General features: G+C 42.6%; 6 protein-coding genes across 7 annotated transcripts; 4 read left to right on the forward strand and 2 right to left on the reverse strand.

The window, feature by feature from the left end:
• The first annotated feature begins 5098 nt into the window (after positions 1–5098).
• Positions 5099–21105, forward strand: fam135a (family with sequence similarity 135 member A). Of its 2 annotated transcripts, none has more exons than XM_061087283.1 (21): positions 5099–5340; positions 7021–7153; positions 7687–7766; positions 9772–9911; positions 10437–10507; positions 10633–10806; positions 11093–11219; positions 12398–12551; positions 13057–13134; positions 13548–13597; positions 13995–14153; positions 14271–14344; positions 14504–14658; positions 14770–16699; positions 16803–16963; positions 17049–17140; positions 17574–17671; positions 17987–18138; positions 18239–18349; positions 18465–18578; positions 19678–21105. In XM_061087283.1, exons 2-21 carry the CDS (start codon positions 7077–7079, stop codon positions 19881–19883), a joined length of 4203 nt encoding a protein of 1400 aa, XP_060943266.1. In that variant the 5' UTR covers positions 5099–5340; positions 7021–7076; the 3' UTR covers positions 19884–21105. The 2 variants fall into 2 exon arrangements, with proteins under 2 accessions (XP_060943266.1, XP_060943267.1); XM_061087284.1 differs by having other exon boundaries at positions 13998–14153.
• Positions 21106–22824: 1719 nt separating this feature from the next.
• zgc:172136 (uncharacterized protein LOC566376 homolog) lies at positions 22825–33189 on the forward strand. The gene is made up of 14 exons (XM_061087504.1): positions 22825–22943; positions 25756–25949; positions 26099–26189; positions 27532–27611; positions 27796–27872; positions 28046–28241; positions 28407–28562; positions 29058–29123; positions 30938–31006; positions 31116–31290; positions 31489–31773; positions 32190–32321; positions 32459–32526; positions 32618–33189. Exons 2-14 carry the CDS (start codon positions 25872–25874, stop codon positions 32906–32908), a joined length of 1764 nt encoding a protein of 587 aa, XP_060943487.1. The 5' UTR covers positions 22825–22943; positions 25756–25871; the 3' UTR covers positions 32909–33189.
• Positions 33190–34229: 1040 nt separating this feature from the next.
• On the forward strand, positions 34230–46860 carry tarbp1 (TAR (HIV-1) RNA binding protein 1). The gene is made up of 29 exons (XM_061087464.1): positions 34230–35151; positions 35236–35333; positions 35419–35488; positions 36002–36150; positions 36255–36307; positions 36399–36496; positions 36590–36725; positions 36817–36913; positions 37054–37143; positions 37238–37388; positions 38030–38296; positions 38460–38557; positions 38642–38800; positions 38886–39115; positions 39261–39495; positions 40316–40504; positions 40592–40788; positions 40864–40923; positions 41058–41178; positions 41327–41437; positions 41537–41686; positions 41781–41867; positions 41952–42145; positions 42229–42310; positions 42411–42582; positions 42667–42852; positions 43575–43699; positions 44407–44543; positions 46157–46860. The coding sequence occupies exons 1-29, from the start codon at positions 34230–34232 to the stop codon at positions 46335–46337; spliced, it is 4845 nt and encodes a 1614-aa protein (XP_060943447.1). The 3' UTR covers positions 46338–46860.
• Positions 46861–47898: 1038 nt separating this feature from the next.
• Positions 47899–50942, forward strand: LOC133021021 (5-hydroxytryptamine receptor). Its single transcript, XM_061087790.1, has 3 exons — positions 47899–48037; positions 49356–49516; positions 49656–50942. Exons 1-3 carry the CDS (start codon positions 47899–47901, stop codon positions 50940–50942), a joined length of 1587 nt encoding a protein of 528 aa, XP_060943773.1.
• Positions 50943–53866: 2924 nt separating this feature from the next.
• On the reverse strand, positions 53867–104504 carry slc35f3b (solute carrier family 35 member F3b). Its single transcript, XM_061087726.1, has 8 exons — positions 104407–104504; positions 103357–103571; positions 64229–64571; positions 58588–58807; positions 56164–56289; positions 54982–55174; positions 54782–54871; positions 53867–54102 (listed from the first exon to the last, which is right to left on the reverse strand). Exons 1-8 carry the CDS (start codon positions 104502–104504, stop codon positions 53867–53869), a joined length of 1521 nt encoding a protein of 506 aa, XP_060943709.1.
• A 7964-nt stretch (positions 104505–112468) lies between these two features.
• On the reverse strand, positions 112469–121341 carry kcnk1b (potassium channel, subfamily K, member 1b). Its single transcript, XM_061087244.1, has 3 exons — positions 120851–121341; positions 117378–117773; positions 112469–115172 (listed from the first exon to the last, which is right to left on the reverse strand). Exons 1-3 carry the CDS (start codon positions 121203–121205, stop codon positions 114916–114918), a joined length of 1008 nt encoding a protein of 335 aa, XP_060943227.1. The 5' UTR covers positions 121206–121341; the 3' UTR covers positions 112469–114915.
• Positions 121342–121896: the final 555 nt, after the last annotated feature.

Below are 121896 nucleotides of genomic sequence, written 5' to 3' on the forward strand. Positions count from 1 at the left end.
TTGCCATCACAGGGTTGTCCTTGAGTTTTCCTATCAACGTGAACCCATCCAGACTGACTTTTTGTAAGGTTGGGATGCTCTGAGACCCGATCATGACACAGTCCACGTAGAGGGTGACAGATCCTCTGCTGACATCCAGCAGTACTCTGTGCCACTGCTCATTAAAGAGGGAAGCCAGGGGACCAAAGACAATAGTCTGCCTCCTAGTGTCCAGTGCTGTGAAGGTAAACTCCACAGTCTTAGACTCCCCATTGAGTCTAACAGACAGCTGCTCAATGCCATTCACATCCTGCATCTGCCAGATATTCCAGTTTTTACTTATGGTGCTGGCACTCATTCGCAGCACAGCCACAAATGCAAACTCATCCGGCAGTCCGAGAGGATAAGCTGACCTGAAACGTATGAAACATCCAATTTACATCCTCAATACATAAAATGTTATTCGAATAAGAATTTATGAAGAGTATTTAAGATTAATTTTAGCCCATCATATAGACCTACAATAGCTCATTGAGAGATAGATATACTTATTCTGTTTATGAGAGTGAAATCATACATATCAACATTTAACATGTCATGTTTGTGTTGTTTAGTTCATTAGTTGATTTACAGAAAAAAAATGTGTCGTCACTTGTAAAAAGCCATCTTTGATGATCAGGACCATGGACAGGGTAAATTGGGGTTATACTAGTTCAGCCACTAGGGGTCAGACTACACTCACAATAGTAAATGCTGCTTACCTCGTGTTGATTCTGAAGTTGAACGCTGGGCCTATTTGATAAGCAACATGCTGAGGAGATGATCCAGGGACCTTTTTAACAGTGCCTCTTCTCGCCAGCTCAGCAATGTGGAACTGGGACATAATGTAAAATCCTGAGGTTACAGGGAACAGAAGATCAGATCAGGGGCGGTGCAACATTGTCATCATCTCTCTATTACACCAGACAATATATTGTACAGTTCGCCTGGCAATGAGATTACTTCAGAGCAATTAGATTCACTATTAGCCTCTTGTGAACGTTTGTCTTTTGACATGTCTCATTAGCCTTTTAGTGAATGTTAATTTACCAGCACTTAATGAGACCATAGCACTAGCTGAGTTGTTTCTAAACGGCTCTGGGAAATTTAAGAAACTGCTACAAGATGATCAGTTTCACAGTTTTTTCCAATTATTGATGTTAAAATTAATATTTTGTTTTATTCCCAAATTCCAAATTTAATGGATTGAAATGACTGTCATACATGTAGAGATGCAGATTTAACGTAAATCGGATAAATTAGTTTTTTTCCATTTATAATATATATAACAATAATGATAGGAAAGATAAAAAAAATTCTATATTTCTATATAGCAATATGCAGTTGTTAGCAGGGTCAATATCAAGATACTCAAAAGACAAACTAGGCTCAGTTTATGTGAATCCACCTGGGAAGCGATCCTCCCCGACGCTTATCTGAGGGCACATGGCCTGCTGCTCCAAATGTCTACTGACTTGAGATGAAAACCGCACAGCTGCAAGATGGGAACACAGAACAGCCCGTTAGTAGTCCAAGTGTGTGTGTGTGTGTGTGTGTGTGTGTGTGTGTGTGTGTGTGTGTGTGTGTGTGTGTGTGTTGTGGGGAGGGGATAAAAGCTCAGTGTTTGGAGAGCTGCATCACTGCCTTGAATAAATATTAGGCCATCCCTCACTGTTTGTGGTTGTCTCTTTAACACTTGAGCTCTAGATTAGCCCGTTCTTGCACATCTGGGCAGGAAGTTAGAGGTCTTTATCCAGCTTGAATAAATGGTTCACGGACAAGAGACTCTTTCATGTCTCCAATTTACATTTACACCTGTATTTTATATATAAATAATGTTACCCAGGGCATAAACTGTCATATCACACTGTGATGATTTGACGACATTGTATTTTTTCCATGCATTTTACCTTTCAGCTCAAAATTGAATCAATACACAGCTGGACCCCCCCAAACACAACAACATGCTTCTACACTAGCTCACACAGGAATGTCATGATATATATATAATGGCAGCAGTGTGTACAAACCTCTATTAACGCCTAGTGGAAAAAAATAATCTATGATATAACAAGCTCTTTCTAAAAATGAATACCAAGTAGCGACCAAAAGGTTATGCAACGAGACTCAGCTATTGAAGCTACACAGAGCTCATAATGTATTTATGGATAAGAAAAAGAAAAAAAGCCCTATTATTCAATATTTCATGAAGAACATATGTCACAACACAGCAAAGAGGAGCAGGAGTAACAATGAACCATTAGGGCCGTCATTAACATAAAGCCCATAGCATTGACAGTGATCATTGGCATGCAAGTGAACTCACCTTTGCAGCAATGCACTGCACTGATCATATTTCACATCAACAATGAAGTTTTTTTGAAAAGTAGATATTCACATTGTTTTGTTATCCTTGTCTCACTGCGGCACACAACTTACTCTGAGAATGAAGTCCTGTGCAGAGATACTGGGGGATCACATAGCAGCAGCACAACGAGTACAGGAGGATGTTTCTGCAATGCAATCAGAAATAGTTAATATCGATTCGCAATGCAACTGAGTGAGTATAATTAATTGCATGGTACTACCTTTTGACTCCACCCATTTCATAGCTTGATCTGGAAATAAACAGACCAAAAAAAACAAACACCTGCGGCCGGATGTTTCCTTCAAATTGTGTTCCAGGAGAGATGGTGTACAGCTGCTCCAGTAGCTGGAGTGAAACGCTCCAGGTCACACTGCGGGGGGTTCTTATAGGCCTCACTGTTGTGGTTTATTTGGGGGAGTGACTCAGGAGAACCCACAGTGTCAACTCTGCATTCCACTGGAGCTCTCCTGCACCCACCTTGGATTCAACGTTCAAGCACACAATAAGAGCCATATCTCATTTCTACCTCTCTTTGAGAGTGACAATGTTACCCTGTGGTGGCTTTATTTGCTCCCGACCCTGGGATGGTCATTTTCTGTGATCTCTATGGTTGCATGGTATTTAGACAGCATTGTTTGCAAAGGCAGTCAAACTGAGATCCAAGAGACGCTAAGTGTGGTGGGGTTGTGCTTGTGCTTGAGCTGGGAGGCCAGAGGCTGAAAAAAACATCTTATTTTTTATTTATGAAGTAATATCGAAATATGTGTATTTTATGTATTTAATGTTTTACTCAGAAAGCTGATTTTAAGACCTACCCCCCTTTCCTCCCCGTCCCCTGCTATTTATCACTTCAAATTATAAATTGATTGGTGCAACTTGAAATGCACCAATATGTTAGAGTGGACTTATTACAGCCTGAACTCACTGCTCAGACTGCAGAGAACAGCACTACAGCCCTCAGGGTTGGCAGGTTGTGTTAAGCCTGTTCACAACAGGCCTGGGGACTCAGGCATAGACACAGACAAGGGGAACAAAACAAAAAACATTATACAGTAAAGCATATCAGAGACACAAATCTACAAGGACTTACCCAATAAAACCTAGAGAACAGTGATCATCCTTCATCACTGCTCACTTCAACCGGCTCAAAACAGGTGACATCAGGGGCGGCTCCTGGTACAGACGACATAGGCGGTTGCCTAGGGTGAAAAATGCCGAGAGGGCGGCACAAGAGACTGAATTATCATGATGTGTCACATGCAATGTAAAACAATATATTAACGTCACACCATCATCCTCTAACCCCGGGACGCACCGGAGATAGAAGTGCCGCGAAAAGCGGTCCGCCTCATTTCCTCGCCCATGTTCGCACCGGCAGCGTAATGCGGGGAAGAACCGGGAAGCGCCGCGGCCACACAAACTCATGGGTAAGTTTGGCAGGCTGTCATGTTGGCAGGACTTAAACCACCTATTCATTGCACAATATCTAATGATATGTAGAAAATGAACCTTAATCATTTCAAATTAAATATAAAAAAAACCAAATTAAATTAAATTAAATAAAAAAAATTAAATTAAATTAAATTTAAAAAAAAAAAAAAAAAAAACTGCGCGCGCACATCCTGCGCAGAAGACCATTGCACACATCCTGCGCAGAAGCCCAATGCGCAGGAATTGGGCGCGCAGGTTTTTTGTTATTTTTTTATTTATTTAATTTTATTTGTATTTGTATTTTTTTCATATTTAATTAATTTAAATTTACATAGTGTAATATATTTTGCAATTAATAGGTGATTGAAATCCTGCCAATTTTTAGAGTTCAGTATATTGCCGGCACGAAGATAAGAAAGATTGGGGATCGAACACGCGACCTTCGAGTTGACGAAGTACCACTCTAACCAACTGGCCAAACCGCCTGTTGATTCCCCTGAGGGACTAAGCACCCTAAGAAGATGGTCTGAGGTGACAGACTCCGGTTAGAGTCAATGATGAATCAAAAAAAGATTAAATTATCAGGTGCACAATTCAGAAAGCACCGCAAAGTAGAGGAGGAGAAGAAAGAACAATATAGAGGTAAGAATCACCCCGATTGTGGACATCATTATTGTTTATTTTTGTCGACATGACATGTTATGCTATCAGTACAGCTGATTTCAGACTATTTATATTTTTGTCATATATTTTTATTGTTTTTCATAGCTTACAATTTTGTCTGCCTGTGTGTGCATCTGTATACAGTCCAAAAGTTATTGTGCTGGATGCATGACAGTTTGCGTGTGTATGTTGGGGGGCGCCAATTTGAAATCTGGCCTAGGGTGCCAACATTGCCAGGGCCGGCCCTGGGTGACATACAATGTGCGACACGACTTGAATACATAAATAATTATAATATAGAATATGATAAAGAATCCAGACGTTTTGTATAATCCAAGTCCAGAAATGTAAAATAATGATGACAATGATGATGATGAATTATATTCATTATTGACGGAATAATAATGATAATAAAAATAGGATTATTATTATTATTGTTCTTGTTAACATTATTGTTATTATCATTATTAATATTGTCATCATAACTGTGTATCCTTGTCTTCAGTGTCTCGTTTGCACGCAGTTCCTTGTGCTTGTGGCGTCAGCTGCGTCTGTGCAGGAACGCGCAGTTGAATGCTCGGGAGCGCGCAGCTGGAGCAGCTCCTGCTGTCAGCTCCTCAGACTGAGCGCAGCTAGCCCGCAGCTCAGTGACAGCACCCAACCCCAACCCTGACCCGGGGAGGAGACATGGCCGGGCCGCTCTGAGGGCGTCTCTCTCACACCCGCACCCAGGCGAGGCAGCGAGGCAGCCGGCGGACAACTGCGTCTGTGTCCTCACTTCACCGCAAAGGGGACGACGACGGGACCCACATCGGAGCTAACGTCGGTTAGCTGGCTACTGTTAGCTTGCCAGCGCAATGGTGAGTAGCGCTAGCTCGGCTAACGATGCTAACGGCACAGACCCTCCGAGGACTGGACGCTGGGAGGCTAGCGCGATGCTAACTGTAACCGTTAGCTAACTGCTCATCAGGGGACACTGTTCTGTTGGTCGGTTCGTCCCCGGTGGGTCGGTGCTCGTCTGTAGCGGGCCCCTCGCTGGAGTGTTGTTTTGGTCGCTTCCCACCTGTAACCCTGACGAGAGCTTTGCTGCGATGTGGCCACCAGCTCCGAACCATTAGCATCTCAACTCACTGGGAGCAGCATCAAATCTGTGTGGAAAGCTTACTGGAACACCTGGGTCTGTACTGGTCTGCCTCAGGTTCGAATTCCAAATGTTTGACATGCATGTTCCCAGCTGGTGGCTGTTCAGGCCTCATCGTATTTAGATTTATAATTTTTAATAAGAGCAGATGTATTGATTTTACTTCCCCTGACGGTGGTTATGAATTGTCTGCAGTGTGCCGCTACATTTCCTTATCAGCAGCTGTGAGTGTGGTTAGGCAAATGTGCCATTTTATTTGTGGCTTTTTATAAATGATAGTATTGTGTTGGTTGTAGAGTGACACACAGACACACATGTCAGTGGATAACAGTCCTCTGCCAGCTCCCGGCGACGGGTTAGTGGTTTTGTTGACAGTACGCAGAGTCTGCATATCAACCAGTCCACGCCTTGCTTCACCTTGTCTACTCTCCCTGTGAGTAACCTCTGCAAACAGTGACACAGCTTTTGGCTGAGGAGTGAGGCTGATTTAGCTGCGACACCTGAGACTTTTTAATCTAACAGTTAATTGCAACAGCTTCTTATTACAGTTGTTTGCAGGAACACATGCTGGATCTCTGCGTGAGAACTGTGACGTTGTCTGATTATTAGACAAATCATACTAAAGTAAATAGATTCCCTCTCATTGCTATCATTGTTGACCTTATAATTTAGTAAATAGAAGACTCATTTGTTAATGATATCATAATCTAGGTTGGTACGAATTTCTCCGTCACTTGAGGGTCATATCTGTCAGTCTGACAATAACTGACCGCTGTTAAAGATCACTTGTACTAAGGGAGGCACATTAGTTAATTAACATTACACTATTTGCACTGGCACTATTTGCTGTGTATCAGGCATCGGTGGCAACCAGGTCACACTCATGTTAGCCTTTTGTTGGTCTCATTTTCCCTGGCATGAATGCAGTGAAATGTTGTCTCCCAGTGGATGATTTATTCATTTCATACATGACTAATTTAGGGAGCGTCTGTATGATTTATTTATTTATTTTTGGTCCCATTCTACAGCCAAAACGACAATATGGCCTTTTCTTAATTTGGGTCTAAATAAATGGTGATGTCTGTGTTTATTTCTAACATAGCAGGTTGGTGATATTATATCTCAGGCCTATTTTTTGTAGTGTTATTCATGTCATACTAATGCTATACTTATCTGGGCTGTTAACAAATTGGGCCCAGAGGACACAGGATGCCTCCTATGCCAAATGTAAGCCCCTTCTCCTAGTGATAATTCCCCTGAAAAACCTACCATCACTCAAGTCTTGCTTTTTCTTAAACTTTATCTTCCTGCTGTATGACTACTGCTGGTGTTTGCTCTTACATCTTGACCTTTTTAAAATGCTGTGTTGCTGAACTAGTTACATTACCTTTGCTTGCAGGCCTACAGCAGCTGTATCCCAGATGATGTAAGGCACCATTGCCTGTAGAGACCAAGATGACTGAAGTCCAGGCTACAGTGGAGTTCTCTGTGGAGCTCCACAAGTTCTACAATGTGGACCTGTTCCAAAGAGGGTGAGTATCTTCTCATTGTCTCTTTTTGGCATATGTGTTCAGCAGGTGAACTTTATTTTCCAAGCATACATTACAAATAAGGTTAATTAAGATGATAGTATGTTTTGAGGGAATTTGAACAAGCTTTGGTTTTTAGAGAACCACGATCTGGTTTAGACCTTCAGGGGGCTCAAAATGCTCTTTGTACACACGGCAGGGAATGCTAAACAGTGCTTAAGTATACAACATATATTTATGTGAGCTCTTCATTTAAACGTCGAGATGATGATACTCTCCTGTGCCTGGATAAAACTCTATCTCTATTCTCCCTGCTCATCAGTGCCGTAAGAGCTCAGGTTTACTACATGAGTGACTGCAAAAGAAAGTGCTCATTATTCATTCATGAAAAGTGTCATTTTACAAGAAGAGGCACTTGTAGCTGACCAGTGTGGTTTGTCCCTCTACAGAGTTTTTTTTAATGATGCTTTTGACCAAACTAATAGTTCGGTTTTCATGTGACTATTGGTTTTAAAACAAGTTGTGTGTTTTTTCAGGTTTTACCAGATTCGTTCCAACCTAAAGGTGCCACCCCGGGTCCCACACAAAGTTGAGACCAGTCTGCTTCACCCGGGAGGTAAATACATTTTTCTTACGCAATCGGATAAAATGGGTACAGTATGGTTTGTTTTTTTTCTCCACCACACCTGCAGCACTATTTTATGCTTACAAGCACAACCGAGCCAAGTGCAAAACCGCAGGCCTTCGGTGCATAGATTGGTGAACAGACTTTTGGCAACTGAAGCACACCTGCTATTTTGGTTTCATAGATGTGCAGCAGTTAAAAATGTTGAAGGGCTTGCTGAAGTAGATATCAAGCCAGAGGATGTGGTGATGCATAAAATCACTCTAAGCCACTCCTATCATTGGAGTCATGACTTGGAAGCAGCTCTATCCATCACAATGACACTACAACAGCTGATCAAATGGACAGATCCTTTTTCAAGCAGTCACGTTATTGTCTGCATCGTAGAGAAGCACAATCTGTTAGAAACCAGCGTGTGTTTTATTTAACTTGTACAATTATGACATGAATAAATATGTTGACATGGCTGTTAATAAGGCAACACTATTTCAGTTTAGTTCCTGCTCTACTTAATGTTGGGAATCCTCACATTGAACTGCAATGCATTTGATGAATACATCTTGAATGCTACTTTACATAACAGAGCAGTGTGACATGTGCAGTATTATATGGGGCTAGTTTATAGCAGCCCTGTGCCAAATTTCTCATAGTGAAGGCTGCAGATCTGTCAGCATATGAGTTTACCTTTCACATATGAAGAACACAAAAGAGGATTGTCTTGGTCAGACGCATTCACAGCTGGAGAATGTTAGAATTTATGCTTACAAGGGCTCACTCATTTTCTGTACATTTTACCTGATTAGTTTTATTTGCATATTTAAGTTTTAAAGAATATTACATCTTTCCTGCACATTTGGTTCTAGTATTTTTTTTTAGGTTTTGTTGAAATCCCCAAAGTGACAGCAGACTGATGTTTTGAGACATCTATTCTCAGTGCAAAAACATATTTTCAAACAAAATATCAACAAAACGCTTGGAGTTGCCTTATTTAAATACACTCTCACCTGCTTGTACCTCTCCTCCCACCTGTGCACTATGCACTTTTTGCTTGCCACCAAAAAAAGCGTCAGTGCATATAAAGTTGTGTCTGATTTGTCAATCCTAAGCCCGGCCTCTTTCCCCTCAAATCTCACATTCAAACCCTGAAAATAATATTTCAGTAACCTAAATGTAATGCACTGCTGCTTTTTTTTTTATCAGATAACTTGTTGCCTCTCTGTAAATGCAGGTGACATTAATTCAAGTCATTCTAATACCTCAGGTAGTCATGCATGTTTTACTATATTGCATTCCAGCTCTAAGATGTTTGCGCGAAAATAATCATTGTTATTGCAGATTTAGTTATTTTTTTGGCAGGGAGCTTGCAGAACACAAGCTTATCTCACACGCCACTCCTTGATCTTGGTATTTCTCTAAAGCTTTGTGTATATGCCACATCCGCTTACTTGGAGACAAGTTGCACCTGCTCTGTTCTTTTCACACAAAGCACTCAATTCAAAGAGGATCATCTTGAGAGCTTTTAATTTCAGTGATTAACTGTTTTATTTTCTTGTTTCCTGACTTTGTTCTCTCAACGTCATTCCAGATCTAATAAGATTTACCTTGTGTGACATGTCCTGCTCTCTTGACCAAGATCATCAACGGACTTTGCTGATGTTTAACTTTTAAGGATATTTCCAAACCGCAATCTGTTTCTTTTGAACAAACCATCTTATCATGTACGGTCTTTATGGCATACCATGGATAAACCCCAGGTTTTATGCAAATAGACAATTGGAGATATTGTAATTAAAACCTCAACCCTAAAACGTAAGAATCAAAACGCTCCCAATCTTCTTTGACCTCTATCACTGTCACTTTATTTACTATTTATTTATCAGCCATGTGTAACAACATCTCTCATTGTAAAGATTATACAAGAAAGTTCTTATGCAGATAGTTTGGCAACCATAGCTCAGTTCACAAACACTTAATCATATTATTATTTTTTGTTTAGGGTCTGATCTGGCATTTCCTGCTTTAGTCCAAGATGATGTTATCACCAGCAAAACGTTCCAGATCCTGTACAAGAATGAAGAGATTGTGATCAACGACGTCCTCCTCTTCAAAGTGATGATGCTGCTAGATGAGAAGAAGGTAAGTTTAACACAGTGAGATGGTGAATTTGTGAGGTATTGTTTGTTTTTGTTTTTTTGCTAGTCCAAAGACTTATGTTCAAGGTTAAATTTTTCTACATATTGCTACATGTCATTGCACACTTGACATGAAATAGATGTTCATAAAAAGTCAATCCGATCGAGACAAGTTTGTTTGACAGCAACACTTTAGAGACATATTTTTTTCTATTAACCCAAAACACCGCAAGTGTAGGGACAAATAAGTATTTGTCACAACTACTTTTATTTGACTTCTTTGTACTGCTCAGCAATAATGAAGATGAAAGTTGAGTTCCACTGTTTTAACAGAGCACATTCAAGTGTTGTTGACGGCTGGTTTGTCCTTAGGGGCATAAGCCAATGGTGTTGAACTGTTTTAGAATTATTGGAGCTGATCCCATCAGATAAAAATACCTTGATGGCTTTTATTACAGAGCTTGTAAATCAACTTGGGGCATCCTTTGCTTTAAAATAGATTCTCTGCACTGTTTTTCAATATCTTCAGGTAGAAGAGTCTCTCAATGACATGGATTTCCAGCTCTTCTTGGATTTATACTTCACAGATGGCGATTACTCGTAGGTGTTGCAAAAAATGTTACTGCATGTGCTTGTATTAGTGTTGGTGAATTTATTTTTATCGCCTATGCAAATGCAGCATTAATTGAGTCTTGTGTTTTCTTTTTCCTATTTTATTTGCACAGGCCGGACGATCCGAGCGCTTTACAGAATATCAGTGGCCGCACAATCCGTTTGCACTTTAGCCTTCAGCGAGGCATCCACCAACACATCAATGTCATGTTTGACTACTTCCACCTGTCTGTCATGTCCATAGCCATCCATGCCTCCCTCGTGGCACTACATCAACCCCTTATCAGGTCAGAGCACCACCCAACACAAGTTGACATATGGACACTCATAGAAAATGCAATATAGTTAATTGTACATAAATCTCCATCCTGTTTTTAACTATTGTACTTTGCTGTAAATTGTAACACAAACCTTTTCTTTCACACCACACAAAAACTGTTTATAAACTAAACATGCAGTTTTCACATTACAGTTGAAGGAAACAACATAGCTGTTGCATTTTAACTTGACATTCCTGTACAACATTCTTGTGTTGATAAGCTGAGTTAAATTTCACTCTATGATTTTACCCAGTTTTCCTCGACCAGTGAAAAGCACGTGGCTGAACCGCAACGCTCCAGCACAGAGCAAAGACTCAGTCATCCCATCTCTGGAGAATGTGGTGTTCGGCAACAGCTACGTCAAGCAAGTTTCGCCAGATGTAAGTGAAGCCACCGGAACAGCATGTCAGTGCAACTGGGTATCGGCATTGACTGTCATACACCTAATATTATCAATAATGTGACGGTTCTCCTTTTTATGAGGGAGAAATACTGATGATGAGATAAAAAGTTCCTGGCATTCATTCTTTGATCAAGAATGATGGGCACTGACACAGGCTTTGGTTATTACATGAGCATGACTGTGGACTCAGATTTGACATTTCCACACCACAGGTAGAATGGTTTGTTACATTCGTTGCATTGAAGCATTGGGGGAGACGTGTCAAGAGGTTGACAAAGGGTGCAGAAGAAGTGGAAACTGTCAGACCACTGTCACATTTGACCGGGAGTAATTGGCCCCTCCTGACAGAGAAAGGTGGCTGATCTGCCCCCGAGATGCTGTGGTGTGAATGTACCAGTGTTATTGAGATGGAACAGAGGTCCCACATCGGCCCACGATGCATCACTCATGGGCAGCTCGGGTGTAACAACCCATCGACCACTTATTCGATTCACTGCAGGGAACTGTGCAGAAGCCACTATAAAATATCACCATGTAGATATTGCGTAGAAAATATATAGAAATCACTGGCAGGTTCATCTATTGTGATTTATAGGGCTGTCGTGGTTACTGTAATAACTGAGTAATGAGGCACGCAGTGTGTAGTGGCAGACATTTAAACCAGTTTCTTCTTTGTAGAAGAATTCAATGGGTATGCTGCTATACGAACAAAAAAGAAAAAAGAAACAAGTAAGTATATTTTATTTATAAAGTGCCTTTAGAAAGGCGCTCTGCAAAAGTTACGAGGTATTGTAACTTTTGCAAACATAAAAAAAACAAACAATCCGTGCGAAATTATTCAGCAAAACTTATATCTATTAGCACCAATTTATAAAAGTGGTTTATTTTCTGTAATTTAATACACTACCAAAATATTCCCCCCTTAGTTCAATTGGTAACCACTGACTGAATTAATGCAGAAAATATAACTTTAAAAAACAGAATTTAAATTGGCAAAACTGCACAGAACATATTACTGTGTCCGGGTTTGTTTTTCCAATGACGGTGGCTTTAAAGCCTCATGTTTACAGTTGCTAGTTTCCAGAAGAGCGGAAATGTTGTTTACAGATTTAAATAATCTATCGCCCCTTCTCTCTGTTCCCTTTGATCCCACAGGGCAGGACATTCCTGGTAACTGACCACTGTCTGCAACATGCCTTCAGTCTGCACCAGAACCTCTGCTCCAGTCTCCTTCTCGCCTACCAGGGCCTCTTCGGCTACTTCACTTCTATCACCAAGGACCTGCCCTCCTCCCACCGTATGGAACTAGGTATACTGCGCTGTGACTTCACACAATATGTTTTTGCACACTCTTTACTTTTTTGTTTTACTTAAAAGCACATTTTCAAGGTTAGACGATATAATACTTTCTGATTCATTTGTCACTTTGGATTGATTTTCATTGTTTTGTCTTTTTCAGTGTTTACGTAAATCACATTTTGCAAGTTTGGTGTGTTTTCTCATGTCATTTCACCTGATCCCTGCTCAGTTACATAATCCTCCCTTCAAACAAACTACACAATGAACAACCTGCTAAGTGAACTTGTGAATCTATTTGTGGTTGACTAATCAGAGCTCATAAACTTACAAAATCATAGTTGCATTCAGTCAAATTAAGTCTGTTTGCCAGTTGACTAAAACCAAATTGTGAACATAACTCATTTTTGTTACTATGGTTCACTAAATCTAACTCACACAAGTGGACAGACATTAACCAATCACAGACGATCAAATCATAAAAAGGTTAAATGTACCTATATGTGCAATCTTACTAGCCAAGCCCAGCATGCAAGTCCTATATGAGAGAGTACTCAGAAGACCCTATCCCCGAAGTCAAAGGCACGTCTACATAGGTACGTCCCGACCCTTACAGAACCAGCCTGCCTTTCTTTTCCTCTTCACTCCAGGTACCTTCCTGTAGAAAACACCTTGTCTTCTTTATGTCCCACTTGCCTGAGACAATATACTTGACTGCTGTCATGTCACCTTTTCATTCTTCTCTATACTGTATACTTAAACTGTCTTTCCTCATTAATAACTGACCTCGGTCAAAGACTCTTTCTGATGCAGTGGTGTTGTAGAATTTGTTGGCTGTCTCTGCTCATGTGATGAAAAACAAAAAAGCTACTTTCTGACACCAGTGTTGCTGTGCACTACTTTCTCATTCAGCCTGCATAACTGGTTCTTCTTTAACCCTTTAAAATGTATTACTGTTCAGTAAATGATCAAAGTGAATCTTATTAATGTTGTGCCTTTGCCTTCTCAGAGCAACTCGACTTAGAGGCCCGTCTCGCTGACTTGTGCGAACAAGTTAAGGTAAGATTTGTTGCCGGCCTCCTTCACAAAGCAGTGAGAGAAAAATATTTATGGGACGGCATGTCTGGCACATTTTCAGATTGGTGTTATGTTCATATTGGGCAGGAGGGGTTATTAGGAATGTACCTCGGGCCATAGAAGTTGTGAAGTAAAATTCTTTATATTGACTGAACATGTCTTACGGCTGGAGGGCATGAGTGACACATCCTGATTTTCTAGACGTGTGTAATAATCTTTTATTCAATACTTTTTAGAAGAAGCATTTGGATAGACTAGTTTGTTATAGGTATTGTCTTTTCATAGTTATTTACTGTAAAGCTAAGCCCTCCTGCAAAGAGCTGCTATACTTGGAGCCTTCCTCACTTGTGCCCTCTGGTGGCTGTCTCTGTATTTTCAGCAGAAGGCTGAGTCCCCAGATGAGCTGGCAGAGTTGGTAAATATGAACCTGGCTCAGCTCTGCTCTCTGCTCATGGCTCTTTGGGGACAGTTCCTCGAGGTGGTGTCGCTGCAGGAGCATGTCGCTGCCCTTCTGGCTGTGGAGCATCATACACTAAGAGTGAGATCCTCAATCGCAGACAATTTTAATATCTGATGGGTTGATCTTTGACTGACAATGATCCGTTTTTCAATCCGAGTAATACTGCTGACTGACTCTTGACTGTATCTCTTACAGGTAAGGCGGTTTGCTGAGGCTTTCTTTTGTCTCGAACATCCAAGACAGTCTGCTTTGGCTTATCAAGAACTACAGTAAGTTGCAGTGGCATGTTTGTCTTGGGTGTGAAATATAGTGTTGCGGTTGTCAAGCCTGTGCTAGTAGCTACATGCCTGAAATACTATAGACCAAGTATGGAAAACCCATGTTTCTTTCTCTCACTCTCTTTGTCACCTTTTTCCTCTCATCATCAGTGCTCACAGTCACCAGCAGATGACTAATGCTGTCAAAAGCTCCAACTACTTCCTAACGTTGCCGCCGCTTCCAGTGGAATGTGCGGACCTGGATGGTGATGTCAGCTCACTGCCGATCATCTTTGAGGATCGATACCTGGACTCCATCACTGAAGGTCAGTAGCAAAGTATCGTCATATAACTATATTTTCAGTAATTATCCTCAATAATGATGGGTGTTTTTAAACTAAATCTTTTTAATGTTTCAACTGTTTTTTGTTATGAAGATCGTGATGGACCCTGGCTGGGCATGCACAACACAAGGACTGGCTCAGTCTCCAGTAAAACGGACAAGCCCAGCTCCAAGGACTGCGGTGCAGGTGCCAGCCCCATACCGGAGTCTCGATCAGCCTCCCTGGACAACAGCTGGCCAGACAACTATGATCCGCCACCTAAGTCCAAAGGAAAGTCAGTCAAACTAAAGAAAAATGCAAAGACTGATAACTCCAAGAAGTTGATCAGACAAGGTTCCAAGGACTCAGTAGTTCTGGTGGGCTATAAGAATCTCAAAGCTCCTTTTAGTGACCCCAACACAAAATGCAAGGAAGGGGAGGCTCCTCTTAACCCAGAGGAGGAACGGGATACTTTGCTGGGGGACTCTAGTAGTTGTTCAAGGACTAATGCCAATTCTACTTTTGACTCTGGTGCCACAGCGGCACATTCTGAAAACAGTGTTCTTGATTCTGTTGTAGATGACAATATAATTGCTGCTGCTGCTTTTCAAGAAGGTTCCTTCAAAAATCCTACAAGTTTGGACACACAGAATAATCCTCAGGCAGGTACTGGGGCTGGCACTATATGCAACCAACCACTTGACAAAGATGAGCAAGCTCACCCGCCTGGCCAAAAGCTGTCACAGTGGCCTAGTGGGCTCAAGCAAATTGAGGTGAAACCAAGTAACAAGGACCCCTACCAAGGAGATAAGGTCACTGTTCTTCTACCCTGTCGGACTGATGGGATTCCAAGAAATATTACTCCTGAGATAACCCAGACAGACCCCTGTGACTCCCAACAGTCTGTGGTGGACTCTGTGTTTGGAAGGCCAGGTAAAGAGGCTGCACAGTGTTCCCAGCCCTGCCTGGTCTCAGTACAGGTAAAGAGTGATTGTATCCGGCTGCCAGATGTTGCAGCCCCCAGTGCCTCGTCTCGCCTCTCAGACTCGGGCATCGAGAGTGAGCCCAGCTCCTTTGCCACTCAGCTTGCTCCAGGACCGCAGACCTCTGCAGGGCTAGGCTTTGCTGAATCGGTTGTTACTGCCCCACAGCCCGAGAAGCCCCTTTTGAATACAGCACCACGGCCTGTTCAGCAGAGCACTGTTCAAAAGCCCAGTGGGGAAATTCTTCACCCAGAAAATACCAGTGTTGTCAGTGGAGTCCAGTCCTCCCTCACGTCCATTAATTCTTTGCCCTCAGATGATGAGGGTGACGCCTCCAGTGGAGCTGAAGTGCAAGGCAGTAAGTCCAGTGTGTTGGTGCAGGAGCAGAGTGTAATCTTCTCTGGGGATATCACCAACAGACCTGCCATTGCTGCTGCCTCCACCTCTGACACTGGTGCAGTTGATTCCAAACTTATTAAATCTCCCTTTGACTTGGAAACCGATTCCAAGTTAATAGTGTCTGAACTCAAGCACGAAGGAGCAGCTGGTTGTGGGACCTCGAAAGAGTTTCGTAGTGAACCCCACTCTGCCGGCCCTTCCAGTAAGTCTGCCACCAGTAGCTCTGACCTGGTAAAACGCGGGATGGTAGAGAACTACTTTGGCTCACGCTCAAGCACAGATGTGTCTGAGATCAGCCCCGTAGAAACATCTGCTATCACGTTGGGAATACAGACAGGGTTCCCGGCTGAAGAGGATGAGCCAGATCATGATATTGAGAACGGTTACTATGAGGAAGGTGATGGTAATGCTTTTGTGAATGGTTTCACTGATGAAGAGCAAACTGGGGTTGGGGATCCAGCCACTCAAGAGACTAGTCTTCTGTTTGAGCAGCTTGGCATCGGCTACCTGCATGAAACAAAGGATTCATCCAAAGCTCCCATCTGCTCTAACCTAGCCTCCAGCAGCGCTATGCATAGCTCGGGAAGACCTCGCTTTCCCTCCACCTCCCTTTCCTCCAACCTGCGGTGGTATGAATGTGCACCCGCACCACAGATGAAAGCGTGAGTCATGATCCCACTAAATATTACACTTAATGCAGATAATTGTCCTGTTTTGCACATTTTAAACAGATATTTGTCTCCGTATTTAATTATAATTGTGCAGGTTCATCAAGTCCAAAGAAGAAATGAAGCAGCTGAAGCTACCCGGTGTCTTGTACAGTGATGTGCCTGAGCTGGCATCCACTGTTCCATATTTCAGCTTGGAGGAAGATGAGAGCTGTGAAGAAGGCATCCATCTCATAGTCTGTGTCCATGGATTGGACGGTAGGAAAAGTTACTGTCTATGAAGTCATTATTTTAGTTTTTAGAAATGAAATTGATGTTTTTTATTTTTTATTTATTGCTCCAGGTAACAGTGCGGACCTTAGACTGGTGAAGACGTACCTTGAGCTTGGCCTGCCTGGTGCTAGAATAGACTTCCTAATGTCTGAGAGGAACCAGGTGAGTGGATAAAAGCACAGACGCTGCTGTCGTCTGACATCACTGTTAAACACCTATAACATGGAAGCGACGGAAGAAAAATTTGATTGTTGTTGGATATAAATGGGTAAACTTGTTCATACACTATAAATAAAGATAGATGACCTGACAGCTCCCAAAAAGTGAAGGTAAAGCATCTGCATTGCACCCGGGTGGCTGGCTGCAGCATAGTTTGTAAACCCCACCTCCTCCCTCTGTGGGACCTCAATACCAGACTCCATCCCCCAGTCGCTACTTCACAGACTCTGGATTGTGGGAGGAATTGGAGCTTCGTCGTCCCTCTTTATTTAAAAACTATGTTTATTAGTTGATACAGTCTCTCGAGCCTGTCTCAGTTGAGGTAACACAACTGTCCTGACATTGTCTTGTTCTTTTTAAAACTCCTTATTTACAGAATGACACCTTCGCTGACTTTGAGTCAATGACAGACCGACTGCTGGATGAAATAGTCCAATATATTCAAATATACAATCTCACTGTGTCAAGGATAAGGTAAGATGTTCTGTTTTACCAAAGTCTAACATCTGGATGTTTAATAAGAAAAACAATAATTAGGTTTTACTCCACTCAAGGATAGGTTAGGGATTGAGTGTGTTGCTGCATGGTGTAGTATGATTACTATCTGTGTGATGAAGTACAATGTTTATATTGTGGAGATACTTGAGATTTATAACGGTCTCATTCAGCACATGTAGAATTTTTATTTTTTTATAGTGAGTTACTCCTACAGTTGTGTTTTGAAGACCCTTTCATCATCCAAATTGAAAAAGAGTATCCCACTTTAGCCATTTTATTCTTCATTTGCAGCTTCGTGGGTCATTCCTTGGGGAACCTCATTGTTCGCTCAGTGCTGAGCAGGCCCAGGTTTAAATGTTACCTGAGCAGGCTGCACACTTTCCTCTCCCTGTCTGGACCTCACCTGGGCACACTGTACAACAGCTCTGCTCTGGTCAACACAGGTAGGTGTCATAGTGATTCTGTCCATGGTTTTATTCTCTCACTCTGTCTTCTGTCCAACAGGTGGATCATGTTACATTAACAGCTACTCTTTGTTTTAAGGCCTCTGGTTCATGCAGAAGTGGAAAAAGTCGGGGTCACTCCTTCAGCTGACGTGCCGTGATCACTCGGATCCTCGCCAAACGTTCCTTTACAAGCTCAGCAAAAAATCTGGTTAGCTTTGCATTTTCCTTTTTCTTTTCTTTTTTCAACCAATGACTGTTTAAGAACCTGTGTATGTGGAGTATGAGTTTGTAGAGATAATGTTTCTGTTGATCTTCTGTTTCAGGTCTGCAATTTTTCAAGAATGTGGTGCTGGTGGGTTCACTTCAGGATCGTTATGTCCCTTACCATTCTGCTCGAATTGAAATGTGCAAAACTGCATTAAAGGACAAACAAACAGGTGAGTTGAAGAAGGATCCTATATGAGCACACTGATGTACTGTAAGCATTTGTCAGGAAGAAATGTGTTTAATAAATACAAGTGATTCTCACATTTTTAATTGGAGACAATCAAACGTACCAAAGCCATCTTCAAACCAAACCTGAGTTTGCCTTTCACATATGAAGAATGCAGCAGGAGATTATCCGAGTCAGTCATATTCACAACACACCTGAGAATATGACACCTACTTGCTTTTTTCTAGACATTTTCCTGCTGTATTCACTTATGGTCTCGCTCTGACATTTTACCAGGCAGGAAAAGTTCTGGAAAATATCCGGACAAACTGATTCAGACAATTTATTTCTGATAAACAGCTCCTCTGGAAAAACTAAGTATAATTGCCAGACTACAGTGTTTGTATGAAAGTAGCTCAAAACTGTTGCTTACTTACAGTGTCTGATGCAGTTTAATAATTCAGACGGTTACTCTAAAGCTGCTTTCGGACATGCACTGAACTCCGCAGATCCTCTAAACTTTCTCCGGAGGAGGTGCATGTGTGAACGCAAATGTCCAAGTGAGAGGCTCAACAGTTTTTGCTGACTTTCTCCGCCTGGCCTCCTAGTATAAAGTCTGTAGAAATTAGATTTGAGAACACAACAGGGGATCAAAAATGAAAAAGACAAAAAGAAAAATAATGTCTTTCGGTTAATACGCAATGTCATACACGTTGAAGACACCGAAGAAGTTGTTAAGAGAGTGTTTGTAAACATGATCACGTGATCTCCACAGTGGAGTTTAGACGTCACTTCCTGTCTCTGTCTACTGCACCCAGCTGCTTCACCTCTCGCCTGAATAATGCAGATGATTTGTTGCTGTTGTGAACATGTCTTTGCAGAGAAATGTGTTGTGCATGTGTTAAAGGCAATTTGCAGGTAAACTCCATAACCAATTCTCTGGATTTTACCAGCAGGTTATGTCTGGAAACAGCCTAATTCTGTCTTTATACTAAATCTCATATCATAATACAGCTCAACCCTTTGGAGCTTGAATCGATCAGAGACAATCCAATTAATTAACAGTTGCCCTGTTCTACCTCTTTCTCTCTTGTCTGCACCAGGTCCTGTGTACGCTGAGATGATAGAGAACCTGCTGCTTCCACTGCTTCAGAGCAGAGACTGTAATCTAGTGCGGTTTGACGTTATTCACGCCCTGCCCAACACGGCCAACTCCCTTATTGGTCGGGCCGCCCATATTGCCGTACTTGATTCGGAGATCTTCCTGGAGAAGTTCTTTCTCGTTGCTGGCCTCAAGTTCTTTCAGTAGAACCGCGGCAGATTCAAACACACGACTGGAGGACAGGAATGTGCAGCTAATACCTCACTGCATCCAAACATCATTCTGTTCATAGCATCTGGATTATCTCTTGGTTTTTAAAAACATACAAATACTTTTCAAAGACATGAGAGCAAAATCACAATTTGACTAATTTCCTGTTTATAGTGGAATCACAGTGGATTTCTATTTTTCTACTGCCATTTTTTGTATTTGTTTTTTGTGTTTGGGAAATGCCGTCCCTCATGCGCTATACTTTCTGTGTTATTTATGTTATATTTTTAATAATTTTTCTCCAAGTTATTAAATTAATTTTAGATGCTGAACGTATGGATGGAAATTTAGCTGCTACAAAAATGGAATGGCTGTTTTGGTGAGCTGGCCCATATCAAGTCTGCAAATACTGTCCTCACCATTGCACCATGTCTTTTCCACCAATTTTAAGAGACACTGCATTGATTTGCACCACAACTACATTTTAAAAGCTTTTGTACTGAAAAGGGTCATTTGTACAAGTTACTTTTTTTATCAACGAATTTCACAATTTATCATTTTTAAGGCAAAGAATGCATTTGAAACAGAATTGTTGCTCCGACTCTACAGCTTTGGGTTTGGTCTTAATATTTGATGCTGTTCCTTGTCATTGCAGCATTCTGCACATGAAACCCAACCTGGTGTTGGGAGAATAAAGCTTTGCTACAACATAACATTTTACTACAGAGGTTTTAAGCAAAATTCAGCAAAAGCACAGGTTAGTAATATGAACTTGTTTTATCGAAAGTATTTGGTTGGTATTGTGATTATATATGTGTTAAACTGGAAAGTATTGTTTGGAAATTTAAAAAGTGTTTCCTGGACAGTTGTTTATATATCATCATACTCTACCATTAAATATGCATATTCTTCAGTTGGTTATATGATCTTTCTTTCCAGAGTTACATTTCTCCTGACGTAAGAGGGTTGACTTAGATTTTCTTTTTCTTGAGCAATGTAAATTCTTTTAAAGATTAAAGTCAAATACGTATAAAGATTATTTTATTCTACTTTTGTTGACTAGTTTTAGTTTTTGCCCTGCAGAGGGCAGTGTTAGAACCCTTGAAACAGAAAACATCCCTGGATTTTCTCCTTTGCACAGATCTCTGTCAAAATGTATTGGGTTCGCTCTGTGCACATGTCCCATCCTTCCAAATTTTGAGTAAATCTGTTCAATGGCTCTAATTTGTCTTTAAATAAACCTGCTGTCAAACAAACAAATGGACGAACAGGGGTGAAAACGTAACCTCCTTGGTGGAGGTAACCAAGTGTCAAACGACCTCTTGTGTCTTTCAAAGACCAACCACAGGGGAGTCGATGGAACCTGAAGACTCCCTGCTGTGGGACATCCCCCTCACCCTGCATCTACTTGAACTTTAAATACTTTTCTCTGCTCCTCATTTTAATACACCAAACATTAGACCTTCCAGTGAAGTGTGCTTAGCAGGAATTGTATTTTTTTTTTTAGCCTCTCTGGTGCAACTAGGATTTCCTTTTCAGTGTCTCCACACAGCAAATCAAACCATGATGAAGACTTTGGGAAGGAAAACACAGAGGACAAAAATGCTAACATCCTTTTCATGTTTCTGAGATGTATTCATTGAATCCATGACAAACCTTTGATCGGTTCATTCACATTTTTCATCAAGGTGACTCAACTCACTTGGAATTAAATACATTTGAAAAATTCAATGAAATCTGATCTGAATTTTTCCCTTTTCCGAGGGCAACAAACACTAACAATGAAATGTGTGAATGAGATATGTTACGATTTCCCAACCAACTCTTAAAGTAGTAGTTCCTAAGTCAAGGATGCTAACCAAGGGGGACCAGGCTTTTGCATTCAGGGGCCCGAGGCTCTGAAACTCCTCGCTTGAAGAGGTTAGACTTGCCAGCAATTCATGTATTTTTAAATCATCACTTCAAATACATTTATATAGGAATACCAAATGCCTGATTTAATTGTAATGAACGGATTGATACACATTTCAGAGAAAACCATTGTATTTTCTACTTTACTACATAGCCTTTCTTAAAAGTTACTTATATATTTTTGAACTTTAGATACGGGATGATTTAACATGCTTTAAAAACCTATTGTTAGAAAATAACCCAGTAGTTTCCAACCTTGGCTTCTGACGCCTTACAAGAATCACAGTGTGGGACACATTTAATTTAATATAATTCTGAAAATTCATGCAAAACCTTGTTTATATTCTATAAACTTGATGTACAACCAGCAATCAGTGCACGACAAAAATAAGCCAATGTATACAATGTAAATAAAACACTATATAAAAACCCTATAGAAAAGTAGCAGGGGGAAATGAGCTTTTATTTAATGTTGTAATCATCTACTACTGATTTTATTGACTTTATAACAATGCATCATATTTGCATTGTATGTGTTTTCAAATTCTGAACTGGCAAAGTTAGCAGTGGCTTAACTGAAGCTATGAGCTATGCAAACTTTTTTAGATAAATGTTACAGACATATTTATTATTTATTATTATTTACTGGGACGTAGACCCGCCCACATCCTGCCTCTGATTGGCTCGTACACTCTGCTCTCAGCCCATCCTCATATTTTGAAGACAAGATCGTTCCACCAACGCAAAATATCGGGGGTAAATCTATGAGTTATTGGATTATGTGGAAATATCATTTCTATACCCGTTGATCGATTGAGAACATTTTTGTATTACTTATTCATCAACTATACAACAAGTCAAATATCCAATGTCGAATACGTGAAAGTACTACGATGAGCTTTAGCAGGAATTCAAAAAAGGGCACCCCTACAACTGTGTCACATGGTACGACTCACTCGTTAGAGCTTCACTGGGGCTGCAGAAGTTTTAATAAGCGATGGGGAGGAAGAGGAGGAGGGAGAAGCTGCTGGTAACGTCTCCGCTGTCATGGTGCATCCCGGTGGATACAACCACACTGTTTGAGGTAGGAGCTTTGAGAACAACCTGCGACCGAAGTGTGAACCCCCCACCTCCTGAGATATGATGGTGAGTAACTTCCGGCTTCTACAGAACTAAAGAGCAGCGAAGTTAGTGATGCGCATGTTGCGTCAGGTTGACATCACGTCCAAACACACACACACACACACACACACAGACACACACATTCCCCTTAAAGTTGTTAACGTCACCAGGACTGGCAGCGTGAAGTGTATTCAACTTTATTCAACTTTTCTATTATTTCTCTCTTAAATGTACGCAATGCACTTGGTGCACAGAAAGTGACAGAAGAAGCGGCAACTAGCGTTCAATAGCTTTAAAGTGTAAATCGTGGAAGAAGATAAAATAAGGAGCATTAAAAATGGAGGTTTAAACCCGTTCCTCCTCCTGTGCTCCGGTGCTGCACCAGTGAGGAGTGTTTTCATTTTCGCCTCACAGGAATCACTGAACCCTGATGTAAATGCCCACCACTGCTCTGGGACCTGTAGACAATCCCTGCACCCCCCCAGATCTGAGAGGCAGTCTACTGTTTCCCAGTGGGATGAGTGCATCTGCTGTGTTCTTCAGTTAATTCAGATAAAAACACAGCCTGTTCTCTCGCTCCTTCCCTGGTTAAAGTTGGGTTAAAGTTGGGCAGTGAGGATCCCTGGTGCACAGGGGGATGTTGTTTTCTTCTTGTTTTCCCAGCAGTGTGCTCAGAACCAGGGATTATAAGAGTCTTGCAGGGGAATTATGGGATACAGATGGCTGCTCTCATGTGATGCCAGGTTTCCCCCTGGTCAGCATCAAGGGGGATGTCTGCAGACGTCAGCCCAGCTCTGTGATAGTGGACTTGGGTTGCAGGTGGGACTCAGTTAAAAACCTCCCGTGGTTTAGAAAGATGTGTTTTACTTTGCATTCGTGGCTGAGTAAGGTTGGTTTGGATTCAATGTGTTTATTTGTAGCTCAGTACTTTAATGTTTGATTGTCAGGTGCATTTTGTTTGAGTACAACATCAACGTTATCTTCTACTGCTTATTATTTTAAGTAAAACATCTTTTGACATCTTCTAGCTTGAGTTTGAACGTCATAACTCACTTTCAATTGTCGACAGTATTTTTGTCAGTATAAAAAGTTCAGATGTGTGTGTAAAAACCAACCAAACACACCTTTAAGACTAAGACAGCTTTTATATTGTTATGGCTGTTTTTATTGCCTTAACAATCGTTTCTATTATTCTCGGTAGATGAATTGCTCATGAATTGCTCCCAAATGTCTACAATTAATTATCCCCCTGTTGTGTATTACTATTTGCACACATTCTATGGGGATGTTTCAGTGAGTGTATAGTCTGTAAAGGCAGCAGTATTGTATTATCTTAGCAGTATAACTCAAGTTTTAGACTTCGCTTACAGTACCAGAGCATATAGCGACAACACTCTTAATTATATTGCAGAAGAACTCTTAAGTCTTTAAAAAGTTGATAATGATTTAAAAGAGTTTATAGGAATTCTTTATATGTTGTGAGAAGTGTTAAGAGCACTTGAACTTTTGCACCGTCTACGACAGCGTCAGAGTGAACGCACAACTGAGTCTCAAACAAATCAGGTGTTCAAGTCACTGGAATTTCAGGTTTATTTTGTCAGTTTGCGCTTACACCTCAATGTAAGTGAGGCTGTGTTTGAACATGCCCTTAAATCATATCTGGTATGTCAAATGTTTTGGCCTCAGAGCCAAGAACATTCACTTTTGTAGTTCCCACAAGGCTTTGTACACTAGAAAACATGTTTTTGTGTTTTTAGATTCTCATTATCAGTGAGACCTGTTTGCATCTGGTGCTTTTAAACATGTGTAAATGTGTTTCCCCCCAATGAGATAACCCCCCTCCCCAAGGGTTAAAAATACAAACCAGCAGAAACTTTGTTGTCCAAGGAACATTTAACATGCTTTTGTTAACTTTATTAAAAACAGTGTTTTACTTTTTGGGGAGACTGACACAAGAACAACCTGTTTCTTTATTTTGTCACTCCTTATTCTTTTCTTTCTTTCTTCCTTCCCTCTGGTTATCATCCTGGCGGGATTTAAGAGATTAAGAGTCGGCGCACAGCAGTAATTAACCTGATTAGTTGATTCTGAGACGTTAATCAGATGAGCCTCGCACCAGTTGGGGCCTCAGGTCAGCACAGTGGGGCAAGTTTTAGGTGATCCTTGGTCCTTTCCCCCCCCCTCCCTCTCCATTTGCCATTTGTCGGAGTATGTGTAGCAGTATGATTGTGTTTGAACTCAGTTCCCCTTTTATTATTGTGTTGTGATTGATCCTGTTAGAATAGGTGAATAACCATCCACAAGGATCATCTTGATTTACGTTGTTGGCTGTTGTTAGTATTACAGTATGATAAGCTCATTTAACTATTTTGTCGTTTTTAATTTAGACACTGTTTTAGTTTTTGATAATGATCTGCGACAAGGTGTGTTATTTGGATAATTTTGGTTATTCATTGTTTCTTATTTTGGATTATCCCTCTGGAGGATAATCGTGATGGCAAACACTTGGCCTCTAACCCCTCCGCAGGGACGGCCGGTGTTGAGTTAATCTTGGTTGGTGACTTATGGGACGTATCTCTGTACTTATGTCTGGGTAGGGGATTGTTTTTTCTTAGCCAGTATGTCAATGCAATATTAATACAAGCTGTATTCTGCAGAGTGGATTCTTTGAGAAGTTCTAATTTGTTGAGTTCTCTTCAGTTGGATTCAGATCCTTCACATGAGCTGATCATCTGTTCTGAATTTCACTCTGCTGTCATCATCATTCTCTTTAAGTGAATCATGGCTTGTATTACTTTACTTATCTCACTCTGATGTCATCTTTTCTTTTTTTCAGATGCAATATGGACAAGCTGCCTTGGAACAGATAAAAAGAGAAGGATAGAGAGGAGCAAGAGAAGATCCAAGCAGTGAAACAGCGAGAGTCTTTATCACAGACACACAGAAGACATCATGTCTGCCTCGATAAAGCAGGAGAGAACCATTTGTGTTCTCCTCCCCAACAAAGAACAGCTGGACATCACTGTCAGGGTGAGTGTTTTAATATGTCTCTAGCTGTTCTCCTGACCCCAAGAGTCAAAGTTCTGTTTATCACTTCAATGTTTTGGCTGCACCACATTGTTTTTTGATGAATACATGGTGGCTTTATACTTGTTTTTTTGTCTTTTCTCCTGCTCCAGCCAAAGTCCACAGGGCAGGATGTTTTCAATCGTGTGACAGAGCTTCTCGGAGTCAAAGAGCTGTTCTTCTTTGGCCTCACAGTGGTGAAGGGTAGGTTCACTCCTCATTTATTCCCTCAACCTGAAACAACTGTTTACACTCCAATACATAGCAGTGTTTTCAGAAGGCTTAAAATTGTGACCATACACACAGTGAGTCTAAAAATGTCTTGAATTCAGTTTTACCAGTCAAAGCCCCGGGAGGGTAGTGAATTCGGATTGGTCTGTTTAGTTTGGTTAAGTTAGCTAGCTAGTTTATGAACATGGGGAAATGCAATTTTGAAGATATGTGGCTTGAGAAGTGCTCGTGGTGGTTAACGCCAGTGCCTGGAAGTGCTTGTTTATAGCTGTAGACTCCCTTCATACAATTGTCAGTTTAGTTGATCAGTTCATGCAGTGACCATTTTTTTGCCAAAACTCAGTCAAGTCGCAAACAAGAGCATCATGTTTGGATTATGACAACAGTTTTCAGCAGGGCTCGGCTCGGTGCCACTTGTGAAAAGGTTTTTTCTGTCAACGGACTTTCACCACACCAAGAAAAAAAACATATTCTGCCTCCCCAGTCTGCATAATTAAACGGTGTAATCCCCTTACTCTCTGTTTCATTGTGTCCCTGTTCTCTTTCCCCTTACAAATACACCAGAATGCCTCGGTAATCTTACGTGGCTCACCGCTTGAACAAGCAGCCTTTTGTTTTTGTGGTGTTGTTTCAGCGATCACTTAGGCCTGGATTCCTGCAATATTAACTTCATTAAGCCTGGAATGCACCCTTGCATTCCTCCTCTTCACTGAGGGGAGGGATGGATTGATGATGGGAAGAGAGAGGAGGGTGGGGTGAAGAGATATTCGTCATGACAGGGACCGCCTCTTACTCAGACTCTTTCTCAATGGCCTGAATGAAGGATGAGAGGTGGAGGAGCTGGAGTGACTCAGAGTGGGAATGAGACGAGCTGAAAGGACGGATGGATGATTTGAGGGAGCGGGTTGTGAAACAGCTCGGCCAGCACTAGGTTGAACAAAACAGATAAGGTGAAACAAACAAAATGCCCCTGTTATGACTCATTGGCTGAGAGTGACACAACATCCTCATTCTGAATCTGAACACAAGTTGCAAACTGCTCTTTAGTTTTGTTTTTATCAAAAAGTTAGCAGTAGTTAAGTACTGGGAATTTCATGATAAGTATGGTAAAATATCAAGATTTGAGTTATGATAGGTTTCATTAACATTAGCTCTGTTGTCATCAGTTGCCTCGTTCACAAACAAAAGAACAAGGGCTTTTTTCTTTTGCCCTAATGACTCCCGTTGTAGGGCACATTTTCCGCTTGGCTACATTATTGTTTTCTTTGCTCGCTCACTATCTGTTTCTTGCCTGTCTCCTTCTCCTTCATTGCAGACAATGAGCACATCTTTTTAGATATGGAGGAGAAACTGACCAAGTACTTTCCCAAGGAATGGAGGCACGATTCAGGAAAGGTAAGAGGGCCTTTTGTGCAGGGTTGCAAATTGCGATTGTGTGAATCAGAAGCCTTTTGTTGTGAGCTGCTCGTTAAGCGGGAGGCGCAGTGCAGTGGCCTACATGCCGCGACTCTTCATTTAGCATGACAAAAAGATGTTCACACACACAGGCCGACTCTGACACGTCTCTTTCTACACACAGGCACTTCAGAAGAGACCTTTGCCTCTCGTACTCTTCCTCAAAGTGCAGTACTACGTGGAGAATGGTAGACTGATCTGGTATGTCCCTCTATAATTGTTCTATATAACATCTCCCACACTCCTGCACAAGCTTTCTTTTTTATTGTCTTGCTCGTGAACTTGGTGTTTATACTTTACTTCATCCATCTTCGTCCTCCTTTCTGACATCCCCTACCTTCTTCTACCTTTTTTTTTTTATTGTGCGGTACCAGTGAACGAAAGGCACGGCATCTATACTACTCCGACCTGCGCGAGCGTATGCTTCGCTCTGAATGTCGTCAGCAGGAGGAGGTTTACTTCCAGCTGGCAGGTTACGCCCTGCAGGCTGACCTCGGCGACCACCCGCTGCCCAGGGAGTATGGAGAGATCAACCCGTACTTTGAACTCAAGGATTACTTTCCCCCGTGGGTAGGTGTTATTATGGAGCAGCAGAAATTTGCATACACTTTGAATCTAATGTGATGTTCAGTTTAAAATGTTCATACATTTGCCCGTCAAAGATTTAAATATTTCATATTTTGAGGTTGTGTTGATCTCTGTGGATTACATGTCTCTCTCTACTTCTGTCTGTAGATTGTGGCTAAGCGTGGGGTGAGCTACCTCCTCTGCCATGGGCCCAAAGTGCACCAGGAGCTGTGGGGCATGTCTGCCCGAGACGCCATCCTCCTCTTCATCCGGGAGTCGTGTCGACTGGAGGACGTGCCTGTCACATTTTACAGACTGCAAAAGGTTGTGAGACAGTTTAGTATTTCAGTGTCATGAGAAGGAAATGAGAATGGTGTGGTTTATTTGTACAGTTGATTTTTATAATTAAAATAACAAATAATGGTTATTGAGCCTAGTGGCCGATGGAATGTGTTTTTAATTTAAAGCTATTTCCAGGAATATTTCTTCTCTGACTCCAATACTCCCTTTTCCAACACAAACACAGTTGGTCTGGCTTCATTTGAGCTACGCTGCACAAATAACAATGGGGCAGTTACGTAACCCTCCATCTATTTCAGTTTATTATCCTCCCCATTTCAAACTCGCTCATCTACCAAGTGATATTTTGAGGGTTGGCCCAACCATTGCGTAATGTGTTGACGCTCAAAAATGTGTGAGCAGCGGCCTTGTGTGTTTCCTAGTGAACTGGGAGGGAGGGAGTGAGGCTTAACTGTGAAATAGCAGTCTTATCTGAGCCCCTCAGATGCCTCTCTGACATCTCATCCTTCATTTGTCCAGGATAAAAAGGAGGAGAGAGGAACGGCGTTGCTCGGCCTGACCCTACGAGGAATGCAGGTTTATCAGGTGCGTGCATGTGTGAGTGCGTTATTAATGCATAGTAGGTATGTCAACACTCGCGTTCACAAGAGGGAATCTGCGTTCGCTCCAACATTCGGCCTTTGTATTTATAGTCCTGTAAAACCTCTGACTAGACGTGTGAGGAATGTGTGGGATTGCCACCAACGGCAGTGCATGAGGAGATAGGAGTCATCTGCCATGCGCTCCGTTGTTTGATCTGTCCATCAGGGGCCATCTGGGGTGGATTAGGACTCGAGGCCTGGCTGATTAAAGAGCCAACAGACCGTGAGATACCTTGAGAAGCCCTTAGTCTCTTTGCCAAGACCAGATGGATCCTTTGAACAGAAGAGACGGTTGATTGTTGATCAATAATTTTAAATTACACTCGCATGAAAATGTTTTGGCACACTTGTTCAAAATATCAGTTACTGTGAGTGGTTATGTGAGTATAACTTGACCTGATCTCCCAAAGGCACAAAGTAAATGATGAAACATTATGTTCAATACGAATTCTATGTTTAAATATTTAATATTTTAAGCAACTTTAGATAGAAAATAACAGCATGCAAAAGTGTAGGCTCTTCAACAGCTTTAAAGTCTCGTACCTCAATTCTTTCTTTAGGTGTATGGCTACTTCACCATTATCATTAGGAAAGGCCAAGTGATGTTAATTTCAAAGTATGATAAACTATGACTCAAACCTTGTCCCAACAGCCATGAGCTCCTTGTGTGGAAGCTTTGCACCGTTAACATTGTATCAATCTATTCCCACAAAGCAGGATAAGGCTGTAAGAAGACAGCAAAGTGTTTTCATGTAGCCCTTTACTTAGCTCATGTATGTAGTATGTGTCATGTATTTACAAAGTGGCAGTTCACAGGAACAAGGGAGGTCCAGTTGTAGACTGGAAGACAAAGCAAACTTTCTGCAACTTATGGTAGGATTGCTTGAGATGGAAATCAGAACCCTCATTTGACTGCTAAATATCTTCAGGGAGATTTAGCAATGGTGGTGCCACACCTTCACAAATACTAACTTCATGGTAGATTCATCAGAAAACATTTCCTGCATCTTCAACACAAAATTCAGTGTCAGAAGTCTGCATAACAAGTCATGTGTCCACAGGACTGAAGTTAAATGTTTGAGCCACAATGAGAACAAAGAAAGACGTGGATAATGTCACGAAAAGAATTGAGAGCATTGAGGTAGACTGATAATAGGACCATGCTTTGGGTTTGTGTTGCAGCCAGTCGCACAAGGAGCATTTTCACTGCTGGAGAGAATGGGATCAATTAAATAACAACAAATTCCCAAAGCAGACATTTCCAAAAAAGCCGAAGATGAAAAGAAGATGGTTCCTACAACAGGATAATGTTCGTTAGACACAGCTGAATAGTTTGCCATGGTCCTCGGAGTCCCCTGATGTGAATAATCAAAAATATGTGGTCTGACCTCAAAAGAGACGACCTAAAAATCCAGACAGAAGTCATTTGAAAGGAAATCCCGGAGAGAAAAAACTCTTAACTGCTACAAAAAACGTTAACAAGTTAATAACAGTTGCCAGTGTTTTGTTGCGAAGTACTGAATGTGCATTGTAGCCAAACTTTTGTTTCAGGTCCGTTTCTAAAAATAACAATAGAAGTAATCTTGCCTAAAGTATTAAAGAAATCTGTCGACTTTAACTCAATGCCTTTTTGCCTCAAGTTTTTCATGCCACTGTGTATCCAGAAATCTGCTCTTCCTTTTTCCCAAACACAGGCTCATAAGCACAAGAGCTATTTCTTATAATGTGTGTGTGTGTGTCTGTGTTGTATATCCACAGGAGGTAAACAACACGCGACAGCAGCTGTACAACTTCCCCTGGTCAAACGTGGGACGTCTCACCTTTCTGGTATGCACACTGCTCATCTCCATTCACTGTTAGGATTCGATGGATGCATTATAACTATTTAATGGGCATTAGCTCGGCGCACTATGTATAATATGTTTGTTCCATTCAGGGTAAGAAATTCGAGATCCAGCCAGATGGCCTCCCCTCAGCTCGGAAGCTGGTCTATTACACTGGGTCATCGTTCCGCTCTCGCCACCTCCTCCTGCACCTGAGCAGCTGCCATCGCCTCTACCTCAGCCTCCAGCCGTCCCTCAAACACCTGCGCCATCTCCAGGAGAGCGAAGGTAAAGAAGAGAGGAGTAAATACAAAGGCACAATTAGTATCTGTGATCATACAGTTCGGCGGGGAGCTCTCTTGTCCTCGGAAAATATATATCAACTTAAATATCAACTGAGATAAATGATTGGCCTCTCACCCAAAAAAATCTAAAGTGTTCCTGATCAGTGTAACAGTTTGTATCTTTTATTGTTTCATCTTTCAGAGAAAAAGCGTTACAGAGAATCATACATCAGCGATGACCTGGACCTGGACCCCGCCGGCAGCGAAAGCAGCCCTGGTCTGTCTCGCCACTCGACCAGCAGCTCTGGGATCGAAGCGGACGCCCGCCAACACAGCATCTCCACGGAGCTGGCCTCTATGGAGGATGAGAGTCAGCAGCAAGGAGAGCCATGCTTCAGCCCAGCAGAGAGCCGCAGCAGCTCCTGTACCTCCGGGTTTGACCTAGGCAGTAAGAGTCGGATAGAAGATGATGGGTGGCAAGAAGAGGGTGAGAGGAGTTTACTCAGAAACTTGGAAAATTCAATCTGTCTTTCTAGATATTGTGTGGAGTTAACTGATAACTGATTTGTTGAATGAAATATTTAGCGATTTGATATTTTACTGGTTATGTTCTGAAAATATGAGAAGTTAACGTGTGCTTAGCAGGAGTATTACTTAAAGACGCATGGTGGTAAATTAACTGATTGTAAAGAACTGATCAACAAAATATAAATATTACTATTTTTATATTATTAGTAGGCCTCCAAATGGAACTTTGGCTTAGTGTCATTTGTGAGTCATGGTAATATGTGCAGGTGTTTGCATCTCTAATGTATAAATTTATTTTCTGTCCACTAGGCTCTAAGATTTAATATATTTATATATATTGTTTAATAATCAGATTTCTAACACTTTTCTCTTCAGGAATCAAGAGCAATGTTGAAAGTCTGAAGGAAGCTCTTGTAGACGATCCTGATGAGATGTTCCAGTTGGCGGATCTTCTTGAAGGAGTGTCAGTGGATTGTGCGGAAGTCCCCTCAGTCACACACGTATCCGGTATGAATCATCTGATTTTGATAAACATGATAATATATAAAGAATATTTTACTCCTCAACCATGAAAACAAAAGTTTGTACTCGCATATTATGTTTGTTCTTTGTCAGAACTGACCTATAAACTCTTGTATCTACAGAAAACAAAGTTACTCCCCCAGACTCTGATGAAATTGGTAAATTGCACAATGATGATCAGTTAGAACAGGTTTGTCGTATATATATCCTTTCCTCTTCACGTCCTTTTGATAACCTCGTCTTTGCTCACATTTTAACTTTACGTCTTATCTCTATTCAAGATGCTGAAATCTAAAGCACCCGTGTGCGTGGATCGGCACAGCCACAGTCTAGATGACATCAGCCTCTTTCCACCTCCGACTCCCCTGGGGACGATGCATCTGCCCGATTCCTCCCACAGTTACACCTTCGGGTTCCCGGAAATCTCTCCAAACCCAAAGACCCCTGTTGAACTCACTTTCTTTCCTCTCTTGCACTGCCAAGACAAACCCTCGTTCTTTGGCCGCAGGTCTACCAACAGCCTTTCTCTGGACATGATAGGCGATGAACAGTTCCTTGAATTCATACTTTGAATACCTGATGCCCATTAAAGCGACTTTTCTCTTCCTTCATTCCTGGTGCAACTGAACTCGCAGGTTGCCAACATATGAATATGTATTTTCTGTGTGGTGATGAAAATGAGGGTTTGCCTGAATTTCCAGAGACATTACTGAAGATGACGGGAACGCTCACTCCTCCTGGAAAAGTTCTGGATTAGACAACAGATCTAATCAAGCAATTTCAATATCCGTAAACCGAACATATTTATTAATGTTGTATATTGTGTTCACACACTACTTGCACTATTTTATTATATTCCATCTTCTTAAAGCAAATTCATTTTAATAATTTTTACTGTAACTTGTAAAGTTTACGCTGTCAAAAACCTATGTAAGTTTGAGATTAGTGTTGAGGCTGTTAAGTTTTGAAATTGAGGCGATACATTTGAAATTCATGATTTGTTTATTTTAATGTTAACACCTAAACTTCATTGTGCTCCTATATTCCTTTATCCTTTACTTTTTTAAATCATGTTTGACAATGTACTCTATTTTTGTATAGTGTGCTCTGTCATGCGTTTCCTATTAGTCTCCCACAGCAATGTACCTGCTGGTGTGGAAAATTGATTGAAGCTCTTTACGGCTGGTAATACATTCATCGAAAGCTTCCCCCGTTTCCTATTCTCCTCCCGCTTTTCATAATTACTACAGAAAAGTATTATTTGTAAAGCGCTATTTCTGTAAGCTGTCGCTGTGTAATGAATCTGCAGTATCTGCTGTGTTATGTAAGCCACAGAACAAAGGGTCTTCAGTCAACTTTGTTTTGACATTATTTCGTGGACGATAATTGCAAAATAACTGTTGTCTTTAGCCAATATGAGCTCACTGGAAAAGAATGTCGGCCCTTAAATACAGAGCTATTTTTCCAATAGTGAAAGAATAGCTGACCAGAGTTAAATCACAATACTGAACAATTACTTTTTTATCTAAAGCACTGTTTTGTTTTTTTATAATCGTGAAAATAAATTCTTAATGCCACAAAATAAAAAGAAAATTGTTGTGATATTTATGCCTCTGTGATGGTGACAGCCAGTGGCCGCAGGCAAGTTGTCTTCAGGTTGTTGGTCCGTATCTATCTTTCTGTCTGTCTATCTGTCTATCTGTCTCTGTCTGTATCTCTCTCTCCATCCGTTTGTCTACACATCTATTCCATCGAGATGTATCTATCTATCGAATTCCCAACTATCGCGAGACTTTGAGTTGACGTAGGCGGAAGTTTACATTCCATCCTGAGGAAAACGTGTTGCCCATGGCCGCCGGTTGTGAAGCCGGTTCTCTGTAGCAGCTCCCGGTCATGTCTTCAGTGTTAATAGACGCGGTTCTCTCCAGCTCTCCGGACTATGACCGGCTCTTCGAGTCCTTGTCCTGGCCGGGCGAGTCGTGCCCAGGGCCGGAGCGGCTGGAGGCGCTGACCGCTGTCATCTCCGGTCTCGGTCCCCTCCTGGAGGACTCGGACTCGTCTCCGTTCACAGCCGAGAAGAGACGACACATCCAGGGTAAGATCGAGTCTGTGATCTGGACGCGGTGCCTGCCTCTCCTCGGCACAATATCCGCACAAGAAGCCGGGGAAGCGGCGCCGGGCAGCAGGGAGAGCACGGCCGCTGCCTGCCGGCTCCTGAGCACCTGCCTCCCGCTGTGTGACGAGGCCGTGCCGGGCCGGGTGGCTCGCTTCGTGCTGCCCGGTCTGCAGCGGTCAGAGGAGGAGCCGGGGCCACTCAGTGTGGAGGTGTCCGGGGAAGTCATGGCTGCCCTCGCTCCAGCCCTGTCAGCGGACGAGCAGCTCACCCTCAGCACCGTGTCCGCGGCCGTGTCCTGCCTGAAGTCCCTCCCCGACCCCCGGCTCTGCAGGGTCACGGTCCGGCTGCTCCTCACCCTGCTGGGCTGCTGCGGCGGTGCCAGGAAGCAACGCGTCCTCCGGTCGATCCTGGACGACCTGGGCTGCTGGCACCGGGCTGACCGCACCCCAGGGGTCACAGAGCGGACCCTGCTGTGCGTGACCGCCGTGTCAGACCACCTGCTGGACCCCCAGAGCCCGGACTCCCCCTCCTCCGGTGAGGCCGACCCTCGTCTGAGCCTCCAGTTCTGGAGGATGGTTCAGGATGGGCTGACCCACCGGGACGGCGTGTCCCGGAAGAGGGCCTTGTACCTGCTGAAGAGGTGCGTGGCCCTGTCGGAGCAGCAGCAGCTGGACTGCCCCCTCTCTCCATCAGCTGAAGGTAAAATACTTTGATTCCACCTCCATTTATCCATCCTTTATTCTTATCTGGCTTGTTTTCTCACTGGTCTTCATATTGCTGCAGGTGAGATCTTGTTCAAATGGTCCACAAGCAGGAGTGAGCTGCTCAAGGAGTTCTGGGAGGACTACGCTCTGGTGATGGAGACCCTGGAGGAGAACCAGGTCGAGGATTGGTTTGATCACCACAACTGATAGAGGGCATGGTGGTGGCACTCTCTCATCCTGCTGCTCTTCTTTTCCTGTGCAGGTCCATGTCGTCCGGCCGGTTCTGAACAGAATAGACACGTTGATCCAAACAACACTGAATGACAGTCAAGGTAACATCAGAGTCCATCAGACTGTTGTGCCGCTCCGTCACTGATCTAAATGAAATGGCTGCTGATGACAGGAGGGAAAAACAAAGTCGAGCAAAGACACAACTCCTTCATTAAAGGTTCTTAGGGAGCAGATATATAGAATGGACAGTAATTAAAGTCTAGTTTAGCAATAAATTGAATTATGTGTGGCTTTAAAATTATGATTCCACACATTATTAAGTGGTTTTGTTGGAGTCCATCAACAAAGTAGTGCATTGTTATTTTTTATTTTCTATGTACCCTAACATGCACTGATCACAAACTGCTGTAAGGAGTAAAGTTCCACTTCAGATAAGTAATGATTTTTCAGCAATGACTCAAAAACCAAAGATGAAACTCTGCAGAGTTTCCACGTCCTTCCCATTGTCTTTTCTATATTAAAGTCTCTATATATCTGATTTAGAAGAACTCATTTCTGGTTTGTTTTGCTGTTGTTAAAACTCTATGAAAACTCAGATGATGTTGTGGCTTCAGGTCAAGGCCTCTTCCACCCGTCCTGGCTGCTGTGTGTTTACCAGCGGATGTTCCACAGTGAGAATAAATCCTTGATGAGAGAGGGAGTGTGTCACCTGCTGGAGCTGCAGGTCCTCGGACAGCCGGCCTTCGCTTTGGCCTTTTCTCAGGTACACGCCCAGACGCTGTTTATCCAGTGGCATTCAGGCTTATTCGTGCACTTTCAATGAGATACATTTGTTCATTAAGGTTTTGTCTTCTTTTGTTTTCTCAGTTCATCGTTGGGCCTTTGATGGATGTTCTGTCGGAAACGTCCCTCTTCCACAGGTGAGGTTTTAAATCACTGCTGGTAGTGGTTTGTTTTTAAGTAGTTTTTTCCCAGCAGTCTTCATCAAATCCACCTTCTGCCTGCATGTAGGTCAGCTGGGCAGAGTGTAGGAGACTGTCCTGAGCTGGGGGCTAAGCTCCAAGTCTTCGTGGCCACCTTCTTCAGTAGCCTACCACCAGAGAACAGAGGTACAGGAAAACAAAAGCCGCAGAGAAACCTCCGAATCAATTCTCGTTGCCTAAATCCCTCTCCACCTCTGACTGTTGTGTTTTCTTTGTCAGGTTGTGTGTTGCTGCAGCTGATTCAGCAGCTGGGCTCGAAGCACTGGTGCGCCGTGCCCCTCCTCTTCCTCTCCCAAGCTCTATCCAAGCTCCCTCCCAGTCCCGTGCTGGGGATCGACGGACTCACAGCTCTGAGGTTCCTCATCATCGCAGTTCCCCTCACTCAGGCCAGCTCCCAGCGGATCATTCTGGATGCAGGTGTTCATCTTGTCTGTGGTTTGTTACAGGGAGGTGCTGCGCTGCACCATGATCACACATCAGCCGCTGTTAAGAGGAGCATCCCAGTGCTTCCTGCTGAACAGCGCCCTCTCTTTCACAGACGTGGTAAGACACAAACAGTGTATTTTTAAACAATTACATCTTTTAATATTATTTGATCAGAGCTCTTTACTGCTGGTTTCACATTTCAAACATCTGAAGCTCTGAATGTACAAAGTTCTGATATTGAACTGTCTTTTTTTCAGAGTGCAGTGAGCTTAGATGACTTCTTTAGTTTCCTGATGCATTTCCGTGCAGACGAGTCACTGTGTAGAGGGACGCAGATCTGGAGTCAGGTACAGTGCATCAGACACTCAACACCAACATTTCAAATTAGTAATTTTACGGTTGACTCATTTGCAACCTTCCGTGTTTGTGACACCACTGCAGGTGTGCGTCTGGCTGTCGAACAACGAAGGCAGTTTCAAGCCCAGGATTGTGGTCGATGGTGATTCCACTGGTGCTGCCTCAAAGAAAGAAACTGTCCGAAGCTATGTTGAAGGCGAGATGCAGGCGTATCTCCGAGTTCCAGCCAGCACAGGTGAGGCTGAAGTGAAGCAGTCAGTTTGGTACATACCTCAGCCAGGGTCCTTAAAGTCAATCAAGTCAGACCAAAATCCAAAAAGAGCAGGTACATGTTGTTTTTTAAATTGGCAAAAGAGGCTAAAAAAGTTGATCAACTCCTTTCCCATTGCCTGTAGAGGAGTTTGCCTGGCACGATATTTGATATCTCGAGCACCCCAACAACTGAGGCGCTCTCTCACCTCACTGTCTTGCCAACAGTCAACTCTATTCGATCAAGTCAGACCAAATTGCGCACTCATAGAAATCACTCACCTAAATTTGCCATATTGTTTCTCATCAAGCTAATTTTTCACTGGGAAAAATGTAAAAACAAAAAATATCTCGCAATGCTAGAGAGTAATGAAAGATTCCTCGATTTTCAAGTTTGATTGAATCTGTGCCAAAATTGAATGGTTCTTTCTGTCTTGTTCCTTCCAAGTTTTGAGGAAATCTGATCTGTAGTTTATGCAAAATCCTGCTGACAAACAAACAAACAAACAAACTAACAAATGGAGAAGGGGTGGCCCTTCCTGGGCGAGGTGAATAAGTCAATAAGTCTATCTTTGATTATAATTGCACTTTTCACTGTCAAGTAAAGTCAGTTCTCTTGCTCCGCAGGTCAGAGTGAGATGTTACCTGACTCCAAAGAGGCGGACAAGTTGGCCAGGGCCATTCTGCTGTGTGTGGACATGGAGAAGAGTCAGCCATCCACAGAGCTCAGTAAAACGCTGGAGTCATTACTCTCTCCTCTGCTGGAAACCCTGAGCAGAGTCAGCACCAACATTTACCTTCCTCTGCGCAAGAGTGACAAGAGCCTGCAGCTTGTGCTGCGACTGCTGCAGCTTGAACGATCACCAAGAAGTCAGGCTGTCGGAGGAGAGCAAGGTTTGTCAGGATTACACTGATTTATTTCCGTGGCTGTCCATAAATATGCACTAGGTCAAGCTGAGGGATAAGATAGAGTGTTAGAGCCACAGAATAAAGTCATAATTTATGGAGCCACTCTGGAGTGAGTAACGTTCACCTCTTTTCACTCTGCTTTTCACAGGCGATAGCGTGAGCGTTGCCATGGAGAAGCTCATTTTTCAACTTGCGGATCCAATCCAGGAGTTTATCTTGAGGCGGCTGTGTGGGGAGCTGCAGGAGGTAAACAGCAAGTCGAGCAAGTCACCATCGCTGTAATTAGCACCGAGGCCTTCAGCTCTAACATGTGCTTTTTTTTAATAACAGCTATTTGATGTGGAGCGGGCAGAGCTGTATCTGAGGGTCCTGAGGCAGCTAGTGGTCATGTCTCATTCTGCGCCCCAGCACCACCATAAAGTCCAGCAGAGTGATTTCCCTAAACTCATTAAGCACAGCCTCAGGGTCCTGCAAGAAACGAGCTCGCAGGTTTCAAACCCCCGTCAGCAGCCAGGGTCTTCATACATCACTTTGATTATTCGTGATTACTTAATTATATTTCTCAAATCGCTAGATCCCATCGGTGGAACACCAGGTAGCTAAGGCAGTTGCTATGGCATCCCTGGCCACGGTTTGTGATCTCCTGGAGCAGGAAGTGATCGACAGGAGATCAGAGGCCATTTCTGCTCTGAAAGATCTGAGCGACTTCTTCTACAGTTCACCTTCTTCTACCTCCCAGAGTCCGTCGTCTCTGGGAAACTTCAATGTACGCCTGCTGAAACCACACACAGGAGACTGCTCGAGGTTTGTGGAAACATTTTTCGAACAGTATTACTGTCATTAGAAGTGTCTAACTCTGGCTCAAGAACAATACCCGGAATAAATATACAATGACTCTAAGAACCAATGCTGGGATTATTAGGAATAAACGTGTTTCTTCTCTGGGTAGTGATCTAGGTGTGCAGGGGCCTCTGCTGCAGGACTGGGGACGTGTCGCTGCCAACTTCATGCGGGACCAGTGGATTTGTCTGAACTTCCTGATTAAGGCTGTTGAGATTCCCGACAATTCCAGAGCACCAGACGCTCTCAAAGCCGCACTGAGCTGCAGCATGGAGGCCCTGGCACTGCTGCCCAGCGACCTGGTGCTGCCTGTGCTCGCCTTCATGGAGACGGCGCTGCCACAAGTGAGTCTCAGTTAATTTTAGGGTAATTTATAGTGGTGGGGGAAAAAATCGATTCTGTTCAGTATCGCAATATATATTTTTTTAATACTTTTTTTACAATTATATATGTAACAGCCCAGAGGAGCACTTTAACATCTGCGCATGTTGACCAACTCCTTTTTCTGAACAAAAATGCCAATATTCCCAAATGAATTTAACATTTTGGGTCATGACCTTGCAGCCAACTGGACTGGATTATTTTTCTCAATTTGATTGAAGCTCTAGGTTACTCTTATTTATATGATTATTGTTTATGTTACTCTATTATGTCTGCTTGATGTTACTGTATTGTATTTAAATAATTGTTAGTTATGTGCTGGGAGCTCAGCGTTCATGTGAGAGGTCTCCTATTCAGAAAATAATTATAAAGGTCCTGTGTCCTGAATGTTCAAGGACAAAGTTTTTGCACTACCCTTTCTTAGTTTTTACACTTCAGTTCATGTGTAGAAGACAATGTTGTCCACAGAATTAAAGGTGACATTAGAGTGAGTTGAGCAGTCTTATTTTCCTCATTTTTTGTAATGCCTTTGAATAATATGGGGGACATGAATCGCAATATATCGCAGAATCGAATCGCAATACTTGCAGTATCGCAATATATCGCAGAATCGCAATACTATTGAATTGTGGCCTAAATATCGCAATACTATTGAGTCGTCACATTTTTGCCAATTCCCCTAGTAATTTATAGACCTGAAATGAGGTGTTGATGTGTGTAATAGGAGGAATTTCTTGAAAAAACTAAGGAAAAATCTGATGAACTGTGTGGTTTTGATCCCAGTTACTGATGGATGAGGAGGCGCTGTGTGTGGAGGCTGTGACTCTGAGCTGGGAGCTGGTGCAGGGACTCAGCACGAATGCCCATGACTTCTGGCCGGCCCTGAGAGGCTTCGTCTCATTGGCTTTCCACCAGAATGTGCTCCTACTGTCACACACTCGGGCTCTGACTCTTGTGGCCACGTTGAAACAGGTAAATCAGGACCTGGATGCTCCTGTGATTTTCTCTTACATACGTCCTCCATATGTATACTCATGTGTGGATGTGTGATTGATTTAGATTTCCACTGAGCTGATCGAGCTGTCTCAGTCAAAATGTGGAGTGTTGGGAGTCCTGCTGCAACACTGCTGTCAGACGTGGCTGCCGACAGGCGGCGGTGGCGACCAGGATGACACAGCGTTTTGTAGCGTTTTCAGCCACATGGACGTGCTCACTGAGGCCTGTGTGTATGGACCAGTGTTCAGGAGAGACCAACGGTAACTTTTGACAGCATTTCTCAGATGTGTTGTTTTATCTGTGTTGTTTTTATAACTGTTTTATTTATTTCAAAGACTCGTGCAGGATGTCCAAACGTATGCGGAGCAGCTTGGTGAAGATGTCGTAGTTACAAGGTGAGCTGACGTCTTCTTAGCTGTAACGTGTCAGAGCTTGCTCCTTTGTGGCTGTAATTTATAGGACTGCCACTAGAGGTCCCTGCTGCTCTAGGCATGTTTTCACAATTCTGACTCCTGTTCTAATTTTCCAGTGATAACAGGGATGATCAGTTCCCTCGCACATGTGTATTGGCGTTCCTCAGCCGCCTGGATCCATCAAACCCGCAGCATGAAAGAGTGATGGAGGATCTAGTGATGGCTTTGTTGAAAAAGGTAGGTGATGACTCTGAGAATGAGTGCCACAATACTAGTAACAATATTTTTCCAATGTCGAAAAATATATCAGTAAATGTATTCACAACTACATATAATTTAACAGCAATTTAAAACCAGTTTCCATCTCCACTTCACCCCCCTACAGGATAACGCCATATCAAAGTCAAAAGTGCGTTACTATACCAACTCCCTGCAGCATCGTGTCAAAAACAGAGTGTGGCAAACGCTGCTGCTCTTACTGCCTAAACTCCGAGAGGTGAGAGGACTACACTCAAACTAAGAATCTTACAGGAAATAACGAATCAGTAAGTGACTGACTGACTGAGTGTATGTGTGTGTGTCTGTGTGTGTGTAGGACTTTGTCTCCACTTTGCTGAACCATGTGTTTGAAGCTGGATTCTGCAGTAACCAAGCTTCAGTCAAGTACCTGATCGAATGGATGATGATTCTAATCCTCACTCAACATCCACAACACATGGACAGATTTTGGGGCTGTTTCAACACGGTGAGCATCCACTCTGGACACTGGTACACCAGAAAATACCGTAATATGAGGGAGACTGTAAAATGATTCAACAATGACTATGTTTTCTTTACAGGATCAAGAAAAGACCAAGACAAGCATCTGCACCTTCCTGTCAGTCCTGGTCCACTTCAACATCATCATTCCTAATGTTAAGGACAAGGTAAACCCAATGAGTTTCACCATTCAAGCACCATTATTCTTCTTCATCACCTCTTCATCAGATCTCTCCATCTTTGTGTCTAAGGCAGTGCAGTTGCGTACAGCGTTGAACATTATCCTGCAGTGGTGTTTCAACCATAACTTCAGTGTGCGCCTGTATGCCTTACTGGCCCTGAAGAGGGTGTGGACCTTGGCGGAGGAAGGGGCAGATGGTTTGGGGGGCCTGTCCGATGTGATCAAGACCTGTTTGAACCAGGCTGAGGCCATGCAAACCACTGGGTGAGCACATGCCATGTTCAATATAAAAAAAGAAAAGCTGACTGTAGTATGCTAATGTATTGAATTTCTGTCTCGCCCTCTAGAAACGCCAACAAAAACTGGAAAAGGATCCATGAGCACTTCTTCTTCGGTGCCTTTCACCCTATCAGAGATTACAGCGCTGAGGTTTGTTTTTGCTAAAAATGAAAAGTCTTGGAACCAATTAGATTTTCACATTCTGAGGTAACACGATGCAAAGTAACATTTTCGTACTTTGCTCTCCTAGACCATATTCTGCACCTTTCCCAGTCTGTCGGAGTTGGCTGACGACGAGTGGATTCCAGCGTGGAAGTTTGAGAAACTGAAGTGTTTCCCTGACAATCCATCTCTCCCTGTGAGAAATCCTGCTCAGGACCTGAGCCAGTTCCAGCCTGGAGACTGGATCCAGCAGGACAAAAGTACAGTAGCACCAGCAGAACAGCTTGTTTGTATCACACAATAAATGGGAGAAGTTGAGGGTATCATGGTGTTGTGTCGTCCAGCTGAGCAGGATAAGGAGGAGCGCTGGGCCGAGGTGCAGAAGAAGATCACTCCCTGGAGGTTGGGGATCCAGGAGCAGGAGCCCGAACTTCAGTTGGCTCCCCCGCAGAGGGCTGCTCGACTGGGCAAACTGCACGGCGCCCTGCTGGTGGTGGCCTCGCTCATAGACAAACCCACCAATTTAGGAGGTCAGGAGCAGCACAACACGTTACCTAATACATCTATAACACCAAAATTTACTTTTAATTTAAACTCCACAAAAAAACTATTAACTTTTTTCCCCATTGCCAGTAGAGGAGTTTGCCTTTTTGTTTTTTCCCCCTGGTGCGTCATAATCAACGTCACAAAATTAATACATTCACCTGAGGGACTCATTCCCATCACTGCCAATCGTAAACGATTGAAACTCTTGTCGACTGCAGATTCCTTTAACTCGGGAGTGAATGCTGATTGTATTCATTCCCAATGTAGACAAAAGACAGATGTTAGTGGTTGTCTAATCAGAAAATACAGTTCATTTTAAGTTTTCACAAGGAAGACTTGGGCAAAGACTCAGCTTCTATTAAAAAACAAATCAAGACTTTATACAGGAAATGCCCAACTCACATCAGCTCTGCAAATGTATGTTTTTTTTGTGTCTGACGATAAGAAGCTGAATCAATTAAAGTGTGTTTACAGAGGAAAAACCCATTTTCAAAACCAATATTGATACTGTGTGATGTAAGCAAGAACATTGTGTGTGGATGTTCTGATAATGTTTTACTTTCATTCATTAAAGGTGCAGCTTTTTTATATCTGTCTGCCCACGATGACCCGTATCTATTTAATGTTGAGTCATCGTTGCCACAGATGACTCGGGCCTCAAATGGTCTCATTGACACACGTTTCTCTTCATGTGTCGCTGTTCTAGGTCTGTGCAGGACCTGTGAGATATTCGGTGCCAGTGCTCTGGTTCTGGACAGCCTCCGCCACGTCGGGGACAAACACTTCCAGGCCCTGAGCGTCTCGTCCGAGCTCTGGCTTCCTCTGTTAGAGGTAAATTGCATAAAGTGTTCTGCTGCCACCGAGAAAACTGCTACACGTACAATGAACATCTTTCTTGCAATTACAAGAAAGCCTTTTTTGTACATTTTACAGTTTCACAGGCTTCACTTTTGTTACAGCCTGCAAAGCCTTAATAAAAGATTTAGATTTTAATGGTCGGTAAATGCTTCTTCCTCTTGAACTTTACCAAAACTACCTATCTTTTTTGAAAACTTTAATATCTCTGGCTCCAGTGCAAGAACCACCGAAATGGAAAGGGGCAGTAACCCAAAGTCCAAGTTCCCAAAATTATTCTAAATGTTCAATTTGAATTCCAAGGAACCAAATGGTCCATCTGAAAGCAGCTGATCCATTTTTTCATCCTCAACATGGAGCAGAAAAAGTGATTTTGATGATTTCAATGTGCAAATCTGTATCCAGTTTTCATGTATATTCCGTTTATAAAGATGGACTTTATCATAGTTCTTGAAATGTGAAGCTGAAGCATCTGATTGCCACCTGGTGGTTGGCTGCATTATAAATCATAAACCCTGCCTCCTCTATGTAAGTGGCTGGGACATAAAAAGTCATAGTACAGTCATTTTATGTGTTTCTTATCATTTCTATATGATCAATTGTTACATTTTCCGATTGGTTTTAATTCATTATTTGATGCTATTAAACCTATTATTAAATCACAACCTGTATCTGTTCACCAGGTGAAGCCCTTGGAGCTGACTGACTTCCTGCAGGTGAAGAAGAGCGAAGGGTACTGCATTGTTGGAGTGGAGCAGACCGCCAACAGTCAGAGTCTGCAGGACTATCAGTTCCCTGAGAAGACTCTCTTACTTCTTGGGTATGACCTCTTTATAGACAGGCTTACTCTCAGCAAAAGCCATAAAAATGCTTTCTCCACCGACCATTCGTGCATAAATGCATGCAAGCCTCTGCTTTCCCATGCCCTTGTGACTCCCACATAGATAAAGGTTTGAGCTGACGAGACATATTTAATGTTATCTCACAGATTTAGAGCGTTTCCCCCTGTGGTATCTGCACCTCTCCTCCCAACGCTGAACCTGTCGGGGCACGCCGGGCTGTAATTGGCTCTCCCCGAGGACAAGGGCTCATGGAAATGAATTACACAAACCAATACAAGCAGTGTGATGACTGCCACTGAAAAAAAAACCTCAACCTTTTATCTAGTTCAGTTCATGACGTGGCCCTGTGGTCAACGTGACACAGACAAGTCATGTAGTCATTTTTAGAAATGAACATACCGGTAATTACAAGCAAACAGTGGCTGCATGACTCACTCCTCACCGAGTGTGTACGGGGGTTGTGCAGCTGGCCTGGCGCAGAGAGAGGGATCATATTTACTGCATCTGTGTAGGTGTCTTGTTTTGTTTTAACTTGTGAGGTCACAAAGGCTGTTAACTCAAACGCCCCATGTGTGAACGGAATCTGGAGGGCTTTCACAGCTGTGTGCACGCAGCACCGCCATGCCTCTAATCTCTCATCAGGTGGCCATTATCTCACCCAGTTGCACTCGAGATAAATGTAGCTCATCAAATCACGCGTCCTCGCTGCGCGGCGCCCTCTGTGGACCCGCTGAATGCCCCGACTCGTTACCTCTTTATGTTTGCTTTGCAGGGCCCATACCGCCTGAGCTCAGTATATGCTCAGTTGATTACAGTTTGAATTACTCCTGAGTCATCACGAGAAAAATGAAGGACTAACTTTGCCATTAGCAGCAGGGGCTCTTAAATTAAATCAAATGGGTAGCACCGTTAAGTCGAGTGAAAGCTAGAATTAAAAATAATGTTGATTTTACTGCAAAATAGGCAACCAGGGTTAGATTGATACGGCAGGGGTCTGCAGATGGTTTCTCTCATACCCGAGGACATATTGGGCAGTCAGTGTGAGTATGATTATAACAATAATAGTAAATTATTGGTATTGCAGTAATTATGTGTATTTTAATTGGATTTGGGATTGAGAGCAATAACATTTAAGATCAATACTAACTAACCACACTAGGAGTGTCAGCAGGGAGGCTGAGGGGGGGTGGGTGTGGTCAGAGTGGCTTTCCCTCCTGACATGTATTGCATTCAAATTTATCTAGAAAATACAATTTCACTGAAGCTGCTCTGTATCCTCTGTTGATCTGAATTCTCTTTGGAAAAACTCTTCCTCCTGACAGAACACAACATTTTCTAATAAACTATGAATCATCTCCATGGGTACAACGAATATTTCAACATTTCGGAAAATATCATTTTCTTTCTTGCTGAGAGTTGGATGAAAACATTGACACCACTCTCTCATGTTTGTATCCATCATACAGATGCGACAGTGGTATCAAACTTTGCTTCTGACTTTCAGGAAGAAAAAAAAATAAGTATATTTCCCAAAATGTTAAACTACCCGTACCGTCTGCTTGATAGCTATTTTCCCTATCTCTTCTTTTAGCAATGAACGGGAAGGTATTCCTGCCAACTTGCTCCAGATGTTGGACGTGTGTGTGGAGATCCCCCAACAGGGGGTCATCCGCTCCCTGAACGTGCACGTAAGCGCCGCCCTGCTCATCTGGGAATACACACGGCAACATCTGGCCTCTGGTTCAGCTGAAGTCGACGCCAAACGCAGCTGAAGGAGAAACCAGCAGTGCAGACCTGTGACGTGACATCTGACCTCCAGATGTTGACCGTGCTTGATCGTCTGTGGTAGCGAGAGTAAAAAGAGTCTGACGGGACTTTAAATAAAAATGTCATCATCAGCTCGGGGATATGAAGATGCTACATGATTAGTGTCAGGCCCGTAAGGATTTTCAGATTCTATCTGGACATGGATCTCTCAGGTTTTAATGTGGTCAGCAGTCATCAGTGCTGTGCTTGTGCCTTAATGAGAGTCATCACTTCTGGATATTACAGTGGACTATTCCACTGGGCCTGCTGTCATATTAATGCAGTCAGTCTTTGTGTCTATGAGCAGCATAAATGGAAATCTCCTGCTTTGATGAGGAAGTGTCTTGTTCATGTGAGCTCTTATTATTCGCCTCAGAGCACCAGGACTGGTTCATGATGTCCTTATCCAGCACAGTATCACACATTATATATTAATACTGCATTTGTTTGTAGGCTTTAATACATGTCATCGCATTGTTAATGTTTTTATTGGAGTTTGTGGTTTTAAATTGCAAACACTTGTGTTTTATACAGTTGAATAAATATAAGCTCATTTATTGTTTTATTATTGTTGATGTTTTTTTTATTTCGACTGAAAGATGAACTGATTTGATTATGGTGGTCTCTGATCGATGCAGCGCACTGTTACCATGGCAATGTTAAACAATACCACTATGCGAATGTCATGTCATGTTGAGCGGATCCTTCAGCGTTACTACACTTTGTTACTATTCTATACACTATATGAAATGCTAAAGTCATACATACAAGACACAAACTACTATACATGACAACACTTTATTAACAACAAGATTAAACTCAAGGAGAAAACAACAGGAAGTGTTGGAAAGGGATCATTTGCAAAGATTTATGGGATGTGTAGTTCCTTCACTCTTAAATGTTCTATTGGTGAAGTTGCATGTTGCAAAAGGTGTTTAATTTGTCCAGTTTGGACGTCTATAAAAAACATGCAGCCTCCGTAGTGAGGACCTGCTCCCCATCTAAATCTAAAGTATTTCAATATAAAATGCCCATTCTAGAGTAAAGAAAACTACAATTTTATTTTATATTCAATTTCTGACAAAGTTTCACCTAAATCTTACACACTGGACCTTTTAGGTACTTATGTACACATTGTTGATTGTCGCTCCGGATCAAATGTTTCATGGTCATGACTCATCAAGTAGCTGGGTGGCCTGTTTCCATACTTAAAACTGTTTATAAGGATTTTCTGAAACGTCAATGGAGAAAAGGAATCAGACATTTACTTCTGCGAAACCAGAAGCTTGATAAAAGTGGGCGGTCACCAACAGGAGAGTTGAAAACTATTCTTCAGGTTGAACTCAATCCTCACATCGATGAGCTGTACCTCGTGTCCCTCCCTCAGGGAACACTAGTCATACCCATAACCTCCAGACTCACCTGGAGAGCAGATGGAGCAGCTCTCTCCCGTCACTCGTTTCTTTTTCCCGTCGAGTCGCGCTTGCTCGTGGCTCATCATGAGAGGCCGGTCGATGTGAGTGGGACATGGAGGAGCTGGGTGGCTCCTGGTCCGAGCCCCGGAGGAACGGGAGCTGGAGCGGGGCGGAGGGACCCGAGGTGTCCGGGCGGACTCAGCTGCTGCTGGAGATCCTCATGGTGCTGATGTGCTTGGGCGCAGTGACAGGTACACGATCACCTCGGCACATTGAGCTTCTAAAGCGGCAGCAGCACATACACAAAGCTTTTACCCTTCATAGGCCTGCTGGAGATTTAGCATTGCATTTCAAAATCAGAAATATTTGAAAATGATCTGACTTTCAAAACTGAAATTAATATCAATGTTCTTGTAATGGAATATTTATTTGTCTTTGGTTATCTTTTCCACTAACGTTATATGTGGCCTGATCATTATCATAATTTAAATGTAATTTTTTTGTATGACCAGTCAGGCACAATAATTTAAATGCAAATATTATGTTAACATGTTGTAATTCTAGCTGAATATTATTAAGCATGTTGACGCTTTACAACACATGTTTGTGTATGCAGATCATAAATAAAGTGGAGGTGAAATTCAGAATTTCAGAAAGATTTTTAAAAACTGCAGCATTTAAGTCGAATTTAAAACCACATTATGATACCTGGTTGTTGCCCTGGTGTGAAAATCAGCTGATCATGAATACAGAGTTAGTACAGATGAATTTGTATGTACAGTAGTGTGTGTATGTGTATTTGAAGGTGCAGACAAACAGTGGATCACTCTAGGGAATCATTGAAATGATGAAAGGCGATATTAGACATCTTTAGTCCATAAAAACATTTTATTTGGTTTCCATCTGTTTGCTAAATCGTTACCTGACAGAGATACTTTTCATCTCTATCTTTGCTGAAGTCTTTACCGGTTATTAACCGTTATCTGGCATTTCTCTAACTGTTGTTGATTGGATAAAACCACACCCCTTTCACCGTCACAAGGTCTTAGCCAATCTCGAGGCCACGTTCTCACAGGGAATAAATACTTGTGCTTGCAGGTCTGTATGGAAACTATAACTCACACATATCAATACTCAAGTGTCAATGCAATTTGGTATTTATATCCGGCAGGTCCCAGATGACACACACCCGGGACCTGCATCTGGGCTTCAGGTCTTGGCTCAATATCTTATAAAGATCCTGGTTCATTTATAATCCTCTTCGGAAGATCTCATCCATCTCTTTTGTATTTTGTTGGTGGCAGAAATAGCAGATTTCAATACCTGAACAATGTTATCCATAATTAGCTCCATTGTACCCTGGACTCTTTACATCTTGTCTGATTTAGCAATACTTAGTAGTATCATAATCAAGTTTTTAGTACTTGTTTCCTCTGATCATCCACAATTGTGAAGTCACAGGTTTACTACTCAGTAGATATTGTCGCTATTGCTTTTAACAAATGGAAAATGTGGTGCAGAGTCCAACCTGTCTGACCTCTGTGTGTGTGTGTGTGTGTTTATGTGTAGGTAACATTCTTGTCATTGCGATTGTGGCTGCAACCAAGACTTTCCACTCCGTGGCGTCGGTGCTGATCATGAACCTGGCCATCAGCGACCTCCTGGTGGGCGTGGGAGTCATGCCGTTTGTCGCTCTGTCCATCATGAACCGTGGATGGGTTGATTTCTCTGTACGTCACCTCTGTTAAATGTCACATGTCACCCTCAGTGTCTGACATGACCTGAAGCTGACCTCTCATGTTATAACACCTGTTTGCTTTTGTTCCATGAGCGTTCACATGTTGACGTTGTGTCTCTCCTGTCTTACAGCACCTCTGTTTGTACGTGGGTTACACCTCCTCTGTGTACTGCACCGCCTCCGTCCTGACACTGGCTGCCATCGCTCTCGACCGCTACCACTCCATCATGGACTGCCTGCGCTACAGCTCCCGCTGCACCCTGATGAGGACCGGTGCTGTGGTGCTGTGGATCTGGCTGCAGGCTCTGGTCACCAGTTGCCCCCCCCTGCTGGGCTGGAGCTCTGTCAGTTACGTGGTCCCCATGTACAGCTGTGCCGTCAACCGGGCCAGCAGTCCCAGCTACACGGCCTTTATGGCCGCCCTCTCCTACCTTGTACCTGCGGTGGTCATCCTCTTCTGCTACGTGAACATTGTCAAGGTGGCACGCAGCCACGCCAGGAGGATTCATACCTTAGAGGACGCTGTCCAGCGAGGCAGGAATCAGACCTCTGCCTTCACTGCTGGTGTTTCACCTCAGCTGCATCAGTTTGGGGCAATCCACAACCCCTCTTCACTGATCTACCATGTGAGTGGTCAATTTGTGCCTGATGTCACTAGAGAAGACGGAAGTAGTATCAGCCCTGCTCTCCCTAATTCTGCTGCAGAGCAGAGTACCCCTCTATCCAGACGTCTCGGCTCCATCTTGGCTCCCGGCCCCTCCCAGCACCATAACCAACACGGAGTGGTGCGTCTCTTCCTGGTCATCTCAGCCTTCTTCTTCTGCTGGACACCTTTCGTGGGTGTGGCCCTCGTTCAGGCCACGGAAACTGCAATGTTTGGCCAATCCAGCCTTGTCCCGCCCTCTGCCGTGACCTTTTCATACTGGCTGGTATTGCTGAACTCTGACATCAATCCTCTTCTGTATGCTCTGCTTAGCAAACGTTTCCAGGGGGCCCTTAAGGGACTTCGGCAAAAAATAAGAGCACGCCTGGGAAGTGTGGTGGGCAGGGCAGGGGAGGTCAGAGCCGAGGGAGGCGACTTCAGGAGTAGCGACCCCTGCAGTCTGAACAACATCCCCATCAGCCCACCGTCCAGCGCGGATAGTTCAACCTGTGACGTCTCCAAGTATTCTACCTCCATCCTTCCTGTCTGTACAGACCTCAAACATTTTACTGACAAGCTTCTATGCAAAGTGTGTCGGACCGAAAACACCTCCTCATCTCCAGAGTGTGGTGGCTATAGGAGGGTGGACATGCTACAGGTTCCCGGTTGGCCACAGGAGGGCAAAAGACTACCATTCTCTGCTCTGACCAGGGAGCGACAGGCCACGTTCCTCTATGGCCAAATAACAGTGAGAGTGGAGCATGATGTGTGTTAATGATGAGTTAGTGATGCAGGAACAGTGTCGACCACATCAGAGTGTGACTGCATCTTCATTATGGAGCAATTTATTTATTATTTTTAATTAACTGATTAAACTTTTTGGTCCATAAATAAAAAAATTTTTTTTAAAAGTTGCCATAATCATGATATTCCCAATAGTCAGTTATATTTTTTGTTTTTTGTTTAAGAAATCTGCTGAAATAAGCAGCTAATTTAAATTGGAAAAAAAACACTGGAAAAAGAAAACTTGTCAGTAGATGAGTTTTTGTCCTTATTTTTTATAAAATGTTTAACTATAATGTTATGAAAAGAACGCCTCAACCATGATTTTCTCTTAAGACGGGCTAATTGTTTTGAAAAGACACTATGCGCTGTGTGTGGGGGGGTTGGAGAGTTAGTACTGTACTGTAAATGCAGGTCTTTGACCTTCATCGTCCTGGTTTAAGAGCTCACCAGCACATAGATCATCCCATAGAGATAGTAGAAGAATGACAGGAGATCGAAAGCCAGTTTGCACCAGCCTTCTCTTTGACAGTACTCCAGGATGTCAGCGTTCATGATGGTTGTTGGGTCGTAGAGTCCTGGTGCACTCATAATTGAAAGAGGTCCTGTTTTGTCCCACCAGATAAACCAATTCAATTTGTCTTTTTTATAAAGATACAGAAAATGCTCATCCCTGTTTCCCAGTGCTGGGTATTGAATATTCAAATGTTTCATTTTGTCTGATCAACACTTCAAAACCCTCCCAATTATTCCATTGACTTGCACATAAGACAAGTAAAAGCAGCAAATGTTGGCATTTGGCTTGAAATATGTCTCAAATTATTACAAGACAACAGCAATATCCGCAGATAGATAATATATCAATCAATTGATCGACCAATCATTTAAATTTTCAGGTTTCTCAGGGTCATTTACATTGATCAGTAATTGGAAAGAACAAGGACTGCAACACTGAGGAGGAAAACAAACCCGGAGAAGCGAATGTATTGAAAAGAATATTTTATGTAGTACATGTGATTACACTTGAAGACAGCCAACAGTAGATCTAACAAACCCGTCATTTATTCACGCTCATAATGATCTCTTCCTCCAATGTGATAATCATATGTTGCATCTCAGTGTAAAAATCGTCATTCCTTACAAAGGTTTACAGTAATGTCTAGCAATAATTCCAGAGGAATACAATATTATTATTTATTGTCATAGAGAATGACAATGGGAAACGGTGCTGATGTTCTCTATAGCAAAACAAAGAAAAGGCAGTGAAGTGGACTCGTCAGCTGTATCCGCTCATACAGTGTGTGCATGCTCGTCCTGAAGCTGTTTCTCAAAGTTAGCCAGCGAACAAAAGCAAAAAATATTTGGAAAAAGTGTCAATGACGCATCGAAGTGTCAAGAGTTTGTTTAAAAAAAATGCAGAAGAAGGATAGTGAGTCTCTCTGCAGCGGTCCGTCATGGCACTGTAAAAAATAAACTAAAAAAACTGATAGCTAGCGTGTGTGGTTGGAGTGATGGTCGTACATTCACAACAAGGCAGCGTTTCCCCCAGAGCTTCCCCGGCATGTTCATCTCGGTCTCCTCATGAAACGCCACAGAAGAAAACAGATGCTGTGAGACTTCGATGAAGAGAAGGGGGTTTTCCTTTCTGCGTCAACACACCTCTCCTCGAGCTGCAGCGAGACCGCTCTGTTACTTTAACCTAGAAATGAAATCATTTCACTTAGATCCGTTGTAAATTAGATTGTGAGCGTGGAAAGTTAAATGTGACGGGAATTCAAAGAGAGGCTCGGTGACGGCTGTGTCTGATGTTCAGAGTTATTAAAGGGGTAATTCCAAGTGTTCACGTCTTATGAGAAGCTGTTAAGTGCTTTAAGTCCATCCTTAGATTTGGATACCTGAAGCATTGTTTGTGACATTTAGTTATTATTTGAATTACCTGCATGGTTCATTTTTGTTTGCTGCCAGCGTCTCGGCAACAGGAAACGCCTCAAGGATGTACACTCACAATTATTTGACGAAACAAAGCTCAACCTTGTCATGCATTGAAATCGTATTAAACACTGGCTTTAGAAGTGTCGTGACCAAACTGCAGAACTGAGCGATGGGTGTCGGCACTGACAGAGCGGGACTTTAGCCTCGGGAAAGCACAGAACCACAGGCGGCCAATCAGTGTGGTCAGAAAGGACCAGAGCTCTGCTCCTGGACGCGCAGGGCGAGGTGTCGTGAAAGCTTCTGCAGCTCAGATTGATCCTCAGATGTCCCGACAGGTCCCTTCACACCAGATGAGCCCATCGATGCTCCACATGCTCCGGGACACAAGAGGTGTGACACACAGCTATGTACAGTGCACGAAAGGCAGGTATTTGTCAGAAGTTTACACCTGAAGGGCGCCGCTGCAGGGTCAACCCTTTCGTTTTCAGGCATTCAGCATTTTTCTTCTTTGGATCTCGAATGTGTGCACTAGTGTGTGTGTGTTTGTGTGTGTTGAAGCCAGCGAGTCCACAAGGTGTGAGGCCGTTCCTCGAACAAAATGTCTGTCAGCAGGCAAGTTGGCAAGTTTTCCCAGGCGCGAGGGTGTAGTGAACCGATGGAATGATTTAAGAGGTACAGGAAAATCAACACATGACTCATCACTATCAGATGTTATACCCGCTGTTGTAATTTTTGGGGGCTCAAAGGAGTACAATTGATATGAGTCCATGCACCAGCTCGGATACGCTTTGAGTGGAATGGACGCCAAATAAATGATATGTAATTAATTCCTCTGGCATTTCCGATCAGAGGAGAGTCCCAACATCTTTTTTGACCAGGGAGCTGTATCAAAGAAAGCGAGGGGGCGGGGCATCAACACCAACAGAGGCGTTAACGGGTCTCCCTCCCCGTGTCTGTGTTTGCATCGTTTGTACTTCGTTGGAGTCAATGTATAAAGGTGGCGGTCCTGGCTCTCCCTCTCCAGTTGATCCCCGTGGTGGCACCCGCCTCGACACTGCCCTCTGCTGGCTCGTCGCGTTTGCGCAGCTTGGTGCTGAGCTGGATGATGCACTGGTCCCAGTCCTCCGGTAGCAGCAGCATGAGGAAGCCCAGGCAGATGATGAACACAGCGATGAGGCGGACCGTGTTGAAATGGATTTCACATGTGTAGAGGTCCACCACTGTGAGATGAAGACAATGAATTAGTATGAGCATATTTAGGACTATATAGATATATATCTATATATAATTTGTATTTATTTAACAATAAAAGGTTCAGTGTGTAAGATTAAGGTGAAAGGGATCTATTGGCAGAAATTAAATACAAAATAATCCTCGGGACTCTAGTGTGTTTCATTTAAATTGTACAAAGTGTTATATATACTTATATTTATATTTATATCTGGAGTTTTTATGACAACTGAAGGCTACCATAGGTTCTCTGTCATGTTTGGAAGGGGAGGGTGTGGTGAGGTTTATTCAGCTGCAACATGCAACTTCATCACAAGATGTCACTCAATTCTACACACTGAACCTTTGCCCAAAGAGGGCAGTTAAAAAATATTCATCAACAAAAGCAATCATTAATAAATAGAATAGAAATTATAAATACAGAGTAAAAAGAATATATAGTGTGAGTGCTGCACAGTGCAATGAGTGAAAGAAGAATTTATAGGATTACCCTAAAATAAATTATGTAAGACATAAAATGACAGAAGAAGAAGGAACCAGCTTTGAAATTAAAAGTTGTCCTTTAAATATGCAGTTGGTAATAACTTTTGGAGGAAATTAAATGCCATCAAATGTTAAATGGTTTCTGGATCGATAAATTGCATCTGAGAGAAAAGCCAAGGGACTTACTGGCATTTACAGGAACACTTAGGACGATGCCAAGTGAGATTAATGTCGGGTACGTTATCGCAATGCCAAAGTTCACCAGGACGTTGAAAGCTGAAATCAGAGCGGTAAGAAAAGCTTAGAAACTGATATTCATGTGTTATGGTTATCATTACAGTATCATGTATATGCACTGCATTGCTTCACGTGACATCTTTCCATACCAAACAGCAGGCCTGCGACCCCACAGAGGTAGGCCCAGGGGATGTTCTCAGGCGAGCCGAAGTTCTCCACGTGGGTGAAGTACAGGATGACCGGCACGAAGCTGATGAAGACAAAGTTGGCGCTCCCAACGATGCTCAGAAAGAGTGCGGCCTCTCCAAATTTGGCACTGCCCAGGACCATCTTAAAGAGCACCTGAGGACAGCGAAGGCAGGACGAGTGATGAATGCACAAAGATCTGCCCCCTCCAGGAGCAAAGGAGGTACTGCGTAGGACGCACCTGCCAAGTACCGGGCACAGGGCTGCTGCCGTCTGTTTATCACATTAGGCAGCACTGACAGCTGGGGCAGAGGACACCCGAGTCCCGTCAGAATATAGCTATTTATCACCTAACCTCCTTGATCGAGACATCACAGCATGAGGCCGGTGGGCATAACACACACGTATCAATTGCTCCTGTCACTTCTGTCTCTCATTTCATAATCTTCCACCATCTCCTGCCCCCCAGTTACATAAGCAGAAGGAAGCTAGTGCTCGATTCCTTACATAAGATATGACTACACATATATATGATTTGCATTTCTTTTGTTGAACTGCAAAGAAAAGAAGTATCACTTCAAGTGTGTTGAAGAACACAAGTACCCGTTCTAAACCTTCCTGTTTATAATGTACTGTTTCCTTGACCTGTGTCACTTTAATTCGCTGGACATGTACAGAACTTAAATTAATTTATAAACTATGATGCAGAATGAAATAAGAACAACTTTGTGTTAATCCTACCTGGTTTATCTGCAATGACGTTTTACAGTCATTGTTTTTATTGAAAATTAAGCTGAATTTGCTTTATAATTGTTCAAGTGTGTGTTTTGTACATAAAAGTGTAGTTAACTAGTGTTGTTCATATCATACACTGCCAGTCAGCTATTGCAGGTGTCTGTTAAACAACAAATTGCTTAAGAGGAAGTGATTCTATAAATGTGGTCTGTGTCAGTCCGATATTAAAATGTTATTAATATTGAAGGTGTCACGTGTTCAAATAGAAATGCACCAAACTCTGTACTGCACTTCCTTGGGCCATTAACAACGCACATGTCGAGTGTGAAGCTGAGATGAACCGTTTGTGACACGTGTTCAACAGAAAGACATTTGTAGAATTAGTAGTAGGAGTAGATGCGAACGAGTACCTTGTAGAGCGCTGACATCGATGCAGAGGCCACAACGAACGTAATGCCGATGACTGAGTGGCTGTGGAATCCATCGGCGTAGGTCATCATCACGATGCCGGCTATGGCCAAGATAGCAGCTACTATCTGGAGAGAGAGAGAGAGAGAAGGAGAGAGAGGTAGCATCAGTGAATGACGGATGGACGACATGCTGCTCACAGTGTGGTGACACATGGTTCCCACTTTGTTATCCTACTGCAGAAATCACAGGCTTCACAGGAAAACGCTTGTAATGGTGTAATTAGTGAGTTTTGGTTTATAGGCGGCAGATTGTTCGTCTGCTGTTTACATGATCTCGCATGCAAACACAAACAAAATCTGCTCTCGCATTGACACCAGGGGGGGGGGGCATCACAGGACAGGTAGCTTCCACAGCGGCGGCTTGATTGTCCGGCATCGATTTCCGTTACTCTGCCAGCATGTTTACAAACCAAATACCCCCCTGGACCCAGCGATTCCCCACCTCTCCCTCTCCCAAACCACCCTCCCTTCCTCCCTCGCCCATACTATAATCTCAGCTGCACTCCAGCATCGAACCATCTGTTTCATCCTGAAATCTTTTTCATCTGCGTCTTTCTGCTTCTACAGTGTTTGACTTTGCCGTATGAGTGCAACACGGTGAAGAAGAACAGCGATATGGACGAGGGCCGCGGTCCTGCTGAGTGGATGAGCTTTGCGTTAAGGAGGTGTCATGATGATAAATGAGCCGTGTGTTTTTTACTCGGCCAAAGCCCTCGGGCATCTTCGGCCAAACGGCTCTTTCTGCACTGCGGGCCGCCCGTCACTCACAGCCGCACCTCTTTGTTTCCAGCGAAGTGTCATGTGCTTACCGGGTCGGTGAACCCTGCACGTGTCGGTGTGTTAGTTTCTCCAAGTGTTCCAGCAAAGTGCCAGGGAGGAAAGGTTCACGACACCTGCGCAGCGAGCAGCTTACGTGTGATTACGGTGATTTATAGCAGTGTGTGCATGTGTGCAACTCCCTCTGCAACTTACAAAACCGAAACACATTCCACATTGATGAAATGGCTCCTCCCGTGACCTTCCACTATGTACACTGAGCTGTGCCTTCGCCGTTTCGAGCCAATGAGACAGAGCCATTCTTTCCACACAGCATTACGAGAAAGACTTCCCCCATCTCTCTCTCTCTCTCTCTCTCTCTCCTCCGTCACTTTCATTACAAACTCGCCCAAGATCCCCTGCATTGCTGCAGACATCCAAACACTGCAATCTCCACCACCAAGCCAGAGAGAGAGAGAGGGTGTGTAAGAGAGGGAGAGGGGGTGTGAGGGAGGGATAGAGAGAGAGAAGCAGCATTATTACAGTACTTGTCTCTCACTGAGGCCTCTCATCGCAGATAATGGGGGTGGGGGAGCAGGGGCATGCACGGGGGAGACATGGTGCGGTTGGGAGTGCGTGAAAGAAAGAGAAATCTGCAGAGTGGCTGCAGAGATATGAAACTCTCAATTCACAGAGCTGAACCCAGACTCCTCTGCTTCCTCCTGCTCATCCAGATAAATCAGGGACACACACATTCACACACACATACACACACAGACACACACACACACACACACACACACACACACACACACACACACACACACACACACACACACACACACACACACACGCACATTAGGAGGCACATTTGAATGACACAGTGATCATTGGGGTGACATCACTCTGTCACACGAGTAACATGCCCTCTACCTGACTGTGCTATGTGTGTGTTTGTGTGTGTGTTTGTGTGTGTGTGTGTGGTTCACACATTCAACTGCCACTTGTTATTGACATTCCTTCGGGTGTCATGTACTCTTTTCCTCATCACCAATAAACTCAATCTTTGTCAACTATAAGGCAATGATAGACAGTGAGTGTTTGGCACAATGAGCATTTTTGGGTTAAATATCAATGAATCTGAAGGTTTGGGTCAGGAGCGCTCCGTCGGGTCAATACACAAACCTGATTGGTGGGAAAAGCAGGATTAATTTGCCTGCTTTATTAAAATAATAAAATAATATCACTTCTAACAGTGTTTTACATAAAATAAAAGTTACATTAAAATTATAAATAATAAGCATATTTATTCAAATGCTGTAAAACATCAACAAATTTGAACTTTGCGTATTATTCTAAATTAAATTACAGCAATGAATATGCAAATTACTTTCTTTGGACGGCTGTTTGTTTTGTTTGTTAACATCTTGTTTATTACAGGTAAGAGTTGTTTATAGCCTGGAGTGTACAACCCAAAAATCATTATTTTATCCATTTTGCTTTTTGTGACCTGTCCCCGAGACTCTAAAAACACAGCACCTCCATTTGTTTCTCTGGAGAAAGCCGCAGGCAACAAAAAACTGCGAGTGTTCACGCAGTAGTACTCACCCTGACGCCCATAAAGCGATCTCTGAGCACAATCCAGGAGAGCAGGAAGACGAAGGCCTTGTTACAGCAGAAGAGTGCCGATGCGTCTGTTGTGTTGATCTTCCTGAGGGCCTGCAGGTACAGGTAGTTGGTGAGGATCCACAGGAGGCCGAAGGGAGCTACTTTGGTTAAGAACACCTTAGGGGTCAGCCCGTCGTCCCCGAAAAACCTGCTGCACTCCCTGTACAGAAACACAACACACGGCAGAGTGTGAGCATATGGAACAATGTGTTGCAACCATTTTTAAAAGGTATTAGGGCCTGATGCTTAAATCAATATTTATGAATATAAGCAGCTTGGAAACCACAGGAGTGAGTAAAGTTATTCCCACAATAACAGTTACATCTTAATGAGCATTGCATCACAGTGTGTGTGGGATCAACTTCCGTCTGCTGGAGGAATAAGGACGTTTATGAACACAATCAGATCTGCCACGGGGCACTGAAGGGAAATATGTCTGACCTTAAATTCATCTTTCTCTGTTAATTCAAACAAAACTATTAATTATCTGGTCAGTTGGTTTGTCTATTTCCATCTAATGATGTAACAATCAGTCGGCTACAGTGTAGGAGACACAACTTTATAGCAATATTATTAACCACGGAATATTTTAGCTGTACGATGTTTTCTAGGGGGTAAAACCTCAGACACGATTATTAGACACAACTGCAACAGACAAACACATTAAGCTTGATCTAAACACAAGGACACACACAAAGGACATAGATAAAATGCTGTCTCTTGTGTTTATGCATAAGTTGAATATCAGTGGCAAGGTTGTGAGGACTCAGTATATAAGGAATCATGGTCAACTCTGTTTTAATAAATCTGGGAGGCTGTTTGATCCAGTTTCTGGTGCCGTCCTGAAGAAGCTTGTTGGTGACTCTACAAGGCTTTTTGTCCATGTGTGTATATAAGTCAACGTATACCCTCTGATGTTGATCGATCAAAAGTTGACCCCATGACATACTTTGAATAGCAGCCCCTCTTTTTGAAAGATCTTCTCTTCTATGGACTTTTGATAATGCACCTTTACCTTATTTCCATTTCTGGATTCATGCTCTATGTTTGGTTATTTAAGTTCACGCTTGAGTTCTCTATTTCCTGTTTTATTGTGAAACATCTTTCCTTGTGTGTCTCTCTTGCTTTACTCTCTGTCTTTGTCCTGTGTCCAGCCCTTGTGATCATCTTGTCTTCATGTGTCTCCCTTGTGTTTAAAGTCTCTGTTAAGTCTGTTCAGTTCAGTTTGCTCCCTCCCCTGCTTCTTCCTTGCTTCTCCTTGAGTTCAGTCAGACAACTCACGTTCGAACATTTATTGCAGCATTACAACAGATTTAGTGTTTGGCGTCTAGGCTCCAACTCACTCCCCCTATGATTACACAGGAATGATGTGAGTGATGAGCAAATACTTGTAACCCCCCCGTTGTAGCCTGAAGGTGATACTGGGGTGGTAGAGAGGCTGAAGCAACTGGTGGCAATACTGCAGCAGCAGTGCGAGCAAGAGGGGTTGATGGGAAATGTCTCTCTGGTTAAATAGACCACCTGATAAGGTGGGTGTGTACTATAGATGGTTATGGAGAGTGAAGTATGTCACATGATGTATGTCACGTGATGTATATCACATGATTGGCGCAGTGCAGCACGAGTTGCCTGACAGAACTAGCTCGCCGGCGTCGCCACATTTGTTTCCTTTTTGCTGTTTGAGTTTTGTGTTTTGGAGAATTGGACAAAACATTTTTCTGCTATTGTTTACATTTTGACTGTATTGAGGACCACCTTGTTGAAACGTAACATACAAAAATAAGTAAAATAACCAAAATAGAAATACATTAATTAATACAATGTAGCAATATAGAAATAAATGAATGAAATAGGCTAAATAAATGTAAAACCTGTGAATTAATGAATAAATAAAGACATCACGTTTTCCATCACCAAACTGTACAATTTTTTTAAATGCCTAAAATCTGCATTTATTTATATATTATTGAGCCATTTATTTATATCTCTAATTATTTTAAATTCTTTTAACTGTTTTCCTGCCTAGACACTTAGACCATATGATTGATTTTCAGTGGACTGAATTTTATTCCTGTCTGGAAACTACTTTTTAACTCCACTCCAGTATCTGAAATGGATGAAAATGACCTTTAATAAAAAGACAAACTGATCTAAAGCTATTAGCCTGAAAGTCTTTGGGTCACAATGTGTAGTTCCCCAGTGATCCTGCACCCTTTTATGTATTGTAATGTCCCCATCATGGTTTTATACAGTGCTGAAATGCCAATAACTATTTATTCTACTCCCAAACTACCTGCCACCTCTTTCCATCCATTCAAATAAAACATAATGGAATTCTTCAGACTGCCACTGTTTACGTTGCTCTGGAGTTACACAATTCACCCAGAGAGCATCTAGGGGGGCTGTAAAAGTGATGAAGCAGCAATAATTGAGAAGTGGCAGGTGGCTGGATACTGAGGAGCAGCATTGTTAGGAATCAGGTCCAGAGAGCTGAGTCTGCACCAACATTTCACTTCTCACACTCATAGTGAAAATCACATTAAAGCCATTATTCACCAGCTTCCAGACCAATCATTAATGTGCTTTGTTTTACTGTTACACATGTGAGAACTACAATCTGCATCAAGCAGCTCATGAAGTCAGCAGTTACTCTAAAAAGGTTATATATATATATATATATATATATATATATATATATATGAGATTTAAACGTATAGTAGCCAGAAGGCTGAGTAATGGGCTCCTGAGATGAGAATGAACCCACACTACCTCTGTGTGTGTGCTCCGATCTAAGCCTGTTTGTTTTGTTTGGTTGCATTTACATGTGCATGTGAGTCAGTCCCTGTTAAACCTTTGGCCTAACTGAGATGGCTCACCCTCCTCTGATAGGCAGAAACGCAGACCTGAACATGACACCCCGGTGGACAACACATTTTTCACCCTCTGTCTGTACTTTGACATATTTCATAGCACAGAAACATCGTCAACACTCCTGACAGCTGGCCAAAACAACATGCTGCTACACCTTATTCTGCAGTACTGCCAGGCTCATGATGCTAACAGTGCTATCTGACTGCTAATACAGGTCCACTGAGAGTGTGCTGCACTGCAAAAAGGAAAGAACGCCCTGAAATATGATTTAAAAATAAAAATGTTTCAACCGTAGCGGCTCACGTAGCACTGACAGGAGCACCGACCCACAGATGAGATGCAACAGACTATTGTTGGCTTCCTGTTTACAGGGTCACTTTATTCAGTCGTGTTTCTGGTTGTGTGTTTTTGTGTCTTTTTATTGGGCTTTGTGACGTAGATGAAGACCTGAGAGCACAAAGCGAGGGGACAGGTTTCAGCTAATTGGGTCTGAGATGCTGGTGCTAGTGAGACACCTAGTGGCGAGGAATATAGGACGTAACCAAAGGGTTTGAAAAAGTTTAAAATAAAATCTAAGGAAAAAAGCTAGCAATAATAATAATAATCAGTATTATTAGTATGACAAACAGCTGTTGCCATGGTCAAGAATGACATTTACAGCACAACTAATGCAAGTATTATACCAATGAGACAAATCATCATACTTTCACCCTCAAATTGACATTTTAATATTCAAATATGTTATATTTCATAATAACCCATAACCAGTTACATCCTCACAGTAAACAATTTAATGGAGTTCTTAGTGAAGTAAAAACATCAACATGCAGGTCTGATTTTATGATTTCATTTATTTTTCTGTTTCCTCCTCCTTCAATCTGTCAGGTAAATCTCGACTCAGCACAGAAGTAAAGATGATGAGGAGTAGATGTAGTTAAGAGAACAGCATCTGCCTCTCGCAGTTTAAATCCTCTCCACTCACATTTGTGATGAGAGAAACCAGCTATTACAGCATCAGATCTTCTCCTCCACTGTGGCCCCTGCTTTATTTAAAGAGACAGGACAGCTATTACAGATGTCACCTCTCCAGTTATTTTGTATTGAGTGAGATTCACCAGCAGGTTCAATTTGAATAATCTCAAAGGAAACAAAAGTGATTGATATTCGGAGAACGTCGGAGCAGCGCGAGCTCCGGATCCTTGTGTAAGCCCTCAAAAGGAGGAAGCATGACATCACAGAGGTGCATCGGAAATGTAGAGTCGATCTCTCCAACTTCACCCAGCCACCGCCCCACCGCCCTCTTATCTTCTGAAGTACTGAAGTTCCCTTGCAGGTAGCAGAGATAAGACGTTTGTCTAAAGTACGGGATTAATGGACTGTTTCTACTGTGAAATCTCCTCGAACTCACTCAGGAGGCGGCCTTTTCTGTTAGCTGCAGCAGCAGAACCGAGGATGGCATGGGAACCTGATACTCCAAATTAAATAAGTGGAGGCTTATTCTCCAAGGCAAAGCAAGTGACTCAAGTAGGATTATCAGCAAGACTCAATCTTCAGAATGCAGCTGCTCTTGGCAAAACTGGGACGTGTGTTTCATCTTATTTCACAATTTTTTAAAATGGGTTAAATAATAAGTAACTGAGGTTTCGTTAAGCCGATTCTTTGACCCATGCACCCTTTTCCTCCATCGCTTCACCCCTCCCCCCCACCACCCCCTCTGCTCATCCCTATCTACTAACAGCCACCCTCCTTTGCCTCCCTCTCTCATCCCTTTCCTATTCAGTTTGGTGAAAAACCTCTAAGCATGTCTCCTTCTGGGCTGAGGGGGCAAAACCGCTACCACTTCCCTCAACGTTCAATATATCAATATCCATTCAAACCTTTAAATTAGTTAATGATGTGTCTTGCTCGTTGCTAGTGAAGTGACTGTAAAGGAAACATAATCCCATGGGGACACTGATTCATATCTTTGCTGTTCAATGTTTAGACTTTATTGAACATGACATAAATGGGTTTAACCTCTCGGCTTTTTTTGCTTTACCAAACTCGTCTATTTGATTGCAGTTGCATGTTGACTGCATCGCATCAGATCAACCAAAGACCGTCTCTCTTTCTGCCTATTGTATTTTTTTCCCGATAAGATATAAGGAAACCCTTGTCTTAATAACTGACAATAATAGGAGTTATTATTAGTCAAGTATTTCAGCTGTCGTTGGATTGAGGAAGTGAAGAGAAACTGTTTGTTGTGAGCTGAGTTCTAACGATGACTTTTCCCTCTGGTCTATACTGACACTGTTTTCTCTTCTGTGATGTGAAGCTGTACGACAGCTGAAGTCTGTGCATCACATCTGAGTGTAAGAACTCAACGATCTTTGACTGTAGCTGTGCTGACGTTCACTGATGTTATTCTTCTCTTATGCATAAGCATAACAACACATTTACCAATTAAAAAAGCCAAAAGATGAAATGGTAAATGAATATAACATAACGTTGTTCAGGGCATCATCTTGAGTTGTGCCAAAATATTTGATCCAAACATCCAAACAAAAATTCTGAGCTGTGTATGACAGAAAAAATTGTAGAAACCAAACTTGTAGATTTGGAAAAGTCATCCACGCTACTACAACACCTTCACCTTGTTTATCTTAACTCCAGCTGGCTGCTATGTAAATATATATATATATATAAGTTGCTTGTTTGACAGTCTCCTCACCTGAATCTCTGCCTGGGCGTCTGCCTCTCTGGACTCTTGCACAGGTGGCCGATGTAATAGAGGGGGAAGAAGAGGCAGTTCCAGGTGGTGGCGAACCAGGTGATGGTGAAGGGGGCATCAAACTGCTTAAAGGTCAGCTTGGCCAGCTGGGTGGAGCCTGCCCAGGATGAGCACACGCAAATCACCATGGCGACTCCCCACAGGGCCTTCCGCACCTGCACAGTCGTGACTCTGATGCAGCAGTGGAGCCTCCGTTTTTTGGAGTCGGACTCTGCTCCCGCCGCGCCGCCGGTCGTCTGTGCCTCCGTGGTGCCCACCACATTCTCCCTGGTGCGTTCTTCTCCTATAGAAGAACACATGAGTTAATATCAGATCCACAATAAAAACCCTCTGATACATGTCTATAATCAGAAATTAATTGTTTAAGATAAAGCTAAGGGAACTTTAACGCATGCCACCACCAACAGTTCACCTAAATTCAGGTTGAATCAAATTTCACATATTCATTGAAATTTGTTGACTCAATATGTCCATGTATTGCTCCCTGGTAAATCTCCAAAAAACGTTTAAAAAAAACCCCTACCTTGCAATTTTATAGAAAAGAGAAAATATCCTGTATCTGCCCCTTTTTCTGAATCGATGTCCTTCTTGGCTCCTGTCCAATCCTTCCGGAAAGATTGGAATTCTATTTTTAGTAGTTTTTCCTTACTCTTGTTGAGGGTTAAGAGCAGAGGATGTCACACCTTTTTAAAGCCCTATGAGAGAAATTGTGATTTGTGTATATGGTCTATACAAATCAAATATGATTGAATGATCCGGGGCAAACCTCCCCAACCTGCATTTTTATATTTGTACTCATCGTATTTCTGTAAGTTCTGATGCTGTTTATAAATTATAGAATAGTTTTATATGTGGACTTATGTTTGAATATCCTGTGTGGTAAATCTTGACTAAAGGCTTGTACACTCTTATCTGCGCAAGTGACTTCAGGTCAGCCGTGTCCTGTCGTCTTTTCTCCAGTTAAAAATAGCCACTTTCTCAATTTAATTGAACTTGAAGGTAATCAATCAGACATCTTAGTTAAAAATATGTTGATCGAGTGAGACAGGCAGCAGCCAAACAGAGGACAAAAGAGGACGGATCTGATATCCAATCCAACACCTCTTCTCCACCCCATGAGTTGCAATGCCATGACCGTGTGTGTGTGTGTGTGTTGGCCCAAGCACACAAAGACACTTATAAAAACTCTCTGCTTGCCATTGCTCATGTCAGAACTTGACAGCCTCATCTCTTCCTCCAATAATGTGCCGACCGAAGCCAAGTGATGTGGAGCTGTTTTCAGTCCCACTCCCGCCCACGCTGTGTGTTAAAAGTTACCAAGGTCATTTTGTTCCCTCGAGTCATCGAACTTGCCGATGTAAACGCCAGTCATGGCTTTGTAAATGTGTATGAAAGTATAAAAGTTTATAACCTCAACACATGATCTCTGAGGGACTTTATTTTGCCAATAAAAAACAGTTGCATTAGTCACACAGCAGATATTCACTCTGGCTTCCTTTCACGTAACATTAGCATATCTTGGTTTAACATCACCAGTACGACCCGTACAAATCAGATTAGACTCGTAAGTTTACAATCTAAGAAATGAGATGACAAAACAACAACCTCATAGCAGCTCTGTTTCATAACAGCTGTATAATATGCACCATCCATTTCCTACAAGTTAAAACTGAGGGATCTCCCTAATGGTGTTTCCAGAGGTAATGTTTTTGCCGCAGGGAGCCTTTCCCAATTCATCTGCACTGTACGCTGCAGGACTGGAATACAGAACGCACTTCAAACAGGAGATAAGAATAACTCTTATTTAGGCTGAAGTCGCACAGTGAAAATGATTATTGTGCTGCAACAACAGGACACTGAGCTCTGTCCTGTGTCAGTTATTTGCAAAACAGCCCGGACACCACCGTCAGACGTTATGTTAATGTCATCCGTGTAATACAAGGGACACCTATTGTCTAATTTAAGTGGCGTGCTGCATATTTTTACAATAGAGTTGTATGAGAGAGCATCCATCACGTCCGATGAGGCGCTTCATTCTTCCTGGTAGAGTTGCTTTTGACCTTGCCAGGTGTTCTCATCATATCCCAGATTAACTTCCCTGATAACTATCGCCTCTAATGCTAATGCCCCGGCTTCCCCAGGCTACTTCCTGAACACACAACACATTCTTATTCTGTTTTGCTCCCGCACTAACACTTAGAATGTGATGGAGCTAAAACACAACACACACTGTACTTGTTTCTAAACAATGCTCCCTGCTGCTGCAGCGGCACCCCGACAGCCCGGGAGGCAGATTTGAACACGATGAAAGATGATTCAAGATCATTGTCTCTTATCGCATTGTAATGATGAGCCAGCGACGACCAAAGACAGAGACAGTCACACGTGGGATGTCCGACAAAGTCTTTGCGCGCGCAAGGGTGAGAATTAAGTTTCTCTATTCTGGGCCGCGAGCCTCTTTGTTCCACCCTGAAGGTCACCTCTTGTTGACGCCGCCCAAGCTTTTGTCCTCCCTGGGCCGCCGTCCCACATCCCGTGGCCCTGGCCGCCTGCTCCATACTGCAGCACGGTTTAATCTTCCAAATGCAGTGATGGGCCAAGCCAATCAGCCCCCAGCGAGGCAGTGGGTGCGGGCAACGCATTTCCATATGGACACAGTGAAGCGTCACAACAACATCGTTGTGATATAAATGTCACACAGCCCGGGCCGCACTCATCAATGAAACTATAAATTCATTTAATTTACCTACTGGAGCACAGATCCACTGATTGAAAGAGACAAACTCCTCTCACACTTGCCCTGACGGTGACTAATGACATCTGTATAAATCTTCACTGTCAGCAGAAAGCAAAGCGGAGCACTGCTGAACTCAGTGATGGAGCCGGGTCAGTAGAGTGACTGAGAGAGAGAGAATCGTCCGCTGATGACATTTGAAGGCATTATTACCGTGACCGAGAGACCCAGAGAGAGACTGTCCCCTGTAACTGCTGAATGATTAACTGAAAGTGCTTAACCTTATCGTTCTTTTCATCTAATGTCAAGCGTCAAGGTCGGCCCCCCCCCCCCCCCGTGACACCGAAACGATTGCAGCACAGTGAATATCCTGCAGTGCAATCTTTAGTCTCATTTAGTGTAATTTCTTAAAATATTTGCTGATAATTAATCTCATCCTTTTGCATAGTGAACCAGATTTATATTAAGGCTTAGTTGCAGATAACAGTATAAGCACCGATGGTATATTTAGCACGAGATGGAAATACCTCCATGCATTTGATCCTATTCAGAGTCCAAATATACTTAAGTGAACCAAACAGGCATCTGTGAAATGACTGGAGACAGGAGGAGAGTTTGGCGTCACTCTGGATCCGCTCTGACAGCCGTGCATGGCTCCTCTTTGTTGCCGCCTCGAATGGACTCATCCCCACCCACTCTGCTGAATCAAGGCACCGTGTAATTCAATACGCACAGGTGAGGATGCAGAGAAAAGATTCTGCTACGATAATAATCATATATTTCTTTTACTACTCGGGCATGAGAAAAAACCCTCTGGTTTTGGTGGGATTCCTCGCTTCTCATGTGAAATTCTGTAGCTAAGTCTCTAAAGGGCCAGTAAATCAATTGTTTGTCTTATACGGTCATTTGTCTGCCTCTCCAGTCTCAGTACACTGAGTCGCAGATCCTTGGATCCACTCCGACAGCCCTGTAGGACTTGACCTGTAGTTTAAGTTCTTTACGACTAACGACTCACTAAATCAATGTTTATCTTATGAAGTCATTCGCCTGTACAGCTTCTCTACGGTGCCCTTCTCCCAGTAGAGTTGGAGCGCCCTGATTGGAGTCGAGATTTATCCGGCCATTACCGAGACAGTTTTCCAGTTTTTCCTACATCACGACAACACACGCTTCCCTGCTCCCCCCTCCCCCCCCCGTTCCAGCTCGCTTCCTTCCCCCTGCAGACTCTGCACTGCAGATCTCTCATGATGATAGAGCTGCAAATCCCAAACGTGCCAGCAGAGGCCCGCCTTCCTGGCTGCCTGCCTGCTCTCACACTTCACAGAACCTGGCCCCTTGGCACGCCACAGAAAGAACCCCTGCTACGTTCCTCTGTACCTCCCTCAACGGGCCACCGCCCACACCCCTCACCACTCTCTCTCTCTCTCTCCATCTCCCTAAGGAGGATCAGAGGTCCTCACAGTGGCGGTACAGCATCACGGCCTGTGTCGGCTGTCGGAGCTCGCTTCACACGGGACCTAAACTAAGTTGGGGAGACTGAGGTAAGAGAGAGGTTTGTCGGTGAGGAGATCTCCGTGGGAGAGAGAGTGCAGTGCAGCGCTCAGCCCCAGTGATTCAACAGGGTAAACAGATCAATCACTGGAGCACTCTTCACAAGCCTTCTCCTTGTCTTACTGTCTGCTGAGCCTCTGCTCGGTGATGAATATGAATTGACTGGTGCAAACTTACTTATTCTGACACACTCATAACAAATCCATGAGCTGCAGTGTCCTTGTTTGGCGACACACACACACACACACACACACACACACACACACACACACACACACACACACAGTTTTACGTTAAACATTTAAATCAACATCCTAAAGGGTAATTTAGTCTTCATGTGATTTGATTTCATTTGCATAACTTTCTGGCAAAGAAAGTCGACTGTCTGTTGTGTGGATTATCCAAATTAACCTCAGTTTCCTGTGCCTGCATACAGTCTGCATACAGAGATCCTGTAATTGGAGTGAACTGGCCCTTTATCTTAAAGCTTTTGGATTTAATATTCTGGAGGAATAACAAGCAACCAACACAAAAACGTGTTTTCACCTGTCACACATTCACTGAATCAATACCTGAAACAGTCTTTTGATATACTAGATCTTGATTTTTATTTAGATTGCCACCAATTTCACGGACTCATAACTCCCAGTCCCCTAACCATGTGCAACAACACGTTCCTGTAGATTCATGCTGTACAACATCCGGAGAATACGTCCCCTTCTCACTCAGAAGGCGGTGCAGGTTCTGGTCCAGGCCCTGGTCATCTCACACCTAGACTACTGAAACTCCCTCCTGGCAGGTCTACTTGCTAGTGCCATCCGACCTCTGCAACTCATTCAGAATGCAGCAGCTCGACTGGTTTTTAACCAACCTAAATTCTCTCACACTACTCCAATCCTCCGCTCCCTTCACTGGCTACCAGTGGCTGTCCGCATCCGCTTCAAAACATTGGTACTTGCGTACCATGCTGTGAAAGGATCCGGTCCAGTCTACATCCAGGACATGGTCAAACGTTACACCCCAGGCCGTTCACTCCGCTCTGCTTTGGCCAATCGGCTCGTTGCTCCTTCACTGCGAGCTACTCCTAAATGGTGGAATGAGCTCCCCATCGACATCCGGACATCAGAAAGTTTACACATCTTCCGCCGCAAACTAAAAACATACCTCTTCCGACAATACCTTGAATAAAACATTTTTTTTTTTTTAAAAACTATCAATTTTTGAAACTAACAATTTTGTAGCACTTAAATGGCACTTACATATAGCATTTTGTAGTTTTGCTTTATTTTTGAAGAAATTGTACTTTCTTGATTCTTGTTGTTCTTGGTTTGTACCCTCGGGAGTTGAATGCACTTATTGTAAGTCGCTTTGGATAAAAGCGTCAGCTAAATGAAATGTAATGCAATGTAATGTAATGTCTGACTTTATCATCAAGATGCATGAATTATTATCTATAAAATCAACAAAAATGTTTGTTCACAATATATGATAATATATAAAATTCCTGGCTGCGATTCCTGGTCTGGATCTGCCCCAAAATGTACTGGGTTCTTCCCTCACCCATACTTCATCCTTCCAGCAAGTTTCGTGGTAATCCGTGCAGTAGTCTTGGTGAAATCCTGCCAAATAACAGACAAACTGTGTCAAGCGTTGAGTCTTCATATCACCCGGCCGCTTCTAGGAATAACTCATGAACTTCCAGCTACACGTGTCACGTTACAGAGGAGTGGTAGTTCCGGCGTGGCAGACAGACAGTCAGCAGTCACTCTCTTTGTTATCTCCACGTCTGACAGACAGTGGGAGTCTTTGATACTCGCCTGTGACAGCGTGGTCCGGCCGAGCTGTCAGTCAGAGGCCTTTCAACACACCAGAGCAGGCTCATCTGACAAGCCTGTCACACTCAATAACACAACACAGACGGAAAACACACCCTGCTGTGTCGACCCGGCTGATGGGGGGGGGCAGCATGGGCCGAGGGGACGATGGCCCCGGGAGGGCAGACAAGGGCGGGACGGCTGTTACTGATCCCGCTCTCCCTAATTCCCGACTCGTTTCTCCTTCGAGCTCAGAGGACGGTGGAGCCACTTTCTCGCCAACGAACTTGTCGAGGCGCTGACCTGCCATGCTGGTTCGACACACGCTCGTGATGCAGGTCAGCGCTGCAGCCCCCGGATGTCTCTCCGGCTAGCGACACGACATAAACACAGCGTGCAAGCAAGCGCAGTGTGATCACATGAGTACCTGCACCGTGTGCTACAGCAGATGCATGTACTGATACCTGGCACTGGGTGACCTGTCAAACTGTGCAGTCCCCTGTCCTAAAAGCATAAATTCCTCTCTCTTGCAACAGTGAATACATGATGGATGACCTGCAGTTTGACAGACTGCCAAGTGTCCAGGCTCTGTCTGCAACAGATCAATATTTAAAAGATTGGCTGCGGCGTCCCTGTTGATTGAGAGGAAGAAACCACAGGTGAACACGCAGCGTCCGCTCCGAACAAAGCTTTTTCTCCCTCCCTGCACCCAAAGGCTTTGGACTTCATCATCCACACATAAAACTGACACGTGACTCTGCTATTCCTCAGATTAATCTTACCTCACAGCACAAAACAATCCCTACAATGTGATGATTGCTTAGTCTTTTAACAGCATCGAAAAAGAACAAGAGTTTATCAAAAAGAAGAAAACTGAATTTGATGGCGTTAACTGCCAGCTCAGTCGTTTTCACGCATGAAATGCAACAAGGCACACAGCAAAAACAATTTTTTTCGCTGGCTCTATTTCAAGGCTGGTAACAATTGCTACCACCTCTGCAGACAGGCTGACAATATTCAGTTATTTCTGCTTTGTAATAATCGCCCTCCCGGGCTCATCACTATACCGGCCGGTCCACTGGGGCCCTGGACATTCGGAGAGGATATAGGTCGACTGAAGCCTGAAGTTTTGGATCAGCCACCTCAATTTAGAATTAGAGCTTATTTTGTTCTTTCTGGGGATTTTACTCAAATGATGAAACACTACACTGCTTCAAAAAGGTAATTTCCCAAATCCAACAGGGGGCATTATAAGGGACTTTGGGGAGCCTGGAAAAAAGGGGAACAGACTACATGAAAACACTCGGGATAATAAACCTCATCTTTTCTAATCTTCCAGTTATTCTTTTATCACCAAAAGTGCAGTAACGTTTAAGTGCAGACCCCCACCACCATCCCAGGTACATACATATTCCATTTCGAAATTTTAGTTTCAACAAAACCTCTATATCTATAACACTGTTGGCTGTTAGCTATAGTGGCATAAGGCCTTTTTAGAGGGTTGTCAACCATGGTGTCATTGCAGTCTCCTGTACATATTCAAATATGGAATCTAACGTGGTTTCAAAACATTGTCGTCGCTGTTGTCCTCTAATATCCGGGGCCCCAGGCAATTGCCTACTTTGTATACAATGTTGCTACGCCCCAGATATGTAATACAAATAAGATATGCAGCAAGGGAAACCTTAAATTAAATTATCTACCCATCCATTAGGGATTAGGATACACCCTGAACAGGTTGTTATACAATGGACCTATTTAGCATTTGACTTCAATCCATCTATTCACTGGATTCTCATTAATTCATTACAATGACTTTCTCTGCTCAAACACTCAAAATCTGAGCAAAAAGACTCTCGGTAACATAAAAGGCCCGTCATTTTGTTTTCATCATAAAGAGAGAAAGGTCTGTTTCACTGGCTTGTAAAATGAATTTAGACAGAAGGAGAGGAAGAAGCCTCACTGTTTTGTCCTCTGACGAAAGTCAACTCCAACACGTTCCAAGGATGAAAGTAACCTTTGAATGGTGCTCAGATAACCAAAGATTCAAAATGTCACTGCTTCAATATTAACAGCACTGATAACGCAGGTTAAACTGTATTCGCTGTTTTCAGGGTTGAGCCAAGACGACTTCAGCTGAGCAGATACAACAGATGACAGGATTCTAAACTTATGCTAATCACTCTTAAAACACTTAATGGTTTAGGCCCAGTGCCGAGTTGCTGGCCTCATGTGAGCCAGAGAGCAGCTCCACATCCTCGGTTATGTTTTTCTATTATTTTCAGTTATGTTCTTCTATTATTTTCCTTGCGTGATTATATTCCAATGTTTCAATCCTGGTTAAGCATTTTTTATCTTTGAAGGTTATTACTGTTATGATAAACGTACATGTGCCGTATTTCTGACCTTTGTTGTTGCAGACGTAGCCTCATCTCCATATTGAAGTTGTTGTATTTACACTCAGCCTGAAAGTGCATTTACATACAAATAAGACCCATGCAAAGGAGCTTGACGTGTTACAAGACTCAACTTGTAACCTTTAGAAAAGTTGTCATGATGTTTTTACCAGTAACACTAACAGTAACACCATTCCTCTTTGCAACTTCGCTCATTGGTATATGCACAGTTCTTTTGCTACATGCAAATCTGCATTAAGATGATGATGAGACTCATGCACTGGGCACAAGTAGCAGGGAAGAGAAACCACATTAATCTGCTGTACAGCAACAAAGTTAGTGTTATTCTTTCCTTTCCTGCAAACCGAATATTTTAGAACATAGGACAAGATGGTGGATATCCCTTATACGTCTAAAGGTATTCCGTACAAATGGAGTTATCCCCTACGAGTAGATGTTAGTGGCCACCAGTGGATCTTAGGGACATAACTTCAGTTGTGTAACTTAGCGTCATGAGGTGCTTCAGCCTTTTAATCACAAGACAAAATGACCTGTAGTCATGAAAAGTCCTAAAACCGGATTAATTTGAAAATTTGACAATATGTCACCTCATGGGAAAACTCAATACTTTATTAAATGAGTGACCTGAAGCTTTGACTTTATAATTTCCTTTCATGCAGTGGTTTTAATCTGTGGTCAACTGCACGGAGGCCTGCAGATAGCTTCAGTCTGCCCCTAACAGCAGCAGGCGGTGAAACATGACCAGCATCCTGGGATGTGTGTGTGAGTGTGTGTGATGACATTACAGAGATTAAAGAGTCTTTTGTGAAGCATCATGAACCTTCCTCTGACAACACAGGAACAGTGCAATTATTCCCCAAAGACACAATCACTGGAAACACACTAAAAGAGGAAATCAATAATTATCATCCATGGGCTTCAAGGGGAGGGGATTTGTGACAGGAGGAATTGGAGAACGGTGAATTAACCTTGGCTGTGGGAGACAGAGGGAGAAACTAACGATTGGACTTTTATATGGTCATTAGAAGAACGGGCAGACCCATGGGATGAGAGATGTTTGTGTTACCAGCCCCAAGTACAAGTTGTACCATGCACAAAGGGTGATGCCAACACACTGATTGGGCGTGGTTCAGCCTTTTACGCCCAGCGAATCAAAACTATCTGTCTTGTTGGTGATCCAGTGACAGTCAGGAGCTGCATCTGCTCAGGCGTGTACTCGCTGTGGACCTGTGAACATTCACTGGACCCGGAAAATGGAGAAAAACAATCCTAAAAGTGAAAAACGGAGGCTTTGACAGTTGGGCGCAGGTTGTTAGTGAGCGGAACAGAGGTTTTGGAGCTGGCGTTACATAAGCTGCAGAGTCTGTGAAAAGCTGTGTGCGTTGATCCGCCCTGCCCCCCCCCCCCCCCCCCCCCCGCGATTCCCTTCCCCTTCAAAGCAGCTGCTGGAACAGGAAGCCAAACGTTCAAAATCGCAAATATACAGCTTTGACTCCCTTCTACAGTTCACAACACTGTGTCAGCCCCTCCAACACAAACACACTCGCACGCTCACAATCCTTTCTCTATCCACGGCCTGGTGTCACAGCGAAGCTTTTGTTCCCTCTAAATATAGACAATCGTCAAACAACAGCTCGCCATCGCAGCTCCACTCAGAGAATAAACTATTTCCGAGCTGACATTCAAGCTAATGAGCTTAACATCTTGGGTAATCCAGCACCGATTCTGAGTTTATACCTCACAATGACTGGCAACACAGTTTAAACAGCTACAGCACATTGCCATCAATCTGTCAGATTCCGGCAGGGTCCATATGAAACTGCATGAAAATGCTTCATGCATATTCCAGCAGCTGGTCTGGTCATAAATTATGAATAATGAAGTATTTTCCATTATTTTCGCAATCATACTCCAGACGGCTACAAACATCTGGAGCGCATGAGTTAAACTTTCTTAGTCAGCAGGCTCTGAGAAAAAAACTGTTTTACAAGTATCTATATTGTTATATTGGAAATTAATATTTGTAATGAATGAACTTAAACCTATCTTTTTGTAGAGGCTACACTGGCTGCAGTGACACAAGTTGATCTGCCAGCGTCAGCGTTTACTCGAGCCTGACCTCACTGTACTGCACAAAGTACAGCTCCCAACAACCTTCACACAATCACACAATCAACGATCTGATCCAACAGTTATTGTACCAGTGAGTCATCCGAGTCACGACTGTTTTTCATGTGTCGTGAACATGTATTTTGATCATGCAACTAGTAAACAAAACAATGCCAATTATAGAGGTAATTGCTAAGAAATGCATGTTGTACACATACACACGATTGCTTTATCAATCCATAATCCCCTATTTTTATTTTTAGGTTGCCCGAGAGATGCAGATGCCAGGGATTACTCCAGACGTGAGCCTTCCGACACCATGTTGTTAAAGAGCGCTTTGAAATCAGCTGCCAATTCAGTGTCGTGATGTGCTTATGCCAAAATGCCCGAGACGCTCATCAGTTCTCTGCACTGAGAGGAAATACAAAAAAAAGGGGAAAAAGCTGTATAAAATCGCTCCTTTGCAAAAAAAAAAGTAATGGGGGCTGCAGGAGAACCAGATCGGCTCAATCAGAGCAGATTTACTGTACGGGCAGGAGGAAGTGTGACACGGTACTTGTTGGAGATGTCAGGACAGGTGTTGAGGAATGATGCAGCAACACACACACGCACACACGCACACACACACACACCAAATACACACAGTCTTTCTCAAACACACAAGGAGTCAGAGAGGAGTTGTCTCCATAAGTGTGCCCCTGCGTAATGAAGCCACAGAAGAGGATGAGAGCAGTCACCTGCAGGGTCCACTAAGTGCTGCATGGGTTCATGTCCTCTAGCAGCTGCTCTGGATGTGATGCTCTGCTATGTGAGCAGTGGGGGGGGGGGGGGGGGGGGGGGGTGGTGGCGGTGGAGGAGCCGAGGGGGAATCCCTGCTGCAATAACAACTTCAGACCCTCCCCGAGGAGCAGTGGATGTGGCACAAGTGCTTCATCCCCCAAATTATATAAATACACGCGTCAGTGCACCGTAGTGGTTTGGACAATGATAGCCTACACACGTCTGAGCTCCGTTTGGAGGGTTCCAGTGAAATCATATTGGGGAAAATAATGGGCCGAACAGGTAAAGCGATTTAACCCCGGGTGTATTATTGCGCAGGAGAAATGGAACATGATTACGCGCATGTTGTTCCAGTGTGTGTTGGCGCGCAGGGAGATTTTCTAAAAGTTGAAGCCTGTCTCCGGCAGAGTGGGATGAGCAAGGAGGGAGAGATCCTCCAGCTGACATCTCCTCTCTCAGAGCAACAACAGGACGCTTCTAAATTCAGATGTAAGATCCAAAATAGAATAACAGATAAAACGCGCACCAGGCAGGGACAGAGGCGGAGGCGGCGGGTTAGCTCACACCGCCTCCGGACAGGTGAGGTGAACTGCAGCCTACCTTCCACTTTGGTGAGGGTGAGCACCGGACTGTTGCAGGCGGACAGCGGGGCGACCCTGGCGGAGTGTTTCTTCATGGTGATGAGGAGCTCGGGCGGGCTGAGCTCGGAGCCGCTTCGACTACATCCCTGAAGCGGATTTGGCGCAGACACCCCCAGACTCTCCTGACGGGACCCCCCCGTGTGGCGTCTCTAGAGCCGGTCCCCTGCTCCCTGTCCCGGTCCCTTCGAGTCCATCCGACCCCCCCCCTGGTGATGAGGGTCTGTTTTATATACTGTCGTCTCCTGTCCCCCCACCCCCTGCCTTCCTCCACTTGCCTTCCCCTCCCCAAGTCTGCTGTATCCAGTGCGTCCCGGTCTCTCTCTCTCTCTCTCTCTCTCTCTCTCTCTCTCTCTCTCTCTCTCTCTCTCTCTCTCTCTCTCTCTCTCTCTCTCTCTCTCTTCTCTCTCTCCTCCTCACTCCTCAGTTTGACAATCTGCTGTATCCAGTGCGTCTCTCTCTCTCTCTCTCTCTCTCTCTCTCTCTCTCTCTCTCTCTCTCTCTCTCTCTCTCCTCTCTCCCTCTCTCTCTCTTCTCTCTCTCTTCTCTCTCTCTCCTCCTCCTCACTCCTCAGTTTGACAATTGCTGCAATTCGCTAGCGTCACACAGCCTCTATCAGCCCCCCCTTCCCTCCCTCCCCACCCATCCACCATCCCTACTGCATTACAACTAACTCATACCCACCAGCACCCCCCCATGTCCAGAAGCCATCCCTGCTGTCCTCCCCGGACCTCCCCCAGTGGCAGTGGTCCCCCTCCTGGGCTGAGGAGGCTCAGAGAGGACGCAGTGCGCAGACTCACTCCGGAGCCTGGGACAGACACGATGGGAGCTATGCAGTTGAAGTGAGGCTGTTTAGCCCATAAACACCCAAATTGCAGCTGTTTCTACTGAATTAACATAATGAAGCGAATTATTCCCTTTAATTTCATCCAGGGACCGTGTGGAATCACGGCTCATTAAAAGTCCCCAGACCCCACTTTGCTATTGATTGACTCTAAAAGCAGTTTTTTGTTTTATTTAATGCTGCTTTATTTCTGTTTAGAGCTTTAATGAAAGTTGCACTTGTTTGTTTTTTACTTAATCTGAAAATTAGATTTGATTAGAAACTTAGATTGGAAGAATAACCAAAGAGCTGGTTGTGAAATTAAATATGTGTCCTGAAGGGATTCTTCTTCCCATTCATTACATGGCATGATTTGGTGTTAACAGTGTGAACGTTTAGGCCTAAACATAAATGGACACAATCCCTAATTACGAGATGATTTCTTAATTCTTGGTTTTGTGTGACTGGTCATGTGAGTCTAAGGTGACGCACTTGTAAAAAAAAAAGCATGTGGGTCAAATGTCCCCAAACCAATGTGGGCCTTTATTTTGGCAAACATGTGCTCTCGGGAAGGAGTAATCTGGATGTGAAACGAAAGTGGCCCATGTGGTAAATGGTGAATATGTCACTTTTGGCTGGCATGTGGTGATGCTATGGCTCGTATACTCGTGGCTCAGATCCAACAAACAGGAGCGGACTGCCTAAGTGACATCATTCCACGTAGTATGTGGACTGGGTGACGGTGTGGCAGAGGGGAAGTGTGGGAAATGTCAGGGCCAAATCAGTTTTGCTACCGGGGGATCTTACCTCATTCTAACTCTGCCTTTATGTGCAGGGATGTGGGTATTACAGACATAATAAGCATATCAAGTAGTTGCAGATATACCCTGCAGGGATGTATGGTCCCGGCTCCTGGTTCAGTATTCTGTGGTAATAACAGCAGTACCACAGTGAACCTGCACTCAGCAGCTAGACTTTGTCAAAAACACAGGAGATAAACAACCGGTGGTGCTGTGTGCAGAGCAGTCGGGCAAATTCACACTGTGCTGCAGGAAAAACACACAGCATTAGCAGTGTACAGCTCTGTCGTTGTGTAAGGAAAGGCAATAGTAAACACTGAGGTGAAAATAAAACCAGGGAGATAGAATTACATACAGTTAGGCTGGATCACATGGCACATAGTTTTTTGTGATTCCACAGTACATAATAATTCAGTCTGGGAATGAACTCTAATAATTGCAATTCACGTAAAACCCAGTCTATATATTTGTACTCATACACTTGTTTTGATTGTATTCAGAACTCAACAATCAATGGCAGTCAATAGAGTCTCTGCCAAGGTCCCTTAAATTCAATAAAGCTGGATTTAATGGCTCACACTCACAGATATCACTTAAATATGCCAGATTTTTTTTCCATTCCCTTGAAAATCTGGTAAAAATCTCATCTCACAATGTTATAGAAAGCGTGAAAAAGAAGAATTCCTCTTTTGTCCGGATCACAGGCAAAATCTAATGGGTTCTTTCTGGGCTCGTACTCCAGCCTTTCACCAAGTTTCAAGAAATTTTGTCGAGCAGTTTTTGAATAATTCAGCTACAAGACGAAACAAACAGCCCTGAACACACCACCTCCTCGGCCGAGGTAATAGACATCCTATCTTTGACTATGTTGGTGTCAGCACAGCTCAGACTGTTCGGGCAGAAGTTTCACAGTGAGGAACATATTCAGGTGCTGAACATGTCGTCGAACGTCCCCTGACCCTCGTCTGTTAGCTCTCATCCCACCAACGACAGAACCTGCATGTGACAGCTGAAGTGACGATTCCGAGCCAAGGTCGACTTTAATCACACTTTGAAACTGAGCGCCAACACACAGCAGAAACCGCGCCTCACACTGTGTCTGTGTATCTTAATTTGTGTCGTTCCATTTGTCACTCGTGGTACACACACAAACAGATCATAGAGCAGAGGAACACAGATCGCTGTCAGAGATACAAATGGAAGTTGCTCTGCATTGATCTGAGAAGGACTCTGCTGTCCCTGTGTCCTGGTGTTAATGTATTTTCAGACGCACACATGTGTGTCTGCAGTGGCTCTCCCTGCGTGTGTGTGTGTGTGTGAAAGCCTCGGAGTGTGAGCATGCCTAAAGGAAGCTGCACTGAATAATTCACTGCTCAGACTCCACCTCACACACGGGCTAGAATCCCCTGCCCGGCCTAACTAGGACAGGGAGCTCTACAAACCATCCATTCTGACGTCCCTCGGCAACTAAATCCACTCGATTCGTGTCCTTTTTTTCCATTTGCTTCCCACTCTTCCTCCTGTGTTTGGGTTTGGAAGACAGGAAATGTCAGGATACGGCAGATGGGAGCTAATGGATGAAGTGCGAGGAGTCACAGTGAAGGGATGTAAAAGATCAGCACAGGATGTTTGATGGATAAACATTACAAACGTGTCCCCCTGTGAATTACATCACAAGTTTGTATGTGTGTGTGTGTGTGTCTGTTCGGGCCCTGCAGCTGTGAGCTTTCTTTGTCAACTTATACTGTCGATTTCCAGTGGCTTAGCCTGGTGAGAGCTCGAAGATTCAGTTGGAGAGCACCCGCTATTATTGAGAGAAAAATAAAACAGGGAGGTGGAATTAGGTGGAGCCGGTGAGATCATTAAAAGATCCCAGTCAGTGACTCATAGACTTTTATCTGCGAACACGGAGGAGGATCAAACCGGTCAATGCTCTAAGGCACCACATGACAACTCTCTCTCTCTCTCTCTCTTACACACATTTACATATACTGTAGGACTGCATTACGAGGGTTAAGCGTGCATGAGCAAGGAAAAAGTGTAAAAACCCAAATCCTTTGAGGTTCCTGCATCAGTAGCGCTGGCATTTGAGTTTCTGTTTCTACCCAGAGACTGAGGGGACAAGAACCGGGATGAGAGGTGATTGTAAAATGTTCCAATGTGTTCGAAGAGAGGCTTTGGTTTTTCTTAAATGTTTGTTCATGCTGAAGAATGAGGGAAGTCATGGTAGCCAAGTTTGAATCAACCCAACATGCAAGATGCTTCATATGAAGTTTTCTGCCACAAAATAAATATCAAGGTCATGAAGACATTATGGGATGGGGAAAAATAAGGTGGTTATGCAAATAAGGATGATGTATATTTCCATTAGCCAGCAGAAGAGCTATATAACATGACATTAGTGTGGAGCTGATTTCCCAGGAAAGTGATGTCTTGATATGGAAATTATAGAAGATGGAAAAGTTGATGTGTCATTTGAGAGTTAAAGGAAATATGATTGATATAGATTGTGAATGTGGAAACATTAAACAGTAGATGTAGCAGTGTCAATGGGAAATAACTGGAAATGGAAATAATGGACACGACTAACAGCCTTGGATGTGTGAGGCTGTACTTGCACATAGTGCTGCTTCGAGCTAATGCTAACGTAAGTATGCTAACATGCAAGCCATCAAGATAAGAGCATGTGGAGGTTAATCAGGTGTAATGTTGAACACTAGTTTACTTTGTTAGCATCTTAACACTTTATACTTAACTTTTTAATGTTTGGTAGTAAGGATATGCAAAAAAACTACAAATCAGGAATATTAGTGTGTGACATTCTTGACGGCAATTTGATTGAATTTAAGGCGACTATTGGGAATTGACAGAGGTATTTGCTCTTCTGATCACCATTCTAGTTTCAAATGTCACTACTTGTAATAATTCAGTTTGTACAGAACTTGTCTCTATTCAGGGAAAGCGTCCTTCAGAGGATTAAGTCAACAAAGGTGTGGCCTCCGTAGACCAAGTAGTCTGCGGGAGGTCGTCAGAGGAAAGGTTGGCCCGAGAGGGATCCACTTGTTTGATCCATCCTTGCTCAGGAAGGGAAAGACCCATTTGAAGGAGTCTTTGAAAATGGGACAGCCTAGTCACGCTGCTGTGACTCTCTACACGCAGCCTCTGAAGGATACTTGGCACAGAGCTAATTAAATCTTTATGGCACTGGAGATAAAGTGTACACAGCCAGCTTACTCATGGTGATGAACAGAAAACTGTTTGATCCTCATTTTGGACAACGCGCATTGGATGACACATCAGAATCAGAATCAGAAAGGATTTATTGCCAAATAGGTTTACACCTACCTGGAATTTTCTTTGGTTAACACATAAATGCAGAACTCAAAAGAAAGAATTTCCACTACTTTGAGGTAACTCTAATTTCATCTCTAGATCCAGCTAAAGGTCACAGATACATCTTAACTTTCACAGTTGGCTGAGAAATCAGCTGTTGACTGTGATCCCACAGAGCAGGGAGGGAGAAAGGTAAACGAGTTGGTCTGAAAATCTGTTTTATTGATTAGGTATCAAAGTGCTTTAGCTGCAAATCACACTGGCACAGGGCTCTTGATAGTGCAAGATGATGGACTCGAAGTGTTAAAATGTGTGTGTAAGACTAAACTAACTCCTGATAATAAAACACAATGGCGCCAATGTGAGTAAATGTGCCTGGTTTAATTTGTGCACGGGCGGTGTTTGGTACAGTCTGTCGGCTGTTTGCCTCTTTGCAGGAGCATCAACAGATTTGTAATTGGCATTTACGATCCAGTGACACAGCTAATCCTGATTAAAGACAAATCAATTCCTTGTGTAACACCAACAAATGCAATTTAACGTGAGCCTTGTTCAGCTGAAATTAAAGAAACTTTGAGATTGTTACAACCCTGATCACATTGTGATCCTACTTGGATTTCCCCCCAGCAAATGTCAGATTTATTCAGTTATTAATTGGAAGATTTGGCCAGGAGGGACATAAAGACAGCTGTAGATATACATTACCCGTCAATAGATGATCATAATATGCTGCTATGGTATGAGAAACGCTAGCAATGTGGTGCAGGGATTCATTTTTATGTCAAATATTGCCAGTGTTTTTTGGAGAGGATTTCAGTGTTTCCTTCTCTTGAGGAAAACATAAATGGCTTTTTTTTATCTTCTCTGAACCATCACCCTCCACTGTTCCAGTCCAGGTCACTTCTGGCTCTTGCTCAGCATTGATAACACGTAGTGTGACTGCAAACACGAGAGTCGAGGGTTCACAACAGAACTGAAGAGGAGTAGGCCTCGCCGCCCGCACGTTTTCGAGAGCTGCTCCCGGGGCGTGAGAAAGGAAGGAGGGGCGGCGGCTGAGGCAGAGAGTTCTAAGTAACAGCTTGTTTCAAGTAGCAGAAAGGTCAAGTCAAATTAACTTTTCCTTTTCCTGGTACCCTGATACCTCTTCAGAGCAGAGGCAGCTCATCGGTGGGGGCAAGCAGCTGTCAAGTTCCTGCAAGCAGCAGCAGTTTATTGGATTAATGGCCTCAGCGTGGTCCCCTGAGGGGGGGGGGGGCAGTTTCCAAAACACCTCACCCACTTTGGCTACATTGCAGAGGTGCAAGGTGAACCTCACTTGCATTGATTTTTTCTTTTATATACTTGAAACCAAAAAATGCTGTCCTGTTGTAACTGGTAAATAACACTGCTTTAAGAGTGAGTCCAGGAAAATAAAAGGCTGACGGGTTTTGCATCACATTATTTTTAATCAGTCGTTTGCAAATCAATCCCTTGTCTGGAGAAATCAATACTTCTGTGAAATATTGTAAGAGCGGCATGAAATTATGATGTGTCCAAGGACCTTCATATAATTAAGGTGAGGTGATGTTGCAACGAGGATTTGGAGTCATGCAGCTACGCAAATATTCAATATAGTTGTCTCTTCAGTCTCCGGTAACTAGATATGTATTCAGAACATTCCACTGATGATCATGCATATTGACCCAAGGTGTATAAAGATCAAATCCAAAATTAGCCCCAAACTCACAAATCCTGATAGCTCCTCCAGAAAGACTGCGTACGATATTTTCTGTTATTATAATTATTGTGATAATAATGATTATCCTAGTAATTATGATTGTAATTGTATTACCACTTTTATTATAATGATGATTAGTATTAATAGTATGACTTTGTTTGTTCAAATGTCGCCAGTACAAGACCCAATTATCAACTAGTCTCATTAATCAATTTTCATCATTTGTTCCACTTGATTGTCTTTTGATTGCTATATTACACATTCTGCTCTGCATGTGCCATCTTGCACTAAAGTGAATAAACATTCTGACTCGACATTTGTTGGTAAGAGGATTGAAACTCTTCCCATTTAAAACACAGCTTTTTCCAGATGGACAACGCAAAACCTTCACTTGGTGCCACTTTCAAGAGCTGGGAGACTTGCTCTCAATCACAACCACAGCTAATAAAGTCCAGCAGCATTTATTAAAAGCTGTCAAGTTTTAATACCTAGTGATAGCCCTTATGATCACTCCCCACCCCGGTGGCCAACGCTATATCGAGAACAGTGAGTCTCCATTAAAATGACTTCCCACCGGAGGAATTTGGCCGTGACAGAACATCCCTCTTTTCTAATTAATGTCGTTGCCGAGCAACAACATGTGATATAAAGAAAAAAAAGTTTTATTTGTGGTCAGACAGGGGTTAGAATCCTCCTTGTGTGGACAGCGGTGCCTAAAGGGAGAGTGTATAGAGTATCCTGCATACTGCTCTGTGCAGTAAATGAGATGCACAGAGGTAATTAAACCTGCCTATAATCACTATGTCCTCATGCTGGTGTAATTTTCTTAATGACGCCCCTTAGTGTTCTTTTATGGGTGTTTTATCATTTAAATTACACATATGATCTTAGCTAAGATTATAAGAAGAGAAGCCATAGAAGACGCAGGAAGGAAACCTATGAGCTTAATCCAATCCAAAGCTTCTTTATGCACTTTCTTTCTGAATCCACAAATCATTCTCTGAGAAATCAACAAAATCAGTGAAAGCTACATGCATTTGTATCTGGATGGTGTCAGGGGCGGGTTCAAGGGCGGGGCCAAGGAGACACTGGCCAATATATTTAATGATGTGTAGCTTTGGTCAAAGTTAAAGAGCTATAGGTAAACATGGAATGACTAGAGCTGCTTTCTGCACCAACTTATTATTTCTGCTGTGTGAGGATGAAACAAGTCTCTAAACCACAACTTCCTCCAACAGCTTTTGGGGAAATAGGTCCTTGATGTTCAATTTGAGGGATAGTTGTATTAGTCGCATCACCCTAGAGGGCACTAGTTAATCCCTGCTCACTTCACAAAGAAACTGATCCTTGCACCCTAGCTGCTGGTGGAAGAGAGAATTTTTAAACTAAAATACTCTCACTCTAACAAATGGCTTGCTTGCTCCCCCTGTTGTCTACATACAGTAATACAGCCTGAGTAACTACATGTGCAGGATATTTAACATTTTCATGTTGCACCTGTTCGTGTTTAACTTTACATGGATTTTGAACACTCGGAGCTGTCCGTTGTGCTGAAGCAGAAAGAGTGTCCACTACCAGTTTTATTTTTGTTGAGGTGGCTCATCTGTAAACTGCACTTATCTCGCTGTGCTTAACATTATTCAAATCGTTCTCAAATTGCTGTAATTAAAGGGGGAACATTTCCAAAAGCTTTTATCCGCCAATTGCATTTACATCAGGCTATTACCGGAATGTGTGGACATGAATCTCTAACACTATTTTATTTCAGCTTTACCAATATACTATAAAACGACTTTTCGTAAAAGCTAAAAAAAAAAAAGATAATTGGCCTTTGTAAACATTTCGCTCAATACATCTGTATAAATTATGTATGTGCACCATGTACTTTATAGATACAGCCCCAAACTATATCACAACTACCGTGGCTATGAAAAATATGACTTAAAATAAATATACACTAGTTATATATGCAACACTGCCTTGACTGACACCAATCACTGTCACACCTGTGGAGGACAATATCCTTAACCTCCATTTTGCCTGTAGGGGGCACTATGACCCCATGTACTCAGTGACATACACATACACCTGCTCAGAGTTTGTATGAAAATTAACAAGAAATCAATCTGCAGACCTGCAAACCTGCAGTGGAGCAAACAAAGTGGGACAGCATTAATGAAAGGTGATGACTTGACCTACATACACAAAAAATACAGGACACACACACAAGCTGTGCTGCTGCGCACTCAAATACAAACTAGACATGCACACTTACAGGCACACCAGCACACAGAGAGGTCTGAGAAGAGTACAACTCTACACAACTACAGTACACACACACACACACACACACACACACACACACACACACACACACACACACACACACACACACACACACACACACTCACACACACGCACACACACACAAGCATTAGTCCCAAACAGTGTGACAGCTCATGTGCACTCCTCATACTTTCTCCTCTTTCCTGTCAGAGCCCTGTCACATTTTTGGTATTTTCTCTCCAGGGTTTCTCGCAGTGAGGTGATGGGAGGACAAGGTCCAGAGTGAAAACACAGTGACTAAATCTCTAAGCAGCTGTGTAGTGGCTTTTTCCAAAAATGGAAACATACTTAAAAATAATTCTCCAGCTTTAGTATCTGATGATTCACAGCCTCATAGGCAGGTTATGTTAGGTTGAGAGTAATTTGTCGGCATTTTTGTATTAAAGCATATTGATATACATGCATGTTTTTCTAATTGTGTAAAGGGTGGACTCACTATATTTATATATATACAAATAACAAATATATTTTAAATGTAAAACAATATTTGAACTGCATTTAGAATATTAAAAAACGTATGTAAATTATTTGAAATATAAGGCTGATGTTTGTATTGATTATTGTTTTTGTCGATAGCTTCCATAAAGAGCCCAAGAGCAACAATGAGTCCGTCCTTTTCTAAATGCTTTGTGACTTCTTTTATCTGCTCGCGACTGAAAATGTGCATCGAAAACTGATGTAACGTGACGTGTGACGTTGATGCCATATGATAAAATTTTCATGAGGCTTTTCAGAATAACGCATCAATTTCAATACATTATTAATACACAAATGATCTCCCTCTGGAGCTTCCTATGATAACAGTACTGACGAGGGAAACCTGACAGATCACTGGATGCCAAAGGAGTGAAGTCACTCCAGAAGATCATAGTACAAAGAGGTAACTGTGAAAAAAAAAAAAAAATGATTCAGATCCTCCTGCATCACTACAGCCCCTCATTTCAGATTCAGAACCCTTGGACGAGGAACCAGCAGGTGATCTCACGCTGTTTAGTCTACGTGGCCGAGATACTGTAGAACAGGTTCACCTGCGGTTCCTGTCGACTCAGCCGAAAACTTTAAACACAGAAAGCAGCGTGTGAAGCACAACATCAGCATGAAGCACAGAGGGGCAAAAGCACTGATGCAAGAACCACACACATATTGCAACTTTATTGTTTACACTATTATTACTGCTTATCACTACAAATATTGACTCATGTGATTAATCTAGCATGTGGTTAATTAGTTTATCTTTTTAGTTTTTCTTAAATATGTTTATTTTTTACAAAGGCCAAATCATTTTCTAAATCAACTGAGGCCTGTAGTTGCTTTTTTTTAAATCACATTTTTTTTAATAAAGTACAAATAAACAGTTGGTTCTCAGGGGAACATTCACACCAGCAGGACAAATTGGTAATTTGTGTTTTTTTTAACGTTATTGGACAACAATGGACATGTGGCACTGAGAGATAAGCAACATTTGTTGGTACAGCATTTTCTGTGGTCATTTGCATGGACCTCAATATAACCTCATAGATCTGTGTAGCGTTAATTCAGTTTTAGGTCTATTTCAGGAAGAGTTAACATGATTTTGTGTATCTCGAGTATCCGAGGAGCGCACAAGGGATACGGCTGAATAAATTAAAGTGTGAGTCGGCTTTCATGTGCTGGTGCAACGCAGGTTACCTCCAGGCACTTAACAAAGGTTAATTAACATGAATAGCAATCGGCAGCGCGATCCCTCGAGCTGTAAATCTTTTCTCCCTCTCTACTTTCGTAGTGGCACTGAAAACCCAGTGTATTACTGTAGATTGAAACTTATTCATTCTGAACTGGAATGGCACACACATCTGTCAAGGCCCAACAGTTCCATTATGAAACCACATTTAAAGGGCCAGTGGGTTGGATTTAGGTGAAAGGGATCTATTGGCAGAAATTGAAAAAAAAAAAACCTAGTGATGTTTTCATCTAAATTGTATGAATTGAATTGTACAATTCTTCAACCTAGAATGGGCCCTTTATATTTAAATACTAGGGATGCAGACACGTTTTTTTACAGAAGACCAACCTGGATAAACTGGATAAGTTTATATGAAAACTGAAGGGTACAGGTTCTCTTTCATTTTTAGAATGGGAGGGTGAAGAGAGGGGGATTCAGCTGCAACATGCAACTTCACCACCAGATATCAGTAAATCCTACACACTGAACCTTTAATTTCACTAGATCCAGATTTTTATCATAAATACAATATTTTTTGGTAATCAAACTTACTGACAAAAATGATGAAAATATAGTCCACTTCCTCCACCAAGGCTAAAGGCATTTATCACCACGTTAAAAACTAAAGTTCCACTTGATCCAGATCTGCAACAACATTTTAAAGGGTTCTTCTTTGGGAAATGCAGTACCCCTCCACAAAATGTCAAAGTAATTGGTACACTAGTGTTTGCATCATCCTGCAAGAGCGCATACCTACGGCAAGTCCAAACAGTCCAATTAAATTCAATATTTGATGTGTTCTTCCCTGACACATAGCACATCCTTTCACCAGGTTATGTGATAATCTGTCTTGTAGTTTTTGTGTAATCTTTCTTACAAACAAAAAAATTACCAACAAACAAACAGCAGGTGAAAACATAACCTCCTTGTTGAGGTAAAAATGTTTCATCACATGTGGCTGCACCGGGGATCAAACCTTTCACACCCTGACTCTCTGTCAGGTCCAACCTGTAGTTTTTCATTACAGCACCTCAACCACACCTGTCAAAATAACGATATCTGAGCCTGTAGCAGTGACTGGGCCTGGGTTTGACTGATCTCTTGCCACCTTTCTGTGTCGCCCTCCCTCTCACTGGACCTTAAATGACAAATTCAATTCAATCCATTTTTGTTACGCAGGTTGCCATGGAGACAGGCTGACAGAACTTCGAAAATTCTGTGCACGAATGACTGACAGTGAAATTACACCTCGGAGACACTACACCTTAATTATTTGGCGCTACGAATGATTTCAACTTGAACGTAACTGAGGCTGGCAGTTGAGGGATAGGACTCTAGTCTTCTGTGGTACATAATTCAGAGGTGGGGAACAGCTTCAAACACACAGAAAGAAAGGTGCAGTTAGATACAGTTGGCAGCTGAAGCAGTAACAATATATAAAAGTCTCTCTCGTGAGGGACGTGATCATTCAGCTTCAGATCTGTTTGTCTTTGAAGGGTTCCCGTTGGGCACCAGGTCCTGGTCTCTCATCAGTAATCAAACCGCTTTTTGATCACGCGATCTTTCCGTTCACGACAGCAGGTGGTTGGAGGACCATCAAAAGGCCAGGAGCAGGTGTGTGTGTGTAGTATGTGTGTGTGTGTGTGCTGTCAGTAGTGTAACATTCACACTCACTCACCATCGCCACTTCTCAACCTCACACAGCGCGACAACTCGGGCAAATTGAGCGGAGTCAATGTTGGACAACAATCGAACTTGATGTTCCCACAAAGCTGCAAATGCTCAGCATTGTGCGCTTGTTGTAGGGTTTATGGAAGCCCTGTGTTCTTCATCAGCCGGTGATGGGTTTGCCAAAAACTGAGGCACTTTAGCTTGAGAGCAGTTCTCATTAGAGAGGAAGTAGCACGGCTGACAACTGTCACCTGAAATCCTGCTCCATTCTCCACAGTAATTATGTTGAATTCACAGCGACAACGTCTCAGGGTTTTCTTGGACATTTAAAATTAGTCTTAAGAAATTCAGATCTTAATAACCTGCCACAAACAAATCACTTGTTCCGTGGATCTCCTGGGGTCTGTGGCACACTGCCAGAGGATCTGTGAGAGGGTTCCACTCTTCTAATCGGCTTCACACTTGACACATGTATTGTAAATTGCCTTTGAAAGTACAGTATTTATTTTGGTGTAACTTGTATTATTAATAACATTTGGATAAACAGATGAGCAATGCTCTGTAGCAGTAAGTATGTGTGTGTGTGGGGGGGGGGATTCAGTCTCTGGACTGAATTGAACATGTCTTCATCTACATCCTTGGAAAAACTACAGCTGTGGACACCAACGGGGTCAAACTGGAGCTAAGACTGACACAGACAAAGAAGGACTCACCCCTGATGGGTGCTGATCTACGCCAAGGCAACAACATTCATAGAATCACTTCCTCTTTGGCAATTTCTCTTCAAAGTAAAAGCGCTTTATTTCATTGCTGTAATGCTTAATACAGAGCAAAATTAGAGACCCTTTATTTTCTTAAAGGTTTGACGGTCTGAAGATTTTGTCGACTGCTTAACAGACTTGTGAAGTAGCCGACATATAATTTATGAAAAATTAACAGCAGTTCAGGAAATCTTCCTCATATCTAAGCCACACACGTTAGCAGTAATACAGCATTTAAGCTGACAATAAAAATGGTTAAAAAAAAGAAGGAAATCCAGTTCATCATAGGTCACTTTTACAGTTTCAGAAAGAAAGCCTCAACCAGCATAAACAGAGGCCATTCTGAACAGGCATGTGCTGCTCAATTACAATTAAACCCAATATATGGATAATCTGTGTGGTGAAAATATTTTCTATTTAAGTCAATGTGTTTTATTCCAAGGGACATATATATGGTGTTCCTGGAATACGTTCTATCTTCTCAGGGGTCCTTGGCTGAGTAAATATTAAACATTCGGTGTATATATTTTCTCAGTGTGACTGTGTTATTCTGGGTGGAAAGGCAACAAAAACACTCCCAAAACAGCACATTTGTGGCAGCCACCACCAACCCAGAAGACAAAAGCTTTAAACGCTCGATAAAATTTTCAGTCATAAACAGATCGGTCCGAGTGCTGCCCTTTAAACGTGGAGTGATTGTGCATAGTATGTACTCGGGCAAATTGAGGCTTGTGCACTGCCTTGATTTGAATAAGCATTATGATTAAGTGGTTGTCCTGCGCTTGGAGTGGGGCTGAGGGATGTGGACCAGTCAGCTCCCCGAGGGCGGAGGGGAGATTCAAGCCTTCCTGGCTCCTTCTGCACTCCTCCAATGGCTGTCGGCTCTCATCCGTATCCACAGCTCCCTTAATTGCCTGATTTCCTGACCCCCGTTGAATAGTTTGTACGGTGCGGGCCGGGGGTTATAATAATGACTTATAGTGACATGGCATGGGGAAGACTCGCTCCCTCGGTGATCACAGCTCGCACCAGCAGACTCCAGCCTCGTCCCAGACCATTTGATTTAATACTTAAATTAAATCCTCATATTAGGCTGTGTAAGAGTGTCTCTGGGTTAGGGAGACGCTTGTTAGACCATGTGACACCAAAACTTTCAGATGAACGGTGTGCATTCATTCCTCCTCTATTCAAATGTAGGAAGCTGAAAACCTAAACCACTAGCTGTTAGTTGGTTAATCTGTATCTTGACTGACATAAATTATTCATCAAATTAAACATCAATTAAGATGAAACAACAAGTCAATTTGCAATCGATCAATATTTTTATGCAACAGTTTCAATGATCTACTAATCACTGAAGTCCTCTTACCATTGTCTATAGTTCTATCTTTGCATATGTGGAGATTTGGTTCATTTATTTGTGTTATATCGCAATAAAGTTAATCTATTTTTGGTTTGGGCAGACTTCAAAGAACTGTACCATGTATTCTCAGGCATTATTTAGGCTAAATGAATAATCAATTCATCTAGAATACAATCAACAGATAAATCAGTTATGAAATCAATCACTAGCTGCAGCCCTACAGCCGTTATACCTGTACACTTTGAATTCAATATATGTTTTGCGGCTGACTGTTGAACTATGAGAAAAAATATATTTAAACATACTGAACATAGCGATTGCTTAATACCCTTTTCAACATTTTTGATATCATCAAATCACGATTTACTCAGAGAAGATTCCACACGTGTGTCTCTATAAAACCATAAACACTTCAAATGCTTTTTTTACTTTTGTGTTGCGGTTTCCAAAAGCAAAGCAGGCGACATCTTGCTCAAAATAATGTGTTCCTGACAGTCGCTGTTAGCTCTGAAACAGCAGACGAGACAGTGAACATGAAATATCTTTTAAGTCGTGTCCTGCTCGTCGTCTTGGTTTGTAACGTGCCTGCGTCGAGACTTTAAAGCGCTTCAGATCTGACATTCGAGGATCGTGTGTCTCTGTGCAGACACGGTGCCATCGTTCACTATTCATGCAACTCGCCCGAACACGTGCAGTGAGGTAACCACAGAGGTGGCCTGATGCACTCGCTCGTGGCTCTGGAACTCCTGAAGAAATCGACTGCTCACGCTCTCACAGACATTAGTGATCCTCCTGCGAGCACAACAATAATCTATGTGATGGAATGAAAGATAATAAGACTTGGCTGCACAACAGCGAACAAATATGATTATGATGGGAAATTGCAACAATGGATCTGTATAATCTGATCTATTTCATTTAACCTCCTCCTTCCTTATGTCGGCTGGTCACAAGTTTCTAATCTCTCATCAGAAGATAACAAAAAACGATTAAAGTTGGAGTGCACAGTGTTCAGCAGGACTATTCTCCTGTGATCAACATCCCACTGAAGGGATCAGCTGTCGAACACTCACCAATGATATTTCCTCTCACGCAGAAACAACAATTAACTGGCCCATCACAGCCTGTTCACATCACAGAGGCAGAACAGTATCGAGTAGAGATGGATTCATCCAGTGGCTCGTCTTTGTTGCTGTTCTTCAAAGGCTCATCGTCTTTCACTGACAGCACTTTTTCTGTGGCTGCTGTTTCTGCCAACTCACCCTCACACACCCTCAGAGGCTTGTGTGTGTGTGTGTGTGTGTGTGTGTGTGTGTGTGTGTGTGTGTGTGTGTGTGTGTGTGTGTTAGTCAGCGTCCTATTCGGAAACAGTGGTTAACACGAAGCTTTCCCCAGCAACCGATCAGCTATGCTTAGCATTAGGACTGGAAAAAAGTGGGGAAAACTATCTTGTTCAAAGATAACACGCACTACTTAACATGTCTTGCCAGGGTTACTTAAGTTGAATTATATATATTGTGTTTTATTTGCGTGTGTAACTTCATTTTATTCCCCCCTGTGCCCTCTGCCAAGGAGGTTGTGTTTTCATCTGCGTTTGTTTGTCACCGGGATTTACACAGAATCTCTTCAGTGGAAGGATGTGGTATTCTTGAGGGAAGCACTCATTAAAGTGAGGTGTGGATCTGTGTTTTGGCCAAGGAGATCATGTGGAGATCAGAATCCATGTTCCAGCTGGAGCAATGGGATGCACATGGGGATCTCAGCTGGTGAAAATCACCTGAGAAAGGGGGGAGGGTATATAAGGAGGTTTGGGTTCCTTGTTCAGTTGTTTGCTTCAGTTGGTCCTCTGAGTGTGTGTTGTTGGATTTGTCTTTGTTGGTTTTGTTTATTTTAAGAGTTTGTTTATTCCATTTTATTTGCCCCCTAATTTATTAATAATAATAATAATGTTGTTTTTAATCTGCACCAAAACTGGTGTGGAAGACAGAAAAGTTGCAGGTTTGATGGAAAGTTAGTCATAGAATAGTCATAGAATACTTATTGGGCTCAGTGTCTTCCAAATTTGGGTTGCACCGCTTAAAAATGCAAAGTAAAGTAATTTGTTCATTCGTGACATTTTCTGGTAGATTTTATTACCTTTGACAGAATCAGGCAAACTTGCACAAAGTATTTATGCTAAGCTAACAGGATGCTGGGTGTAGACTATTTACTGACCAGTGCTATCAAACGCCTCATTTCCAAAAACAATTCCACTAATGGCTTTAATCAGTGACAAAAGAAAAACATAATTTTACAATGAGGAGTGTTTCACAATGCCAGCATGGAGAGACAATATATCTCCACCAGGAAGCATTATAACTACCCATCCTCCATTATATTGAGGTCTACAAATGACAGTAAACAACACACTACAGTTTGCAGTTTATTTATTGCCAGGACTGAGGGTGCGAAAATTCTGACAAACACTGGACTAAATGAGACTATTATGAAACTATTCTCTGAGCTCATGCATTGCTGCTCTTTTTGTTTCTCCCCTCCATTAGACCACAGAAACCTTCTCCAATTTATTCTCAAGTGCCACAGGCTGAGCCCACTTGATATTTTTGCTGCAGCTTAGACATAAACGACTGCAATTTTCTCTTCTCCAGCATCACTCCCTGCTTTTACGAAAAAACGACTCCGTAAAGGTGAACAAGGGCAGAGAGGATGAGAACTGAATGGATATGAGTTCAGGAGTTGTAGCAGAGTGGTTGATCTATGCGGTTACAGCTCTCAACCCCTCGCAGACCGAGTCACACATAAGAGTGAGCAATGAAAACACACAGTGAGGGTGTGAAGTAAAAAGCCTGTAGGGATGAAAAAAAGATAGTAGTATCAACTGACAACTTTTATTATTTTCTATACTGAGAAAACCAGACAGCCGTAGATCAAGGATATTTGCTGAAGGGAAAATATGTGACTGTGTGTTTGTGCTTCTTTGCTACCAGCAAAGTCTTGTATCTGAACCGTATGTAATCCTGACATGTGATGCCTGCTGGTAAAGTGCTGCTGTGTGGTGCAACTCAGCAGACAGTGTCAGTGGGGCAGTGGTTGCATCATTTTAAAATTGTTGTACTTTCTTTTTCGCTTTATCCATTAAACTAACAACTAACAACTAACAGCGAAAATCACACTATAAACTATGTGAGCTAAAAACAGTAACTAGACTGTTGCAACAGCTGATCAACACAATTAGACAATAAATTCAAAATGGGTTTATTTTTTTTTATACTCAATTTGAGATATATATGTAGTTTTCCAACTCATCAGGAGCAATGGGATCTCAGTCAGCTGCTGGCAATCAGTTGAGAAGGGGGTATATAAGGAGGTTTGGGTTCCACGTGCATTTGGTTTTTTGCCGTCAGAGGATCAACACCTTTTAATCGCATCTCTAAGTTTGTTGTTGTGTTGTTTATTCAAAGAGTTTTTTCATGTGCCTGTTTTTATTTACAACCCCCTTTCTCTGTGACTCATATCTTTCGGTTTGGTCCAATTTTCCTGTTCTATCTTTTTGATGGATTTAGTGGGCGACGGTCTCAGGTTTTCAGAACCCAAGGACCCATTTTGTTGCAAGTGCTTTGTTAGTATCCCCAACAGCGGCCACTATGTACCTTTTTTTTTTTTTTTTTTTTTTCTTGGGTGGTGTAATAACTGACAATACTAAAAAGAAAAGTAACAACTTTCACACAAATTAAACATAATCAGTCGTGACTTGTATAAAACAATGTCCAGTTCATCCAGTTGGAACATTTCACCGACTTGTTTTTCATTTATCCTTGGGGGCACAAAACATCAGGTTGAAAACAAACCTGAATAAATACTTGAAGAATTAGTCGTCCTCTCTTTACCGTCAACATCTTGACAACATGAGTCACTGCTGCTGAGGAGCAGAGCGTTGACCCTTGGGGAGGGAAACTGAACACAATATATTTACTCACACATATTTACTGCCCATGTGTTTGGATCTGTTGGTGGTAAACTGAGTCATTATAATTGCTATGGTGGATATTAATACAACTGCTTTTACATTTCTATTTATTGGAATGTTAGGGCTTCATGGTGATTAATGTGCAACACATGTGCAACAAGTGATACTAATACTTTTTGTTGCATCTTAATTTACATATGTAAAACTTTGATTGCTACGTGCATGTTTAGTAAAACCTAGTGTGATTTTTATACAATTTATATTATTTAAATTCAACAATCTGCACAGGACGAACCCCTCTGCTTCTTTCTGTAGTGAGTTCCTGGTCTCACACAATATCATGAGAACAGACAAAGGTTTCCTGAAGCTATTTGACTTGCCTGAATATATATCTAGGTTGATTAAACTGATTAAAAACAACTTTCTGGAAGGACAAGTTAATATCATGTGACATACGTAAGTTGGAACTTGACATATTTAAGCAATACAAAAATGTAATAACTCAAACTATTACACTTTAAGTGAAAATAACAAGGTAAATATATAACTCAAAAATATTTTTTATATTCATTCAGCTTTTTCAAGGCAACTGTTTACTAGATTATTTAGAGATCAACTTATTTTAATTTTAAAGTGAATGATTGTTGTGTGTGTGATGTGTAAGGGGCACTAATATCATCCTAATCACCAACTTGGACCATACCAGCTCTGGAATATTATCATATGATAGCTTTCAATTTTTTTAAAATATCTATTGTCTTGTTTTTTGAAGTTATTTTATTTCAATTACCTTCACAGACCCAAATGCAGCTACAGCTAACATGTCACTGTAATCTGACTCTACAGTGGACATGGGAAAGGGGTAAATCCAAAAATGTAACGTCTGTATCTTGTGTCTTTTTTACAGCAGCCACATTTCTTTAAATGGAGCGTCGTGGTGATCCGACATGGAAGAAGAGTGACTGACACTTGTGTTGTTGGACTCAGCTGTCAGTCACACACCAGGGCAGAAACAGTTTCGGAAATATATACAATAATAACTATTAATGCAGGAGGGTGATGTGAGGATGGTAGAATATGCAAAACTGGCTGAAATGTAAAAAGCTTAGACTTTTGTGTTCAATATGATGGAACTTTTGAAATGCATGCAAAAGGGCTAAGATGGCTCTAGAAATTCGGGGAGAAGAGGCAGTGGGATGTGACAGCGGTGCCCAACTTTTATAACTAGGTCAGTTGATACATCAGTTTTCTCCCCAACCAATGCTCAAACTACAGGGATAGAAAAAACTACACAAGGGATATACTATAATGATACTGTTTTGTCTTTTCACAAAAAGGCTTTTACTCTGGACACTTGGCACAGATGCATGTGTCAAAATTCTAGCTTCCCTCTGTTTTCTCCTCTGTTGTGTTAATGATGATAAATATGTATAAAATATCATTTAAAGTCTGACATTAAGGCAAGATTCAACCCACTTAACCGCATTTGAAGGTTTGTGTTTGCACAGTGATACAACCTGCCATCAATACTCATCCTCTCCCTTCAAGATGCCCAAATAAGCTTCCTCATTACCGGCACAAACCTGTTTACTCTTTGCTCTTCCTGTTCCTGTGTGCACGGCGACCGACGCACACAGTGACGAGACGTGCATGTCCGCAGCTGACCCTGGATTAATTACGCAGAGGAAGGAGTCATCACTTCACAACTTCTAATTAACAGCGGATAAGAGGAGGTGAGGAGGATAAAGGGACGACAGCAGGACCGAGTTTGACATTCAACTGGCAGGATTTGCATCACAAGGCCGAGTGAGCACCGAGAACAAAGCGCTGCCGCTGTAATTCAGTTACACGACTTCTCTTCGGGATTAATTCTGAGAAACAAAAGCCCCATCGATGCAGAGTTGAGGCCACCTGTTGTCAGATGTTACATAACAGGCTTCAGGAGAAGTTACCAGTCTGCTTTCCATCAGGCAAAGTGTCCCTCTGCAAGAAATGGGTCTTCTAAGAAATATCCAGCTCTGGACTGTGAGACTGAATCTCCATTTACATTCTTTTTCCACTGAATTAGCAGCCTCATTTGTTCCTCCGCAGCCGCCGTTATCTTTGCGCGCTCATCTCCAGCACTTACGATGACACAGCGAGCGAAGACGAGCAGCAGAAAGAGAGAAGATCGGAGGTCTTCTTCTTCTTCTGAAGCAACACATCTGATTCGGCAGCTCCTCGAGTCCATTGGGCTCGAGCAAGAATTTCAGGGGCATGTGTGTGATGATCCTCTAAATTATAGATGTGATGTTATGCAATGAAAGCTGCCTCTACTGTACTGGTGATTGTAGAAAATAAAAGCCTAAAATACACTTTTTGAGACTTAATGTGAAACTGGGAGCATTCAGCCCCAAACCACTGGGGTAACTAGAATGGCAGTTAGAGAGCACATACTACCACCAAGGCTGATTGGCCACTTTATCACCATATGGCTCACATTTTCTGAATCAGATATATATACAACATATCCAAAAAAATTCTGCAAACTGTTTACATTAAACACAGGCAAAATATCTATTCTCTAAGCTAAGGAATATTTGTTATCGTATAGATCCTCAAAACGGGCAACCCTAAGTCCCCCTAATCTGTTATCCGTATAACAGTGACAGTGTTCTTCAAAACATGACACGTATTCATGGCCTATATGCTCGCTGCTTTGCTGAATCATCTTTACTTCATGTGCTGGTTTCTTTTGTTACTGAAGCAGGATCATCCGCTGCCCAGTCTTTTTTCCTCCAGAGGCGACGGCTCGGCTCCTCGATGTGCAGCGAGACTCAATATGAATACATAAACACTCACAAGTTAAAAGCGACTATAAGTCTAAATAATCTCATAAATGTAGTGTTCCCTTGGCACACAACCCATTTACATTAAATATTAAATATATAATGATATTCAAGTCCTCTGGGCATCTGATATTTCTTGTTTCCAGTATGTTGTGTGCTATGCATATCACTAAAACATGTAGCGGTGCATAAAAAATGTATGTTTCAAGAGAAGAGGAGCTGGATGGAAAAAAAAATAACTCTGCAAGGCAATGAATTGTTTACCTGCATATTGTACTGTTGTTTTTTCTTCTTTCTCTTTCCTATCTCGGTTTATTTGTGGATGACTGTGCACGTGATCATGTGAACATGCAGACATTTGAGTGTTTATAGATATTCTTGCCCCTTGACTGAACCTCAGGCAACATGACTTGTTCTGTGCGTGCAATCGCTCGGTTTGAATAAAGGTAACATACACATGTGGATCAAAGTTGGACGGTTCTCACTTACAGGTTAATAGCCAATCGCTATTTATAGATATAATTAATTTCTCTGTCTAGCTGTGACAAATTACCACCTGCCGCCTGAACAGGATAATAATGATGCACTCTCACTGTCACAGATCATCAGTGTGGAACTTATTTTCTGGACATTTCCTTGCTTTAACCACCCTTGCTTACTCCTATTCCAGCTGAAGATCTAATACATTTCCCAAGGAGCCTTTCTCAACCCTCAGACAGTGTATGTAGCAACCTGGGTGTCATTCTCTCCTTTGTGATTCTCCACCTTATTGTGGTGAAGAATGATTCAGAAACTGTGCAGAAGTTCTTGGGTAACCACAGAATAGGGAAACCAGGGCCCCCTACAGGAGAGCTCGCCTGAGAGTCAAGAACAACAAAGCTGCCACCACGTGGACCAACCACCCATTGGGAAGGACATCGACCAAAGGCAGGAGCCTGACGACCCTGACCCCCCGGCATTACAAACTAGATGGGGACCCAGGGGTAGACTCATAACTCACTGCTGGCCTGGTAATGCCTCGGATGGATGTCAATCTGGATTCCATCCTTTACTTTGAGTGTCACGTCGAAATCCATCGGCTAGGGTTAGGGTTAGGGTTAGGGTTAGGGTTAGGGTTAGGGTTAGGGTTAGGGTTAACCCTAACCCTAACCCTAACCCTAACCCGAACTTTGGGGAATTTTCAAGAAGGATTTTTTTTTAATTTTTTTATGCAAGTAAAAATTATCTGTACGGAATTGAGCAAGGGAGCGTGCACATTCATCACTATTCCCGTCTTTCTTTTCAGCTCCTGCTGAGTTTAAAGGAGCCATTCTCGTCGCAGTCACAGTCGGCCCCATACCTTGCCCGTCCCTTCCAGCTGTCTTGATACTGGCAGCCGTGCATGTGTACATGGGTTATAGGCTCTCTCCAACCTGCTCTCACCATGCCAACACCCCGAGCTCAAAATAGAATCCAACCTCATTTCATGCCTCGTGAAGCTCTAAATTCGCACCGGAATGGGACGCTTCATTTGCGATAGATAAATTAGGAAAGGAACAAAGTCTGTTTTGTCAAATGTTTCACTTCTGGGTGAAACTTGGCAAACCCAAAGGGACGATTTCACAGAGGAAAAAAGCTTCATCATAGAGAGCACCTCTTCTTTCTGGAGTAAAATACACGTAGGAAAAGTGCAACTTATGAACAAACAAAATGTTTCACTGTAAACCAACACAACCCAATGGGCTGACATGCTGCAAGTAGCAGAGATGAGAAAAGCCTTTCCAGGGAAATAAAAGGATGAATCTAGCAGAGACACACTCATTGTCCAATTTGTGACTTTACTAAAGTGACTGAGGGTTTTTTTCAAGTTCTCTTCATGTTCCATGTTGCACTGCTCCTGCATGTATGAGTGAACCCATCTTCTTTCAAAGCTATGAGTTTTAACACCTAATTCAATTCGCGCTGATTCAAGACATCAACTCAAGCGAAGGGGAAAATGATTTTATTCTCCACTTTACCCTGCAAAGTGAAAAGAGTTCCCCTCGTATCTGTTCCAGTTAACCTGCAGCAATGATATAAAATTCAATTTCTTCTTCTGGAAAATGTCTTATCAGTCTGCGAAAAGGACATTCATCTATGTTTTATTAATGAGATCGTGGCAAGGATTTTTAAGATATTATTTGATTTGGATTCGGCAGGAGTAATCCCCCAACGGACACAAATGAGAGAGATAATTTCATGTCATTGGTTTTCTGCAGCACTGATCGTACCATCGCTGTGCTACTTTACGTAAGAGCTTACCAGTGGAAGTCTGGAGGTCTGTCTTTGCTCCAAGTCATCAATCAACTGCTTCTTTGAAAGAGCAAATGTTGGAGAAGTTTCAATTTCTAATCTTGAAGACTAAATGAGAAATAATTGGCTTTTATGGTACATGTGTATGTGTACTGTAGCTCGATATATTCTGTCCAGTAGTCTAACCTTTCTCTAGTAACCATTGACCTTTCCTTTGATGTGGACATCATCCCACCATCCACGGCCATTTTCAAAGTGCAGCTTGTCTCTCAGTTCTCGATTTTGTTGATGTTCACTGAGAAGCGAATCGATGATGGGTTTTATGTCCGTATTCATGTGTTTATCAATGTATTCCGGTTAATACAGAGAGAGAGAGGTGCGATATGCAAGAATTACAAACATGACATGTTATGTGGCCAGTTGAAAACAATACACAACCAAACATGCCTAACACACACAGGATAAAAGGGAAAAACCTTCAGTATAATTCACCTCCAACTATCTAAAAGCATAACTCTCGTTTAATTCTGTTTTGAGTTTGTAGCCTCAGGCCGGTCTGATAAATGAGCCGGATTTTCTCGTTGTGTTTGGCTGTTTCATACTCAGTGATGCTCGGAGGGACATGACGGCATCCTGCGTGGTTTGCAATCCCTGCAGTCTTGCATTCAGACTATCAGACTGAAAAAGCCAAGTCTCACACTTTCATCCTCTGTAATGGCCTCCACTACTACACCCACTGTGCCTCTCGCTCTGCTTACTCCTGTGTGAAGGAGGACACGTGTCGGCTTGGTGGTAAATGAAACAAACAGGCGTCTCTACTGAGAAGTACTCTGGGCTCCTACATCTCCTGAAATTGTCTGCTTTCAGCATAAGCCCTCCACTCTCGAGCCATAAGCCGTTGCTCCATCACTGTGTCCTGTGTAGTGAAGTCGTGTGCGTGTGCAGCAGGGGGGGGGGCTGCAGGGCTGCGGGCTGACTATGTCCAACACATGCCATGAAATTGTGTGCAATCTGTGACTAGTGAGACTTCGGTCGCCACGAAGCACAGCTGCAGCTATAGGTGGGCCAGAAGGAGCTCAGAGCTGTGTGGATTTTCATCATGGCCTGTTTTGATCTCACTTTAGCTAGCTGCAGGAACTCGACGTTTCCTGAAATCCCAAACGGAGCTTCAATTAACTGAAAATTGACATTTCCCCTGATGGGCCGCGCGCACAGAAAAGATTTCTGATGCAACAGTGCGACACATTGTGAAATATTTTATTCCCAAAACACCGTTTTACTGTCCCCAAATAACTCCTGCAACAACAAGGCTGGTTCCTTTTTAGGGTTTAAAATCAAAATGCCATCCAAAAATAGCTTTGGATTTCACCCATAGATTGTATATAAAAATGGACAACATGAATGCTCCCCAATAGTAAGCTGGAGAAGACTAACTAATGAAGGATGCAGAGGTGTGATCAAGGCTTGATTAATGCAACCACACCAGTATATGATTTTTACTAAAAGTGCCTATCCTCTAATGGAGCATTAACAAAATGTTTTGGGTCGATGATGTAACTTAATAGTGTCTGTCTTTTTTCAGGTAACTTTTTCTCTCCTGAACACGGGCATGATGTTTTCATTTGATGTGAAATGCCTGTCGTTTTAATGGAGAATGGACACTTTTGTCATTACTCACCTTCATATTACTGGAAAAACAACCCACTCTGACAAGCAGCACTTGATATTATAGCTGTTGCGGAACAGCTATTATAATTAAGCGATTAGTTGTACAACAGCGGTAATGTAGAGGCTACTGAGCTGGTTGAATTGCATAAATACCCTGCACATACACTTCAATCTGTGATTTCGGATTGAGTCACGACATTTACAGTATTAAAATATTTATAATATAGACATTAAAGAAGATAAAAATCCATGCTTATAGATAAACAACCCTGTTGAATATTTATATCATAAGTATCAAGTCATTGCTTTTGCAGCCATGGGAGCCCATGTGAGACAATGTAGAATATGACATTTATATTTTTCATCAACTTAAAATGAAAAACACATTGCTCTGCCTGTCCCAGTACAAATTATTCCAATCTTAAAACATGGTCACCAGTGTCCCTGCTCTTCAGTCAGACTCACATCTCTTCCTGGCACCAGAGGTTACCAAAGGCTAGTTCAGATCTGAAGAGCAGCTGTCCTGTGAAGTCTGCAGTGTTCAGATGTTGGGTATCTGCCTAGAAATTCCGAAGCAGCTCCAGAGGTGTTTAATATTGCAGCTTCTCATATGAAATTTATTAAATATGCCACCAGCCAAAGGTTGTCCTCAAGGACCCCCCCCCCCCCCCCCTGAAAGTCTTCACACAAGAGCAATTAACGCACAAATGAACACGGAACTGACAGTTTGTCCTGACACCACCGCAGAGAGACAGAAATCCCACCTGAAGCCACAGAGTTGAGTGAAGCAGAGACAGTAATCTATCCATAGCATCAGCAGCAGCAGATTACAGTCCAGGCGTTTACTGCTGTTCAAATCAAACCCGAGTGACTCAGAGAGAGAAGAAAGGAAAATGGAGAGAGGGGGTAAAAAAAAAGCTGCATCGACAACTTTTTTTCTTCAAAGAATCAACTGCTCCGAGCAACATTCCCACTGTCTGACTCCCATGATGCTCCTCTGCAAACACTGACTCCACTGTCTGCAGCAGCCGAGAGCAGCGAGGAGTTAGAACGCTTTAGCAGCTAATTGTCAGGGTGAGGGGAAAACTGGATGTATCATAATAATGCAGAGGAATGGGCATTTGTAACATTTCTACATCACTATTTTCAAATGCATGAGCGCTTTTCTTCTTGTTCTGTGCCGCATAAACATGGACCTCCAACCTTTGCACTTTGCTCTTTCTCTCTTTTACATGTCCGGGATTTGCATTTGACTGAGGTAAGAGTGTAGTTTGAGATTCAATGTGGATTACTTCCATGTGACAGACTCTGCTCATTCAACTGTGCTTAACAAAATACAGTTTTCCATTCTACGGTACTTTGAACATCAACTCCAGGTTAATGTGAAGGATGAGGAGGAACAGGAGGGATAGAAACAAGATCCATGAGCTGATTCAAGAGGGACACTTCAAATCTGAAGGCCACAAAATGTGCCTCTATTAGTAAAACTACAGTTTGTCACATTATGATTACTAACAGAGAAAAATAATCCACTTTTTAATCACAAATGGAGTATTTAACCCATCCACCCACACAAACCAGACTATCAAACCATATCAGGCATCAAGTGATGCTTGAGAGCACTTTTTGCATTACATCACTGTCATCATGAATTTCACATGTTACCTGAGTGTGAGTGTGATAAGTGTAGCGATGACTAACAGCCCGATTGAGTGGGCATGATCTCGACATGTTCCACAGAAGTTCACAGCATCCATGTGTGCAAATGGACTCACTCTTGTGGCTCGCGTTCCAGGGCTGGTATCCATAGTAGCCGGTGATGCGCAGGATTCGCTCCTCTATGGAGGCGCTGTTGATGTCCTCCACTGAGCGGGAGGACTTGAGGTCCTCTTTGATGGCCTCGTCCACCACCAGGTACTTGAGCTGTCTGAGCTGCGGGCTGATGTCCGACAGCCGTCTGGGGCTCACGTCGGGCGACCTGCGCATCCCGCTGCAGGGAGAAGAACAAATAAAAAACAAAGAGGGGAGATAAAAGGGAGCCTGTAAAACCTGGTATGTGACTTGATGAGATAAGAGTTCTCCTCGGCTAAAGCAGGGGAGTCGGTGCTCTATGTTCCACAGAGAGCGGCGTAAGGGGCCCCTGCAGCGCCTCTCTTCTACAGTGCAGAAATCATCATCCTCCACTGGCTCTGCACAACAGTGTGGAAGACACTAAGCGAAAGTGACCGCTCCTGCAAACTGTTGTAGCCTATACCATGCATCCACTGTGCAACATCACATTATAGGCTTATATAGGAATGAGGAACTAATGAATCGATCGTGAGTGATTTGTAGGGATGGAGGAGCTATCCCGCTATGTATATGCGCACTGGAGCACAAAATTGCGCACAGTCGCATCCTATTAAATGCACATTTTATAATATAAATACTTGTTACCCTGTGTCCACCAGGTGAGTTCAAACGAAAAGAAGATATTGCTGTAACAAAGCTCTATAATATGATGAAGCTGACACAGTGCGGTGACCTGAAAGCCTCTGAGCTGATATGAAACCCTCGACGTGGGAAAACAAAACATTTTGAGTGATGCCCTCCGTGCGTAAAAGTCCCCCTGTGGTGCCAACATCATAAACACAGCAGAAATAAATGTAATCTCACTCCAACTTATTAATACTAGACACATAGATTTGGCTTAGACTGATATTTTCTGCCCTGAAAAAGTCATCTCACTTTATCAATGCACCTGAGAAATCAAGTGCGCAACAGGTCAGCCCTGCGTCCTGACGCACGGCCGGAGGCTTATTTATCTACAACTTTAAATGTCTTACATCGGCATCAAAGTAGTCGGAGGTCCAAGGTAGCACATGCAGTCCAGATGGGGACGACCGACCCGGTCCCACACGGTGCTCTCTCCATCCCCGTACATCCTCACGGCAGCTACTGTGGATCTGAATCCTCATCGAGGCCGAAGGAGACGAGAACCATCATCCTGCTCCTTCTCCTCTCCGACACCAACATATGCCTGGCCACCACACCACAGACTGTCTCTACGTTCAGAGTCTGCAGCGCTCTGCCTGTGGATAGCGCTCGATCCCGGAGGCACTACAACAGCGCCATCTAGCGGATTTCACTGGAACTAATCATCATCTCCAAGTTGGACGTACAGGAAATACGTTGGTGACAGCTGTGACATCTACCACGGGGCCCCAATCATGTTCATGCAACATATCACAATTTCTAAAAGTTATTCTAATTGAAATAAGATGAGACAGCATGCAGTCTCTGCTCTCTCCCAAATCTTCTGTATTCCCCAAAAAAGACCCCTAGTGGTCCCTGCATCTCATTCTGCACATATCTGACTGCACCTTTACTGACTCATCACTCTCCTTCATATCTCCTATGAAGTGTTTGTGATAATAACTTTTCTCTGGCTTTGTTGCTCAAATAGTTGAGTCAGTGAATTACAAAAGAAGCACACATCGTTCTGCATCAGCAAAATTATAAGCAATATCTTTCTGCCCCTTTTCAATCAGAGCATAACATTTTGAAAGGCACAGTAAGTCTCAAGTTAAAAATAAAAGTCAGTGCCATACTCTGAATGGTGATTTCTCTGCATTTTTTGACTGGATTTCCTGTAATTTCTTTTACTTGTGTTGAATGAATATAAAATAATAAATGTGACTAATTTGTTGAGCAGAATATGTCAGAAACTGCACATTTTCAAGCTTTTTAAGATGTTTTTTAGTTTTCCGGTAATGATGTATCAACATAATCGGCTGTTATCGGACAACTTTTTCCCAGAAACTATCACTGTAGCTTTCACAGTAATTCACAGGCAACCGGAGTCCCCTCTGGTCTATTATTCATGTCCTACTCTACATAAAGAATCCATCAGCATTTCAAGATGATGGCGAGATATGTATTTCCAACCCGTGAGTGGAGGTAGGAATTAAACAGTAGAATCGTTCTTTCTTTTCAATAACACTATTACAACGATAAGCTTGATTACCTCCAATCAGAGCCGTGCTTCCAGTAATGGGGTGATTATGTTCACTGGTGGTGATTATGTTTACTGGAGGATTAAAAATCAAGTGACTGTCTTTGCCTCTGTTTTCCAGAAGTGTGACCTGTGCCACATGAACAGTACACTTCTTTTTTTGTTTTGTTGAGAAACTGTTAGCAAAGGAGCATAGATTTGATTTATTACCCTGAAGAACTTTCATTAAGTTTGCCAAAGTTAAGATAATATGCAATATTTTCTGTTGCTTCCTGTCTATGCATGCAAGCAGTAGACATGATCCTGTGGAGTGGAGGTTTACCTTGCATGTGTTGAGTACTGTCCTCCATGCGTCCCAGGTCTCTGGTCCACCGGCTGCATTGCGTCTGCATCCTATTCGGGCTCCTGACTGTGGAGAGCAGCACAAGTGCACTCGCAGTTTGTTTTTTTTGGAAGACAGGTTTTGCATCGATCAGTGGCCAGAGAAAGGGGCTGGGGTGTGAGGCGGTAGGTGTTGGGTGAGGGACCTCTGCTTACTCAAGCAAAAAAGAAAAAGTGGAGTCCAGTCATCAATAACCAGGTCAACGCCCCCCATTGACAGGGAAGGAGAGAGGAGGATCAGGTTTATCCTGCATAATGCACCTCTCAACCTCACAGCTCAGACGAGGCTTAATCCATTCTCACTGTTCACACTGTCTAGTGATATACACTGTTAATAATGTGGACACATTTTTCCCCGGGAGAAACCCAGCTCATAAATATCAAAGCTGTGGATACAAGAAGAAACGGGAGGGGGGGGGGGGGGGGCTGCTGCTGATATATTCAAGTCATTCACTGGCATCCAGCGACACCGTCTTCCACTTCAGCAGACCTCTGATAGGCGGTTTAATTGGTGGCCCAATCTGCAGGGCACTGCACTCCTTTCTAAATATGGAGCGAGAGCTAAAGCCCGAGGCCACGAGATGAACACAAGAAAGGATCCAAACACGCATGAGATAGAACGTTATTCAAATAATCATTTGCTAATGATGCATAATCACACTTCTAATAATCCATTCATTTGATTTCCATGCAGTTCCAATGGATTTTTTTATCCTGTTTATAAAAAGCGCAGTTCTACATCAGGACATTAAGATTGGCTCCACGCCATCAAAAGTCTCAGTCAGCCACGGCAGCGGAATGAAAGGCAGCCATTAGTACTGATGATTAGTGCTGCTACTTGTCAAAATGTCAGTCAGGAGAAGTGGGGTCTAAAGTTTTTCTTGGAGCAGAATTGTTGAGCTGTGCAACGCATATGCAACACGTGGCATTACCTGTCAAGATGTCTGCAGAGCGAAAGGTCTCTGAAGGTCAACTAATGCTGGGATTATAGAATTCTTCTTGACAGGAAGGTTTATTATTCTCGTTTTGTCCCTTTTGAACCTTTATACTAACCTGAGCTTCTTAATTGCGATTTCAGCTTTTTGGATATTGGTGAGGTTTCCTCCTGATCATACGATTCTCCATATGTTTCTACACTAAAAGCATATTTTAAATCGCCGGGTCCAGTTTACCCGTGGTCTCTTTTCCCTGTAAGACTTATTCCTGCATAATTTCAACCTTCAGCTACTTTCTTTGGTAATTTCCACCATTTATTTTTCTTACCCCCCTGAGTCCTGCTGCACACAGTTTTTAAAAAAGAAGTATGTTGTGAATCCTCGCTCTTCTCACCATCAATGTTTAATGCAGCTCCCAGCCTGGAAACAGTGCGACAGACTCCTGACGATTGGCCGATGCGGAGCGAGAAGTGAAACTCTGAGCCAGTTAAAAGGCCCCATTCATCACTGTGTATTTAAGCACTGCAGAGGGGTTCAAACATTTTATTCCTTTTTGACATTTTCTTGACACAAGCAGCAATTTAAAGCTACGACTCTTCTGTGGCAGAAGAAGGTGCTACATTATATTCCTAGAAATGTTAACCCAGCAAGAAGGACGTACATAACCTTTATGGAGTCGGCACCCTGTTGTCCCATGGGCCAGGGTGATTTCTTCAGGCTGTATTTGTTATTCAGCTGCCGTTATTATTAAGGTTGACACACAGCTGGAGAAAAAACAGCAGAATCTCGGAGGAGGAGAGGACCTGCTGGTGCCATTGTGTGTCAAGCCTGAGAACCAGTTATCCACCCAGGCAAACAGCTCTGGTGGGAAGAAAAAATTGGCAACTTCTGTTTCCTTTTCTGGCCAGAATTAACTGCCCTGATTTCCATTCTTAGATGCTCTCTTTTTATTTTTATTTTTTATTTTTTTGACAACTGAAGACAAGACAAAAATATTTGATATAAGTTTTAGACGTAGCCATGCACAGCCTCTTCTTGTGCTGCTATATTAATATTAAAAGACAGCTCTGAGATACTAAGAAAACAACGCTTCAGAGGGGTTCTTTCAGCCGACAGTTTCACAACAGCTCACAAAGACAGCGAGAAATGTGTTTCATTAGCACATGGAGGACGAGCTGTGCTCAGCGTATAGCCGTCAGATAAATGCAAACAGCCACTGATCTGAGTTCCCCTCTAAATGAAACTCATCACTTTTGACTGTTACTCAGTCGCAGCCATGCTTGTTATTATAAACTGAACTGAATGTTATAGAAAATAGAACTACATTTTTTATTCTTGTATATAATGTTATCAGCTATTGTTTGTCAGCTGGATTATGCAAATCAACTGGTTGGATAAACTAGCTGTAAGGCTGGGTTGTGGCCTGAGAAATTAAATTATATGGGCAGATCCCAGAATTTGTTTTCACTTCTCTTTACATTGTTCGTGAATTTCTAAAGATATGACGAAGAGATCTTTATGAAAAGGGTGAATCTTTTTCTCATGAAATTAATCCACAGTAACAAGGAGAATGGATATTTTGACAGTTTCCTGAAAGTTTCTATTTCCATGATGTGTGCTTCTGATGCAATACATATACAAAGTTGCTAATCAGACCTGGCAGAGGTCTGTGATCTCCTAGTTGCTTCGTGAAAATTTAAAAATGTCCACGGTTCTTTACGTGTAAATATCTGCTCCTCTCCAGTCGTATAAATGTCTTCTTTGCTTAGTTGTTTCCCAATTTGGCCAAAAACCGCATGTTTCAGAGCAAAACCCCACCACAGTGCATCCCCCTCAGTCCTGAAGGTTGTCTGACATTCACTGCTTCCTCCTTTTGAATATTTATAACCAATTATTTTCAGTTTCAGGCTGCAGAGACTTGGTGGGAAGGAAGAGAATCACACCACTTTTATTCTCATGAAGCCATGGGACCGAACTGAATCTCCGATCAATCATGTCATTATGATTTTATTACAAATTCTGTTGGTCAAAAACAAAGAACACTTTGCCTTTCCTCATCTAATTAGTTGTCACAGCATTTTCTCAGCGTCTTTTTTCTCATGCTTGCTCAGCTGAATATCCAACTCGGATGTGACCGACCCAGATGTCAGCTTTACTGGGATGACAGAGTGGAAAAGACAGTGGAGAAGAAAAGTGCTTTGTGTGTTCCAGCATGACTCATGATGTTTCTGCCTGTGTCTGATCTCTTGGGAGTACAAGAGCAGATCACATAATTATATATTTTAATGGATTTCAAGTACGTAATAGATGTAGTTGACGGATCAAAGTCTGAGTCACGATGTTCTCAAAGTGTCACACGCTGCAGAGACGGAGGTTTCACTGCAGACAGAGTGAACACCAATGGCTGCAGCATCCACTCGCCCTCTCCTCTTCTCTCTCCTGCCTTCTTCTGGTCCTGTCAGTTCGTCTCACCCCTTATTCAACTGCCGCAGTTCGCATGTCCTGCTGTTTGTCATGTGCTTTTATAAATGTGTAACTGGTCTTCTTTTCAGGCAACACTCTTGTTTTTCAATAAATCTACATGACCATTTAGAACAAAATATAATCACCTCTCCCTCACAGCAGTGAAATGAAACCGCAGTGTTTGCAGTAGCAAATGAGAGCAGTTAGACAGTTGGCGGTGCACAGGCAATGTTTGTGCTTGAGGCCTCCATGCTGCATTCACATAGTCCCAGTGTTTAGTCAGGATATAAATAGAGTTGCTCCACTATCAGAAAGCAGTGCTACAGGGTATAGGTTCCCGTCGTTGCCTCGGTCCAGTCCAACCCACACCCTGTCCCCCGTGACCCCTGAGTCCTTGGACTGGCTGGTGCACGAGGAGCCAAAGTGTCAGCAAAAGAGCTGATGTAAAAAAAAACTGACAATTCTCTCCTGAGCCTTTCTGCAGTGTGAGTCTAGCTTGAAGAAGTGTTTGCTCTTTGTACAACAAACTAACACAAAACTCCTGCGTTATTTATTCTACATCCACCCCTAATGTGACGCCAATTCCTTTAAAAGAAGAGAATTTGATTCATTGAACTGATGGGTTTCTCGATTTCAGCTGCAGCACAGAGGGAAAAAAATCCTTCGGTTTGCAGGATTCAAGCACAAGGCTGTGCTCTTTTTATCTTCACAGCTCAGGCCCAGGTAGTTTCCTGCATTTATGTGAATGATGCAAGAAGATCAAATAGCAATATTAATGCCAAGAAGGGGTTACTGGTGTGTAGAGCGGAGTCTGCAGGGGATACAGTCCTGTTCTGCCCTGATACACTCCTGACTGACAGCCTGCTCACGTCTACTGACAATTGTACTGTTTGTGCGTGGGTACAAATTAAAAGCAAACAAAGGAGACAAACTGCGGGGGCATTGGAGGATGTGATGGCTGGAAGGGAAGGTGTGCTTCAGCTGGGAATGTGCCATGTTTGAGTCTCTCCGGATCAGCAGATGCAAACTCATTGTGTTGAAAGAACAGCCCTCGCAGCTTGTTTGAATTTGCAGCTTTTTATATTCAGCACTGATGTTCTTTTTACATAAAACATGAAGACTCATTCAAATCATTTTTTGATAAAGATGTTACAGAAGCAAGACTGTGAATATTTAGATTTTTATAAAAGAAGGTGCAGTTTTCTGGCGATCACTGCACTTTGTCCACACAAATGGTGCTGCTGCTTAAAATACACCATCAGCAGGACACAAACTGTTTTGTTAAGTGGGCTTGAGTTGCATTCTCTCATTTTCGATGGGATTCTAAACTTTTATAACAAAATAAAACAGCATAAGGAAGGTTAATTTGGAAAGGACAGCAAAATGCAACGCAAATGACAAAAAGACACAAAGTCTGCAATATTATATTTTAGACAAAATCAAAAGACATCAATCAATAAATAACTGAGGAATGAAGCGAGTGCGAGAAATCATGGAACGCGGTCTGCGTAACCTCATAACTGTGAAAACATAAGGAATTTTGTTTAAGATGAGAAAAGAAAGACATTTCAGAAGAAATCTAAATGATGACAGACAATGGATATTTAAAGGTGACTTATTTTGATATTATTATTTGATACAAAGGTGACAATAAAAAGGCTCTGATTAGAGTTAATTAGGCTATAAACAATAAGGAAAGTTACAAATTAAAGCACTTGAATCTGTTCTATTTAGCAGCAGTTTTCAAAGCATGCTCTGTGGTCTGAGTACAGTGTGATCTGTTTAAACCACATTATACAAATGAACAGACCCGGCTGCCATTAGGCGCTGATTCCGAATACAATTATATTTGTACAACATCAATCCGGCAGACAACAGTTATTACCAATTAGTGTGCGCCCCCAGATATGTGTGTTCTCACAACGTGCAGCCAATAAATACTTCTGCCGGGAGCTGCTTCTCTTCTGCTTGTTGAGGGGGGGCCTCATCGTTATTCAGGCAGTTTAACTTGACAACGCCGTCGGCTCAGCGGCTCTGCAGTGAGCGGTGTCTGCACATCAGAGGTATAATTATACTAAAAAACAAAGACCTGCTAAGGATTTTTCTTTTTTGTTCTTTTAAAGTTGTGAGGCGAGGGGCAAGCTTACTAAACATAGCCAGATACATTAACTGTTTCCTTTTCCTATAAATATACAATATGCTCTATGGTACTGGGATGAAGGCAGCGGAAAGGAATTAAATAAACACCCACTGCTCAGGAAAAAAAATAATTGTGTAGAGATGTGCTTCCTTCTTGGTTATTGCTGTTTCTTTGTGCGACTGTCTAGGGTATCTACAGAACATACCCTGAAAATGTAATTTATTTTTCTCATGTTCGAATAAAAAAACATAATAAACAAGTAGCGTTGTCCTTTCTTCTTTAATAAGGGCCACGTATGAGTCTGATGTGCAAATCATTGCCATCTATGCTCAGATAAGAAAATTGGAGGCCTCTTGTTCACCAACTGCAATTACTGCTCTTCTGTGATGAAGATGTGCTTGACATCCTCCTCCAGCTCATATTCAAAGACTGGATGAATGAGAAGAATTTGTATTATACGTGTATTCGAGTACCAACATTTTGATTCTTTCTTTTTCTTTTTTTAAAGCTACATAAGATCCCGGAGATAATCACATTCATTTCCATTAATTCTGCTCTTCTTTCCAGTTCACTGAAGTGGTTACTGTTGCACAAAAGCTTGACAACCATCCACAGCTCTCACCCTCGCCTGTATTAATTTAAATTACACTCTTTTCGTGAATATGTTGATTCAGAAGAGACTTAAGACTCCACCATATGGATGCAGTAGACCGTTGAATTATGAATAAGCTTCACTCTGCAAGTATTTGTGCTTTTAATACTTAACATAAAAATTCAAAATCATGTACTTAATAAACTATAGTCAACTAGAAAAGTTAATGTTTTACTTGAATACATATTTGTCTAATAGATTTTAGTTTTTACCTCGGTAAAATGTTTGAGTACTACCAGCAATGTGTTTTGGTAGAGAGCTTCTATACTGTAGTAGCTATGGATGAAATAAGAAGTCAAACGAAGTAGTAATAAACCAACACTTTATTTAAGACACACTGAAATTGGACAGTTTATGAATTCACCTCTTTTTACAGAAAAGGTACATTCCTGTACAATATCTGTACCGTGACACTAAACTATTCCCAATTACATGTCAGTTTTGTCAGCACAAACACATAATGTCGGTATACTTCTAATTGTTATCCTGAACTCAATGTTCAGTCCCTAAAAATGAACTACGTTACCTGACAGCTCTCACCAACGACATGATGACAAACTGCCAAACACAGAGACAGAAGCTGAAGGGGTTAAAAGCGTTGACATCTACAATGTATCTACAGAAACATCGTACAATCAGAGAAGCCCAGACTTTTTTCAAGTTATTCCCTTTTTCTCGGCAGACAATATGAACAGCGTCACCGCTTCACAGTTTGCATGAAGGCCCAGACTGGTGACAAGAAACAAGACAATCCCACTGATCTATAAAATACATTATCACAGATGAGTGACACAGTCAGAAGCTCATTTTGCAGGTGCTCGTGACACCTTGCTGCAACTCACCTGTACACGCACTGTTTCATATATATAAACACATTATCACTAAACTAACAAGAGCCAGCGGAGCAGCAAGAGGTAATGCTGAACTCTGATCAGGCCTAGAATCTCCACGTAGCGAAAAAACGGCATCAAGAAACACTACATTCAAGACTTTTTATAAAACACTGCGACTGTGTGTCGATGTAGCGCTGCAGCAATGAGAGAGATGAGGTCAGGAAATCGGCAGGAAACAGACACATTGTTAAAACAGATAACAAATGCATATCTAGGATGGATAATGCTATTAAATAAGTACTTTTTGCCTCCCGCTGAACATACTTTTAAAAAAGATACAGAGGAGTTCAATGTCCGTGTCATACAAACAAGTGTAACTGGATATCCACCAATTATGGAATGATCAGAAATCTGGAGATAACTCCTGCTGCTTCAATTTACAGTTTCAAGTTCCCATTAATGTGCTGATTTTTAAGTACATAATTACTTTCATGAATCATTAACAAAGTTTTGTAAACCTTCCTCGTCCCATATCTTAAAATATACATTTGGACATTTAAATGATGTAAATACAGTAAAATAGTTTCTGTTCAGTGTCTTTTCTTTGAAAGAGAAATCACCAAGCCTTTTACAGATCATCTACAACAGAGGTAAAATCATCTTTTCCATTAAAAATATCCCTTTGGAACCGTGTCCCTTTCCTTTTAGAGAAATCCAAGTAAAACCGTATTTTTTTTTCTCCTGTACCGCTGCCTGGTTCCAGTGCATGTGCAAACTGAGCACTGTTTATGGACAGTAAAATACAAGGGGCCCGTCTGCGCTCTGTGGTTCCCTTTTTAAAATGGGTTACAACCCCCCTTCCCTTTTTGTTTCCTCACAGTCCAGCAGACATTAAACCTTTCAGACAAATCAATAAATTATAGTGCTTGTCGCCACACTTTGAAATAGCACTGCAACGTGTTGAAAAAAACATAGACGCAGGCAAATATTTGCCCCCTCACAATGAAATGTGACGACGTGGAGTGCAACAGTTAACACGTCTTTTAAAGATGAGCCAAAGAATGCTACAAAACACAAAACTGCAAAGCTACGCTGTGTTCTCTCAGATGCTTCTGTTCAGGATCGACTGTAGCCTTTGTTTTAGTCAACAATGGAAGCCACATTATGCAATGGAGCATTGGGCCCCTGACACTTTCAAAAACTCTTAGAAATATCAACAGGAGCCAAATGAAAAGAAAACAATTGGGGCATTTCAGAGATTCTCCACCAACAAACTCGGACAGAAAACACAACATGGTAGATTAAAAGCTTTCATGTCAAAGTTTCACCGTAAAAAAATATTTAGAAAAATCAGTTAATGTATCTACTGGTTTTATGTTGTGTTTGCACTTTGGCTCATCTTTAGGTGTGTTCCTTCAAGATGCCATTATTCCTCACATCTTTAACCTGATAATGTACAGTCCACGTACCTGTTAAGTTACTATAACATACACACACATTTATGTACTCATTTTGTGACGGACTACAGATAATTGTCCTATCATTCATCTAGATTTAAAAGACCAATTACTTTCTAAAATGTCCCTAGATATGCAATAAATAATCCAGCTCATAAAAGAGCTTAGCTACTGTGAGTCATAAATACAGCAGAAGGCGAGTCTTCAATTGTTTGCCTATAGTGTAACTGTTAAATATTCATTTTTATCTCTAAAGTACTTAAATTCCAGTTTCGGCTGCATAGCGCTTTATGTCTTGGTAAAGGAGATTGTTTCCTTATTGTGAATCATCATAAGCTAGTTTCACGACTAAAATTTGCAGGGCTGAGCTTTGCAGAATGTCTACAGCTGAGACCTATGATCTACTGATTCTATCTAGTTTTACGAACATCACTCCAACTTTTTTTATTTTACTACTTCCATAGATGTTTGCTGTGTCTTTACTTAATCATGGGATCGTCGTTGGGAAAGACCACAGTGGGGACGCTCACAAACGACTGGTTTTTGCCTTCGAAGTGGACCGCGGCTCGGTCGGACACTGTGGTGAAGGACAGTTGGTCGTGGTCCAAAATGGCGAGGCGGTCCTGCGGCTTCTCCTTCTTCAGGTAGAAGATCTTCCTCAGCTGCTTCAGCTGCTGCAGCTCGCAGAAGGTCTCCAGCACCACCAGCATGACGATCAGACCCAGGATCAGGTAGACTGACGAGACAAAAACGCACAGGGAATGAGAGAGATACCACAAAAGATGAGTAATAAGCTGCAGAGAATAGTATTTTTAACAGTTGCCTTTACTCTGACATAAATCCCATTTACATACATAGGACTTGACACAATCTTATCTTTTATTGTATTATTGAAGAACTACCGGTCAGTCATTCGATTAGAAAAACCCAAGAATTGAATTTTTTTTCTCTGTAGCTCTGCTGTTTACGTGGACAGACACAAGAGGGCAGTGGCTTGCTAACCATCTTAACATGAACAGTGCGTGTGCTTGATTGAATGGTCACACAGAGGAAACATTTCAGATGAGAGTGAATCCCACTTGTGTTGTCCTCTATTAAGCCATAACACAGCTTCTTTATTACCATTTATACAAATCGTGAGGTTGTACAGCTCTATCTGGGACATGTTGAGTCTTAAAACTGGTTTAATGGAGCCCTTATTCCTAGAGGAACATAGTCTGCAAGTTGCATGTTTTACTGAGTATTTGCGATAATAAGAGAGAGAATATGTGTTTAAAGAGAATATGGGGCAATCACATAAGCAATGAGTGCTTATTACCTAAATCCACACTTCGGCAAATGGCACCACTCCTTGATATCAGCTCTTTAGTTTTTGCATATGACAGTAGTGCCACTTCCGGTATGAACATGCAGTTTTCCACAGAGAAGGTTATTCAAAAGTGTCTGTCATTTTGTACAAAACACATTCTGTCCCAGCCGCCTCTCCCTCCACAGACCGACGCATTGTGCCACATCGATGACGTGCCTGTGACTGGTGTGGACAACACGCCCACATCACACATGCAGTTACAGTTCTCTGGCGTAATGCTCCACGTTCGTCCACTTTGCCGACACTGTGGGTTTGTTTTTAATTCTAGTCCCCATTAGCCCTGCTGCTGACATAGGCTGTGCAGGTCACCCAGAAAACTCAGTAATCGATGTCTGCGCTTAAGCCGTGGCCCAGTTTGTATCTTGCACTGTGCTGATATCGTTGTTTTATCTTACTGGGTTATGTGGCTTTAAAAACATGCAGGCTGGTGCTGGACTGTGGCTTTGTCTGCAGAAAACAACAGATTAACATCCAAAGGGTAGAACAATCCCAGCTCATGCCACTTAAGCATTTCAATAGGTTTTTGATTATTTAAAATGTATTGATCAGTTTGAAGGAGCAGTGGTGAATTTCTAGTTATTGTGTTGTGTGTTTTGTAACAGCAGCCTATTTTAAAATCTAAAGATAATCAGATTTTAACTCTGACTACTTGTATATCTTTCAGGGCAGGATTTATGAAACTCTATAACTCCTCCTTCATTGCATCTCTAACACCAAAGTCTTTTGTGTTAAGTCAAGCTGAGATAAGGCTACTATACTTACATGTATATTACAAGCTAGATCCTAAACAGGTGTATATGCCTGTACATCAGGGTTAAGTTAAATCATGTCCATCAGGTTGAAGCCTAAATGAGATCAAGCCTGTGCAGAAGTTGACCCTTAACTGTGGAGGAGTCTAACCTTCCACATCAGGACCTCACTAACTCTGGTCTCTACTTAAACTCACCAGAAAACGCATTCTTAATCTCAGGTTTAACAGGTTGAGACTTGTATTCTTGTGGTTTTATCTTATTTTACTTTTTATTCAATGTCTGATTGTTGTCTTCTTGGCTTTTGTTCAGTAAATTGATTCGGCTTGACTTGATCAGTGTCAGTAATAATGAAAATAAAATTTGTTTTATACTATATAGCATGTGGCATGACACATTATTTAACCTGATATGTCAGTCGACAGGTCAAAAAAACACACCCAGCTGCTTATGTCACAACATAGATCAAAGTTCACCATCGCCTGCTAGACATAATATCCTCACAGCAGCCACTCATTTCAACATTAAAGTCTGGGAAGTCTGCATTGCTTTATAGCTCAATGAGGAAGAAAGTGCTGCTGTACCGTAGAAAATCAATGGAACATTAACATCCTCTGTGAAAGAGGAAGTATCAGACTTTATGAGAGGTGTGATACTGATTTGAAACACAAGCAATACGAATATCACTTCCTTCGGCCACTCTTTCGAATCCATTGTCCAATCTGCTGTTTAGTACAATTGAAAATACCTCAATAAGGATGAGAATAAACCTTACAGCTCCTGCTACCTAGCTGTGGAAATGCAAAGACTCATCAGGACTTACATGTGATGCCCACTTTATAGAGCTCCCTGAACCTCTGGTTAGAAGCCTCTCCGGGTACGTAGTCTCCCAGGCCGATGGTGCTCAGTGAAATGAAGCAGAAGTAGAAGGACTCCAGGAAGTTCCAGTTCTCCTCCAGCGCCGAAAAGATGGCGGCGGGGATGAGGAAGAAGCAAGAGACGCCCAGCGTTGCGAGCAGGGTAGCGTGAACAATGGCCACCAGGGGCTTGGACAGACCCCAGCGCGTGTGGATGAACTCGATCGGCCTCCGCGTGCTGAACACCATGATCCTTTGAACCACGGCGGTGAGGAAGAGGAGGGTGAAGGGAATGCCAATCATTGAGTAGATGATGCAGAAGGCCTTCCCGCCGTCCGACAGAGGCGCTGTGTGACCATATCCTGTACAAAAACAAAAAAGTCTTATTAGAGAACATGTCTAGATATAAATAAAGACGATGCATCTCCACTTCCTTCAACTAGTCCGTGCAGTGGTGATCGAGGAATGGAGCAGCGGTATCAAGAGAGCGCCAGGATAAATGGCAGATATCCTACTTGTATTTTGACTTTTCCGTTTAGTCCATGTCCCATCCACTAACATGGAGGGGGCAGGATTTATGACCTACGGTGCAGCCAGTCACCAGGTGGCGATTGAGACATTAAAGCAGTCATGTCGTCCATCTTTATATAATTTAAAATCTACGTTCTAAACTAATTGATACAGTATATTTTAGCTCTGATCTTACAGACTATTTGAATCATTCCATAGTGTCCTATTTAGTTTTACAGTTTTCTCGCCTGCAACACTTTTATTCTTACATTTGTGCTCTAGTATGTGCTCTTATCTAGTGCTGTAAAAAATAAAGTTTATTATCATTGTTACTATAAATTTAAAGTGATGCCCTGAAACAAATGATAGGAACATGTGTCCGATTGAAACCCGATTTCTGGCGTTGTCCGGTTTCAATCGAAGATCCATGTCATGTAACTCCACAAATCTAGATTTCTTGTGTCCGACTGAAGTCGGATAACCACCCCCAGATAAGTAGATCGGATCTGGCTGTATATCGGACAACGCGCGCATGTAACTCTGGAAGCTAGACAACAACTGGAGAAGACGTCTTTGCGCATGCTTGAGATCCTGCCCCCCCCTCCCTCCCTGGTCGTGACCCGGAAGTCGACACGTAGATAAAATGTCGCTGCCCGGTGCCGGCCGGCACTCGCCATTACCATTCTAATCAAATGCGCCGTTCGCATTCGCAGTACTCCTAGAGTAAACATGCACAACATCATGTAGAGGGACGTAGCTTTACCTTGCTCTCCGTTCGTCATCTTTCTCGCATGCTGAGTTGAAGGCTGTTGTTGTTTTTGTGTTGCTAGTGGTGACGAGGTCAAGCGGAAATGGCTGGATCACCACTAGCTGTAATGAAAACAGCGCCACCTATCGTAGCGGGGTATGAAATGCTTTCGTACAAGAGTCGGATTTCTCAGTGCCATGTACCCTGAGATAGAGCAGTTAACCCCCCATGGATAGAGAAACCCGATTTCGGCCGAAATCGGGTTTCTGCCATCATGTAAACGTACTGACTGAAACAAGCTACAGGCTAAGATCCAGCAGTTGCAGTTGAAGGACGATCACCGAGATCAGTCGAGACGTTATCTCATGCTGATGACAAGAGCCTGACATGTCCTCATGAAGTGATCCTAACATCAGTGTCATAAATACCACAGCCCCCTGACATACGTGTGCAAATGAGGAAATGGCTTTCTCTTGCAAAAAAGTGGCGCTAAAAATACCAAACAAGTTCAGCTCCTATAACACAGCTAACTCTATGGGGAATAAAATGAACGCATGACTGTAAACTGGGTCCTGCCCCTTTTTAGCCTCTGGTGAGAATTAGAGGTAAAGCCATCGTGGTGTCTGGTGATATGTGTTGAAACAACCGTGTTATTAAATATCCAACAGTAATGGTTAGCGGGTATAAAAGGCTCTATTTGATCTGGATGTCTGTCAAGTTTCTGTTTATCCACCATCCACAGAATCTTGATGAGACTTTAACAAGCAGCCTGACAGCTTTAAGGCTTTAAGGTGTATCTTCACAATCGCATATGTTGAAACTGCTCAGATAAGTGCTGCCATGAGGTCAGACTAAAGTTCTATAGGTTTCAAGGCTAAAGTCACACCCTTTTTAAACGCTAGATAGCTCTGTGTGGAGTCAGGCAAAACTGTCTAGATGTCCACAGACCAAATATTAATTAGAAACTTAGTGGTGGGGAGATGGTGATCCAAGGTTTATGTGCTTTATAGGCCTGCTTCTGTCTGGAATACACAAATATATACACTGCAAGAGGCCTGTTTACAGAAATGACTGAGCTGGCGTGCAAAGCCATGTTTAGAATACATAATGAGGTGGAAAAACATATAGGTTTTGTGAGCAAATTACCGTAAGACAAAGGGTAAATGCCTCTAAGCTTTACGATGATAATAGAGCTTAACCTATATTGAGTGAATTGGCCCATATGAGCCTTTCACTCAAACTTTCATTTCACAGAATAAACAATGTGCATTTGTTTACATTTTGTCCAACAAATAACTTTATATTTCTAGATTCTACATATTCTACTCTATTTTAGTTTTATCAAGCCTCAGTTACATTTCCTTATCACAAGGGTTTGAGCTGAGGAATCACTTCCCTTTTTTTTTTTTTTGACATATGTTATAGCTGATAAGACCTGGGCAATAAAACGGTATCAGTGATTATCACAATACAGTTTTCATTGATAGCAATTTAATACTATATCAACATAATGGCTATTCATTGTGTAAGAACATCGAGTTGGTATAACTCATAACTGATCTGCTTATGATTGTAAGTCTCTGCTCATACAGAAAAGATATGAACATTTTAATCTTGATATAATTTTTTTCCATGCCGCCCAGAACTCCAGCAGACATTTCGTTATAGGAGTTTTTTGACTCCGTTATACCGGCATCAGCCCCAGGGAATCTATATTGGTCCGACTCTAGTGAAGCAATTTGTGAATGTAAATTCAAGACATAGTTTTTGCTTCAAAGGATAAAATGCCACTAAACTTGACTTGTGTGTTTATCCGAGGATGAAGCTACAACCAGCTACATAATCTAAAATCGTTGGATATGTTGAAGTTAAGTAGGAAATAACATTTAACATGATTTTTTGTGTAACATGGTGAATCCACTCTGCATCTGTCACATACTGGGGACGCGGGTTTTGTTTCCACTACGCGCTGGTGACGCTCCGCAGGCCTCTTCATGTTTGCGTGCCCTGGGGGGGTGGCTCTGTCAAGATGCAGGTCCCCATGTTTGGCTTTCAACAATGAAATGTTGACAGATGATGACACAGGATCCCACCTCAGGGCTGATTCGGGTTTTGTAACACTACACACACACAAACACACACACACATCCCCCCACTCTCCCCACCTGGGGACCCTCTCACCTGTGGTGGACAGCACGGTGCTGGCGAAGAACAGCGCGGAGGTGAAGTCCCAGTTCCAGTTCTCCGAGGCGTTGTTGAGGATGGAGACCCCGTAGTTGCTCGCTTCCAGGGCTTTCTGCAGGAAGAGCTCCAGCCGCTCCTCGGTGAGGCAGTCGTTCTCCCGGAGGAACTGCTTCTTCAGGCCGCGCAGCTCCTGCCGCAGCAGGTCCTCGTAGGGCAGCTCCACCGAGGAGAAGACCACGGCGCCGAACACCAGGTAGAGCACATAGCCGAGCACCAGGGAGACGAAGTACCAGGTCGATCTGTGGCTCTGGATCAGCCGCACGCAAGAGTTGCTGGTGAAGGACTGAAGCATGTTGTCCCCCAGGAGGTGTGTGGCCTGGCCGCGTCCCGGGTGCAAGTGGATCTACGGAGGGAATCCGGGTTCGGTTCGGTTTTGACAGACGGGAAGAGATGTTGTTGGAGACAAAGATCCTCCGGAGACTCGCCACCCTCCGCGCAACCTGCTGTGGCTGCTGACGCGTTCAGGTGCAGTCGGAAAAGTCACAGCTTGGGGACAAAAAGAGGGCAGGGTGAGCATAGTCCTGCCCAGTCGGTTTCACCATACACTGTATCTAAAGATGTTTACACATAAACTGTATCTACAGACTTACTTACTGTGGTGTGTTTTGTGCAAGCATAACTATAAACTGTATTTTTTTTATACAATATAATACAAAACTAAACATAAACAGGAGACAAATGCATACATTAACCTTTATCCATGTCACTAATCTGTCACCAGAACTGCCTGTTTATATTGATTTGATTTTATGTTTCCTATATGTCTAGTCATGTATTTTAAGTTTAAGTTTTATTTATTTTTATTTTATTTTTACTATTTTTTTAAATACACTTACATCTGCTGTACCATAATTGTACAGGCTGTTAGTCTAATGCACAACTTTGTATAGCTTCAGTTATTTATATTAAAATCTATAAATAATGTGTATTTGGGTTCATTACTCTGCCTCAGTTACGTATCTCTCAACTACTTAATACCTTAA

Source organism: Limanda limanda, chromosome 15, assembly GCF_963576545.1.
Source record: "Limanda limanda chromosome 15, fLimLim1.1, whole genome shotgun sequence".
Lineage (NCBI taxonomy): Eukaryota > Metazoa > Chordata > Actinopteri > Pleuronectiformes > Pleuronectidae > Limanda > Limanda limanda.

What these genes read in the sequence shown, in the direction of transcription:
- zgc:172136 (XM_061087504.1), top strand. Translation starts at nt 25,872, where the DNA reads ATGTCTGCCTCGATAAAGCAGGAGAGAACCATTTGTGTTCTCCTCCCC. An exon ending in GAGAATGGTAGACTGATCTG is followed by an intron (nt 27,873 to 28,045) that starts GTATGTCCCTCT and finishes GTGCGGTACCAG; the next exon opens with TGAACGAAAGGCACGGCATC. An exon ending in TGATGGGTGGCAAGAAGAGG is followed by an intron (nt 31,774 to 32,189) that starts GTGAGAGGAGTT and finishes TTTTCTCTTCAG; the next exon opens with GAATCAAGAGCAATGTTGAA.
- LOC133021021 (XM_061087790.1), top strand. Translation starts at nt 47,899, where the DNA reads ATGGAGGAGCTGGGTGGCTCCTGGTCCGAGCCCCGGAGGAACGGGAGC. An exon ending in GTGCTTGGGCGCAGTGACAG is followed by an intron (nt 48,038 to 49,355) that starts GTACACGATCAC and finishes GTTTATGTGTAG; the next exon opens with GTAACATTCTTGTCATTGCG. An exon ending in GTGGATGGGTTGATTTCTCT is followed by an intron (nt 49,517 to 49,655) that starts GTACGTCACCTC and finishes CCTGTCTTACAG; the next exon opens with CACCTCTGTTTGTACGTGGG.
- slc35f3b (XM_061087726.1), bottom strand. Translation starts at nt 104,504, where the DNA reads ATGTACGGGGATGGAGAGAGCACCGTGTGGGACCGGGTCGGTCGTCCC. An exon ending in ACGCCCAGGCAGAGATTCAG is followed by an intron (nt 58,808 to 64,228) that starts GTGAGGAGACTG and finishes GTTTCTGTACAG; the next exon opens with GGAGTGCAGCAGGTTTTTCG. An exon ending in AAGTGTTCCTGTAAATGCCA is followed by an intron (nt 54,103 to 54,781) that starts GTAAGTCCCTTG and finishes TTCATCTCACAG; the next exon opens with TGGTGGACCTCTACACATGT.
- kcnk1b (XM_061087244.1), bottom strand. Translation starts at nt 121,205, where the DNA reads ATGCTTCAGTCCTTCACCAGCAACTCTTGCGTGCGGCTGATCCAGAGC. An exon ending in CACCGTGCTGTCCACCACAG is followed by an intron (nt 117,774 to 120,850) that starts GTGAGAGGGTCC and finishes GTTTTTGTACAG; the next exon opens with GATATGGTCACACAGCGCCT. An exon ending in CTATAAAGTGGGCATCACAT is followed by an intron (nt 115,173 to 117,377) that starts GTAAGTCCTGAT and finishes TTGTCTCGTCAG; the next exon opens with TCTACCTGATCCTGGGTCTG.
- fam135a (XM_061087283.1), top strand. Translation starts at nt 7,077, where the DNA reads ATGACTGAAGTCCAGGCTACAGTGGAGTTCTCTGTGGAGCTCCACAAG. An exon ending in TCAAAGGCACGTCTACATAG is followed by an intron (nt 13,135 to 13,547) that starts GTACGTCCCGAC and finishes TTGCCTTCTCAG; the next exon opens with AGCAACTCGACTTAGAGGCC. An exon ending in CAAGCTCAGCAAAAAATCTG is followed by an intron (nt 18,350 to 18,464) that starts GTTAGCTTTGCA and finishes CTTCTGTTTCAG; the next exon opens with GTCTGCAATTTTTCAAGAAT.
- tarbp1 (XM_061087464.1), top strand. Translation starts at nt 34,230, where the DNA reads ATGTCTTCAGTGTTAATAGACGCGGTTCTCTCCAGCTCTCCGGACTAT. An exon ending in TCGCTTTGGCCTTTTCTCAG is followed by an intron (nt 36,151 to 36,254) that starts GTACACGCCCAG and finishes TTGTTTTCTCAG; the next exon opens with TTCATCGTTGGGCCTTTGAT. An exon ending in GTGTTCAGGAGAGACCAACG is followed by an intron (nt 40,789 to 40,863) that starts GTAACTTTTGAC and finishes TTTATTTCAAAG; the next exon opens with ACTCGTGCAGGATGTCCAAA.